At 37.7% G+C, this 138,210-nt stretch overlaps 8 protein-coding genes, 2 long non-coding RNA genes and 2 pseudogenes across 15 annotated transcripts; 7 read left to right on the forward strand and 5 right to left on the reverse strand.

Moving 5' to 3' along the window:
- Window positions 1-1,575: 1,575 nt before the first annotated feature.
- Window positions 1,576-4,775, reverse strand: LOC131789522 (uncharacterized). The gene is made up of 2 exons (XM_066172198.1): window positions 4,737-4,775; window positions 1,576-3,343 (listed from the first exon to the last, which is right to left on the reverse strand). The coding sequence occupies exon 2, from the start codon at window positions 3,338-3,340 to the stop codon at window positions 2,324-2,326; it is 1,017 nt and encodes a 338-aa protein (XP_066028295.1). The 5' UTR covers window positions 3,341-3,343; window positions 4,737-4,775; the 3' UTR covers window positions 1,576-2,323.
- A 305-nt stretch (window positions 4,776-5,080) lies between these two features.
- Window positions 5,081-8,614, forward strand: LOC136283412 (uncharacterized). Its single transcript, XM_066172242.1, has one exon. It carries the CDS (start codon window positions 5,359-5,361, stop codon window positions 7,123-7,125), a length of 1,767 nt encoding a protein of 588 aa, XP_066028339.1. The 5' UTR covers window positions 5,081-5,358; the 3' UTR covers window positions 7,126-8,614.
- Window positions 8,615-12,579: 3,965 nt separating this feature from the next.
- Window positions 12,580-16,553, forward strand: LOC136283600 (uncharacterized). Its single transcript, XM_066172677.1, has 3 exons — window positions 12,580-12,804; window positions 14,430-14,476; window positions 14,917-16,553. The coding sequence occupies exons 1-3, from the start codon at window positions 12,611-12,613 to the stop codon at window positions 14,976-14,978; spliced, it is 303 nt and encodes a 100-aa protein (XP_066028774.1). The 5' UTR covers window positions 12,580-12,610; the 3' UTR covers window positions 14,979-16,553.
- Window positions 16,554-23,994: 7,441 nt separating this feature from the next.
- LOC131775409 (uncharacterized) lies at window positions 23,995-31,452 on the forward strand. 2 transcript variants are annotated; one of them, XM_066171647.1, is made up of 8 exons: window positions 23,995-24,174; window positions 24,337-24,368; window positions 24,524-24,564; window positions 27,378-28,299; window positions 28,993-29,182; window positions 29,709-29,772; window positions 30,503-30,586; window positions 31,249-31,452. In XM_066171647.1, the coding sequence occupies exons 1-7, from the start codon at window positions 24,110-24,112 to the stop codon at window positions 30,527-30,529; spliced, it is 1,341 nt and encodes a 446-aa protein (XP_066027744.1). In that variant the 5' UTR covers window positions 23,995-24,109; the 3' UTR covers window positions 30,530-30,586; window positions 31,249-31,452. The 2 variants fall into 2 exon arrangements, with proteins under 2 accessions (XP_066027744.1, XP_066027745.1); XM_066171648.1 differs by having other exon boundaries at window positions 31,252-31,452.
- A 6,752-nt stretch (window positions 31,453-38,204) lies between these two features.
- Window positions 38,205-62,699, forward strand: LOC131775408 (eukaryotic translation initiation factor 4 gamma 3-like). Its single transcript, XM_059091510.2, has 28 exons — window positions 38,205-38,512; window positions 38,675-38,706; window positions 38,856-38,896; window positions 42,191-42,445; window positions 44,036-45,332; window positions 48,545-48,660; window positions 49,382-49,484; window positions 49,918-50,107; window positions 50,717-50,780; window positions 51,304-51,390; window positions 51,629-51,712; window positions 52,434-52,571; window positions 53,048-53,107; window positions 53,212-53,364; window positions 54,410-54,517; window positions 54,735-54,863; window positions 55,481-55,715; window positions 56,050-56,177; window positions 56,929-57,101; window positions 57,785-57,956; window positions 58,453-58,629; window positions 59,064-59,236; window positions 59,504-59,711; window positions 60,198-60,296; window positions 60,580-60,723; window positions 60,900-60,984; window positions 61,418-61,564; window positions 62,000-62,699. Exons 1-28 carry the CDS (start codon window positions 38,448-38,450, stop codon window positions 62,176-62,178), a joined length of 4,842 nt encoding a protein of 1,613 aa, XP_058947493.2. The 5' UTR covers window positions 38,205-38,447; the 3' UTR covers window positions 62,179-62,699.
- A 1,714-nt stretch (window positions 62,700-64,413) lies between these two features.
- On the forward strand, window positions 64,414-71,968 carry LOC131775406 (uncharacterized). The gene is made up of 4 exons (XR_009339460.2): window positions 64,414-64,644; window positions 66,414-66,497; window positions 67,455-67,546; window positions 71,456-71,968. It is a non-coding gene; the product is annotated as an uncharacterized lncRNA (long non-coding RNA).
- Window positions 71,969-87,939: 15,971 nt separating this feature from the next.
- On the reverse strand, window positions 87,940-96,609 carry LOC131775399 (methylenetetrahydrofolate reductase (NADPH)). 4 transcript variants are annotated; one of them, XM_066172311.1, is made up of 9 exons: window positions 96,323-96,609; window positions 93,806-94,280; window positions 93,274-93,387; window positions 92,604-92,797; window positions 91,812-92,384; window positions 91,150-91,332; window positions 90,210-90,308; window positions 89,895-90,017; window positions 87,940-89,163 (listed from the first exon to the last, which is right to left on the reverse strand). In XM_066172311.1, the coding sequence occupies exons 2-9, from the start codon at window positions 94,257-94,259 to the stop codon at window positions 88,951-88,953; spliced, it is 1,953 nt and encodes a 650-aa protein (XP_066028408.1). In that variant the 5' UTR covers window positions 94,260-94,280; window positions 96,323-96,609; the 3' UTR covers window positions 87,940-88,950. The 4 variants fall into 4 exon arrangements, with proteins under 4 accessions (XP_066028408.1, XP_058947483.2, XP_058947485.2 ...); XM_059091500.2 differs by lacking the exon at window positions 96,323-96,609 and adding an exon at window positions 95,513-95,669; XM_059091502.2 differs by lacking the exon at window positions 96,323-96,609 and adding an exon at window positions 95,562-95,649.
- Window positions 96,610-97,105: 496 nt separating this feature from the next.
- LOC131775400 (uncharacterized) lies at window positions 97,106-116,443 on the reverse strand. 2 transcript variants are annotated; one of them, XM_066171670.1, is made up of 12 exons: window positions 116,252-116,443; window positions 111,204-111,344; window positions 108,210-108,365; window positions 107,313-107,501; window positions 106,276-106,364; window positions 105,382-105,508; window positions 104,583-104,732; window positions 104,071-104,168; window positions 103,375-103,479; window positions 102,309-102,389; window positions 101,776-101,846; window positions 97,106-100,608 (listed from the first exon to the last, which is right to left on the reverse strand). In XM_066171670.1, the coding sequence occupies exons 1-12, from the start codon at window positions 116,294-116,296 to the stop codon at window positions 98,807-98,809; spliced, it is 3,054 nt and encodes a 1,017-aa protein (XP_066027767.1). In that variant the 5' UTR covers window positions 116,297-116,443; the 3' UTR covers window positions 97,106-98,806. The 2 variants fall into 2 exon arrangements, with proteins under 2 accessions (XP_066027767.1, XP_066027768.1); XM_066171671.1 differs by lacking the exon at window positions 116,252-116,443 and adding an exon at window positions 114,938-115,190 and having other exon boundaries at window positions 111,204-111,350.
- A 1,448-nt stretch (window positions 116,444-117,891) lies between these two features.
- LOC136283217 (uncharacterized) lies at window positions 117,892-120,683 on the forward strand. Its single transcript, XR_010718640.1, has 3 exons — window positions 117,892-118,030; window positions 119,281-119,491; window positions 120,343-120,683. It is a non-coding gene; the product is annotated as an uncharacterized lncRNA (long non-coding RNA).
- A 2,717-nt stretch (window positions 120,684-123,400) lies between these two features.
- Window positions 123,401-124,930, forward strand: LOC131775407 (uncharacterized). The gene is made up of 3 exons (XM_059091509.2): window positions 123,401-123,559; window positions 124,033-124,243; window positions 124,758-124,930. The coding sequence occupies exons 1-3, from the start codon at window positions 123,458-123,460 to the stop codon at window positions 124,910-124,912; spliced, it is 468 nt and encodes a 155-aa protein (XP_058947492.2). The 5' UTR covers window positions 123,401-123,457; the 3' UTR covers window positions 124,913-124,930.
- A 3,829-nt stretch (window positions 124,931-128,759) lies between these two features.
- Window positions 128,760-129,414, reverse strand: LOC131775329 (uncharacterized; annotated as a pseudogene).
- A 1,290-nt stretch (window positions 129,415-130,704) lies between these two features.
- The window catches only part of LOC131775380 (uncharacterized), a 13,165-nt pseudogene continuing 5,659 nt past the window's right edge, over window positions 130,705-138,210 (reverse strand).

Raw genomic sequence — 138,210 nt, forward strand, 5'->3', positions numbered from 1 at the left:
TTCTCGCATTTTTATCTGTGCTTTGCATTCAAACTTCCTTGTGTCTTGGACAAGAAATCTTATTTTCTTGAAAACAAAATCTTTGTTTCTGGCCTTCTGTAATAGGTAAATATAACAGTGTAAGATGAGTGACAGTGTATTTCTCAAGTTATTTTTTGGAATGTGACAAAACGGAAGTGTCATAGCATGATAAGGAGCCAACATATGATTGCTTGATAGAAAGCAAAAAATGCAGAATTGCATGTATTTTCTCCTTTGTCAGCAGCATATGTTAGTGAAAAGTTCTTATAATTGTTAACTTCTAAACCATCTTCAATTTAGCCAAGATTGAACTGTTATCACATTTGTCATAAAAGTATTCTGAGATCAATGTCATATGACCCATTCATGTATTTTACCTTTCGAATTAGCAAGCCATAGTTGACAGTAACACAAAGGTTGAGGATAAAAAGAAATTATTATATACAGTACTTCCTCTGCATCTTTTCGTTTCCTTTTCTCTCCAGCTGTTTTATCTATGCTGTGCTGGCAATTGAACCTTTCCTTCCCAAAATTAGGAAATGCACACCAGTAAAAAACAAATTTTTGCTCCTTAAATATCTCGTGCATCTTCCCCCAGTATTTTGTGACTTCTGTCTGAGGAAGGAGGTGTAAGCATTAAGTTAACCCGAATGATTCCACAATTGTGGTATCATCCAAGCCATGCCAGAGGACTTGAACTAGACAAACTAGTGAGAATGTACAATAGCGATAGCAAAGCTTTGTAATGCCAAAGAGCTATATCAATATATATATATATATATATACACCGGTGTTCCCGAAACCTGTGACAGCTTTAAAGAAAGAAAACTTTGTCGTCAACCCTGTTTCAAATTCCGCAATAAGTTTATGCGCCTCATCAACAGAATTTACGTATCTTAAATTATCTGCATGTCTACCATCAAGCAATGGTTCGCGACTTAAAATTCTCGATATACTGTTTCTGTTTGTTCCTCAAGAATCATGGGATTTACAGCTTCGGATGTTCGGCTACATCACTTGCGGATTTCCGAGAATCTTCGGTTATGTTTTGCAAGTCATTAAATATTCCATCTCAGTCCCTCTCGACCGAGGTGGTTTTGGTGGATGGAATCTAATGCTGACCATTGTAAACTACCTTCTATTATCGAAACGAATATCTCACGATCGCCTCCACACACCACTTCGTGATTCATAAAAGTAAGACATCTACATCTTAAGACTAACCTTCAAGGTTTGTAGTCTCATGTGCACATCTTGATCGTCAGCAAATCAAATCTCAAACTTCAAGTTTTCAGCCTCTTTTCGCGTTTTGTTCGCACTTTGATCATTAAAATATCCTCATCCGAAGAGCCAGCAAACTCCACGAGTATCCACAGAGTTAGGAATGGTGGTAAACTTATCATACTCTTTCATCCCTCTCTAAAAAATATCACAGAAAGTTGTCGATCGCTCAGTTAAAAATAGGTACCCAATGGGTACTTGTGTCTGCTGCAGTGAAATGGAATCTGCTGTAGGCGCCTTTTTTTTTTAATACTGTTAAACTGGCTAGAAACATCTCCCGAAAGGCAGTGCTATGGAATGCTCAAGGCATCACAAAGATGGGGAACTGAAGTGGTGAATGTCCAATGCTCCAGTTGGAGGTAAGGGATCATCAATATCAATCATCAATATCATGATTGTGATTACATCTTCATCACTGTTTAAATAACTTTTATTGTGTTATGGTACTGCAAAGAATCTAACATTAAAGTGAACGTTTCTTTTATTTTGTAGCAGAATATTTAAATCAAAGAATTGAAATACAACAGCCAATAGTTTTTCACAAAATTGAACAGTATCTGAAGTCTTTGTAACACAAGGCAACTGTAATGCAAACGCAGTAGCAGTTTTGCAAAGCAAGAAAAAGTCTCTGGTTGTAATAATTCCTAGGAAATCATTATGTTTTTCATTTAATGGTAATATGCAATCAATTTGGAACAAAACATAGGTAAAACAAAGTTAGTATATTTACATTGTTGTGTTCAAGTAACTAATAGGTGAATATACTTTTAAAAGTATTTTGAAGTGTTTGTCTTTTAATTGAAATGAAATGTATCAGAAATGTAACGCAACAGAAATATTATCCCAAAAAAAGCAGCATGTGTACTTGTAAATAATGTTTATCAGTCAGAGAAACAATCATTTCACTTAAAACCAGTGTCTACAAAATGTTTGTTGCCAACTGTAACAAAACAGGTATTATTAACGTTTGGTATTCAGTAGTAATTTCCACTGATGTGTGACAGGAAATTGTTCATTTTATTCAGATTTGCACTGACTCCACTATTTTTGTTTTGTTGTTGAATGTTATGCTGGTTATAGTTGGTAACTCTAGAAGAAAGGCAGTTATGGTTTCTTCAGTGATCGGAAGAGTGCTCTTTCCTTGTGACGCTAGCATATCATGCAGGATGTCGTTGAACAGGGTCACTGTGATCTTCGATTCTTTAATTTGTACCAGTAGTTGTACATAACATTGTTGAATGGTGGACTTCATATTCTGCTTGAGCTCACAAGTTGAACAGGTTAGTATGGGAGACGTCTCTATTACCAGCTTTTTGTTACAGTTGCAGCAGGCTTGATATGCAGTGACACTTCGCACTCCAAGTATTTCTGCTGCTGCTGTTGTATTGGTAAAGTTCTGAGGTAGCTCAGCAGGATTAATGAGAGGTTGTGAAAATGGCTCAACTTCTGTAATTGTGCACCCTGTTTTGGGGGTACTCAAATATATGCCATTTGAGTTGTACTCCTTCTTTACTTGGAGATTTTGAAAGTTATAAGTTTTTCCTTCTTCTAATCCACAGAATTGTTCCCAAAGTGTCACCTTAATGGCTCCATGTGGGTCCACAAGATAGGCAAACAACTTTTTTTTTTCACCATCCTCTGTCTTTACTTTTTTTGTTGATGACATCTGAATAAGTTTGGCTTTGATGGTGATACTTTGATTTGTGTTTGCAGCTGAAATTGATTGGATATTGTTGGCACTTGGCAAATCAATTCTTGAAAAAGGTATTTCTTTTGTAGGCTCTAACAGTACATTGTTATTCATCAGTACTGTGGTTGCATCTCCTGCTCTTTCAATTCTAAAATTTCGAAGTTTTATTGGAGATTTCTTTTTGCTCATTTGATCAAAGTGTTCCTGTTTACTTCCGGAGAAGCAGACTCCTCTTACTAAGCCATCGGTGGTTTGTATGGACATGTCAAAGTAAGATGTCTTGCTACTTTTTTTAGTTGGAGACACATTGTGTAAGAAACCATCAATCTCTTCTTTTTGTTCTTCCATTGCCTGCAAGTGAAAAAGAACCTTTTGAGTTTGTTTCATAGCAATATAATGTATTTCAAAATTTCTAATAACATAGGGAGCACTGCATCAAAAGACGACGACAACGACTACGACTACTACTACAAATTTAACTATAAGAACAAAATGCCAAAAAAAAAAACTTACCTAGGTGAATTATAATTTTTTATTTGTTTACTTATTCATTATAAATCAATCAACAACAGCAGTCTCTACAGACAGGAAGGAATAACACTAAATGAAGGTTGGGGAGTGCAGTATACTGCAAACTGTTTATTAGATGATACTAATACTGAAAATCAAAGTGAACAATTACAAGAAATAGAAAAGAGCAGTGGTTCCAATAAGCAAGATGGAAATGACAGTAATGATCAGTGGACTGACGATGAAGCAGAAACACCTGCTGGTGTTACTGACACCATGTTAACCAACACACATTATTTTGAAGACAGTCAGCCTCAACGTATTTTAAATGTTGCACCAGGAGAGGGAAACAAACCCTTAAGTATATTCAGAGATCAATATTCTGAAGAGTTAGCATATCCTGGTATATTCCTTGGTCAAAGTCGACCAGAAAATAAAGATAGACTAGCTAATGTTCATTATAGCGACATTTGTAAATCTGAACTAAGACGATCAGATAGGAGAGCTGCTATGTGTGTTGAAAATATATTCTTCAAAACAAAAAAGCGTCAAATGAAAATTCTCTTAGGAAAATCACAAGTTGCACTTAGGAAGTGCAAAGGAAATAACAAATCTTCAAATGCTGGACAGTTGAAATGTGAAGGAGCAATTGAGCGCTTGATTCATCTTGATGAAGGATTCCAATTTTTGAAAGCATTGATACCTTACAACTGTATGCAAAGATCTGTTCATAGCGATGCTTAGATAGTAATTATCATGAAGAATACTAGTTCTAGGTTTCTCTCCTCTGTATAAAATCGCCACAGCTTTCGCACATGTTTGTCTAGTGATAGATGTTTTCACGTGTGTAGTGAAATACATGTATCTTCTGCCAAATCCATTTCGTAAACAGGGCATATTATATCCCGCATTGGGCTTTGTAATCCCCAAGTGAGACTTAATAATTCCCTTAACGAGCTTTTCATTCCCCAAATGGGGCTCAATTGTTCCCCGAAGGGACTTTGCATTCCCCAAATGGGGCTCATAAAGCTTATTTTGCGTCCTGAGCACTTGCAAAATGGCCGGGCGGTGATCGTGTTGGCGCCGAGAAAGCTTCAGTCGATTTACAAATTCAAAGCATCTTTCAAAACCTTTCACTCGGCCGGAATGACACCCAGTGCGAATGCTGTGGCAAAATGAGAAAACACCTTTTAAGAAATCCATTACAAATATGAAAAGCGAAAAGATCACTCACCTTGCAAGCGATAATACACCCTGACTTGACGAACGAAATCAGGACGATACGACGCAACCCAAACGTTTTTCAAAAGCACATGGTTTGACGGATTTGACTTTGCCTTTTCTCAGATTTGATTGGTTCCGAGTCTTCCCGGAAATTGGCAGTTTGCCACGACCTCTTTCCTTTGTCCTTTCCTCGTATCCGATTGGATAGATTATTCCCCTGAGGAACGAAGTTTGCATCCGAAAGTATTACAGGCCGAAAGTATTACAGGCCGAAAGTATTACCCCTCCGTTCATACCTCATGTATCGTGTCACCAAATGGAATCCACAGTGAAACGTCAAGAGTAAATCCGAGATCTTGTCGTATATGAAGTAGCTGGTCGCGCGTTTCACAGCTTATGTAAGTGTCTGCATGCATTTTAAATGCAGCAGACACAAAAACCCGCAAAAGCGCGCTGAAATAGCGCCGAACGCGCCGAACAAATTTTCTTGGCGCCTATGCAACAAAATACTCCTCGTCGCTCCGCCACGTCTAATGACGTCAGGATTTATAGTACATGCGCATCCATGCGTTAAAGTTACCATCCTTCGCTCAGTCTGATCTCCTCGGTCGTCGTACGATTAGTAAGTGAAGATGGAATGCCGAAGACGGCTTATTGAGCATGCCGTAAAACATCTGACAACGGAAAGAGACACTTCAGTTTGTGTTCAGCGAGACCATGTTAGGAAAGTTTGGAGTCAGCTTCAAGAAACCTGGGTACAGTTCAATTATTCCTCCGATGAAGAAAGGAAAAATATTGAGAAAGAAATATCACAATGGGAGCTTTTTCATAAAAGCCAAGTGCAAACCAGGAAACCGTCAGATCTTCGTGTGTGTTACCTGGCAGGTGATAACCCCACAAACGGTTTGGAAGTTCTTGTCAATATTGGAATCCTCCCACAGAACGTCTGGATGGTTGAGAAAAACGGTGCAACGTTCGTGAAAACACGGGAATCTATCCGTAGCTCAAACTTGCGAACTGTTCGATTGTTCAAAGGTGATATTCTGGTCTTTTTGAAAGATTTTGAGGGCCAGTTTGATATCATCTACTGTGATGCCCGTGATACTCTTCCAGCAGCAAAACAAAAAACACTGAAGTTTATTGGGTACGTCTTCCTCTATGACAAGTTGACATCTCCTGGTGCCTTGATCACTAACTTCTCATTTCCACCACTGGGACAACAGCAACAGGCACCGATTCAAGAGGGAGAGGCAGGAAAAGACTTAGATGCAATGACTCCAGATGAGGTTGGATTTCCCAACGAGGCACGGGAGGCTAAACCGGCTGATTTCGAAAGATATTCCTTAAAGGAGCTCTCAGTTGGATATTTGAAGCACAGGTCCACTAATATCTTACACGACATTTGTAAGTTTCCAGAGGAGATTGCGTCAGCCTTAAATCTGAGAACAGATGAGGAAAATTATGGTGACTATATTACCTATCAGGTCATTGATTCTGCTTATTTATATATCCCTATTCAAAGAATGCTGATGGCCACAAAGCATGGAAGTTCTTTTGATTTATGGGATCAAATTTTTCAAGAGAAAGAGGAATTTCTTGGAGCTGTTTCTCTTGGGCTAAAGGCAGCCACTGCAACAGATTTGAATTCCCAGGCCACAAGCGGTGAGATGAAATATTTCTTTGAAACCATCAAAGAATCATACTTGCGACATATTGCCCTGATCTTCCAAGAGAAGTCACTAAGCAACAATCTTTGTGCAGCCTGGATTACTGAATTGTTTCCAGACTTGGGCAAGATAAAAAACCAAGGTATAGCTTCCCTGCTTATGACTCACCTCTTGTCATATTCGTCTATTTTTATCCAAAAATTTGCAAACGGAGACATGAAGAAGTATTGTCTTAAATTCCTATGTGACATTCGTACAAGCGAAGACATGACTGTTGAGATTTCTGATGAAGCAATCCTTGAGAGCATTCTCTCTATGGTTGCTGGCCTTTGGTATGGTCAAATAACTCAACCATCATTCCCAGTTGTGGATAAGCTTTTGAGACTCAGTTACACTGGAAATAAAAGTCAGATGTTTTCTGATGTTTTTATTTTTGACAAGTGTCGCTATGTTTATCAGCAATTCTCAACTGTGGACACTTCAACTTTTGCTTTCTATGAGCTGCATCAGCAAAGAGTGTTAAGAATGGTTGTGGATGGCTTGCGCAAACACTTAGGAGGAATTTGTAAATTGGATATCTTTCCATGTGTTAATGTTGCTGGTATCAAAACAATTGATAGCACTGCCTTTCCAAGTATTTCTGAGAGGCAAAGGGTGAAGGAGCTCATGCATGACGAACTGAAAAAGATGGAAATGGTAAAGGAGGAAAATTATGAAGAAGCAATGGTATAATATGACAATTGCTGTGACTTGTGGCCAGCTAATGCAAAACTTTACGCTAATAAGGCCCATTGCTTTTTGAAGTTAAATAAACCAGAAGATGCTCTATTCAGTTGCAGGGAGGCACTGAAATTGGATGCAAGAAATGTCAAAACACTCTATGGAGCAGCTATGGCTTGTAAAATGCTGAGAAAATATTCTGATGCTGTGCATTATTTGTAAAAATTACTGGCAAATGGTGGAAAAAAATGAAGCTGCCACTAAAGTACTTCCTGGTTTCGAGAAACTTGCTGCTGGATAGATGAGCCTGTCTTTATAAACATGATGGAGGTAGACACAAACTCTGTTTACCATCTCTTCAAAAATTTCTTACAGATTAGTTAGTTTTGATTGTAAAGTTACTGGCAAGAGATAAGACAGCCTAAAGGAAAAAAATTACAAATCTGATTTTCTAAGAGTAAATGTATTTCAGATTTAAGGGCTCCAGTCAATTTTTGAATCAATTTCATTTCCAGTGTGCAAAGTTTATGAGTTTATTCTGGTATTAGAAAGGACAAATTGGCCTTTCATTAATGCATTATTCCTTTTGTATATTCACTTTTGTGAGACCCGCTAGCATGATTTATAGTTTAGAATTCTTCTGAAATCTATTGTTGAGATTTGCAATGTAAAAGAATGATAAAATTATCCCCATTTTGTAATATGTCCACACCATCAGTTTTATAGTACTAGTAAGCTTTAGAGTGGATCATTTGAGAAGGTTGCTATTGTACAGCACTTCTTTCATTTACTCAAAGTGTTTTTTTTGTAAGAATATAATGCTGTAGGGTATCTAACCATATACTCAGGGTCCATGTGGCCTTTGGCTGGTGGTTGATTGTATGAAGGATTGGGGATAATGGAATTTCCCATACCTCATATCAAATTTAATTTCAAGTGGCAGGTGAATAAAAAGACAATTATTATTATTATCATTTCTTTTTTTTTTTTTTTTGGTTATCTTTGGGTCTCAGAAGTTGTTCAGCCATTGGTTAACCTGGAAGCTTGTGTACGTTGTGTACGAGATGATGAATCAGAGAATTAGAACCAATTCTTTACTGGAGGTAACAGTGTGTTTTTGGTATCATTCCTTTGGAGAAATTTAAATGTTGGTTTGTATGTAAGCTTTAAAGATGCTGGTTTTTTTGAGACACCAGGCCTTCTTCTTGGCCTCTTTTTCATTTTTCTTTTTTCAGTGACACCCCCCCCCCCAGGGTTACTTGAATCTAGGTAGGGAAAGTCTGTGGGATTGCAGCTTCTTAATGACTAGTATTTAGGATATGAAAGTTTTTGTCTTAAATTTTTTTTTACTTTATAACAATACATCTAAGATTTTTGGTCTTTTATCATTTGGTAATGATAACTCTTGATATGCAAATACAGTTCCTGGTTTTAGACCTTTCATAATTGTAGGTGCAATAAACGCATGTATTTTATCAATTTTTGCAGTGCTTGTGAGAAAACCTTGGTCTTGCTCTTGAGGGGAACTAAGTAATATTTAGTCATGGCGATGAGAGTAGGAGGGATGGTTTTAAATAAAAAAAAAATTGATAATGATAGACTAGACCAGTCATTTATGAAAGAGGTATATTTTGGCCCCAAATTTGGGTGGGTACTGATTCTCTCCAGAGAGATTGCCTTTGTCTTTCGGGTGACAGGTGTTTTAAAGTTAGGTTCTGCCTGTGGGATAGGAAAAATTGGAAATAATTCATTAAGAAAATTATGTAAAGAAATCGTTCTTTTCGTTGTTGACAAGTGGTTGTCCCATCAAAAGTACTACGAAAACACTTTTGTAACTCACGATTAGCTCTGAACACTCTAGTTTTAATAATGGGTATGTGGAACGGGGAAGGGATGGGGCTTAGATCAGGTACCTAAGTTATTCTCGTCGAGAACGGAGATGGTTTTTTAAGGGTTGTATAATGAAACCCTTTTCCACCCAGATTTAAATGAAAGGTTTTTTCGGCAGGTTTAAATACAGAAGCTGTTTTGTTTTTTAGGAAGCGCTGCGTGAAGTGGTCCTAGGTGGCATTGCGCTATGGTTTATTCTTCGTGATACACTTACGTGATTGGCCATGTGCTTGTGCTCAATAACTTGACGCGAATCTGATATAAAACTGTTCGTTGAGAAACGGTCGTAAACGCCATTTTATCTTTTCGACAACAGCCTTTAGCGAAGTTTAACGATGGCAAAATACAAGGAAGTCGATTACAAGGATACAAAGAATCACTGGCCGCTTTGGGTGATCTCATTTCTTAGAGCAATTTTGCGCCTTTTGATCGGAGGATTTATCGACAAAGTTATTTCGCCATCGGACGAACTACCTCGTAATGAAGACGTTGTCCTCGGCGATGATGAAATCAGTGTCTATGAAGAACTGATTTTCGCAGGGGGCACTCCAGCTAGTTTTCCTCCCTATCATAACCATTACAATTTTCTCAAATGTGATTGGTGCATCAGCTACTCTATATATCACTAATCAATCTGTACAGTTGTAATCGGACAGTGCATTCGGACAATTGGCTGCAATCGGAGAGCTGTAATCGGACAGCAGCCAATCATACTAAGTCCACTTGGCTAAATCCACCAATCACAGAATTTATCACAACCATAGCAACAACCATTTACCCCGAAAAAAAAAGACTGGGAAATTTCCAAATTTTTTTATTGAGACACTATCCCTATTGGAGATGTTTGTCCTAAATGTACAAATTTTTCGGAAATTTTAATTGAAATGATTAATTGGTAACGGGACTTCGTGTTGTCCAATTCTGTCCGTAATCATACGAGTGATTGTCATATCAGACTCCTGCTTCGCGTTCGTCTGATTTTGTTTATCACTCGTGTGATTGTAGACCGAATTGGACTCCACTCGGTCTTAATACCATTATCAATTCGCATTTGTTGGTGAAATTTGAAGACGTTAGCATAATAGATGCTCATTTGGTACCTCTTGGAAAAAACTATGGTCGACTTGTCGAATAGACCTTTTTACAGTTCCCAGCGCCATATTGGAAATGCAACCGCGCACACGTGAGAACGAGGCTGGGGTTGACTCGTGTTAAGTCTTTGTGAGCGCTTTTGGTGAAATTCATACTTAGGCAGCAAAATTGTTCGATTTTTAAGGAAAATAGATGGTCCTAGCCGAAATCACGATAAAGCTAATTTTTCTCCCAAAAAGAAAGGAGAGTAGTGTGCCGCTTTTGGTTGTTCAAATACATTTTATGGCCCCAATAGTTTGCCTAAGAGCTTTCACTTCTTTAAGTTTATACATGGAGACATGTATTTTTGCTAAGTATTATCGATCTATGCTTATCTTATTCTCTGTGAATTATGGATGAGGGTGACTATTATTGCAAAATTAGAACAAATTTTCAATTAGGTACCTGCTCACCTGTTGACTACATGGCTCGCCTAAAACACTCCTAGAAGAGAAACTCTTGGAAAGTAATTGCTTTTAATAAAATAACCAAGACACTGTATCTTCAGAGTTTTCACTTATTTTGGCAGACCCAGAAAACTGACACAAATTTGGTAGCAATTGTGCCGAAAGCAGTTTTCAGTAGTTGTTGTTTTTGTTTTTTATGATAGCAAAGTAATCCACCATGGATGCTACATGGAACTCTCACAAAATATTTTGTGTGCTTTATGTATCAATCAATTTGATGCTTCAAATTGGAAAAAAGAAAAAGTGAGTTTCACCAACTAAAAGAGTTCTCAATACAAAGATGAACTGACACTAAATTTTATTATTCACAAAATTGTCCTCATAATAAGAAGTTTGATAGAAGTCTTGCAAAAAATAATTTCTCATACAATTCGATGGTCTGAAAGATTCTCTTTCAAACAAATTTTATGGTAACCGTAACAGTATAAAATAAATATCTTGATTTGGATATATTTCTCAATCTTTTAAGTATCTCAAAATTATATTATCATAACATTGGTTAACACAAGGCAATAAGAACTAGTATAGCAAACCTTTGTGTCAGAAGGCCTCTGAGTGCTAAGAATGGGAATATCAATTCACTGAATGTTTATCACTGACAGGAACTTAAATGTGTGTGAAGGACTAGCATTGCTGAGATCAGTAGCTAAGAGGAAACATTTCTGCTCTCTTCCTTTAACCCTTAAATACCCAAGATCTGATTGTTAATTCTCCCTTCTAGTTGCAACACATTTACTTGTAAATAAGTCATGAGAATTTGATGTAAGATCAAGATAACTTCTGCCTGATAAGCTTCAGTATGATCATTATCTGTTTGCTGGATAGTGTTTGGATATTATAGGGAGAAGTTACATGAATCAGTCACTTTTGGGAGTTTTTAAATTGTCTAATGTTTTGGTCTGATTCTTTCAATGCTGTCTTGCCACCTAATAAATTACCACAAGTCGCAAACTCAAATGGTTTTCAATGTATCATGAGCATAAGTTGTCCTGGGCCAGATGGGTTTCAAAATATTATGAAATCTGTTAGTTACAGTTTCCCTCATGGGTTGATAGAAAGAAGGTTATAATGAAGTGGCTGTACAGGCTCTATTAAATAGTTTCCCATAAGATACAATGTACAAATGGCAAACTAAAACACATCTTGGTAAACAAAATGGGAATAACTTAAACTGAAGAATATGGTACAACAACAAGTACCACATCAAGAACAGCAGCAATAACAAATCTCCTCTACCTAGAGGGCTACAGCCTTTGCCTCGCTTTCTAAGCCATACTGAACAACTTCTGTGGTACTTCCTGTGATGCGTTCCTCTTAACACGATGTAGCGATATTCTCGTGAAACAACAAGGTAATCGTAAAGCTGAATGAAATTAATCTCAGGTAAGACATAGTTTGATGCTACTCTGGTTTGCAGATTTAATGAATGTAACCGAAGAAGTTACAATTCATAGACCCAACATTTCGACACTCCTGTCTAGTGCCTCCATCAGGGGTGATTTAACGCTGCAACAAGAGGTCCTTACGGAGATCGCTCGACCATCCAAGGGCTGAAATCATTACCATAGTTGCTTCGTATCTGAAGTCGCTCTGATTTTGTTCTAGGTCCTTGACATCTGTAAGAAGTTCTCAGTTCTCTCCACTACTTGATGGAAGGACGTGTCACATCAGCAAAGCATGAACTTTCGACACTAAGTCGGCTCTAATTCCGCCCGTCGATTTTGAATTAGATTTTTAAATCTACCTGAGATCTTTTGCTTCGAGTTTCTGGATGTCATCTAATGACGAAATTTCTATATTGTTGTATTAAAGAACCATTTTGAAGGGAGAAATCGCATTGGAAAGTGCATTAGAACGTGAAATGTCAGCGTATCAGCTGTCTGAAAGAACCGCAGGTGTCACAGTGACTGTGACACCGGGGCAACCCCAGCCTGGTTATCGTGTGTGCGCGGTTGCTAATCCAATATGGCGCCGGGAACTGTAAAAAAAGTCTATTGTGGAAGTATGATATGAAGTCCAAAAAGCCAGATCTTGGTGGCAGTAACAGCGTTTCTGCGACATGGAACGTTGGCTGGAAGGCGAACAAAGATGCTTGGATAAGACCAGGCGATTACATGACAGAGACAATACGGTGTAAGGATCGAAGACAAGAAACAAGATTACAGGAGAGATATTACTTTGGTTCAATATTAGCGAGAGTAAGGTAAGGGAAATTATGTCGTTTCATGAACAAGAACCAAATTTCTGCCATTTACTTTTCTGGAAGGTTAGTGAAATCTTTTGCGCGCGTAAGGTAACATTAGGAAAGCTGATTCAACAATGAACAAAATTTGAAATGGCTACTCATGTTCAAAAAAATTTATATTCTTAACCTTTAAGAATATTGTAAACATCCTGTCCCAAAGTTCTGGTAATTTCCTTAACGTCCCATCCCGTGGGGGGCTAACATAAGTAAGAGCAATTGTCTAGCAGATGAACAGAGTGAGATACACGAAGATTGAAGAAAATGTAAAATGGTTTCCGTGTTTATATAGCCTGATGTAAACACGCGGAAGGTTGGGAGCACACGAGATAAGCGTAGGAAACCACGACGCGAAGCTAAACTAATGAAAGAGGAACGAAAACCGTGTTTACATACGCTCATGTTAAATGGTTTTATGGCCAATCAGAGCGCGCGTACTATTTGAATTATTTTATGAAAATTACCAGCAAACGAAGCAATACTTTTCTCCATGTGAAATAATTAGCTTAATGCTCATGTAAACTCTTATACTCAGAGTGCCTTATAGGGTAGCTTAAGGGATATTTAGTCAAGGTTAAATCAGAAATCTATCTTTAGTTCAATATTTTGTTGGGCAAATATTCTACTCTCTCTTGTTTTGGGCTGTACCCTGATTTTTTGGTGTCCAGTGGAGAGGAGGCATCGTTCTTGCCATGGACAATGTATAATGAACATTTTTTTATTTCATAGAAAATGTACTTTTTGTTTTGTTTGGAAGGGGTATCCTTTGAAGCTCAAGGCATGTTTTCCAACTCTCCTTGTTTTTTCAAGAAGTCTCATGGATATAACAGACTCTTTCTCTCTCTTACACTTGGTTTAATCTCCTTCATTGAGTTCTCTTTAGACATGTTTTCCTATGATATAGTGGAAGTCAAGTTGAAGCCTTTCCATTTAAACTGTAGTTGGTTCTTTTTTTTTTTTCTTAGGCCCCAGTCACATAAGAGCTATTTTTTGTTTGTTTAAGTGAGAAATCTCTCAATAAAAAGTGTAAAACAAGTGCAACCCCCAATTTGAAAAACTGAAGAAGCCAGTATGAGTAGTGCCAACCCAAAAGATTGGCAAGAGAAAAGGGTCAGTTCTTTTGAAGCAATTCTTGTGAAATTTCTTTTCTATCTCTTTTTAAAGTGAGATGGGTTTGTGATTGACATATGAATCGATCAATGAAGTTTTGATCAAGAGATATTAGTTTCATGCAACAACTGACAAAATTTGGAAAAGTATTTGATTTTGGTCACTTTTTGCTCTAGTGTGACCTGGCCCTAAGGAAGTTTGTCCATAATTACAACTCTCAGTATGTGGCTTTTAAACAAATTTAGGAGTGAAGGGGTATGGAGTGAGAGATGGGAGACATGGTCTAAAACAAAACATACCCATATTTAAGATTTCAGTATGTTGATATTGCTGCTAATGCTTTTATGACCACCTCATTAAAACTTTAGGCAAAAACAATATTTTCTCATGGGCTTATATTGGGTATGCAAGAGAGGAAAGGAGATAAGGGTGCAAGTGGAATAATAACTTGATATTTTACTGTTCTTTACCCTCAGATGCCAGATGTACACTTATTCTACTCAAGGACAGGTGTCACGTGCAGGTATGTATTAACTGAAGAATACACTTTATAATACAGTAATAATTCATTATTTTAAGGCAACAAGCACTGACAAAATCTGACTGCTCACAGATGGTAGCTTATTCATACTGTCAAGCAAAGTGTAAATATATCCTAAATTATACCATGATGTTATATGTGTGGTAGTGGGATAAACATTTTATTTAATGCAATTAAAATTAGACATGTACATTTTGTGTTTTCTCCGGCCAATTTCTGTTAAGTATTTCAAAATAATTGTGTACTTTTTTTTTAATTTCACAACCTACTAAACTTGTTTAGTACATACAAAAAGAATCACCTGGCTTTTGTTCACTATGGGATAAAATTTTAAAAATGTTGATATTTTTTCATAAAGAGGGATCATCTACTCTGTATTATCTTTACGTTTACACACTGATTGTAATTGCATTTTCTCTCAGAGTGTGGCTGTATCAGGGTGACTTTTTGTCAAAAGAGTTTTGAGTTATTTCCAAGTACTTGAGTGACATACAGTTTTTGGCAAGAGACTTGAACAAAATGATCAACTTATAAATTTAGAGTGTGGGGAATATCCTGGATCAATAATCAACCATGTCCATATTTCAGTTTATTGGAGGTTGGCTTCTCTGTAAGATAAAAACAAAGCAGTGCTTACTTGTTGCCTCTCTGTGTGAGAGCTTCTACAACTGTCATCTTTAATTTTGCTTGAACATGTGCATAAGGGCTTATTAATTTTCACCCAACCAGCCTTTGTTTTAGGACTGTCGGATCATCATATTATTTGAATCTAAATGGGTACTGTATAAAAGCTAGTGTTGCTTGGTTTAAATTTATTTTGATACCTCATTCTCAACTGAATGTTAACAAGGTGTTGTCTTTTGTTGGATTTACTTTGTTAAAGGAACTACTACCATTTGCATTGTAGTGCAAATTATGCTAGAGAGGCTTGCTGAAGATGATCTCTTGCAAAACATATTAGCTTTTGAATGAAATGAAAGCCGTATAACTTTTTAGGCATGGTAGGTGTTGTTAATGTGTGAGCAAGATTATTTTATTGTTCTAAAATAAAGAGCAATATTATTGGGGCTTTGTTAATCAGTAAGTAAAAGGTGTTGTTTCATCATAAGGTTTTACTGACTGCAAAAAAATTTGATAATTCTTAATGATAATAAAGAATAAAAATACAATTTTTATCTAAAATCTGATCTGTGGTTTTCTTAGGCTAGCATATATTGCTTCCTATGTCATATTAGTTTGTGTTATTTAGTCTGCCAGAGCCTACTTGTGTACCAAATTACTCAGACTTTCTACTTGGCTTCATAGAATATATGTCTTACTGCTTGTTTCTTCTTTTCTGGCTAAGGAGAGTGACAACCAGAAATATATTAGCATCGCAATGCCATGTAGATATTCCATTGTAAAATCTTCCATATTCCAGCATTTCCCTGGTTTATGATTAGGAATTTTCTTAAAAATCCGGATTTTAGCTGATTATACCCACCATCAAATTGTTTGTTAATGCTCCCTGTGGTGTAGGACAGTGATTCTGCTGAACCGTAACAATACAAGGGGATTAACAGCTTTACTAGCGTGAAGTTTTTACTGGGTCTGGTAGAAGAACAGAAGAACTTTGTGCAGCCAGTCCAGAATGATGATAGAAATCATCTGAGTTGGAAATGTTTCAAAAAAGATATTTTGAGAGAAACAATGTCTTTACACTTATCAGAGATTGGGAAGAAGTCAGAAATGATAATGGGGAAACCTGGTTTTGGTGCTTGTTACTGTTTTACTTTGATATTACCTCCTGTTATAGGAAAGGTTATTATGACTGCTCTTGTGGTCCTTGGATATACCTAGATGAATTTTATTTTCTAGATAATTATTATGCTTGATTCACCCTAAATTCGCAAAGTTAAAGTTGCAAGATACATTTAGCTGCTATTGTGGATAACTGGTATTGAAAGGAGTAAAAACGACAGCATGATAGGTATTTATTGGAGACGTCGCAACCTCCTCCCCCCCAGCCCCAATCTCCTCCCCACCTCCCACCCATGTAAGAGAAGGAATAAGCACAAGATAGTTGCAGGGAGATTTCGATTTCATTCTCCGTGGGAAGGTAAAGTTGATAAAATAGCTGGAGATACTAGACATTTATCTGGCATCTCTTTGTCTTTTATCCACTAGATTTTCTTCTGTATTGTTGTTTTTTCAACTTGGAGAACGATTTGTAGGCTTTGCGTGCAGATCCGCGCCACTCTAAGTAATATTGAGACACTGCATACTACATGCAGTTAAGCTTATTTAGAATATTGTACAAGAAAAGTGCTATTTCAGCATCGCAGGCTAGCACAGACGAAGGAAATTATGGAAATTACAGGAAAAATAATCTTTACGGGCGGCTCTGCGCCCGATGCTCTTCCAGCTCCTTCGTATTTAACGGTGAAGTTTGAAGACGTGAGTTTGATGGATACCCCCTCAGTCAAGATCGGCGAATCAGTTGTCGACGTCACAAACATCTACAAGAAAGGAGAACCACTGATCTTCACCATTAAGTGCCCCAAACCGTCTCCCACACAACCAGATTACAGTGTTTCTGCCGTTTTAAATGTGGGCTGGAAACCAGACGGGAACTCGTGGATAAGGAAAGGGGATTATTTAAATGACACCATGCACCATATACCTTTGGAAGTTGGAAAAGATTCGTACAAGATGGACATCGAGGTGATTAAGTACCGATAAAAATAGTGAGCTTGGTAAGTGATTTTCAGCATATTCACCCCTGGTACATAATTGTAATGTGAGGTAAAGAACATAAATATTGATTTGATTTAAAACCAAAATGATTGCCTGTATGTTCACTTTTGGATACAACCCTGAAAGAGGAATACGTTACAGCACGGTTCACGTTGTTTTAGTGTCACCAGGGAAGTAGGTAAGACTTCCCTGAAGAGGTTCTCACACATCCAGTGTCTTATCAGCATTTTGGGCACACTGATACCATTACTAAACAACATGACAATCATTTTCTCTTCACTGAGAGGGGGTTACTAGCATCGCAGAACCCCCCTCTAACCATGCCTCAAGCTAAAACTGTATCATTGCTGCAGTTTTTCACTCAATTAAATGCAATATAAACTAGACTCAGAGACACATCGAAGGATTGAGGATATTTTAAGGTCATATAACAACTTTGTAAATCACATAATTTTTCATTGTGCCATTTACCCTCCCCCCTGAAATTCTGTTTCAGAGAATTTGGTCACATTTTTTAATTAACCCGTAGATCCACATCATTGAGATTTGGGAGTCTTATATGTGTCAGTTTGCATGCTATCCAAGCAGCAGGTGCCATCTTGAACCATTACTGATGGATGAGACCCTGCAAAAATTTGATGGTCAAATCCGTATTTATCATGTTTGTGAATACTTTCATCTTTTTTTCTTTCAGCTTGTCCTGGTTGTATTATTGGACAGGCTTCAAATTCACACTTTTACTCTGAATTTTTTTGATCTTATTAATTTATTTTGGGTTTCTATATTTGTCCTTACGAAGTACATGTGTGTGTAGAGGTGTGAAGGTTTGTCTTTGAATTTGAAAGTCTAGTATGAATAAAAAATTTACATTAACAGATGAAGATTTTTGTCACAAATCTATTTATTTTCATTAAATATATGTAGGAATTTCATTGATAAATTGATGCCTTGTCTAAAGTTCAATGGAGCTGTAGATGGTTTTCAGGATGTTTAAAAAATAAATGGTATTTTATGGATAAAAAATGTTCCATCATCTCTTTTTGGTCTTTGGAAAGCTATTGGTTTAAGGTGGACTTCTTGCTGAAGAGGGGGTGCTTGGGTCAATTTTTGCTGGGTATGTGCTGCTGGCTGCTTAGAACCTCTACTCCATTTAAGTCTATTCTTTGACCAATTATAAACCCATCTCAGTCACTATCAGTAACACAGTAAAAACTTCATAATTGTGAGCCTTCCAGAATTTTCTTACCCCAAAATATCCCAACAATGTGTGACTCCTTTCTAGAAACTCTATTGAAAATGCAACCCTGTGGTAGTCAATTCAGTGATGAAAATGGGACCTCATCCAATGGCTTATCCCCATTAGCCTATTAGAAAGTACTTCCCCTGGGACTACCAGCTGTTGCTTGCAAAGTGAGTCCATCACCCTCCCCTGGACTAGACAGTTGTGGAAATTTAGTCTAATTAGCCCTGTTTGCAGTTTATGCAATAGCTCCGTGCAGTTGGGTGCAGATGAGAAGTAAAGAGTAATGGCTGAATGTCACTACCTGAAAAACTATTCACTTACCCCTCCCCTAAACCAACATTAACCCTAATTTGTTATCAGTTGACTAAGAGTGACAATAATATGGACCTTTTGATTTAAGAGTTATTCCTAATTTCAAGAATTATTCTGAACAAAGGGATATCATAAGCAGCCAATGAGAAGTGAAAATTAATTTCCTGCATTAAGGGCCGTTTACATGAGTTTCTTCCTCATTATTGGTTATTTTGTTTCAGCTAGTGGATAACCTTTATTTCCATCGCTTTGAAAACGCAGGAAAGCCGCGTGCTCTCCGCGCGTCCTAATCGCGTTTTCAGTTCGTTACTCAGTCCATGTTCAACACATATTTTTGATGGGAATAACAAATAAATAAAAACACTCAAAGAAATTTAGCTCAAGCCTGCCTGTGGTTTATAATCTGAAGTATTTTAATTAGCAAATTACATCCAATAAATTAATGACAATTTACGGATTAATTATCGACGCAGAGACTGGTCAGACGTGTTTTTCAGAGGGGCGCCAATTTCCTTCCTGCTGTTTCCGCATGAGTTGTAGAGCCTTCAAGAGCCTCCCAGGTTTGTAGCTGGCAAACAAGAAATTTCGCAAAAGAATTAAGTTGAACTTTTAAGGACTTCTCTTTCAAACGCACATGCACAGAGCAAACTTCGACCCGAGAAGAACATTTACTTGCGCGCTTTACACCTTGTTTCATCGAATGTTGTTTTCATGAAAGGTCAGTTTTATAGTTATCTTGGGATAAAGAATAAGTTCGTTAAAGAAAACACACACACAAAAAAAAAAAAGAAAAATGGGGGAAGAGATGGTAACATCTTTTAAACAAAAGACAAAAATTGCGCGCGCGTCAAGAGTTTGGCCTCACACGTGTCATGAACCTTGCTCAGATCAATTAGAAACCTCATTCAGGAAAAAGTTTCGTGTGGATCCTCAAATTATTAAACATTTAAAAAGAGGAAATGTGAAGTGAAAAATAAGATATTAAATTACGTAATTACGTTAGATTTAAACTGGGTGCACTGAAGGAAAATGCAACCAAAATTAAGTATACGTCAACTTCACGCTGTAATGGCATCTTCTTATTAACCAATTAACCAAATAAGCTAATTACAATTAAAAATATTTAGAAAGGAAAGTTATTTTTTTTAGCTTGCGTTATCGTCTTCTAGAATCAGAGTAAATCATGATTGTGCGAGGTGAACTATTTCCTGGCTATTCATTAGCAACCAGAAGACATTGTTCAGTAGGAAAGATAGCATATAAAATTAAGAGAGACAAAGAAGAAAAAGTCGCCGAGGCTGCGCACAGGAAAAGGCGAGCTCGAGGGCGCAAAGGAAAACGAAATCATCTATACAAAGGGAGAGCGAAAAACGAGACAAACGAAATCTTCGGATCGGAGGAAATAGGAATGCAGTGAAAAGCGAGTCAACGGAAAGCAAAGAGAAAGCGTAGCGAAATGACCGAGATTTAGTAGAATCAGCCCTGAGGGACTGTTGAGAAAAACGAAACATGAAAATTGGGAAAGAGCGTAGAGAAAACGAAATCGTGAAACGAAAGTGGGAAGAAAATGGATCATGGAATCAATTTAAGGGACGGCGAAAGATTGTTTCTTGTCAGATCGCAGTTTGTAAGATAGCGTAGAGGAAGCAAAACAGGAAAAGCTGGAGAGAGCACGAAGAAAAGCGAGACATTGAAATCAGTAAACAGAGTAACAACGCGCAGGAAAACAGTGAAAACGCAGCAAAGCAAAGTTTTTACTCTGCTGATTGTGAGTGCTGAATGCGCGCGTGAAAAGGCGAACTCGCGGAATCGGTAAAAAGAACGCACAGGAGAACAAGATCATGCAAATAAAGGGAGAACGCAGAGAAAGAGTGCAGTGCAACGAAAAGAGACGAGAGGAATCAGCAGACAACGTAGAGAAAAGCGAAATCATGAAAATAATTAAGGGACAGCACAAGGAAAGACGAAATAGCGGAATCAGTGGGTGTGGAGAGAATTGCATCGGTGTAGAGGGCGGAGAATGATGATTTTGCAGAAAGCGTATAAGAATCAAAATTTCAGTAAAGAAAAATATCAATTAGGGAATTATTGCTTGATCCAATTCCAAATTCTCCAAACTAACATCACATGAATCGTAAGGTAGACAGTAAGGAGAATTACAAATGAAATCTTGGGAGTTAAAGGGTTAAGACATCGTAAATTTCTTTTTACATTACAGAGTAGTACCAAGGATTAATTAAAAGCTCCTTTCTTCCTGTTTTCTGGCGATCTTAAGAGAGCTGCTTTCTTCCCTGGTTCAGAGCACAGGTGAGGCAACTTTTATGATCCGCCATGTTTTACAAGCAACCACCTGCACAGCTTCGAGGAATGAGGAGTTTTAGGATTGACGGAAGCATCGACGTCTGACCCTTGAACACAACTCACGGATCAAGATATGGACTCAAATCTTTTTTCGGGATCCTCAAATTTAAGCTTTAGAAACGATTTCCGTGGCCACCACCGTATCTTGACAAAACGCTGTCTTTGATTCAGTGTGCCTATCGAGTTTCGGCTGATGCAATGTAAATGACTCAGGAAACATGAAACAGCCCTACTTCGCTAAAGAGAAAGATCGTTAAGGTGAGGATCGCTGATGTACAAATTGGTGGACTGAGACGCTATCAATTCACTGAAGGACGAGCCAGCTGCTCAAAAAATAGAATCAGTGACAAAATGAACTGACATGACACTACTGAACGAACGGTTTCGTCTTTAGGCCACTTCTGCTACTCCCTCTTCCCCGAGGGTGGGGCAGAAGAGCGTGGTTGCGTTGGGACTGACGCCTGTGACTGAACAGTTTCTCATTTCCTTTCTACCTCCTCTTTCCCTTTTGAAATCTGATCTTTGCTTAGTCATTCTTGTCTTTCCTTAACGCCTTAGACTCGTTCGCAGAGCCGAGATCTTTGGTCAGGACTACGGATTGCAAACATAGCTCTGGTGGCAGCTGTCCCAAGTTTTCAAAGAAATTCGACGCTCATAGTGATTTTTGACATTTTGTCCATGTTATTGACCAATCAGATGTCAGGATCGGAAAAGGGATTTCTTCTGCTTTTTTTTCACTGAGACACTGTTTAAAAGAATCGCGCCTCTCAAAATGAGACTCCCAATATCCTCAAAGTATTGCGTAATATTTTAGAGGCGTGTGGATGGATATTTTACATTAGTTCTTATGTAGTTTATCCTTCTTAGCCACAAGCAGGTGCTTATGTTCAATGAATCCTTCAGGAAATGAAGATGTCAAGAAGAGACAGTATGTGACCAGATCAAAATTATTCAACCATGACACGGTAAGCAACGCATCTTTTTCAGCAGAAGAAGTGTGATGTTAATTTGTTTGTATGTGGTCCTTTTTGTAAAAAAATTGGTATTTTATCTTTTCTTTCATTTCTTTACTAAGGAAGCACCAGTACATTCAAGATACAAGTCATGATAAGCCTTCGACACTCGTGATAGACATATTCCATGAACGTCACACAACACCGTGCAGCATCCGAAGCATACACACAAACGTCACAATGCAGTTCAAAAAGTAGCAAGCAGCATACAGATAAGGAAGACAAACGTCGCACAACAAATCACACAAAATAATTACACGTAATAGATCATATCATATAGGCAATCACACGGCAGATAACGCATTACGCATAAAGGTCACGCAAAGGCACATACACTCTCTTTCTAGTAGGGGACTTCTTCATAAACTTTTTGTCAGAGGACTCTGTCTGGTTGGGGAAAGGTCTGACCAACTGACCAACAGCGACTGTACTGTTTAACATGACACCATCAGAAAAATCACCCATGCAAATCACAAACAAACTAACTGAATTGCTTACCCAACTGCTGACTCAGACCTCCTTCCCCAACTAAATCAGATCTCGCTTTTAGGGCAAGATGAGGTGGTGGCGCCACGGAGTCTGCGTGGAGTAAAGTCACACTCACCTCTCGGGGTGTGGCGACCCCGCCCAATCCAAGTCTCCTTCCCCGCGGGATCCAATGCCGGACCTCCCTGGGAACAGCCGCTATTTTCTTCAGATCAGCAATGAATGTTATCGTGTATGTTTCATAGGCGGTAACATGTTGGTCTCGGTTTTTTTTTTATCAATACTTATGAAGCTTGTCCCCTTCTCAACACTCCTCTCCTACAACTGCCTTCTCGCATATCACGTATCAGGATCAATAAACGGGTTTTTAGCCCCTTGTTGGCACTGGTATCGCTGTTGCGACAAGGCGTTGTTACTTGCGCCGCTTACTTTCCTTTCTGCTTTGACACTGCTGTCAAAGTTTTTCTCTCTTTTGAAATCGATATTGCGATCGTTTGTTCGATAGAGCAGTATCGATATGGCTAATATATTACCGCCTCTGCTCCTTTAAAAATAATCGATATCATTGATGGTATCACTAATTATGGCTATTATAGCTATCCTATCGGTTTGCAGTTGATAGTGACTAGGTCATTGTCAAAGTCAAGATGTCTACAAGTTGTATATTTAAGAGCAGAGGTGGCAATATCCTTATGCGCTCAAGAACTTCAAAAAGCTCCAGATGAAAAGCAAGTTCCAATGGTAATATTTTAGGTGACACTTTTTGCCGCGGCGATCATTTCATAAATCAGGCATCCAATCATAACAGATTCCACCATTTGAGTCAGGGGGCGGTGGAGGGGGATTGGAGTCGGGTCCCGCTAAACGTAGGTGGCTTCCTACGGCATTGGAGAGAAAGGAGAGTTAGTGGTTGCATAACTGTCTGAGAGTTCGAGTTTGTGACTGATTTTTTAATTGATCCCCCTGAAGGTGTCAGCCAAAAAGAAATCGTGCGCTTTGTTTTTGTTCACGTAATTTTTATGCAGAAAAACTATGACTATATTATCTTGCCCGTCTAAGTCTTCTTAAAAATCTTTTTCCCTTCCTATATATCTTACGCTTCTTAACTTCACAATGACATTGACGACTTCGACTTAAAATACAAACTTTTACTGACGGAGACAATGAATAGCACATTTCATCACAAGTTCAGGTGGCTGGAAATGAAAGAACGGTCAATTGGAAGCTGGGAAGACAAACGAAAGGACATAATGTCTGAACCGGAAGTCGACGAATTTCCCCGAAAACCCTCAGGGGGAGATGGGGAGAGAGGGAGGGAGGGAGTGGGAGAGAGCAGAACGTGACATCCTCGTCATTTTCTGAGAAATACAGATAAAACATTTCATGGTGGAAGCCGACTCGAAGCTAAAGAAGACTTTCGGGTGAGGCTCGACTTGTCGCCAGCTTAAGAACGCTTACGCCACTATGCAGAAGGGGAAAGCTGCAACTTCATTGCCTACCACAGTTCTTTCTAGGGGACCATCACAGCAGTATCCTTGTCATTTTATCCGCAGGGTGAACGTGATGCTTGTGAATACTTATCGAGAGAAATCCATATTGGATTTTTGTTCCTCGTTGTGTAAGCCTTTGTTACGTCGTGTCAAATTTTCCAAACCAAATTTTTGTTGTTATCCTTCATTCCTTGATGACAGAAATACCCGTGAGCCGCCTTCGTCACAGCAAAGTAAGTCTTGATTCTTTGGAATTTCCAAGTGAAATCTGTAGATCGTCGAGAGGGATGAACAGGACAGGGTGAAATTGCTGACGTTTGCAATTGTACGAAAGAACAAGGATTTCCGTGAATTTCAACGCAATTGATATGTCTATTAATTTCTTTAGGACCTGACGATTTCAATCAAAGACAACAACAGACTTTCCCGGTAAATAATTTTTATCTTCTGTAATTCATGTCATATTTTCGTCGACGATCCCACCGATGCTGATGTTTGTTGTCTCGTAGAATTTTGTGACTTTTTTTTGTAGCTATTCTGTGTACAGGTGTTTTGTTCCGTTTCATTAAAAAGTGCTTAGTCACCTAAGATCTAAGCTTTTATAGTGGTTGGTTTGCGAACTGCCCTGTTTGGTTATTATTTTAGGAAAAGTATTTTGTAATTTACTTCCGTGAAGAGGTAGGATCATCGGAAATGTTTGTACATAATTTACGGAAGGTAATGAAAATTCCCAGTCAGGGATTTAAAAGAGGGGAATGTATTTGCAATCCTTTAGTTTTGTTCCTTCTTTTATATGCGTTGAAATATTTTATAATGGAAATGATTTGCTCTTCTGGCTTAGATAGACTGAAATATCGACGGGCTCACAGACATCCTTAATTTGGAGCAAACATTTTCATCAATTTCATCCGATCCTGTGTGACAAACACAGTTTTGTATTTCGTTTGGTGATCTCCGGTTTTCATTCACTTGTTATTTGATTAAACTAGGATTTTGTCGATCAGTAGCCTGGCTGGTTCGAGACGGGCGGGGCGAGAAACCGGTGGCAGAATAGATTAGGTAAAAGTAGAATTTCTGTTCAGGAAGAGACTGAGTAGCAAACAATTTATGGTGAAAACACAAACATTTAGCAAAAGTTTAAGTCTTTCAGACCACGTTCAGAGTTGCAGAGGATAGGAACTCAAAGAGTGACCCTAAATAATATTTCTCTTCCATATAAACATTGCTCAACAAAATGTTACCAACTTCAAGATTATGTTGAGCAATCAACATCAGGTTACCTTTTGTTTGAGCTTGGTTATTAAGCTAAATGGTTCTCGACTTTGTTCAGTCCTTTCCCAATTTCTTCATGCACAACAGAACATTTTAAAATCGAACTATTTTTAATGGAATGTACATGATGGGGATTTCAAAATGTGTTGAAGTTTCAGTTTCAGTTTCAGTTTCAGGCAAGTATAATTATTACTTTGTGTAAGATATATTGGCCAGTAAATGTTTTTCCTTTTTTCTTTAAACTTAATATTTGCTTCATATGCGGATAACAATTTTTTGAGTCATCTTTGTTTAATTGGAAAAAAAAACTCATTGATAGTGTGTAGAGTGGTATGTTGCAATCAGATCGCCACATTAGGGTTTGGATCTCACACCCATCTGATTGCTGCATTAGGATATATATCTCACACCAATCAAATTGGCGCATTACAGTATGTATCTGGCACCAATCATATCATAGCATTTGGATATTGTTTTCTTGCAAATGATGTCATGAAATTAGGAGGCTGTGCACAAAGAATGACATTAACTAGAAATTTTGGGCTCATTATTTTGATAAGTGTTATTATTGTGGCCTTTGTAAGAGCCTCGTCGCGTGAGGTTGAGATTTATTGGGATAATTTTTAAATTAACACGTGTTTTTCCACTCCTTTTCTCGCAACACACACACCAAACAACTGACATTCCATCATGTACTGTGAAAACAACATCTAAAGTCCAATCAGAACATACCAGACCATTGCTCTACATGAACATTGGACAATTTTTCATGTACTTGAATTGTATTCTACCAATCAAATCCCATTTCTCCATATTGGACCTCGCTCTGTCACATGCCATTTCCTTGTAAACAACCTGCATTTTATCACGTATTCTAACCGCATTATCCAACACCACAGAAAAAAATTCACATGAAACTTTGTGCTACTGATAGTGAATTTTCCACATGTTCTCCTGCATTTTGAATTTTTCTGCAGATAAAACTTGCTTTTAGCTACCTTGGACTCAACCCAATCGCATGTTAATTCCTTGTGAACAACATGCATTTTTTCACATCACACATACACACAGATCGAGGGCAAATTAAAGTCAAGATAGGCAACAACCAGTCAAGGAACCTTCTTCAAAATATTATCCTTTTCTCTGGCTCAGTGTATTTTCCCTTGTACTAGATTGCAATATATCTTTGGTTAGGGTATATTGGAGATACAACAGTTTCAGTTTGCTTTTTGCAGTAAAAATACTTGGAATTATGTTTTTGAGTCGACTAACTGTAGATGAATAATTTGATTTTCTTTCTGTTAGAGAAAAGGCCGTAAGCATAGTCTCTTTTGCAACCATTATTTGGTCTTGTCACACAGTGGCTCTCTCTCCAACAGGGAAGAGAGGGCATTGTGTAACAAGACCAAACAATGGCTGCAGAGACAACAGTAGTGATACATTTTATCTTTGCTTCGAGGTATTTAGATGATAGAGACAATAGACCACAAAATACCTGTGTAATGTGATATTTTTGATTTATTGAAAGTTATGAAAATATCAGGAACATAAACTGTCCCATCTCGACTTACCCAGCTAAAAAAGTAACTCTTGCATGCTACGTATGCCTATGTTTTTCTTGGTTTGGAAATGAGTGTGAATACGTAAGTCTTATGGGTATCCTTTTTAGTTTGGAAAAAATCCTAAGATGACAAGATTCTTACTGTATCAAAACACCTTATTCTCATTTTTAGATTACCAACTTCCTTGACTCAATAACTTGAAACATAGAGTTTGGCTTTTTGCTCACATAGTTCATGTATGGTGGATTGTATTGGTTTTGAATAAAGAGATGTCATTCTCTAAAAGGTTTCTTTTCCAAAATAGGGAAGGTAATAAATTTGCTATTGACAGTGTATAGTTATACAAGATATGGCTTAAATTCTGCTTGTAGAGTATTGATCTGTTCATTACTGTTTTTTCATGCACAGGTTGATAATGGGCAAATTCCTGGTCCACTGCAGATGCAGTACAGACCTCAGCAACCCATGTCAGGGGCATTTCCTCCTGTATCAGGCCCTTCCCAGGGTCCTGGCCATTTTGTTTTTACTCCTCAACAAACAGGATATCCAATGGGACAGCTGTCAGGTCCTTTGTATATTCTTAGGGCCCCTGCCACTCCCATGAATACAATACCGTGGTACAGTCCTAGTCAAAATTTTGAGCCACGCGCACGGGAGAGGAAAATAATTCAAATAAAAGATCCAAATAGTAACAAAGATGTGACACAGGAAATTCTTAATCGTCAACCATCAGGAAGTGTATCAGGAAGTGTATCAGGAAGTGCATCAGGAAGTACTGGGGGTACACCAACAAACACCCCAGATATATCAGGACAGTCCAGTCGTTCAAGTACACCTCCACTAACATCACAGCAACAAGATATGCGAGCACAGTTTGCAGCGCAGGTAGCTGCAACTTTATCTAGTGACACAGATAAAAACAAAAAACCTGGAGACATAATTATACAGAAGCCATCAGTAAATAATAAGTTGACTGTAGGTGCTCCCAAATTAAAATCTGTAGCTGATACATCAAAAGATTACTTGTCAAGGCAAACAGAAATTAGTGCAAACATGACTGCTGTAACAGAAAGAAAATTGGCTGAACAGCTGTTAGGAAAGAAGTTAGGAAAACAGGTAAAAGAGGAGTCCAAATCAAGACAACCCAAAAAACAGGACAATCAGCAAGTTCCCAAAGTTGAGCTAACCCTGGAGGGATCTGTAGGAGAAGAAATTATGCTAAAAGCTCCTCAATCAGAGAGTGCAGAAGTTGAGGAGATGGTCAATGGGCATGAGGCTAAGGCTAAAACTGCAAGTGTTACAAAGAACTCTACTGATGTTCAAGGAGCAGGTTTGTATATCTACTCTATATACTCTTACCCCATAAAAGTAGATTGCCATGGTTGCAGAGGTTAAAAGCCAAGTCTGATTCCATTGCTGGTTGTTGAATTGAGAAAAGATATTTGTTTTTGAAAACAAATTTTTAAAGGCAAAATTTTTAAAATCAGTTGTAGATCATACTATAATTTGGTCACTTGATACAGATATGAATACCACTGTGTGCAGTGTTCATAAATGGCTATGTGGAAGGACCTAGACTGTATGACAATGAATTAAAATTGACTGAATACATTGTGTGAAAATGAGACAGGTTAAATTTGGATCTGTGCTCAGTCAGTTTTAGCCCCATTTAATGAAGTTGAAGAAATTTGGGCAATCCATTAGAACATTAAGCTAGTAATTTTTTGTGAGGCACAACTTTTATATTGCTTTCTTTTGGCTGTGTGGAAAAATATAGGGCTGGCTATTTTTCTATCAATTTTAATTTTTGCTTGAACTCTGATATGCCAAAAGTGTTTGTTTGTGGTATCAACACTTCTTAATCTGTACTGAACTAAAGTTGTAGTCATTTTTCCTGATCAATTTTCTTAGTTAAGGGAGACAAATATAGATATTTGTGAATTCCATTTCATTGCAAATAAAAAAGTTGCATTGTTGGTTTGTTCTGACTTGTATGTAATGAATGTCACTTCCATTTCAACAGAGGCATCCTTTCCAGACCTTGATGAAAAGCCTAAAAAACAAGATGGGGAAAGGCTCACATATGAAAGGGATTTCTTGTTGCAGTTTCAGACCCATCCAATGTGTATGTTGAAGCCTGAAGGTCTGCCTGATTTAGAAATTGTTCTTGGCCAAGCAAGAACTCCCTCCAGATCACGATTTTCTCAGAACAGGTAAAACAGGCCAGGCAATGCATATGTCTCTCTACAAACATCCTTAATATAATGTTGACTCTGATGGTTCTTTGAAAAGATCTGCATGGTATACCGCCCCCATAGCTCTGAATTATCTGGCTTTTACTGAATGGTTTTCCTTTTGTGCTCAGTTATTTTCCTATTTTTATGTGCATTGTAACTTAAGGTTTTGGCATTTTCCATTACTCTGTGATCTTCACTGGCTGCTCTGTGCAGATGCCAACTGGTAAGATAAATAACCATTGAACTGGCTCTACCCTGCTGTCACTGATGCCAGCAGTTCCACATGTATTCAGGAAATTTCTGTAGTAAAAGCACTGCTGTTGAGGGAATGGTTTTGTCTATTCTAAAACTAAGAGCTATTCAGCATATATATATATATATATATATATATATATATATATAACTGTTTATATTAGTATATAACAGTATATACACCACTGTTTGTGATACTACTTGTGTCATTTGTTCATTTTAAGTTGTGTTTTTACTCTTTCTGTTGCAGGATGCAACCCAAAGATGGTGGTGAAAATATGTTTTTACCTGCATACCTTAGGCAAAATTCAAGAGTATGTCACTCAGTTTAGTTTTGCTTTTTCTGTTGTATTTGAACTATACAAGATGTTAGAGACGTATATATTGATTATACTCTAGCTATCACAAGAAAACAAAATACGTACATGGTAAAGTGAATCATTTGGTGTAACTGTGATTTTTATGAAGAGTAGCTCATGGTAGCAGGTAGATCTACCTGTAATGCACTTGCTACCTGCTTGAAGCCTTCACATAATACATCTTTGTAGTCCTAACATACACCTTCAAATAGGTTTTCACCAAAGCACAACTACATGACATAATTTAGCATTGACCCTAAAATGTAGGAAAGTCAAAACCTTAAAAATTTCCCAAGGTGCTGAAATCTCACTAGGAATAGAAGATTCTCCATGCAGGCCTTCAAAACATCTTGGGGCCCCCATTGTTTTTAAAACCATCATAAGAGATGTCTACTGCGCACCCATCTTTGATCAAATTGGATAAAAATTCTCAACAGCTATCTCCTTAAAAATTGTAGAATAACTCCTCAAACTAAAGTGCAGGACATAGAAATGTAGAAATAAATTAACCCAATAGCTTAATTTTTTTATTCACATTTTGCTTTACCATGAGGGTATGAGTAACCTATAGTACAAGATTTTAAATTGCTCTTACAGTATCAAAATTGTCACTGCAAATTTAAGGGCTAAAAACTTAATTTTACATCATTGTTAATGTTGATTAAATGACCTGATTTGATTACAGCAACTGAAAAGAACAAAGAAAAGATGAGTGTGACCAAGTGAAGCTGCAAAATATGACCTCAGTGAAGAACAGATAAAGACTGAGGTATGTTTTCCAAGTATGTAAATATAAATTTAGGTTTACTAATGAAGTGATGGCACAGGAGGAAGAATTCATATTGTCAGCAACACACTAATCCTCTGTCATGTGATGTATAATGATTTTGATACAATTGTAAATAGATGATGGACCGTTGGTGAAGTTATTTATCATTGTAATTTGATATCCTATAAGTATGTTGTGATAGTGACAGAAGCAAATACTCTAGTTAAATACAGTGCATAATTATGATACGAGATGATATTTTACCTTGTGGTCCTTTGAAACAATTGATAATGGTGATGTTTTGGTTTCAAGCTGAGATAATTTACATAGAGTATATTTCAGTGGAGTGTTGTTGAACCAAAGCCATAGTATTCACACTACAACAAAGAACAAAGGTGGATACAAAAAGAGCCTATTTGAACTCAAAAGTTAAAACAAGCACATTGTGTGAAGTACAGGAAAGCATGAGTCGGCAGGTGACTGTTGATGAAGCTACATTCAGTGTGGCTTAATTATGCATATAAAGATGTGCTGATGCCTCATTGCTGTGAGTAGATAAGGTTAAGGAATAATCATTAGTCTGTATGAAGGCACAGAACGTTTTTGGCAATCATGTATCTGTCTGATTGAGTGATGAAATTTGATATCTTTTTTTTACACAGAAGTGATGAAAATGTGACCTCATCCAGTGGCACACCTCCATTAGCTGATTAGTAGAAAGTACTTCCCCTGGGACTATACCAGCTGCTGCTTGCAAAATTAAAAAATGTAGAGCAATTATTGGTGGGGCTTTGTTAATCAGTAAGTAAAAGGTGTTGATAATTTTAAATGATATTGTGGAATAAAAATTCAACTTTTATCTCAAATCTGATTTGTGGTTTCCTTAGGCTAACATATTGCTTCCCATGTCAACTTGTAAACTCTGCTCTCAAGGTATAAAAGATTATCATACAAAATCAATGAATGGATGAGAAAGGATACATTTATGAGTTGGATGTCATATCTGCGTGTTTCATCTTAGTCAGCTGGAGCCTACCGTATTTTACTCGTGTATAAGTCGACCTTTTATGACCAAAAAATCACCCTCGACTTCTACACGAGTCATACACAAAGACCTGACCCAAGGAATCCAATAAATTAGCATAACAATTGCCTGAAGTCCGTTAGGAATACCGAGTTTATTAAACCAGTTCTAATTGTGTGCGAGCTTTGTCACTTTTCAGCGCATTCTTCATCAACAAAAAAGTTTGAAATAATAAATTTTAAGTGGCTCAACACAGAGCTACTGGAGCTGATTTCTATTGTGTCTGCGGACTGTAGGGCAGACATTTTTGCTTGTAGCTTCGCTGCTGTTTACGGTGCTGAACTTTCGTCTTCATCGAACGATTTCAGTAGCTCAATGACCTGGCAAATGTTGTTGTCTCGCGCGGTCTTGTTTGTCACACGCCATCGTTCGAAGCTCGTCGGTATTCTTTTGGTATACTTAATCTCCTTTCAAACTCATCATTAAGATAAAGGTTGGTTAAATGCAAGAAGATTCCATTTTCAATGTGATTTACAAAATATGGTGAAATACTTCTCCAGTAAATAAAAGTGCTCCTGTACTCAAGCCTGCCTGTGGTTTTTGATCATATCTATAGTCTTTTAATTAGAAAATTACATCTAATAAATTAATAACAATTAACGAATTAATTATCGACATAGAGACACGTCACAATTAACATGGAGTTATTTAGCGCTAACTTCGGACAGGTTAGGCGTGGTTTTCAGAGGAGCGGCAATTTCCTTCCTGCTGTTTCCGCGTGAGTTTTAGAGCCTTCAAAAACCTGCCAGGTTTGTAGCTAGCAAACCAGAAACTTCGCAAATGAAAAGAGTTTGAACTTGTGAGGACTTTTCTTTCAAACGCACACGGAGCAAACTTCGACACGAGAAATACGTTTACCTGCGCGATTCACACCTGTCATCGAATGTTATTTTCATGAAAGGTCAGTTTTATAGTTATTTGGGGGTAAAGAATTAGTTCGTAAAAGAAAACAGAAAGAGGAAAAATGGGGGAAGAGATGGTAACGTCTTTAACACAAAAGACAAATATTGCGCGCGCGTTAGGAGTTTGGCCTCACGCGTGTCACGAACCTTGCCCAGATCGTTCAGAAACCTCGTTCAGAAATAACTTTCGAGTGGATCTTCAAATTATGAAACTTTTAAAAAGAAGAAATGTGAAGTTGAAAGACATTAGTCACTTCAGATTTAAACTTAGTGCATTGAAGGAAAATGCAACCAAAACTAAGCATACGTCAACTTGAAGTTAATTTTAATGGCATCTTCTTATTAACCAATAAGCTGATTGCAATTATAAATATTTAGAGAGGAAAGTTTTTTAGCTTGCGTGATCGTCTTCTAGAGTCAGTGTAAATCATAATTGTGCGAGGTGAACTATTTCCCGGCTATCCATAAGCAACCAGAAGACATTGTTCAATAGGAAAGATAGTACTATGAAAGATGGAGAGGTAAAAAGCGTTCTTGTGAATGGTGAATACGCGCGGTAAAAGGCAAGCTTGAGAGCGCAAAGGAAAACGAAATCATGGAATCTATTTAAGCAACGGAGGAAGATTGTTTCTGGCCAGGTCGCAGTTGGTAAGATAGCGTAGAGGAAGCAAAACTGTAAAACCTTGCGAGAGCACGAAAAAAAGCGAGACATTGAAATCAGTGAACAGAGTAACCGCGCAGGAAAACAGTGAAAACTAACGCAACAATGCAAAGTTTTACTCTGCTGATTGTGAATGTTGAATGCGTGCGTGAAAAGGCGAGCTCACGGAATTGGTAAAGAGAACGCACAAGAGAACGAGATCATGCAAATAAAGGGAGAACACAGAGAAAAACGAAATTCTTGGAATTAGAGGAGATAAGAGTACGGAGAAAAGCGAGTCAGCGGGGAAAAGTTAGAGAGCAGAAAGCGCAGAGAAAGCGAATTGTGAAATGAGCAGGGGGTGCAATGCAACGAAAATAGACGAGAGGAATCAGCAGACAACGCAAAGAAAAGTGAAATCATGAAATTCAATAAGGGACGGCGCAGAGAAAGGCAAAATGGTGGAATAAGTGGATGTAGAGAAAATTGCATCAGTGCAGAGGGCGGAGAAAGATGGTTTTGCAGAAAGCGTAGAGGAAGCAAAATTTGGAGTGCTGCTGTGAGCGCGAAGAGACTCGAGTCATTCAACTGATAATCGCGTGGAAAACAGTTCAATCGTCTCGCTAGAAAGGTTTTATCTAAACTCTGCTGAGCTTGGAGCAGATCGCGGAAAAAGAGAGATAGAGATATTAATTTGGCATTCGGAAACAGCGAGACAGTGAAATCCGTGAAGAAATGACGAATTTGTAACATCATGGGAAAGCTGGTAAAAAAATGACCTATAAATATTTTTGAGTGCGAACGAACAATGCATTTGCGACATACCGCGCGCATTAATAAGCGAAATTTTTAAACAAGAGGAATTTACGGGAAGAAGTGGAATGGCCGAAAAGCAATGGAAAGTAATGGAAGGCGCAATTTATGACCAGGGAAAGACAAAATTTCAAATAGAGGCCGAGAAATCGATGCAAAGCACAGGGAAAAAAAAGGAGATCGAAAAGTCAGGCGTAAAAAAGGGACACTGTAATATTGTGAAATCAGACATAGCGCGAGAAAAGAATGAATAATAAAAATCAGCCAACGGAGAAAAGGGAAAATTGTGAAATTAGCAAATGAAACGCGAAAAAACAGAAGAAGGAACCTTTCGATTTTCCAAAAACTCTTGTGCACTCAGGATAAAAGCGGCTTGTGATGGCAAATTAATAGTTTTTTTCAGTTATAAAGCTGTTTGAAATTAAGACATTATAAATTTCTTTTTACATAACAGGGTGGTACCAAGGATTCACTGAAAGCTCCCCTACTTCCTGTTTTCTGGCGATCTCAAGAGAGCAGCTATGTGCCCTGGTTCAGAGCACAGGCGAGGCAGCTTTTATAATCCCCAATGTTTTGCAAGCAACCACCTGCACAGCTTCGAGGAATGAGGAGTGTTAGATTGACGGACGCATCGACGTCTGACCCCTGAACACAACTCACGGACCAAGATATAGTCTCAAGTCTTTTTTCGGATCTTTAGAAACGATTCCCGTGGCCACCTCCGTACCTTGCCAAAACGTTGTCTTTGATCCAGAGTACCCAACGAGCTTCGGCTGATGCGATGTAATGACTCAGGAAACATGACACAGCCCTATTTCGCTAAAGAGAAAGATGGTTAAGGCGAGGATCGCTGATGTACAAATGGGTAGACTCAGACGCTATCAAATCACTGAAGGACAAGCGAGCTACTCAAACATCAGAAACAATAACAAAATGAACTGACGTGACATTACCGCACGAACAGCTTCGTCTCCAGGCCTCTTCTGCTGCTCGCTCTTCCTCGAGGGTGGGGCACAAGAGCTTGGTTGCGTTGCGACTGACGTCTGTGACTGAACAGTTTCTCATTTCCTTTCTACCTCCTCTTTCTCTTTTGAAATCTGATCTTCGTTCCGTCATTCTTACCTGTCTTTAACGCCTTAGTCTCGTTCGCAGAGCCGAGATCTACTTTGTCAGGACCACGGATTGCAAACATAGCTCTGATGGCAGCTGTCCCAAGTTTTCAAAGAAACCTGACGCTCATAACGATCTTTGATATTTTGTCCATGTTATTGACCAATCAGATTTCAGGATCGGAAAAGGGATTTCTTCGGCTTGTTTGCACTGAGACACTGGTTAAAAGAATCGCGCCTCTTAGAACGAGACTCCCAATATCCTCAAAGTATTGCGTAATATTTTAGAGGCGAGTGGATGGACATTTTACATTAGTTCTTATGTAATTTATCCTTCTTAGCCACAAGCAGATGCTTATGTTCAATGAATCCTTTAGGAAACAAAGATTTCAAGAAAAGACAGAAAAGGACAAGATCAAGTTTATTAACTATGATCCGGTACGTGACACATCAGTCTTTTTCAGCGGAAGAAGTGTGATTTTGCTTTGTTTGTATGTGGTCTTTTTTGTAAAAATTTGGTATTTTATCTTTTCTTTGATTTCTTTTTTAGGAAGCACCAGTACATTCAAGATACAAGCCAAGAGAAGCATTTTCAACCATTACCTTCGACACTCGTGACAGACACATTCTACATACACACTTCACACAATAGATCACACAACACCATGCAGCATCCGGATCATACAGACAAACGTCACAATGCAGTTCAAAAAATAACAAGCAGCATACAAATAAGGAGGACAAACGTCACACAACAAATCACAAAAAATAATGACGCGTAATAGATTACATCATATAGGCGATCACACAGCAGATCACGCACTATGCATAAAGGTCACACAAAGGCGCATAAGCTCTCTTCATAGTTGAGGTGGGGGCCTCTTCATAAACTTTAAATCAGAGGACTCTGGTTGGGGAAAGGTCTGAACAACTGACGAACTGACCAACAGCGACTGTACTGTTTAACATAACACTATCAGACAAATCACCCATGCAAATCACAAACAAACTAACTGAATTGCTTACCCAACTGCTGACTTAGACCTCCTTCCCCAACTAAACCAGACCTCACTTTTAGGGCAGGATGAGGTGGTGGCGCCACGGAGTCTGCGTGGAGCAACGTCACGCTCACCTTTCGGGGTGTGGCGACCCCGCCCAATCCAAGTCTGCTTCCCCTCGGGATCCCATGCTGGACCCCTCCCCGGGAACAGCCGCTTTTTGCTTCAGATCAGCAATGCTTGTTATCGTGTATGTTTCATAGGCGGTGACATGTTGGTTTTTTTTTTTTATCAAAGTTTTTGAAGCTTGTCCCCTCCTCAACTCGTCTCTTACAATTGTCTTCTCGCATATCACGTATCGGGGTCAATAAACGGGTTTTTAGCCCCTTGTTGGCACTGGTATCGCTGTTGCGACAAGGCGTTGTTACTTGCGCCGCTTACTTTCCTTTCTGCTTTGACACTGCTGTCAAAGGTTTTTCTCTCTTTTGAAATCGATATTGCGATCGTTTATTCGATAGAGCAGTATCGATATGGCTAATATATTACCGCCTCTGCTCCTTTAAAAATAGTCGATATCATTTATGGTATCACTAATTATGGTTATTATAGCTATCCTATCGGTTTGCAGTTGATAGTGATTAGGTCATTGTCAAGGTCAGCCATAGGACAGCTACGCTTTCTCTCTCTATCTCATGCCTTGCACACGCTAAAACTTTTCATGAAGAAAATGTTGAATCTAATGATTGTTAAATTGAACATTTAACTTCTAATCTCTTTTCAAGATTTTCGTTTCAGGAATTAAGATCAAGTCAAGACGTCGACAAGTTGTAAATAAATTGAAGAGCAGAGGCGGCAATATCACTACGCGCTCAAGAGCTTCAACAAGGTGCAGATGAAAAGAAAGTTCCAACGGTAATATTTTGGGTGACGCTCTTAAGTCAGGCATCAAATCATAACAAAATCCATTATTTGTGTTGGGGTACGGTGGAGGGGGATTGGAGCTGAGTTCCGCTAAATGTTGGTGGCTTCCGATCCAACGGCATTTAAGAAAAAAAGAGACTTAGCGGTTCTGTAGTTGTCTGAAAGTTCGGTTTTGTGACTGATTTTGAATTGATTCTCCTGAAGGTATCAGCCAGAAATAAGTCGTGCGCTTCGTTTATGTCCGCGTAATTTTATGCAAAAAATCTTGCCTGTCTAAGTCTTCTTAAAAATCTTTTCCCTTCCTATCTTACGCTTCTTAACTTCACAATGACAATGACGACCTCGACTTAAAATACAAACTTTTACTGACGGATACAATGAATAGCACACGTCATCGCTAATTCAGGTTTGATTAGCTGGAAATTTAGAACTTGGGAAGACAAATGAGACGATGTATTGTTCGAACCGGAAGTCGTCGAATTTTCTTGGAAACACTCAGAGAGAGTGCAGAGCGTGACATCTTCCTCATTTTCTAAGAATCCAGATGAGCTATTTTGGGGTGGAAGCTGACTCGTTTGACCTTTGAGATTTGTTATTGCTGCTTTTATTTAAGCCCAGTGATTCGGGATAATTTGTGAACATTTCTTTTTCGATATTCAACATTTATTTTGAACCATATCTCGTAATGCATGATTCCCAAGTATTAAACTCAAGAAAGCATCATTCCTTCTAATTCAACTGGAACTAAAAGATTCTATAGAGACTTGTGGGAATGTTTTAGCCGCTATACAGCCGACTCGTTGCTATTTGAAGAGTGCACACGAAACTTCTCTCTCCAAATCACTGGAGTGTTGAATTAATTGATTGATTCTTCAAAAATAAAACTGTTGTTATTTTAAAATATGGCTTTGTGTGCTTGTCTCTTTTCTTGTCCGAATAGATTTCTCTTCAAGTTTATTGGGGACCAAATATTTAATTGGACACCAAAAAGATAAACTGAAGGATTACGAGGGAAAAGAAAAGAAAATCTATATTGGGGCTTACTGGCGCTAGCTAAGGAGGAGACATTTTTCGCGGGAAAATTTTGAAAATTTCTCCATGTGCAAATCACGTGTCATACTCTCTCTAACATGACGTCACCATACCGGACTTCTCTGCGGCTTTCGCCGAAGAGCAGCCATGTTGGATTGAAATAGTTTTCATCCCCTCTAATCTGTGTGCCTGAAACATCATCAAGAACCAAGAAGATAAGAAGAAGACCTAAGACTATCTAAGAATACGCTGTTGCTATTTGGTTTGTGTTTGTGAACTTTTTTCAAAGTCATAGTCCAAAGCAAAAGAAGACCTTCGTGAGAAGCTTGACTTGTCGCTAGCGTAAGAACGCTTACGCCACTATGCAGAAGGGGAAAACTGCAACTTCCCCGCCTGCCATGGTTATTCCTAGAGGACCATCACAACAGTATCCTTGTCATTTTATCCGTACGGTGAATGTGATGTTTGTGAACACTCATCGAAAGTAATCCAGATTTGATCTCTGTTCCTCGTAGTGTAAGCCTTTGTTATGTCGTGTCAAATTTTCCAAACCAAGTTTTTGTTGTTATCCTTCATTCCTTGATCACAGAAATGCCCGAGGCCCGCCTTCGTCACAGCAAAGTAGGTCTTGATTCTTTGAAATTTCCAAGTGTAATCTGTAGATCGTTGAAAGGGATAATCAGGACTGGGTGAAATTGCTGACGTTTGTACGAAAGAGGAAGGATTTCCGTTAATTTCAACGCAATTGATATTTTTATTCATTTCTTTAGGAGCTGAGGATTTCAATCAAAGACCACCACAGACTTTCCCGGTAAATAATTTTTATATTTTGTGATTCATGCCATATTTTCGTCGACGATCCCACCGATGCTGGTGTTTTGTTGTCTCGTGGAATTTTGTGACTTTCTTGTAGCACAACAGTTCTTCCCTAGCGGTCATGAATGAATTTCTGTGTACAGGTGTTTTGTTTCGTTTCTAAGGGACTGTGTACTTTGTTAAAAAGTGCTTAGTCACCTAAGATCTAAGCTTTTATAGTGGTTGGTCATAGTACTGTCCTGTTTGGTTATTATTTTAGGAAAGAATCTTTTGTATTTTACTTCCGTCAAGAGGTACGAATTTTGAATCGAAAGATCATTGGCAATATTTGTACATAATTTACAGGAGGAGGAGAAATTTTCCCAGTCGGGGATTTCAAAGAAGTGAATATATTTGTAATCCTTGAGTTTTGTTATTTCTTGTGTACTCTTTTCAATTTGTTGAAATATTTTATAATCGAAATGGTTCGCTCTTGCGGCGTTGATAGACTGAAATTTCTACGGGTCCTAGACATTCTTAATTTTCGAGCAAACATTGTTATCACTTCTATTCGATTGTGTGTGACAAACACAGTCCCTTTTTCCCGTTTTAAAACTGTTTTTGTGTGTCGTTCGGTAATCTTCGGTTTTCGTTCACGTGTTATTTGATTAAGCTAGGATTTTGTCGATCAGTAGCCTGGCTGGTTCGAGACGGGGGTGGGGCGAGAAACCGGTGGCAGAATAGATTAAATATAAGTAGAATTTCTGTTCAGGAAGGGAAGAACTTGCCGGAAACTGAAACTTCAACACATTTTGAAATCCCCATCATGGACATTCCTTTAAAAATAGTTTGATTTTAAAATGTTGCGTTATTTTAATCTGGTACTGCTTGTTGTACAGAAATTGTGAAAGGACTAAACAAAGCCGAAAATAATTTAGCATATAACCTCAAACAAAAGGTAACCTGAAGTGGATTGCTCAACATAATTTCAAAGTTGGTAGCATTTTGTTGTACAATGTTTATAAGAAGGGGAAATAATATTAAGTGTCTCTCTTTGAGTTCTATCCACCACAACTTTGAACCTGGTCTGAAAGACTTAAACTTTTGCTAAATGTTTGTGTTTTCACCACAAATTGCCTGCTTTAATTATTATTTCAGATAAAATATGTTGGCCAGTAAATGTTTTTCCTTTGTCTCTAAACTCTTATGCAGAAGGCAATTTTTTTTTGGTTTGGAAATGAGTGTGAATGCTTAAGTTTGAAAGGTTTCCTTTTTAGTTTTGAAAAAGCTTAGTGACAAGTATTATTGTACACAACACATCATTCTTATTTTTAGATAACCTACTTCCTGTACTCAATAACTTGAAACATAGAGTCTGGCTTGTTGGGTCTTCTCTTTGCTGAATTTCAATTTCAGTTGTAAATGTGACAAAACTGTCATTTGCCCATTCTTGACCTATTTTTTCGAACAAAGCAAATTGCAGCTATTGTGCTATTAATCAAAAGTGGTATTTCTTCTAAACCAGTAACTTTGGTCAGACCTGGCTGATTTCATGGCTGGCATCTTCAGTTTAAAAATATTTCTTTGCTTGTGAATTGTTGGTTCCTCCATGTTACTTTCTCTTATGGCTCCGGTCTTGCTTTTTTTTATATCAACTACGTTTGTTCTGCTTATTGCTAGAGCAATCAGTGCCTGTCCATAGTAGCCTTTTTCTTTAATGAGCTTAGACTTGTGAAACTTCTGTTTGTACAGGCAGGTGACAAAGATTGTCAGCTTCACAGCTTGTCACAAGGCAAGCCAAGACTTGCATGTACTAGGCTGGAAAACTTATTTTAACTAACTTGAAATTTTCCAAGTGGTATTTTAGACATGGGTATTTGCAAGATTTGTCAATCTTGATGGATCTAAACCTAGCACATGACATCAGCATTTTCTTGCCTTGAGGGTTAATTAAATTTTTAAGTGTAATAGATCCCAGGTTAATTTTAGAAGCCAGTTTGAATTTAGACCAAAAGAAACTCTACAATTGGGCATTCTATTTGTCTCATAGTTCGTTTGTGGAAGTTTGTATTGAATATGAATAAAGAGCCTGTCTCTACAGAGATGCCATTCTTTAAAAGGTTTCTTTCCAAAATAGGGAAGGTGATAAATGTCCCTTTTAGTTCTTGATTTTCATGATTACTTGGACTCTGATAAAGATTTCATTTTTTTTGTGTGAGCAGTGTGATAGAAACAGCAAGTTACTGAACTGCTGGGAAACAGCTATGTGTTGTAGTTCAATTTTCTTTTTGGCTAAGTTTTTGACCCTCTCATTGTCAAATTCATTATCATACTCTACCATATAATCCACAAAATTAATGTGAAGTCATTTTTTAAACAACTACTGTTTGTGACCCAAAATGGATGAAAAAATGTCTGTCTATTTTTGTTCCGGCAAGTTTAGGAAGGGCCACCTTGAACAGATCTTTAATTATGACATTGCATCCATGGAAATGATCAACAAGGAACAAAATTTATTGCAAGTCAAGTCAGAGTTCAGAGTGAAGGGAATCTCTTGTCATTTGAATTTTTCTCTGTGCACATGTTAAAAAAAAACAGATGAAAATTCAATGCTTTTTTTCCATATCAGTTGTGAAATTTTATATTGTATTACCAAGGTTAGGGCTTGAAATTAGTTTTTTTTCTCTGATAGTTACTTGGCTCCTAAATTCTTCAAAGTGGTAGCCAATTGAAAAAAAGTTGGTTGCTATTTTCAAAGACAAACAAAACCTTTTTTTTTATGCTATCAATGTTCTAGATGGACCCTCCAAAATTAAGTTAGGATAAAGATCTTTAATGTGCTACAAAGTGAACACTAGGATGGATGATATACAATGTTCAAACTCACCTAAATCCAAGATGGTGTCTAGTTATCAATTGAGATGCATGTGCTGTGTTTTGGAAACAAACTTAATGAGGAAGTTTGCTGCGGATTTATCTTTGCAAATCTTTTTAATTCACTATATCTCTAGGTAAGGTTATGATGAAACATTCTAGTCACCAATTTGGTGACTAATTTTCAGGATTTGGTTGCAAAAGTGGAAAGTTTAGTCGCATTGGCCCCTGTATTAGGTGCAATTTCACACCTTGAAGGGGTACTTCTTTGATTTTACAAAATTAAATCCTTAGAACTTGTCAATTAAGATATTTATAAACCCCAGATATATCAGGGATTCTTGAGAAGCTATGTGTTGGTCCCCTCTGCTGTTATGGGCAGGTCTTCACCACACTTTATTTAAATTAATTTGTCATTTTTTTTTCTCAAACATAGATGGGAGGGCAAATGCAGCCAAATGTTGTCATGGGACCACTACCCAACCAACTGCAAGGACCGCCGGGTCAGCAGTCTCGCATGCCAAATCAGCCATTCTTTCCCCATCAGAGGCCTATGAGAATGCCAAGACATCAGACCCCAAATAATCCCCCTCTGTACTCCTCACCCCCTTCAGGGCAATTTGTACAATTTGTTAATCCACAAGCTCCTCAAGCCTTCATACCACCAGGACAAGGTCATCCACAATATCATGTAAGTGTGAACTGCTTTGATTTTATGTTTTGGCATCCATTGGCATTGTTCAGGATGAAATTGGACTAGTACAGTGTATTTGTAATAGAGAGTGGCTTGGGCTGGTTTCTGTGTGGGGAAAACTCAAGATGATTAGCAATTTTACCATTTCCCAACCCTCCCAGATTTTGCCAATATTGGGAGATTGGCTGATGTTTGTCGTTATAGGTTGCTGACACTGTTATGTTTGTGTTCTGGTGCTAAGCAATAAAAGGATTGGTAGGAAGCTAAAATTATCATTTATGTCCCTAGCATTGAAAAGAGGTGTTTTTATATTTCTTCAATGATCCCAGATCATTGCATAGATTATGGACTTGTCACGAAAATAGTAACACTCCCAATTTTACTGATTTTTGGCTGACCATCCTAGGCAAGTGGGTGTGTCTGCTATTTTGAATTTTCACACCTTGCAAAAATCTGCAACCATTGGGAAACAGTGAAGTTCCTGACCATTTGGTTTTTTATTGACATATGGAAACCAGCCTTTAGAGTTGAGAGAATTTTTGGATGCCCGTCATAAGCCCTACCATTTCATGGTTGGGAGTGTTTCTGTGGTACTCTGTAGTTACCATGGCCTCAAAATACAGAACCAAAATTTTTCTAAATGTGTAGTTCCAGAAAATATCCATACCCTCACCATGAAGGGAATTGGAAATTCCAGAGAGGTAGGGGGGTCAAAGTCCCAGGAAATTCCAGAGGGGATGGGGGGTAAGAGGCGAAATTTTCGTCTAGAGGGTAGGAAGTCGATCGACTTTCTTTGTATGTCAATTGGCGCCACTTACCTACTTTAGTGGGATGTTCTGAAGTTTAAGTTGTTAAATTACAATGCTTCTAACAGTTCTGCAGCCAAAGAAAGTTTTCTTTTATCCTTGTAGCGCTTTGGAACATAAATAACATCAAATAAAGAAGAGAATCACTTTGTTTTTTGAACGGAGCTGCCATTACTCGTTACCAGTCTCCAAAGATTACAACCAATAGGAGTGGTTACCTAGGGATTTTCCTCGGTCATAACACGTTTCGCATTCGTAAAATTTACAAATAACTGTCTGATGCTGTTTTTTCAAAATTTAACTTAAATCTCACAGATCGATCCTACAGTCTCGTTTTTTGAGCGGTTCAAAAGACTCAAAACGTCTCACAGTCTGGAATTGTTTGCAAAAAAATTGTTTGCATTAAAATTAAAACTATGGAATGCCTGATGCCAAAAGATCCAGCCATTTTAGAATATTGATAACTGAACAATTTGCTGAAGTTTCAGACCTGTAGGGTTTTCCATTGATGTGTTGATAGCCAAAATGCTTTACATAAATGTATAGAGCTCAGTATGAGATGCAGTGTTGGTACTCATTCAGGGGGTACCAACATGGCAGCCATGAAGTAACACAAACATCTGTTGTCTTTTTTCGCAATTTAAGTGATTGGTTATCCACTGTAAACTTGCAAACATTCATTTGGCCTTCTGCTTTTGCTATTTACTGTGTATAGTTATACAAGTTATGGCTTGAATTCTGCTTGTAGAGTATTTATACACTACTGTCTTTTTATGCGCAGGTTGATTATGGGCAAATTCCTGGTCCACCTCAGATGCAGTACAGACATCAGCAACCCATGCCAGGGCCATTTCCTCCAGTATCAGGTCCTTCCCAGGGTCCTGGCCATTTTGTTTTTACTCCTCAACAAACAGGTTATCCAGTGGGACAGCCAAGTCATATGTATATTCTTAGGGCTACTCCACCTCCCATGAATACATTACCGCAGTACAGTCCTAGTCAAAATTTTGAGCCACGCGCACGGGAGAGGAAAATAATTCAAATAAAAGATCCAAATAGTAACAAAGATGTGACACAGGAAATTCTTAATCGTCAACCATCAGGAAGTGTATCAGGAAGTGCATCAGGAAGTACTGGGGGTACACCAACTAACACCCCAGATATATCAGGACAGTCCAGTAGTTCAAGTACACCTCCACTAACGTCACAGCAACAAGATATGCGAGCACAGTTTGCAGCGCAGGTAGCTGCAACTTTATCTAGTGACACAGATAAAAACAAAAAACCTGGAGACATAATTATACAGAAGCCATCAGTAAATAATAAGTTGACTGTAGATGCTTCCAAATCAAAGGATGTAGCTGATACATCAAAAGATGATTTGTCAAAGCAAACAGAAATTAGTGCAAACACAACTGCTTCCACAGAAGCAAAATTGGCTGAACAGCCAGTTGAAAAGAACTTAGGTACACAATTAAAAGAGGAGTCCAAATCAAGACAACCCAAAGAAGCTGTTCAGGGCTCTAAACTTGGAGAAGGAATTTCAGTAGACACTCCATTAGTCAGTTCAGTTGATGCAATAACATCCACAAAAGGGATAATCTCTAATGTTAGAGTAGAAATTTATACACCACAGGATTTGAGCAACAAAGAAATTCAACAGAACAATGCATCAGCCACTGAAGTTGTTAAACCTGTGGTTGAACCTGTGGAGGTTATTGTGAAAAAGCCAGAAGTGGCTTCAGAAGAAGAAGAAAAATCTTTGAATGGACCAGTTGTACACTCTAGTGAGGAAGTAGAAGAAACAGAAGAGGTGATCACTGTGGACACAAATGTTGAGATTGAAGCTCCACCGGTGGAGAATGTTTTAGAACCTGCTGTGGACAGCAAGGCTGCTGAACAGGACAATCAGCAAGCTCCCAAAGTTGAGCCAACCCTGGAGGAATCTGCAGAAGAAGAAATTATGCCCATAGCTCAGGAATCAGATGGTGGGGAAGTTGAGGAGGGGGTGAATGGGCATGAGGCTGACGCCAAAATGGCAATTGTTACAAAGAACTCTACTGATGTTCAAGGAGCAGGTTTGTAATTCCACTCTATACTCTTATCCCATAAAAGTAGATTGTGTTGGTGGCAGCATTTATAGTACAGCTCAGAGGTATTTGGCCCTAAGGGCATGTGAAAACTGTGATAAAAACTTTAAAAAATGCACAAGAAAGAAGCTCATTAGTATGTATGAAGCACTCTTTTGTATTACCCTTTGTTTAATTTTGAGTGGTGTGTTAGATTTATAGCAAAGGAGGGGTTCCAATGTTGGTGACATTACATGGTTTTTTACTAAATTGTTTGGCGTCAGTTAATTTTTGAAATGGCTTGTCTACATTGGGAAGAAAAAAGAAAAAGTTTTTGACTTGCTGGGTACCTTTTTAGAAAGCAAACAAGATCTGGAAATTTCAAGTTCATTAAAGTGATAGTTGTTAAAGTTTACAGCTAGCAGCTAGCAGCTAGCAGCAAAACTTGAATTGAGAAAGATGTTTTTTCATCTTGTCATGAGTGTGGATCAAAGAAAAAATTCTGAGTCCCCATGAGGAATGGAACCTCAGACCTTCGGATTCTGCGCTCTGATGCTCTACCACTGAGCCATGGAGACTCCAATGTCTATTAAGAAGTTCATATGACACGTGTCCTGCATACTGCTAGGATCAGCAATGTCAATAGAATATCTTTCTCTATTTTTTTACTGAGCTCAAAACTTATCATCTCTCTTAAAACTTGAATTGTCATTCATTGGTCTGTAAAGTTATGTGAAATTATTTGCATTTTCTTGGAACAGGAGACATTTTTGTAATGTTTTACCATGATGATTTTAGGTTCATAGGATAAGTGAAGAAAGTGAGATTCCATTCTGTTGATTGCAGTTAACATCAAGCTTAAAAACATTTGTTTACAAGTAGGCATAACCACTGCTACTGTTCAAACAATTTGACTCCTTCTATTTACTTGAATCTTAAGTGTGAATGTAAAAGTACGACTTAGCTAAACCATTTTTCTTTTAAACATAAAGTCAATTAAGCTAGGATTCAAATTCTCAGCCCTGCATAGTTGATTCTTTGGATCCAGTGGCTCAGAGCTACTTTATTTGGTTTCCCTGGAGAGTTTGAACTGCAGTTCGACTGATACAATGAAGAAAGTAGTTTGAACCTCTTTAACAGTAAATTGGGATCTTATCAATTACCAAACAGTGCTTAAAAGATTGGGAGATAATGAATCTAAAAAATTTGATCCTTGATATATTACTCTCCTTTTTCTCTCTATAAGTTAACACTGTATATTAGAATTTTCATCCAATTATTTCTTTGAGCTGTGGAGTTTTTATTTTTTTTTTAATTTTTTTATTTTTTTTTTTACTGACCTGACTTTTTAATCGCAAGCTTAATGCACAAAGAACTGTTCAAGGGGTTATATCTTATATTGAGAGATTATTTCAGTTTAAGGCTTGACTTGAAATTGATCCACACCTCAAGAGAACTTAATTTCTTGCATTCCATCCATTTGAAAATGCATTGTTGTATGTTTGTGGTTTTGGTCAATCAAAAAGCCTTGGTAAGAGTCCTGTTTTGAAAATTGTTCAATGGTAGGAGTGTTAGATTTGGAATTAGGATTTAAGTGTTAAATATTAATTTTGTTATGGTCCCTATGAATGTGGGATTTACTTAGTTAATTATGCAAGAATTTGATATTGACAAGGTGACCCCATGAGGTCATATTCTATTTGTGGGTGACACACAATTGAATGCCAAGTATTTGAAATTGGGCAATACACTTTGAGCAATCAGTTTTCTCACCCAGGCTGTCTGCTTTAATACTGCTGAACATGAGGATTGCTCCACTGGCTTGGCAAGTTTTGGCTTCCTTGGTGTGAATTGATGGATTTGTCAATTGAGATTCATTTTACAAGGGAGCAAAGATTTCACAATATGCATGTCATTTCCATATGAAGTCAGGCAATGATCAAATGGTATATCCGCTCATGAATGTCTACATGTTTTATCACAGAAAGTGAAACCATATGGAAGAATTTGCCTAACTAAAAGGTTTTTTGCCTTCTAAGACTTAACATTTTAACCTATCATCAAAAGAATTTAAGGGAGAGGTAAGGTAAACAGATTTAGATGCTTGTGTACATTTTAGTGATGAGTTACAGCTTTGTGCAACCCAGATATATATTGCATGTGGTAATTATTCAGAGTCTTTCACTGATAAAGTAAAAATTTAGGGTATGGAATTAGTGAAGCAAAATATTTTACAAAAGGAGTCCTTTTTTGACCTTCATTTTAGTGTTATGAAATGATAATTCTCAGAATTGAAGTCCTCTTTTTGAAAGTTATGTCACTTCCTGTCATACTGCTGTTTGATTTCAATTTTTACTGGGTCAAATTACAGATGATTAAGTTTGTCTTCACTGATTCATTTTTTTTTGTGGTCAATTAGAATCGTTATGCTTGTCTTTGTGGTTGATTTCTAAGACAATTTTGCCTTCTTTGTAAGTCTTATCACCATGCTCTTTAATAAGAGTGGAAAATCAAGAGCAAATTACATTGTAGTTTCCTTACTTCACATATCAATTGATACACGCCTGCAGAGCAGTTATTTAAGTTGTTGTAAAGATAGATAGTTTATATGTACCATACCTTAAACTACTTTGATTTTTTTTAATTTCTGTACACTAGCCATCATTCAATGCCCAGTTGGTATTATTTGTAATGTTAACTCCATGTGTTTTCAAGAGGCTATTTGACATTTTTTTTGTAAACAATTTTATGTACTGTACTAAAGTTTAATTTTGAAAAATAATTGGAATGGAAGAGATCCATCACATGTTAATCTTACTTCAAAGTTTAAATGTTCAAGACATTTTGGCTGCTTTATGCCAACAAGATTTAAGAAAATTTTGCTGAAAAGTTCACTCGATGTTGTAAAACTTTTGAAAACAAATTTTTGTAGACAAAAGTTATAGAATCAATTTAAGATCATACTTTAATTTGGTCACTTGATACAGATACTAATACCATGGTATGCAGTATTGCCATATGGCTTCTTGGAAGGACTCAGACTGTATGAAAATGAATTAAACTTGATTGAATTAATTGTGTGAAAATGAGACAGGCGAAGTCTTGTGCTCAGTCAGTTTAAGCCCCATGTAATGAAATTTGGGTAATCCATTCAGATTGCCCAGTCTAGTTGTTTTGTGCTAGCTACAAGTTTTATATTGCTTCCTTTTGTGATGTTGTAGGGAAAGACATGAAGAAGAAAAAACAGAACAAGCGTCTGAAGGACATGGAGAAACGGTTCTCAGAGAAGGGAGTGGATCTTATGGATGCTTATACAGAGAAGCCTGTTAAGGAGGAGGTAAATACAACATAATTCAGTTGAATTAGAAAATGTGAACATGTGCATTCTTGTAGGTAAATGTTTTTCTTGCAAGAATGGGTGATACTGCCTTTTCAAATGAATGCAGTAGCGAGTGAGATACTGACTTTAGTCTGACGTTGGTAACTGTATTGATACTGTGACATCCTTGAGCTAGTTGGCATGTCATGATCCATTTTACCAAATACAACAATACAGACAAGCAAGTCATATATTCCAATTATTGACAAAAACTTTGTCCTGGCAATTGAAATTTGGGAGAATCGACAACATCAGTTAATTAACAACTTGTTTCTAATTTTGCGTCCCCTCTGTTGATGACCAGAAGAATGTAAGCTCCAGAGGGAAAGGGCATGGCTACAAAAGTCATGTGCAGTATCAAAAGTATAAAATTCAATGCTTTTTGTATACACGGACATTTCAAACCAGATTTTGCTATCGATTAAGTGAGATCAAGGGTACCATTACTGAAATAACAAGAATAGTAATCCTGAGAATTTGCAAATTTCCCCATTTGTGATGGGAGTGTAAATATAACATCATAGAGATGTTTTTTGTAATGAGGATTGACAGATCTTAACTTGTGTGAGGCAGCTTATCAGTTGCTGGCTCCTCCAACATGACCACTGGTGAAGTGTTTCTTTACTTCGTGCTACCTAAGTTTTATACCAAGCTCAAGTACCTTGTGCTTTATTTGAAGGTCCCTGAAGACACTGAGGAGCCTGCAGTAGAAGAATCTAAAGAAGAGGAAGAGGCTGTTGAAGAGGTTCTGTCAGAGGATGAAACATGGGAGGACAAAGAAGGTATATGACAAAGGATGTTTAGGGTGTCCTCTGCGATTGGGGTGCCTTGTTAGTCCCTCATGGGACTGGGTACCCTGTTTCTGCCCTTCGACTTGTGAGATTCTTTCTAAAATTGCCTTCTTTTTCTCCTAATGAAGTGGTAGAAAACAGTTAGATTGTGGCTGTGTGGGAAACTGTAGGGTTGGCTTTTTTATGTCAATTTTTATTTTTGTGTGAACTCTAATATTCTCAAAGTGTTTGTTCCATATAAACACTTCTTAATCTAAACTGAACTGAAGTTGTACCCATTTTTCATCATCAATTTTCTGAGCTAGGGGAGACAGTCATAAATATTTGCGATTTCCATTTTGTTGCAAATAAAAAAGTGTCGTCACTGGTTTGTTCTAATTTGTACTCTCAAGGGTCTAAATGTATGTCACTTCCATTTCAACAGAATCATCCTTTCCAGACCTTGATGAAGAATCTGAGCGACAAGATGGGGGAAAGCTCACATACGAAAGGGATTTCTTGTTGCAGTTTCAGTCCAATCCAATGTGTATGTTGAAGCCAGAGGGTCTGCCTGATTTAGAAGTTGTTCTTGGCCAAGCAAGAACTCCCTCCAAATCAGGATTTTCTCATAACAGGTAAAACAGGCCAGGCAGTGCTGATGTCTCTCAGAAAAAATCCTTTATACAATGATGATTGTTGGTTCTTTGCCCCCATAGCTCTGAATTAACTAGCTTTACTGAATGGCTTTCCTTTCTTGCTCAGTAATCTTCCTATTCCCCTGTACATTGTAACTTAAGGGTGTGGCATTTTCCATTACTTTGTTCTCATCATTGGTTCTTCTGTACAGATGTAAACTGACAAGATAAATCCATTGATTTGGCTCTACTCTGCTGTCACTGATGCCAGCAGTTCCACATGTTTTAAGGAATTTTCTGTGGTTAAAGCACTGCTGTTGAGGGAATGATTTTGTCCATTCTAAAACTAAGAGCTATTCCTGGAAATGGCCAATACTTGATTTCACACTAACTGTGTCACCTTTGTTCCCTTTGGATTAAAGGTTAATGTACTTGACTGGGCACTGATAGGTTTAAGTGTTTGCTGTATTTGCACCCTTGAGTTATGACCCCTTAAGCCAAAGTGTAAACTTGTCAAGAATTACAATGAGGCCAGAATATACCACTGTTTGTGATGCTGCCAGTGGCATTTGTTCATTTTAAGTTGTGTTTTTACTCTTTCTGTTGCAGGATGCAACCCAAAGATGGTGGTGAAAATATGTTTCTACCTGCTTACCTTAGGCAAAATTCAAGAGTAAGTCACTCAGTGTAGTTTTGCTTTCTCTGTCATGTTTGAACTATACAAGATAGGAGACATTGATTATACTCCTGCTATCATTAAAAAAAACAACAACAACAACAAAATATGTGATAAAGTGAATTGAGTGAATTGTTTGGTGTAACAGTGATCTTTAAGAAGACTAGCACATGGTAGCAGGAAGATCTACCTGCTTGTAATGCATGTAGTTACTACTTGTAGCCTTCACATAGAACATCTTTGAAGTCCAAACATACATCCTCAAATTGGTTTTCACCAAGGAGCATCTAAGCAACATAAGACAGACCTTAAAATGTAGGAAAATCAAAATCTATCCTAAGGTGCTTAGATCTCCCTTAGAAGAGGAGTCTCTCCAGGCCTTCAAAACTTCTTGCCCCTTTTCTAAAGTACCTATTTGTACCCAATGTTTTTGAAACTATAATAAGAGATGTTTCATGTGCACCCATCAATGATCAAATGGGAGGAAAATTCCTAACAGTTATCTTCCTAAAAATTGTAGAATAACTCCTCAAACCAAAGAGCGGGACGTAGAAATGTTCCACCCAAGAAAGTGATTGATCTTGCTCCAAAAATAGCTAGCACAGAGGTAAGTGTAGGTATATTTTGATATGTTAAGATGTTGTTTAGTATGTCTTAACTGTGTAGCAAATTAAATAATCCAGTAGCTTAATGTTTTATTCACAGTTTTCTTTACAGGGGGTCATTAACCTATAGTACAAGATTTTAAATTGCACTTACAGTGTTAATTGTCACTGCAAATTTTATGGCTGATTCCTTCATTTTATGTCATTGTTTATGTTGGTAATGACCTAATTTGATTGCAGCAACTGAAAAGAACAGAGAAAAGATGGACGCGACCCAGTGAAGCTGTGAAAGATGGCCTCAGTGAAGAACAGATGAAAACTGAGGTATGTTTTTCCAGTATTTAAATATAAATTTGGGTTTTCTATTGAAGTGATGGCACAGGAAGAATTATCATCGTTAGCAACACACCTTTCCTCTGTCATGTAATGTATGATGATTTCTGATGCGATTGTAATAGATGATGGACTTGTGGTGAGGCTGTTAATCATAATATTGTAATTGGTTATCTTAGGCAAACTGTGACAATTAACTACTGTGCATAATTGTGATTAGAGATTATATTTTTCCCCATGGTCCTTTGAAAAAATTGATAATGTTGGTGTTTTGGTTTCAAGTTGAGGTAATATATATAGATTGTATTCCAATTGAATGTTATGGAACCAAAGCAATAGTAATCACAGTAGCTTATGAGAACAGAGGTGGATACAAAAATTTGAACTCAATTGTTAATACGAGTACACTGTGTGAAGCACGGGAAAGCATGAGTCAGCAGGAGACTGTTGATTTAGTTCTTGCACTGCTATGGTTGAGAAGGAAGGGTAAGTTTCTTAGACCAATCACAGGCAGAACTAATTCTTTCCCAGATTACATTTGTCACTTAATTAAAAAATTGCTCATGAAATGTACAATTTAATGGTGGTTTTTTGGTCATTTTCAATGATTAAACTAATCCATGGAGTTGAATTTTGTATTTGGCTAATTAGCAATGAGATCACTTTCTTTGTATTTAGTTGATTTTCACAGAGCTTTTATTTGTGTCCCCAGGAGATACTCCGCAAGGTGAGGAGTATTTTGAACAAGTTAACACCCCAGAAGTTCCAGACATTAACACAGCAGATTATTGACTTGGAAATTAACACACAAGAGAGGTTGGAAGGTGCTATTGACCTCATATTTGAAAAGGTAGGTTTTGTAAATATTTTATTTTCCTATCAGAGTCAATGTCATTGTTTGTAACCTTTAACCTCTCATGCTGCTAGTGCTACCCTTGTGCCACAAGAACCTTATTTATTTAACCCTTTCACTCCCAAGATCTCATTAGTAGTTTATCCTTGCTGTCTGCTGTACAATTCTTGTGATGTTAGTTCTTAGAGTTTGATGCTGGATCAACTAATGATCCCCTCTTTGAGATATTATCCTTTTGTTCTCATCACTTGTCTGCTTGATAATGTTTTGATATTTTGAGGCAAAATTCTGTCTAGGTCAATCATGGTAATGAAAGGGCAATTTATCCTCTACCAAACTCCTAGTTACTGCCTCATCTAATCGTGATCTTTCCAGTCACAGTAAAAGTTAGATATTCCTACAGCACTGGATAACCTGACAGTGTATAATTGTGATTGGGATTTATGGTAATGACACTTTATATTGTTTTGCAGGCCATTGATGAAGCTGCATTCAGTGTGGCTTATGCAAACATGTGCAGATGCCTCATTCCTGTGAGTAGAAATGATTATTGTAGGCTGCATGAGGTCACAGAATATTTGTGGCAATCATGTGTCTGTTTGATTGAGTGATAATGTGCGATTTTTTCTTAAAACAGAAAAAAGTGTTAGTAGAGAAGGATGGGACAACAAAAGAATTGACCTTCCGCAAAATTTTGCTCAACAAATGTCAGAAAGAGTTTGAAAAAGAAAAGTCTGTTGAGAAGAGAATTCATGAGAAACTGGAGGAACTCACCAGCAAGGGCCTGAGTGTAAGTTCATGAATTTGAAGTGTCTACAGTAAACTTTCTCTAATATCCATTCTCATCAGTGGCCATCTGTAATCATGCACATATTTTACATGTAGTCACACTAATGTTGTCTGCAAACCTAAACTGTACTAGTGAAGTTAATTACCAGTGGAAACATTTACTACAGCTGTGTGAACTAAACATGCTTTGGTTTTGTGTATTTCAAATGGATCATACAAAAAAATTTACGGAATATCCGCTCAAGTTATCAAGCATTAGGGATTTAGCATTGAATTATCTAGGGTGTGTTTTGTTGTTGTTTTTTTACAGCTTTATTTCTTAATGCAACACATTAACCCTTTAACTCCCATGGGTGACCAAGACAGAATTTCTCCTTACAATATCACTTCAAAATCAACCAGATGAGTGATGAGAATAAATAAAAATATCAATTGGGGATAATTAGTTAATCCAATACTAAATTCTCTGAACTAACATCATAAGAATTAAATGGCTGACAGTGAGGAGAATGACGAATTTGATCTAGGAGTTAAAGGGTTAAATACAAGACTACCATAACTAAATATACAATGACATTAAAGAAAAAGGTACAGCATACATATAATGATATAGCAGTGTACTTGCTGTATTTTTGGTCTCTGATGTAAAGCTGTTATGATTATCATGAATTATGAAGAAGAGTGGATAGAATCAGGGCTCTAAGTTTCCTTTTTCAAAGAGTCACCTTTTGGCGACCTTCAATTATAGTAAAATGGTGCTATACCAAAAACTTTTTTTCCCCCCCCCCCCCCCCCCCCCCCAAAAAAAAAAATTCTTATACCAATCAGAGGACACTTCATGTTGTGTTACTAGCATTTGTGTGTATGATAATTCAACCAAACATCAATAGATTTTTCAAATTTTCTTTTTCAAATCTATTGGTTGCCAATTGCCCAAATTTTAGTTCCTAGGTATAGTTTTTACTTGCCATGGTGGCCAAAACAATCACAACTTTGAGTGCTGATAATCTCTGACAACTGCTCTTTTTATATGTACCTCACTACAGGAGGAGGAACTTGAAATGAAGAAAAATGATCTTCGAGATGAAGAGACCCAAGTCAAACGACGCACATTGGGAAACATCCGCTTCATTGGAGAACTTTTCAAACTTAAGGTTGGTCCTGAGTGTTTCTTCTGACCTTTTTTAAGTTGAAAACTAAAGCTGGGCAGTGTTAATGCAGTGAATGGGAAAATATTGATTTTTTTGGAAAGCATTTGCCTCTGGTAAATATTTGGCCCATATTCAATACAGTGAGAAAGAAATGTTTTATTGTATTTTGTTTGCTGAAAATGACCTGTAAGTTCAATTGTCTTGTGGCTTGTTATTGCAGATGCTGACTGAGAGTATCATGCATGACTGTGTAGTGAAGCTGTTGAAGAGTAACGATGAGGAGGCCTTTGAATGCCTGTGCAAGTTGTTGGTTACCATTGGAAAAGATCTAGATCATGCAAAAGCCAAGGTACCAGAAATGTAACTGAAATCGCAGTCTTGTCCTAATGTTTCAGAGAAATTATTCTCTTGAATAAAAGCAACAAAAGCAGCATAGTTTGATGTCAGTGACGGTGGTTGTACAATTTGCATGTTCAACCTCTACATAGTGGAAAGTCTAGATATCAGTTGGATCTGTTCTAAGCAGGGTTTTAAGAACAGTAGTTAAACCAGACAGAACATTATGCTAGCATAACACAAAACAGTAGTTGTAAAAGAGGTTATGCTCATCGAGGTTGTAAGTAATCATCACTTTATAATAAATAGAATAAACTGTTTAACTGTGACTATATCATGAGACTACATCATGAGATAAACAACTAAACAGTTTATTAAAACAATAGTTTTTGCTAAGAAAATACTGAGCACTCACTTGCCAAAATTATGCTTACTCTGCAGGCTATTAGTCTTGTGGTTGCTGGTGATTGTATGTTTGTGGTAATGAGATTCCCCAGTTCAGTTTTGTTTTGGCTAGAGTAAGAAGTAGCAGGTGCCTATTTTTAAAGAGGGGTTAGACAAAACATGACTTAATTTTCATGGGTTGGTTAGTACACAGACTGATTTAATGTTTTATTCATTTGTTTCCAGCCGAGAGTGGATCAATACTTTGCTCAAATTAACAAAATAATCCAAGCAAGAATTACATCGGCACGTGTCCGATTCATGATGCAAGACATTGTTGATCTGCGTAATAACAACTGGGTCCCTCGCAGGGAAGACAACAACCCCAAAACTATTGATCAGATCCACAAGGAAGCTGCTGATGCAGCAAAAAAGACACAATTAATGATTCAAATGGCAAAACAAGACAAAAAGCTCAGAGGTGAGTTAAGTTATCTCAAATGTTTTCCTGAATTTATTCAGTTTAACATACTGTAGTCACTAATGACAAGGGGTATTAGTTAGGTTTATTTGAAATAAGATAAATTATAATGTTGTGAAACTAGAAATAAACCAGACTAGATATGGTAGCTGCTTTGTTCACTATAGTACATGGCTTAAATAGGTTCTAAGATATTGAAGGCAGTTTGGAAGCAGTCTGAAAGCATTTGCTAAAGCTTTGGTTTTTATTTTTGCTGAATATGATAATACAGCTGTGTGAGACAAAGGAATCCAGTGGATTAAGTTTATTCACTGATGTTGTGGTTAATTTTCAGGTAACATGGGTGGTCGAGACAGTCCCAGACCCTCTGGTGGTGTACCACAGGCTGATGAGACTTGGACAACTGTAAGCAGAGGTCCAAAGAATGTGAGCGTGGATCCAAAGAGATTCCAGAACATCAAGGTTATTATTACACTAAATTTAGTGGTGCTATTTGTTTCCCATTGTTCTTGTTAACATGTACAGTAAAAGGAGCCATACTTTATCAAAGATGTATTGTAGCGATCTGTGTTTGTCTTTTCATCCACGGCTATCTTTCCTCCTCTTCAAATTTTGCTTAGCTTTTTTGCGTTTTTCTTCCCTTACAAGCTGATATTTTAAGTGTTGATTCTTTTTGAAGGCAACTTTAACTATTTGAAATGGCTGAACATACTGCGCTGCAGCTCCTTCAAAATGGTTTCATCTTTGCACTGATTGAACGGTACAATTTTGTGAAAAAAGCATGTAATAATATCTTTGAATACAGAGTGGTCCAGGGATTTCATTATAGTTTTCATGTTTCTGTGGTTTTTTTTTTTATTTTTTATTTTTAAATTATTTTTTATCAAAAGCTTTCCAAAACTGAGCAAATGAGAGGTGGTGACTTTCCTTTCATTGTCAGGATGAATTTGTTCTTTGGAAAATTATTATTGGGTATTAAACTTCAACAATTTACTCTGCAAGCCAAAGAGAACAATTTAATACTTACTGAATAGAAATGTAATTTCATCCTCCTAAAAATAATATTATTGGAACTACCTGAAGCTATTTGTATTTATAAACCATTGAGACTGAAACTGTATCAAGGCTAAGTAATGAAATGAAATATGAGATATGTTATGATTGTGTAGAGTTGTAATGACTGGTTAAAATGCATTTTCACTTTTTCTTTTAGCGCCCAGTTGATTCTGAAAACATCTCACTAGGACCTGGTGGTAAGGGATTTTCATCATGGGCCAGAGGAAGCAGTGGAGGAACAGGAGCAGTAGGGGCTGGGGCTGGTCCATCAGCTGCCTCTGCTGCTCCTCCTGCTGCTTCAGTTGAAGACAATAGACCCACGGGCAACAGGTTAGAAGCTTTGGGTTGAATTTGATAGCTAATAAGCTGTGCCATTAGCCCTTTAATCCCTAAGAGAGATTAGTAACTATCTTCTCCTATCAGTATCACCCCTGAAACAAATATTGAGGTCATGAGAATAAAGGAAATGATCACCAACTAAAGATGCTCTTAATTGTTTTAAAAAAATATCTTAAGAAGTACCATAGAAAATATATAGAGAACAGTATGGACAAAATGTATACTGATGCAAGGGTGTAAAGGGTTAATCAGTGATGTGGCTAGAACCTTGTGGTAACCTTGTTACAACCATAAAACAGGCTGTGATGAGTTTCTCATTTCTCCCAAGGAGTGGATCATCATTTCTCCTTACTGCTTTTTTTTTCCCTTCTTCTTTTTTTTTTAGTTTTGTTTGAGTCAGTGGTGTTGAATGTGTACTTGCTCAGCAGAAATTGTGATGTTTGTGGTTTTGCTAGAGGTTTTACATTTTTGTGGGGTTTTGTGACATTTACACAAGAAAATGACAATTCCTAAGCACAGGTCACAGTGCTCTCCAAAACTGCTGGCACCATCATCCTTTCTTAAGGGCAGTGCTACATTTTGAAGTCCCTGTCATATGCTTTACTAACCTTTATAACCTTTATCCAAGAAAGATGATATCAATTTGAGGTATGTTTTGTTTAATTGCCTCTTAGGTATTCTGCATTGGCAGGAGAGAGAAAGTACTCTGCACCTTCAAGACAAAATTCTGGTGGCTCTGGTCGCCAAGAACCTAGGAGTCCAATGGGAGGTGGAAGGCGAGCACCTTTTGGGGCAGGAGAGCGAGAAAAGGCTCTAGAAGCTGTTCGAGCGGTAACACAACCAAAGGTATGCACCTTGTACCATCAAGCTACTATTTGTTTAAAAGTGATCAACCACTTTCACTTCTCGACAAGGCTAGATTCAACCATACACAGGCAATCATTAGTTGCAAGTTAGTTCTGGAATACATTTTAGAATCACTGTGCAAAATTTTAAGTGTGAAAGAGAGCACAATTCTTTTTTAAAAAAAGGAAGAAGAAACATAAAAACAGAAAAGGAATTGCTACTCTAAAAAGTAATTGCAATTATATGAATGGAAAGATTTTTTACCAGCTGCTACTGTACATGCAACTTACTGTGGGGTTAAAATTCCCTAAAAGGAGAGAAAACAGTGGTTGCAGAGCCAACTTCTCCTTCTTTTCGTTTGACTTCCATTCACTAAAAATATTGAGAATTTAAACATTTTCATTAGAATGCTTTTCTACTCGTAGTCACACAGTACCTGTTTATCTGGTACAGTGTTTTTCTGTTAAAGGTTTTGATTTCTGTGGTTAATTTTTAGCGCAATACCCAAGAACGTGAAGGAGGAAGGGAATCTCCAAGGCTGACACCTGAGGCACCTTCAACTCCAGAGCCCACTTCTGCTTCAGTTTCCCCTGCACCAGAACTCACCCCTGAAGCGATGAAAAAGAAGGCCAAGGCCATTATTGAAGAGTATCTGGATATAAGAGACATGAAGGTAAGTAAGCCTTCCTGGTTGTCAGTTTTCTGTAAATCTTGCTGGTAGTTTACTTCTTTTACAACTTTAGAATGCTTACTCTAGCCCTGAATTCTCACCATGCTTTTACTTCATATTCCTAACCTTTCTATCTCTAAAATTTGGACCCCCCCCCCCCCCCCAAAAAAAAAAAAAAAAATTAATTGATTAATTAAAGAAAGTGACCATGGTTGGAGAAGGAAGGTCTATGTTTCCTGTTGTTTAGTCATACCCTTGGGCTAAATGCTAGTACCTATCTCAAAGTCTCCATTTCACGTAGTGCTCCATCATCTCGAAAAAAAATAAAGGTTGCACCAAACAAGGGATCAGACTGATTTGCAGTATGTTTCTCAGGGCTAAATGCAAATTCAAAGTCTTCAACATTTTTTTTTTTCAACATTGTTTCCCTCTGTTAGGAAGCTGTTGAGTGCGTTAAAGAACTTCAGTCACCTTCAACACATCATGTCTTTGTGACGGTTGCATTCAACCACACAGTTGAGCAAAAAGAATCAAGTAGAAAGGCCATTGGTAGACTGTTCCATATCCTGCTCCGTGATGGGGTGCTCACAAATGAACAGTACCTCACTGGGTATGTCCCTCTTTTGCTTGTTTTACATCCATGTCCCACCAGTGTTACACAGGGGTCTTCTTAGAGGGTGGGATACAGATAATAAGATATGCAAGAGTAAGTGTCCACTTTTTTCATCATGAACATGAAAATGTCAGCCTCCCTACCTTGGAAGCTAGGTAAACCCCAGCATACATGTAGATTGGTTATATGGTTGTCAAATGAAGATGAGGGTTTTTTTTCCAGCAACATAAGTAATTGTTTGTCCTTGTATGGTCTGTTTTTAAGGGTTGAACCAATCATGAAAAGTACTGAAGATCTTGAAGTTGACATTCCACTGCTGTGGAAGTATCTTGCCGAGATGATGGGACAATCAGCTTTTGATGGAAATCTGAATCTTGATAAGCTTCTTTTGGATTGTGTCCTAAAATATGTGTCAAAACAGAAAGCTGCTAAACTATTTTTCCACTTGTTGGAGACTGCAGCAAATGACACGGTAAGCCCTTCTTGGCATTTTTTGGGAATCAGTGTCTCAGCACTGGTAAGATTTCTAAATTTCTGTCTCCTCCACCCCTCTTCTCAACACTTTTGCGAGCTTGTGTATAAGTAGGGTAACCAATAGTTTTGCATATTGATTAAACAAATACTAGTCATTGCACATTTCCCCTTGAGGCATGCACAGTATGTCTTTACCTAATTGACCCTCAAACCCTGTGTGATCAGCATCTAATTTGTCCTTTTCGTAATACTGCTGAATGATTCTTTTATAACGTGAGACTAAAGGAAATTAATGATCGTCAACCTATGAAGTGTTGATTGTTGAACAGATTCTCCTTTACTTGTCCGTAACAAATGACGTGTGTAGAGGAGATTATGGAGAAAATGGATATTGTTGTTAGGGTGTAAAGGGTTCTTAATATTTCTCTGGAACTTTTTTAATTCGTAGTGCACGGTGTTTATTTTTCCTTTTGTCTCGTTCTAGAGTCGGGAAGATGTGTCTGCCATCTTGAGTAGGTACAATGTCCGGTTGAATGCCTTCTTCGACACTGATAAAGAAGCTATTGAATTTGCCAAGGATAAGGTGCGAAAAATGTTCTGTTTTAGAATTAATATTTTTTAGTCTGTATGGGTTGTTATCATTCATGTTGGTTGAGGTGTGTCTATAACTGCGAAGCCTACAAGGTGTATTTCAATAGCGTACCCCCCCCCCCTCCCCCCTCTCAGAGGACAGAAATTATGTAAATAAATTTAATATCTCCATGTCAGATTTTTTACAGTGAAATAGTGAATTTTCTCTCAATATTCGCTTTTTATTTCCGCTCAATGTTGAATTTGGTGTCTCTTCATTTTTTTTTCTTCTGCAGAATATTGAATTTGCCCTCGGTCAAGTCAGTTCATCACAGAATGTTGGCTCAGCCACACAACATTCTGCAAAAATACAAGAAGAACTTAGGAATCTTATATTGAAGAGAAAGGCCAGAAACGAAGAAGTGTTTGAGTGGATTGACGTAAGTATTAGGTACTGAACTTTGGGTAACTGTTTGTGTCTGTTGTAGTTGCGTATCATGCTGATCCAACTGTTTGCTACACAAGGCTCCCCTCTCTTCCCGGCAAAATCCAGTGGGTTCAGGTGTATTTCTGTATGCAGAAACAATGTACGAAATCTATTTTCTTTGTACAATAGGAACATGTTCCTGAAACAGAAACCAAGGAAGCACCCTTCATTAGAGCTCTTGTAACAGCTGTTTGTGAGGATACAATGGAAAACGGTAACACAGTTGTAGTATTTGGATTGGATGCAGATATAAATGAGTTCAATTGCAATGATTGTTAGTATTGATGTGCTTTTGAGTGATGCTTGTGTTGAAAATATTGTAGTTGAAGCATTGTTAAAAGTAAACGTTCAGAGGTAAAAAAATTCTTTGGGTTCAAATTTTCTCGTTAAACAAGTTTTATCTACATGCATGTTTCTTGTAACTGAAAGAGGTGTACTTAAAAATTTCGTGACAGACTGTTGCAAAGATCAGTAAAGAAAGATAGATTTTATTTTCGTGGTTATTTTTTTCCACCTTGTCCATCACAGCTTAGAGTTGTATTGTCTTTGATTTGTATGGAAGTTGATAAAATATTTCATATTTTGATATGTTTGTATAACTTATTCGAGTATCTCTCTAACTCTTTTGTTAATCACCCGCCAAACAGAAGACGGAGGACAATGTAAATGCAACGTCAACCTTATGAAGGTCAGAAAAAGTCTTCTTCAAAAGTACATTGACATCAATACGCATCTTGAACTCCAGGCGCTGTTTGCAGTGCAGGCACTCTTTGTACAGCTGGATCATCCGCCAGGTACCAACTTGTTTTCCACAATTTAGAGCGGGAAAAGGGGAGGTAGAGGAGGGTGGGGTTTGATGGTAAGGAACCGAGTGTTCTTACAACTAGCTCAGCCTATCCCAGTTTAAGCAACAACATGTGAATCTTGTTGGACTGGCTGCTGTTAATCACAGGTACTCTCTATTATATCGTCAAGTTTCCTAGACATTTTGTTGGTACTGTTTTAAGTTTTCATGTCCAGAAACACATCACAACGAAAGACACTGGACCCCTCGATCTCGTTCCCGAAGGTGTCTAAAACTGGGCCTCTAGATCTTAACGCTTTAAAATAAAAGGCAACGGCCTTAAGGTTCTTGATGGAATTCTTTTAAAACAGAATAAAATTACGTTGTTAACTACGTGCTGGACAACAATTGAATTCTAAGGTGACCTCTCTCTATTGGTTTCCAGGTTTCATCAAGTCCTATTTTGACACATTATATGACGAGGAAGTCGTCTCAGAAGATTCATTCAACACCTGGGAAAGTAGTTCCGAAGAACAACTAGGTAAAGGTGTGGCCGTAGCCGCCAGTTCAGAGTTCTTCCGATGGCTTAGAAGCGCCTCTGAAGAGCCTGTGGAGGAGAGCTGATCCATTCGCCTGATACTGGATTATTTTATCGTAAGATCCACGAATCGGGTCAGCTCAATTTGAAAAGAAATGCTTGAGGATAACTTCTTCAACGCCAATGGAAACGGAAAACAAATTTAAACTGAACACTGAATCAGTGCTGAATTTCGTAAGGATATTGTTGACAGAATGCGAGGGATCGTGGAAAATTCGCGAGTACTTCGACGAGATATTTATGGAAGGTTGTGTGAGACCTTTCAATTTAAAATGGTATGCGACTAACGCGTTACCAAAGTCTTGGTATCGCATGTCACATCTGCTGTTTCCAGTGGTGAGCCGATGATCAGTTGTATCATGTGGCGCCTCGGTGGTTGAATTAATTAAGGTTTCTTGCGCGCTAGAGTCGGACAGACAGGTCTGCTGAAGATAAGAAGACTGTAAATACGGCGGAACAAGACTAATAATTATTGTGGAACGAAAACAGAAGAATCCATATTTTGTGCCTGGAGAAGAGAAAATTAATAAATTAATGTTTGAATGAATGATTAATCCTTCCGCCTGCTGATAATTGAAACAGAAAGTTCGTTTTCCTGGGGTGCCTGGCTTAGCTCACAACCGGTTGGGTAGACAGGTCCTTGTAAGCAAAAAGTTCTGTTATTGATCAGAACGGTTAGGCCAGACCAATAAAATTCTAGATTTCGTCCTGATTTCATGGTAATTTTATTGAAACCTGTAGTGAACATTTCGAAGAAAAAAAAGAGCGATCCGTTTTTGTCCAGGTTGATTTGTCATCTTCGAAAAATGTTAAGCAATAAGGTTCTTGATCTAAAAACTGTTCACACGGCTTGGAATGGGGTTAGGTGGCGTGCGCGGGGTAGGGTTGCCTGGCAATAACAACACCACTGCAAAAGTTTGATAACAGCTATCCGATACCTTTAAAAACTCCGATACATTCCTTTCCTTGATATTCAACTTGCTCGCTTGAGTTGACTTCGTCCAGCGTTTGCTTTTTTGTTCTTTGGATACCTTACATCTCGTATCTCGTCGTACTTTCAGAGTAAATCACTCGGCAGGCTTTAAGTTTAAGATTAGCATATCCCTCGTTTCTTTTTATCATGGATATCGTTTTTGTTCATTCTTCTCCTACATACTCAGTCTTTATCATTTAATTGCGTAATAACAATCTGACCCTGCTACAAGATAGTTCTCGAGAGGTTCCCGTAATAAGGGCTGTTTTCAGCTTTGACGGACTTATTTTACTCCAAAACGATTTCAGCAAATACGTCTAGTAAATGACGCAGAATTTAGTCGTCTTCATGCGTAAAGCCACAATAACGTCCACGCCCTTGCTAACTATTTCGTTGCATCTCACGAATTCACCTTCCTAATATAGCCGATAGCCAGAACTGTTCTTTTAACACTCAATTGCGGAAACGAAATGTCGGCAATCCCTCCTTGTCCAGAATCTTACAAGTCTTTAATGAAAGTCTACGTGACCAGAGACCCCTTCGATATTTCATTCTATCCAGGCCCCCATCGGTAAAGTCTACTTCGTTGTTTGGATATGATGTGGCGACTAAGGACACCGACATTAACTTTTTACATCTCCTCTCGACATATCACTTCATTTTCTAAAAGTTGAACGATTTTCTTTTCCCTCATTATTCTATGATCAACTCAGCTATTTGGCGACAACGCTACTATTCCAAAAATATGACTCGAGGGAGTAATTTTCTTAAGAAACTGTTGCTGCGTCGTTGGGGTAGTATAGCAAGGTAACTTAGTATTATCAACTGATTTGATGATATAGATTGGCCGCCGTAAAGACTTTTTTAAGCTGACGTTTCAAGCGTCAGCCCTTCTTCATACGCACTGGCTGCGATGAATTACTATTTATAACGACAACTTCCCTTTCATAAAGAAAAAAAAGTCCGATTTTCGCTTGTTTGATAGGAGTAACAGGACAACTTACGCAAGTTTTATAAGGCAATTCCTTAGATAATGAAGGAATTTTCATTTTTATTTATCCATTTTTTTTTTGTTTATTCCATCGGAGTTTTACGCAGTCATTCTACAACGATATTTACACTCTTCGAAATTTACCAAGTTCAAAATTAGCCATCATCTGGCCATCCCATTTTGTTTCATAATTGAACGACAGTGACCGAAGAGCCATTCGGTACTTTTCGGTGCGCCTTTCAAAGTCCGTAAACTCATTTAAATTACAAATAGATTTTAAAGGTTAATATTCATATTTTCTATCAGTCTTGCACGTGAGGAGAGCCAAACAAGTTCAAGAAATTTCAGCGTCTTTTGCAGCTTTTCTGCGGCCACAAAACACGTCACTTCCTCGTTATAGCCTTAGATACAGTTTGGTCCGTTCTGTCAAGTCCAGCGTGTGTTTCTTCGTTCGAAGTTGCTGAGTGGGGTGGCTCAAATTCGACGTCGAGGATTGATAGAGGTCATTTTGTCTCGAATTCTCCTTAGGTAAGTAAACCAAGTGTAAATACATATTAAATAAAAGTACAGTGTCCTGCCGTTGCCCTCAAAAATAAGTTCAAATTGTAGAGTAGGATACAAAAGGAAAAGAAGACATTAAATGATACAGAGTAAGACAACTCCCCAACTGCAGCCGCCATGACAGTTCTTACTGCGCCACGTGATTTTTGAGCAATGGTGAGAAATTTTTCCTTTGTGGTTAGTTTATTGATAGTTTTTTTATCGCTTTTTATTTCAATTCTCGTTTTTATTCTATATGCAGTCACTTATGCTCACACTATGTCAAAATTGGATTTGTTGTAAACGCTCTTGTTACTTCCCTGACACCCAACCATTGCCGCAAAACCAAACGCGTGATCGTGAAAACGTTTTGACGCAAAATCTTTTAGGAAACCAGAGGACTCAAGTCTCCATCTTAAAAAATGATGCTGTGAATGGCAAAAATTCCCGATTATGTTAAGTTAAGTATAGCACCGAATATTTCGCGCGGGTTCGAAGTCGGATCGAAGCCGTTTTAACCCCGACTGGGTTACCATCATTTGGGTGAGAAAATTAAATCCCAAAATTCCTCTCTCCAGCCAGGAATATCAATAGTTTAAATAGATATCAGTAAACTGTCAGATGAAAGATCTGTCGAAATACTTAAGAGAGCCCATCCAGGAGAAAAAGAGAGGCTCCCTGTATCTTCATGTCATCTTCACGTAACAAATACCGGTAGTAGCGATGGGAGTTATACTGTCGTGTGTAGCGAGTGGCTTTTATCTCGAATCACTTTCAGGGGATTTCGAATGTAACGTTACTTTACTGTCTAAGAATGGTACCTTAATGACCTCTTGTTTGACTTCTTTCGATCTAGACATCAATCTTTGTCATTCACAATAAACTGAAGTACATCTACCTACTAAAGAAGGGTATGCTGGTATTCGAGATAGATTCAAACTATATCTTCTGTTTTGGTTCTCTCTTCAGCAGAATGTCAAGCATAGAATGAGAACATTGCAAAATAGGAAATTCGAGGAAGGAAAGAGAATCTTTACAACGTCTAACACGGTCGTAAATCATTTTTTTATTCGGAATTTAGTAACTGCATTTGTGCGTCTGATCTGCTTCGAAGGCTTGGCCCTTTCGCTCCCACGATCACATTAGTAATTCTCTCTACTGTCTTCCATTCGATTATTTTTAAGTTGGTTTGGAGAAGTTGCTATTGGATCAAATGATATCCCCTTGTCGATATATTTTTTTTTACTCTCATCACTTGTCTGCTCGACATTGTATCAATATTGTAAGGAGAAATTCTGTCTTGGTCACTCACGGGAATTAAGGGTTAAACCAAGATTTAATGGACTTCAATCGAAAACTAAAGCAAAAGAAGAATTATCTAATATCTAAGTCTTTAGGGGCTTTTAGTTTGTGAATCATTCCTTTTATTTCTGTCGATGGCAAAACACTGGTGCCAAAGGAATACGTAATTGTTATCATGAATGACAATCCATCTGACCTATCTATTATAGCGGCGGTTTAGCCTATACCAAATATTCCGTTAATTTTGATATGTTTTAAGAGAACACTGATCTTGAAGTTGGGTAAAAAATGACATGTTTGTTGCAAGGGTTTGCCTTAAACTATTATTGTCAGGGGGTTTCTCTGATCAAGAATTATCCGTCATGTTTAGATACATTTTTAATTATCACGAGTACTTATCCGAAGAGAGGTGTAAATGTATTCTTATCATGTTTTTTTCTTTTCTCCCGGGGCAGCGTAAAGCATAGAATGAAAGCAATTACTGGAAATCGAGAGTTACATGAGAGGAAAATTAAAAGAAGGGAGTATCATCCAATAAGGTTTGTTTTGCAGTTTGTGTTGACTGTCTAACGTGTCTTTAGTTTGCAAGGCTGGTTTGCGTTTAATACCAAAAGACTTTGATTTTGCTTAAGTTTTGATGAACTGTGTGGAAGTCTGCACAGAGTTAAGGTGGCTGGAAACAGTTTTTCCGAGACCCCTACCGACTATATTCAAAACGCTCAAAATCTAACTTTGTCTCTTCGCAGTCGAACTAATTTCGTACACATGTTAACCAATGGATTGAAGTTTGAAATAATGGGCGTGACGCGGCAATCACAATTATTATGCTAACGTTATGGGGAAATCCCGTCAAACAGTGTTTGGGAACGGTCTCGGAAAATCCTCGATAGATTTCCTCACAAATTCTGGATTTTTTTTTTGAGGTAATGCCTCGCAAGAAATAGTCCACTGGAATATATATTGGAGACAAATACGAAGAACACGAAAAACCTTGCCACGTCTCATACTGATCGCTGGACAATTAGTAATTTTCCATCAAAACTCGAGACTCTTGCGGAAAGGAAATGTCTATTGTTATGAAAGTCAACTGATAGTCTTGAGATTGTTGCTCAATCAATTTCGGATGCTATGATCCAGTCCCCCATTAGTTTGACCCTTCAGCACACCCTGCTTTTCATCACTTAGTATCTTAGTTAAGAATTGACAATATACAAAAGTAGGAGAAACAAACTTTTACAAACGTTACAATATTGCTTTACTAACACCACTATTAAAACTAACAATGCCGCATTCTTAAAATATTTTTTTAATTGGGCTTCTTAGAACCATGGAAAGAGCCAAAACGTGCAAATATATCGTAATCGCGAATCGGAACCTAAATCGAGGAGAAATCATAGACGTGTTTAAAGTGACAGAAGTATTTTGTGCCATTTCTTTTCAAATAATATCTGTGTGCGTTTTATGTTTTTAATCAATATGCTTAATTGGATTTGCAGAGTCGATACAAGAGGATGAAAAAGGGTATCCCAAGAGGATTGGAGAAATGGAATGGAAACGAACAGAAAGATGAGAGAGAATTCGGCTAATTGTAAGTTGTTTCCATTTATTCATTGTTTTGCTTATAATTCAGAGCAAACCATTACAATGGGAATTTAAAAACATTGCCATAATAATCATTCTTCTGATGATTCTGTCGCTTTTTCTCGTTTTGCTTAGTCCTTGTCATAAAACCACACATTTCAAACACTTAATTGATTTCATAACAAAATGTCATAGTAAGTTGACCTGCATTTAGAAGATTTGCTACAAATTAAAGAAATTAAAAAACAATTGACAAATAAATACATTAACAAATAAGCAGTTTACAAAAAGGTATTTATATAAGAGCAATAGAAAACATAAAATTTGATCAATTTGATTTAATTTTGCAATCTTTAAGTTAAAAAATAACAATTTCAACATTGAGGAGGAATTTTCATTTTCCAGAATTTTAAAAAAAGATTGATTCATTTCTTCTTTAGTGTTTTTTTGATCAATTTGATTTAATTTTGCAATCTTTAAGTTAAAAAATAAAACAATTTCAACATTGAGGAGGAATTTTCATTTTCTAGAATATCAAAAAAGATTGATTCATTTCTTTTTTATTTAGTGTTCTTACTATAAAGTTTTATTTTCATTCCAATATCTCATTCCGAATTAAAGCCAGTTAAATTAAACCAGTTAAAAGGTCATTTCCAACTGATACATGCAATGGAAGATATGTTTAATGTTAGAACTTCGAAGAAACCATTACAGCGTGAATTGTAGTTGGACCGTTTAGGTATTCTGATGATTTCAGCGTTTTTTCTTGTCTTGTTTTTGTCAAACTCGAAGGATATCCCAGATTGTTACGAAACTACAAAAGTGGAAAATCATTACTATTGTAAGTTACGTTTTAATATTTGAGAAAAATTTCAAGGAATGTTCGCCAGCGCCGAAATAATTAAGGAAAAACATTTTTGTGCTTAAAAGTTACCTATCAATTTTCTAATAGAGAAAGAAAGGCTCAGAAAACAAATTGAGCTGATAAATCCAGTTAAAAGGTTATTTCAAATGAAAAAAAATTCATGAATGGAAAAGTTTCTGAATGTCGTAAAAGCTTCAATTAGTCAATCAATAACAACCACTGAGAATTGTTTCAACTTCGACAATTTACGTTCTAAATGAAGCCCTTTCATGAGAGAAAGCATGTGCAAAATATAAGTATTTAAAATTCTTCAATTGCTCCAAACAGATAAGGAAAAACTAACAGAAGATTTCCTAGCCTAAAAAATTTACTTCATAACTGTGACTGTCTTTTTTAATATGAATTGATCGTTGGTTATTTTTATATGGATGAAATTTCACGCCGACGCATCTTCTCTTTCAGAACGCATCTTCTCTCCATCATAAGATAAAACTTTTTAGGCAAATTAAATGCCTCAGAACAAAGAATGTGAGGGCTTTCGAGGACGGTAGAAGAACTTGTCCCTAATGTTTTCAATTAATTTTTAAAGTATCAAATCAACTTTTGAATAACAAAAACACATAATAATGAAAATATTTCTACAAATACGCACCCTTATTCTCTCTATTTCCGGCCATCCTCCGCTTAGCAAGGGCTTAAAAACTTACGTGGGAATACCTCTGTGAACATACTACAGTACCACAAAGAGGACTGGCATTTTAATCGACAAATGGGAAAATTGCAACTCTGTTTTTTTTTTCTTAAAAATCAGAAACAATTTTTTTTTGTTTAAATTTGGATACAAAGTTTTCATATCAAGGAGATCATTTGAACATTAACCAATTTCCGGGCGATGGAAGTTCACTCTAACCAACTGTTTTAAGTATTAATCATCAACGACCTTTTTATCAGGTGAAAAGTGTCGGAAGAAAATTTCAAATGAAATTAGTGAAGCAAAGTAATTTGCTCGATGTTTGATGTGTTGGAGGATTTGCTTGCGAACAAACCTTGATTAGTCTCCTTATTTTATAGAGTTAGAAAAAGAACTGTGGAAATAACAAATATATTCTTTAATTTCTCTCTTCGGCGACCCCCCCTACGGGTTGATTTCCTTCAACAACCGCCTTTCCAGGGAGGGCCTGAAACATTCCCACGTTACCTCTCCAACCCTTCCCTTTTCAATTCTGACGATTTGAAAAAAGTGTTTTTTAAATACAAATGAGTATATAAATTTTTTTCCTTTTTTTTTCCTTTATTATTTCAAAACAAGTTTGTTTAAGGAAAATTAATTATTTAATTATTTTTCAACCATGAAAAAAGGTTTTTAACTCGGAAATATCCTCTTTTAATTTTGTGTTTTTTTAAACGAAAACTAAGATTTCCAATCAGGAAAAGGTGCATATTTATCCCACCAAACTGTTGCTAAGTCGTTCCCATAATTCTCCAACATCCCTTAAAGGCATCAGCTCTGGCTAGCTCCCCATTCAGGAAGGACCTATTACTTCATTATATCATTAACCTCCTTCATCTATGCAAGCATGCTCGGCTACAACAGTTTAAATAGAAAAATGTATTGTTGGCAAATGTTTCTATACATGTCTAGAATTTGAAAACAAAGTTCTTCTCTGCATGTCGTGTGGTATTGATAAGGATACGGTTTCTAGCTTTGCAAAAAGAATTCTCGACAGAGAGATAATGATGAAGTTGTTTTCGAATTAAACCTTTTTCTAAAAAAAAGTCGATTTGATGTTCCATCTTGTACAGCAAAATAAAGTCTACATCGTTATCATTAAAGATTCCCGGTGAATAGAGATTATTCCACGGAAAGTGCGCACGAACGACTTTTATATTATATCATATTATACAAATACAAACAAATCATGATAATTAGGAAAAGGAACTACTGAAGCTGAAATATTTCTTAAATGGGAAATTCAATGAAAAAAAGGAATTCGTGTTCGATTTTGGACCATATTGAAGAGAATAGAAATCACTTGGAAATCAAGCAATTCACTTTAATAAAACCATGAAGATATTTTTGCAACAAATAAGACAGAATTGAACTCCATAATGACACATATTTTAACGTTATGAATCCTTTATCAGGTAAATTTTTAAACAAAAGGAGACCTAAAGAGTAAAATTTAAAAATGAATTTAAGACAGAAATTTGTTAGTTTTCAGGGAAAAAAATCAGTTTCCATTTATGTGTAAATCTTGCAAGAAAGGTTTCAGTGTGTTCCTCTGGTGCTTTGTTTATTAGCCAATCTGTCTATCACAGAGAGAAGATATTTTTGTTTTGAAATAAATTTGAGTTTATCTTATTGACATTACCTAATTTCTTAAGGATAAAATTTAACTAACTTTAGCAGACAAAGCGAAAAAAGTGTCCATCATCAGACAAATTTGAAACAAACGAGAAGTCTCTAAGAAAAAAGGATGAATGCCTGACTTCATTGATTTTTTTTTCCCAAAGATTTTCTTCTTTTATTGAGTTTACTTTTGCTTTTTATTTGCCATAGTGGTAATGCACATTACTTGGCTCGTTCGAGAACCATATCCTCTCTCGAACGTTAATCTTTAAAGGAACAGATATTATTTGATTTTTTAAGAGCATCGAGAATTTTTTTCTGAAAAGCAAAAAGAAAAAAAAGCACTCAAAATAAAATTCTCGAACCTCTTAAAATCAAATCAATTTCTGCTCCTTTTAAGATTAAAAGGAAAAACAAAAGCGACCGACGGGGCCTTACACCCCTTGGAGTTGCTTGAACAACTTAAATTAAACGACGGCGGGGATACGGCCGTCGATTAATTTGAATTGTGAAATGTGCACTACCGCTAGACCACAGAAGCTTTTGGTAATAGAATATGGCAAAATTACACTAGAAGTAGGTTCGCGCCCATTGTTGTAGAACAATAGGTTGTGCATTGCGATTGATTCTGGTTATAATCACCCTTCTGAAACCTGTAATTATATTGTGTTCACCATCCATTCTTGTTTTCTTTTTTGCAGGTTGCTTAAATTTAATTATTGAAGAAAGAAACGAGAGGAAATTTCCAGGGCTCTGCTTATTTAATTCAATAACAAGGATTGTCAAGTACAGTACAAAAAATTTTTACCCCTACTGTGAGCAGCGAAAATAAATGTTGAAATTTTATTCAAGTGTTACTTTACTAGTAAATGTTTTGTAGAAATCAAATCATAAGTGAGTAAGTCGATAGGGTTTTCAGGGACCGTCGTAGAGAAATCAAAATGTCTTTAAAAATGTGATTTGTTCAAAGTAATTTGCAAGTTTATTCCAAAAGTGCAAGTGAAAAATTGTTCAAAAATATGTCATTCTAGCAGTGGTAGTGTGACTGAAAATTCGTTTTAAAATCCCTCAAAGTTCAACAGTAGTAGTGAAAATAAAAAATTAGTTTTATACTCCGTCGAAGTCTAATAGTAGTAGTACTATTAAAAAAATATCGTTTTAAAATCTGTACAAATAAAAATTGTTCAAAGTCTAGCAGTATCAGTAATAATAAAAAGTTGTTGAAAAATCTGTAAAAGCACTAATAAAAAGTAGTTCACAAATCAGTCTTGCAGTAGTAGTAATATAAATAAAACGTTGTTAGAAAAATCATTCAAGGTTAATCAGTACTAAGAAACAGTTCAAATAGTAGTAATCAGAAAAAGGAAGTACAAAACATCAGTCAAAGTCTAGCATCAGTAGTACTAAGAAAATGTAGAGCAAAAATCTGTCAAGGTTTAGCAGTAGTTCGACTAATAAAAAGGAGTTCAAAACATCAGTCATAGTCTAGTAGTCGTAGTAGTGCTAAGAAGAAAGTAACTCAAAACATCAATCATAGTCTAGTAGTCGTAGTAGTGCTAAGAAAAAAGTAGCTCAAAACATCAGTCATAGTCTAGTAGTCGTAGTAGTGCTAAGAAGAAAGTAGCTCAAAACATCTGTCAAAGTCCAGCAGTCGTAGTAGTGCTAAGAAAAAAGTAGCTCAAAACATCAGTCATAGTCTAGCAGTCGCAGTAGTGCTAAGAAGAAAGTAGCTCAAAACATCAGTCATAGTCTAGTAGTCGTAGTAGTACTAAGAACATCAGGTTAAGTAAGTAGTTCTAAGTAGCTCAAAACATCAGTCAAAGTCTAGTAGTCGTAGTAGTGCTAAGAAGAAAGTAGCTCAAAACATCAGTCATAGTCTAGTAGTCGTAATAGTGCTAAGAAGAAAGTAGCTCAAAACATCAGTCAAAGTCTAGTAGTCGTAGTAGTGCTAAGAAGAAAGTAGGTCAAAACATCAGTCAAAGTCTAGTAGTCGTAGTAGTGCTAAGAAGAAAGTAGGTCAAAACATCAGTCAAAGTCTAGTAGTCGTAGTAGTGCTAAGAAGAAAGTAGCTCAAAACATCAGTCATAGTCTAGTTGTCGTAGTAGTGCTAAGAAGAAAGTAGCTCAAAACATCAGTCATAGTCTAGGAGTCGCAGTAGTGCTAAGAAGAAAGTAGCTCAAAACATCAGTCAAAGTCTAGGAGTCGTAGTAGTGCTAAGAAGAAAGTAGCTCAAAACATCAGTCAAAGTCTAGAAGTCGTAGTAGTGCTAAGAAGAAAGTAGCTCAAAACATCAGTCATAGTCTAGCAGTCGTAGTAGTGCTAAGAAGAAAGTAGCTCAAAACATCAGTCAAAGTCTAGCAGTCCTAGTAGTGCTAAGAAGAAAGTAGTTCAAAACATCAGTCAAAGTCTAGCAGTCGTAGTAGTGCTAAGAAGAAAGTAGCTCAAAACATCAGTCAAAGTCTAGCAGTCGTAGTAGTGCTAAGAAGAAAGTAGTTCAAAACATCAGTCAAAGTCTAGTAGTCGTAGTAGTGCTAAGAAGAAAGTAGTTCAAAACATCAGTCATAGTCTAGTAGTCGTAGTAGTGCTAAGAAGAAAGTAGCTCAAAACATCAGACATAGTCTAGTAGTCGTAGTAGTGCTAAGAAGAAAGTAGCTCAAAACATCAGTCAAAGTCTAGCAGTCGTAGTAGTGCTAAGAAGAAAGTAGTTCAAAACATCAGTCAAAGTCTAGCAGTCGTAGTAGTGCTAAGAAGAAAGTAGCTCAAAACATCAGTCAAAGTCTAGTAGTCGTAGTAGTGCTAAGAAGAAAGTAGTTCAAAACATCAGTCAAAGTCTAGTAGTCGTAGTAGTGCTAAGAAGAAAGTAGCCCAAAACATCAGTCATAGTCTAGCAGTCGTAGTAGTGCTAAGAAGAAAGTAGCTCAAAACATCAGTCATAGTCTAGTAGTCGTAGTAGTGCTAAGAAGAAAGTAACTCAAAACATCAGTCAAAGTCTAGTAGTCGTAGTAGTGCTAAGAAGAAAGTAGCTAGCAGTAGTCTAGCAGTCGTAGTAGTGCTAAGAAGAAAGTAGCTCAAAACATCAGTCATAGTCTAGTAGTCGTAGTAGTGCTAAGAAGAAGGTAACTCAAAACATCAGTCAAAGTCTAGTAGTCGTAGTAGTGCTAAGAAGAAAGTAGCTCAAAACATCAGTCAAAGTCTAGCAGTCGTAGTAGTGCTAAGAAGAAAGTAGTTCAAAACATCAGTCATAGTCTAGTAGCCGTAGTAGTGCTAAGAAGAAAGTAGTTCAAAACATCAGTCAAAGTCTAGTAGTCGTAGTCGTGCTAAGAAGAAAGTAGCTCAAAACATCAGTCATAGTCTAGCAGTCGTAGTAGTGCTAAGAAGAAAGTAGTTCAAAACATCAGTCATAGTCTAGTAGTCGTAGTCGTGCTAAGAAGAAAGTAGCTCAAAACATCAGTCAAAGTCTAGTAGTCGTAGTAGTGCTAAGAAGAAAGTAGCTCAAAACATCAGTCAAAGTCTAGTAGTCGTAGTAGTGCTAAGAAGAAAGTAGCTCAAAACATCAGTCATAGTCTAGCAGTCGTAGTAGTGCTAAGAAGAAAGTAGCTCAAAACATCAGTCATAGTCTAGTAGTCGTAGTAGTGCTAAGAAGAAAGTAACTCAAAACATCAGTCAAAGTCTAGTAGTCGTAGTAGTGCTAAGAAGAAAGTAGCTAGCAGTAGTCTAGCAGTCGTAGTAGTGCTAAGAAGAAAGTAGCTCAAAACATCAGTCATAGTCTAGTAGTCGTAGTAGTGCTAAGAAGAAAGTAACTCAAAACATCAGTCAAAGTCTAGTAGTCGTAGTAGTGCTAAGAAGAAAGTAGCTCAAAACATCAGTCAAAGTCTAGCAGTCGTAGTAGTGCTAAGAAGAAAGTAGTTCAAAACATCAGTCATAGTCTAGTAGCCGTAGTAGTGCTAAGAAGAAAGTAGTTCAAAACATCAGTCAAAGTCTAGTAGTCGTAGTCGTGCTAAGAAGAAAGTAGCTCAAAACATCAGTCATAGTCTAGCAGTCGTAGTAGTGCTAAGAAGAAAGTAGTTCAAAACATCAGTCATAGTCTAGTAGTCGTAGTAGTGCTAAGAAGAAAGTAGCTCAAAACATCAGTCAAAGTCTAGTAGTTGTAGTAGTGCTAAGAAGAAAGTAGCTCAAAACATCAGTCATAGTCTAGTAGTCGTAGTAGTGCTAAGAAGAAAGTAGCTCAAAACATCAGTCATAGTCTAGTAGTCGTAGTAGTGCTAAGAAGAAAGTAGTTCAAAACATCAGTCAAAGTCTAGTAGTCGTCGTAGTACTAAGAAGAAAGTAGCTCAAAACATCAGTCATAGTCTAGCAGTCGTAGTAGTGCTAAGAAGAAAGTAGCTCAAAACATCAGTCATAGTCTAGCAGTCGTAGTAGTCCTAAGAAGAAAGTAGCTCAAAACATCAGTCATAGTCTAGTAGTCGTAGTAGTGCTAAGAAGAAAGTAGCTTAAAACATCAGTCATAGTCTAATTGTAGTAAGTAGTTAAGAAATCTGTCAAAGTCCATCAGTTATATTACTACGAAAAAGTACTTTAAAAATCAGTCAGTATGGTAGTAGTAATGGTAGTTAAAAAATCAGTCAAAGTCCAGTAGTAGTAGTACTTATAAATAGAGGTTCAAAAACCAGTCAAAGTGTAGCAGTAGCAGTACTATTAAACAGTTGTTCAATAAAACTTTGAAATTCAAGCTGTAATGGTGTAAGTGAAAAGTAGGTCAAAATGTAGAAGTAAACGTGTAAATGAAAAGTAGTTCTCTAATCTGTCAAAGTGTCCTTCTATTTTTACTCAAATGAAAGGGATTTGTAGTATAGCTGCAGTTTTAGTAAGAGGACGGAATAGTCAACATCAAAAACAATACGATATAAGTCACAGTCTCGGCTCAAAAGTTTATTTTTTATTTGGAAATGTCTTGAACCTCCTTCTTGTCAGTGTTCAAACCTTAAAGAGATCGAAAACAGATATTTAATTTTGAAAGATCACCACAACAATCGCTTACAGAGTTAAACTACAAATCTTACTTGGGAAAAATCTAACACTTGAAAGTACCATTGAAAATGCCAATTAAGTGTTTTATGTTAATTCTGGTTTGCGCACTTTTCTCGGTCTCTCGTGTAACCCTTTGCATTAAACTCATACTAATTATTTCTTAATCCGAATTTTGACCTTGAGTGGCCAGAACTATTTTGGGCTGGAAAATCTTACCATAAAGTCAAAGAACATTTATTTAGAGGAGAACAAATTAAGTCACGTCAAGCTCGAAACGTTTCGCGCATACAAAGAAATTCCAATCATGCGCATATTAAACATTTCCACGAGGGTGATACGTGTACTGGGTAAAACCTATTGTTTCTCTTAACAATGGGAGCAAACCTACTTCTAGTGTAATTTTGCCATGTCCTCTTACCAAAAGCTTCTGTGGTCTAGCGGTAGTGCACATTTAACATGTCAAATTAAACGGCGGCTGTATCCCCCAGCCGTCGTTTAATTTAATTGTTAAAGCACCTCGGAGGGGCTCAGGCCCCGTTGGTCAGTATTCTTTTTCTTTTTAATCTTTAAAGAAGAAGAATTTTATTTAATTTTAAGATCTCCGAAAATTTTTTTTCGAGGATTTTTCGAGAAAATTTTTTTTCTAGGAATTTTTTCCTCAAGAAAAAAAAATCCTCGAAAAAAAATTTTCTCGAAAAATCCTCGAAAAAAAATTTTCGGAGAGCTTAAAATTAAAAAGATTCTTATTGAAAGAGTAAAAGAAAATTTATAACTTGGAATAAACAACAGCAGGGTAAAACGGCCGCCATGTCGTGCGCCGAAGTCATACAAAAAACGTAGAGGAACACAGTTACCAAAGTGATTAAAATAAGAAACCATTAAAATAACTGGAGAACGAGAGGATCTTTGCATTGTTTCTGGTATAAATAGTACTTCAGTAAAGGTACAAATGAGTTATAATTTAAGCAAAATTGGACAGGGATCAACTTCGGGAAATAAATTATTAAGAAAAACAGTTGGTTCTGCAAAATGTGCACCGTGAAAAGATTTTCCATAAAATGAAAACATATGAAGTAATCTGCAGTCTTATCAAATGTTGGTACTTGAAAACTAAAAAGTAAATGAAAAAAAAATCGAAAAAAAATTAGAAATCCATCCTCTCCTCACTAATTAAATGCAGTCACAACTTTTGCTTCGTGGTTTTCCGTTTTGTTTTTATACATCAATCAAAACGGTAGCGAGAATGAATCTCATCCTTAAGAAATTGGATAAGAAATTGAATAATAAAATACTAAATAATACTAAATAATAAAAAACGTTATTTGAAACTATGACCAAGTGGTCAGCTGTTGATGTTTTGAGATTCAACTTCAATAAAAACTAGGCAGTGCCCCCATCGGATTGAAAAGCAATCAATTAATTCGTAAGGCTGAGATGTCCTGCTCGTGAATACATGTACGCATTTTACACTTGCGCGCAGAAGCATTTTTTGGATTAAAAAAAGTACCGTTATTAAAACCTTTTTATGGAAAGTCATAAAAAAATCCATTGACTATTATACGCTGAATTTACCTCGTCAAAGAAATGCAAGGGATAAAGAATGTTTAGCACCTATTATATGGGGGTAACACTTTTCAGGACTTACGCTTTATCTTGGCTTTATCTTGGCTAACTGTAGCACGTTTTCCTTAGCAATTATGACTAATAATTCAGAACCCCCACAGAAAGAGTGTAAATTGGAAAAAAAATCAACCCACATGGAACATTTAGTGGAAAGGCTATGAAATATCAGTAAACTTCCCAATTTTTTCTGTAATTAAAAACACCAAAAAGGAATCACTTGTTCTTAAATAAATACAGGAAAACATGAGACATCAAACGAATTACTCTTCCTTGCTAAATGCACTCACAGATTTTGCTCCGAGGGTTTCGTTTACTCTAAAAACGTTCTAGTATGAAGATACATGATTTGGAAGAGAAGCTACTGAAATGAAATCTCATCCTTAAGTAGTTGAATAATGCCAAATTCATCGCAAAAACTCCATTCAGTTCTTAAGTAAATTTCACGTCAAAGCGTAATTGAGAGTATTTGTGAATTTCAATTTTTTCGGTTTTGTAATCAATTTTTTACGTGTAAAGAATTTTTCAGCAACACCTTTGAATTACAATTTTTCCCTTTTTCATGAACCTCATAAAACTTGAAAAGTTGGTTTTCCGAAAATGTCACTAGTAATAATTTCTGCTTTATAACAATGGTATTTTTTCAGAAACGCTCGTGACTCACGATTGCTCCCTTTCCTCTTAAAACGTACTATTTTCATCACAAAATTCCCTTGGTGAGTTCTAGTAGCTAAGTTGAGAAATCTCTTTCATGATACAAAAGCCTGGGTTTTTAAGGTAGTATCAAAATACATATCTACCTTTCTTGTTTCTCTTGTCAAAAAAAATCACTCCCGGCCTTTTCAAAACTTTTCAACCGACAAGTTTAATTGTAGAAGAGGAAATCGTTCCTTTTGCTTTCGCATTTTGAAGCACCAGTCGTCATCATTTTCCGTTTTGCTGATGTGTACTTCCATAGGGAATATACCGTTATCTTTCATGAAAGAACTCTTCATGAAAAAGTCTAAGATTAATTCTAAGCACATATTAAATTTAAAGAAAGCTTTGAGTTAATAAGTTAAATTTCATAGGGATGGTTCACAACCTTGCTCGTCTTAAGATGAGGTTACAAGCGTTCTGATTTTTGGTTTGTTTGTTTATCTTTCCTTTTAGTACCATGCTTGCAGAAACAAATGTAGCCAGTACTTTGGGATTTTTCTACGAGGAGAGTGGTTCCAAAAATTCCACCTTTCAGAGACACTTAACAGAAAGATTTCTGCCGCTTATAATCTCTGGGCTGATATAACTTTGTAAGAGGTTTTCGGAGGGCTTACATCCCAGGAAGATTGTAACCAGAATAGAGAAATCACTTCGAAACGAACTATAGAAGTACTGATCAAAAATACGTTTTGCCTTCACTAGCTTTTAATTAAACTTCAAAAGGTTGACATAAATCGAATTTATTTCTATAGATTTTAAAGAGAATTAAATTTGTAGTTATCGTAGGAGTTGATGATATTAAAAAGTAATAAGCTTATTTTCTACAAATATTTTCCACATTATCTGTTTGAAGTAGTACAGAGTTCCTCAAAACAGGAAAAGCTAGATGTAGGGCTTACGATTGAACGGTGCTTTTTTCGTTCGCAAGCCGACGGGCCTATAACCAGGGGGGGAGGGGGGCTTATAAGTGGGAGGGGGTTATAAGCGGCAGTTTAGAGTATTCGTATTTCTAACGAAAGTTTAGTTGCTCTTCCCTCGCGTAAAAGTAAGTTAAAAAAATAAAAGGAAATGTAATTTCTTCTATAAGAAATACTGAAAACTCATCAGCTTTCCAACAAATTCCTTTTCCTCAATTAAAAGAATTCACATTCCAAACTCCGAGGTTTTAAAACCTTGTTTTTGTATCCATAACTTAAAGTGAAACTGAAATTTAATTTCAATTTGTCCATCAGTTTCCAAAAGTTATCCATAGTTCGAAAGTAAATATTTGTTTCTAGGATATCCTCGATGTTCCTTGAAAAGTTGTATTCATTTTTGGTCAATAAAAGTTTTTTTTTCAAACAGATACCTGCCTTTATTCGAACACTCACATTGCACGATCTCGAACAATCCTTTTTGAGGTTAAAAATGTATACAATTTAACTTCAAACATATTAAGTTGTCTTCAATGTTTTTTGATTAGTCAAAAATGTCCCCGAAATTTAGCAATTTATCACGTCTATGAACTTATTTCCGATGAAAAATATGTTCACATTTGGTTCTATAACATATTTGAGTTACATGGGCGCAATTTCAAACTTGATGTAAATACTATCTCCAATTTCCATTTAGAAATATCGCTGTTTTACCAACTTTCCCTCTGTCATTTTGCAGAATATTTTTTTCAAATTCCATTGGCACTGTGGTTTATTTGTTTGAAGAGTTTCTACCGGGAGAAAATTGTAATTACCACGGTTTTGATGATTCAGTATTAAAACTTTTGGAACAATCTGTAATATTCCTGGAGCTTAGCAATTAGAGGCGAAACGGAAAATGAAAATGAAGTGTCTTTACAACGACTTAATTTTTTGTAATGGTTTAACTAATGGTAGCATTCGCAGACAAGTTTAGCCACGTTCTCCAAGCTACATTGTAATGGATTTCCTTGATTTATGTGTCCATCAATTCCAAGCTTCAATATCCACCTCAAGCAAGCCTCAGGGTATCTGAACTTTTGAAGATTGGCTCGTTTAAATTCCCTCCCCCCCGGGGCTCAAATGCCCCACCCAAGAGGCGGATTTGATACCTTTTTTTTCTTTCTAAATGAAAAAATTTGCAAGCTTGACTTAACCCATGGTTATTCGACTGGAGGCATTTCCCGCGTAAAGTGTACGGTCGAGAGCGATTTTATTTACCGGATTATATTTTGAGACCTCACGAAGCCATCTTCTGGAAAATCTCATTGTCTAATTAGACCGGCACAGAGACCAAATTCGTAGGCGCGCTTGAGACCTGCTGGGGGGACAGAACGTATTGCAGTCGTCGAGGAATCTACGGAACAATTCGTTCTTTGCAAAAGCATTCGACCTGATTTTACATTAACTTTTCGTTAGCACACACCAGTGCTTTTTTGGGTCAAGATTGGATCCCTTTTCTCTAGAAAGCTCAGCCGATCGATCGAAGACTTCGGCCTACATGATGAGATCGCGCCAAGTGATTCGAATCTAAGATTTATTGTGTTTTCTTAATTGAAATTCGAGCATAGATGAAGTATTAATTATTTGGGTGAACCTTTAACTTATAACCAACAGGTTTGCGTAACTGCATAGACACCTACCGACTGCAAGCGTTAATGTAATTCTCTACACCGACAGAAATATAGCGCCTCCGTAGAATGCATGCTGCGGATTTTCTTCGGGGTCAAAGCTCCTCACGATATTGATATAGAGCGCCAGGCTACACTGGTTTCCTCTCTGAGCATTTGGTAAATTTTCTGAATTGTCAACAGCCGAAGTAAAAGATGGAACGTATTACCTGGCATGAGAGATGTGATATCATATGTAGTTTAAAGAGATTGTTGGAAAAAGGACAAAAGTGCACGCAACAATCTCGAAAGGTAATCTGGGTATCCAGTAATTGATTAATTTTTATAAAGTGAAGTGAAGTCAATAAGCAAATTCGTCAAACCGGTAATGCTTCGTCCTTACAGTGGCGAAATGGTTTGGAATAGTTCAAACAATGACAGCGTACAATGAGTGTTTTGGTGTCGCTCTCTATGTTTAATTGTCATGATTTACTTTGAACTACCAGTAAAACAACACATTAAAGAACTTACGTCTCGCTTCGCTCTTTCACATCCCTCCGTTCATTCCACATTCCACCTTTCCAGTCTTCTTTTTCAACCCCACTTTTTATTTCCTTCTCACGACTCTGTAAAGTCGACAAATGCATTGATTAAGTAACATTCAACGAGCGTCCGCGTTAAGAATGGCCTCTAGGCAAAGGAATGTTGGAAAAGATGCAGATTGATCCTGCTTAACTTTCTTGACGCAAACTTATTTATCGGTAGATTTTATCACTCATCTCCATCAATTTTTCCTCATTTTTTTGCTCAAGGAAATAAGTTTAAAGGGTTATTTTAAGGGCTGGCTTCTCACTTTTGACGACCTTCGAGGCGCATTTTCCATGTTTTCATTGTAGCTTGTTCATGCCATCTATCAGCTACAAAATATACATTCGATTGCTAAAACATTGACACCTAAAAAAGCGCGATTCATGAACGATGAGACCCAACGGCTTTATGGGAAATGTTAGCACTGTTACATGATCAGTGTTTGATTAATCATTGTTTACTGCAAATCTTTGTTTAGGATAATTTTTTTCTCTATGGAAAGCGCGAGAGGCTTCTACCTTTTACACGGGCAACTAATTGTGCAAATCTTGTCATTATCTTGCGCCCATAAAGACGTTGGGTCTCGTTGCTTACCCTTTTTGGTTGTCAATGTTTTTCCTATCAAGCATATGAAGATATCCATGTTAATGGCTTTGGCTCTCACCTACAAGTCCGCAGTCTATGTGATCAGTCCTGTTTCTTCCATCATCAAATTACCGCAGTTCTGAAGACACGAACCAAACAATGTATATATTCAAAATAAGACGCCACATTCATTTGTAGTTTCTTTTTTATTTGTTCATAAAAATTGTTTAAGCTGTACAAATTTGTAACTAACAGCACCGAAAGTCTAACCATAAATCTCAGTGTAAAAAAAAAAAAAAAAAAATCCAAGTGGTACAGATACTTGTGAGGTAACTCAATAAGCCCAGAGCACAAAGGCACAAGGTACATGTATTGCTAAACTGTGAACGAAAGAATAAACAAAACTCTAAGACGTAATAAATTTTATTGCAGGAGTTTTCCTTTTTGACTTTAAAAAGATTTGAGGCGATGTTATAAGAAAAGTCGAAGTACGAGAATTAAACGTAACGCCGACTTCAGCAAATAACCTATGAGAATTCTGCAAATGATTCATTTGAGAGACGTGTTTGGACTAGACCTTTGAAGAAGAGAACTTTAAAACGAATTTCTCTCTCACCTCGTGTAACGTCACTGGTATTCTGCCAAAGCACACCATTAACTCCATATTTGGGCTGCTGAATCTGGGATAAGGAAGAAGTCGTCTTAAAAATACTTTTAGAAGTAGTTACGACTGCAGAAACCGGCAGAATACGTCAAGTTTCTGTTCGAAGAAGCAAAACACGGTGACTCCATGAACAGAATTTGAACCACATGTCACACTGACTCAAGGTGTGAGGCAAACATGAATGAATAATTAATTTTTGCGACAATTTTTATCTCGCCCTTCGCTCCCTGCATAAATAAATCACAAAAATTTCCGAGAGGTTCATATTTGCCCCAATGATTCTTTGGTAGAATCACATTTAAAAGGGAAGGGAGGAAGAGTAATTGTTTGAAGAGAGATTTATCTATTTTTTTTACATTTGAAAAGGTTTGCACTTGTCTAGCAGACTACTCCGGGGGAGAGGGTGGGGAAGGGTAGGGGAGGGGTAAGGGTTAAGGGGTTATCGTTCTTTCTTATTTCGGTATCCAAAATTTAGGATTTCTGCTATAGTTTTACAAGACCATTATTTTCAGTTTCCAGTGCTCCAAAGTGCGATCGTTAAGTTAACTACTTAAGTTTCATTCTAATTTCATAATTCTAAATCTGGCAAGTTGTACGCGTACAACGACATCTGTTGACATCAGTTGATATTGATGAACCCTGTTGTGAAATCAGTCATTCGTTCCAAGATGAACATCAATCGTATTCCATTACCCTAATTGATAATTTATGCAGTCCTAGTGGCTGACTGTGTAAACTATTTTACCCAACAACGGATAGTAAATGCTTCAAGCTCTAGGAAAGCGGAGGAGGGTTTACACGTGACGCATGATTAAGGCTAAAATTGATATAAACGTGACACGTGAATTTCAAAGAAAGGCGAGCGTGATTCGTGAATTTATGAACGAGCGTGAGGCGTTCTCACATTTTATCGGCTTTTTTACAAACATGCGATACTGGGAAATTTTGATGCACCAATTATTCTGAAATTGAGGGCTTTCCTTTGTTCGGAGTGATATACTTGTCTATTTTCTTTGAAGTACGTGCCAACGAATTTCAAATACCTTTAGCGAAGTTTTGTAGTTAAACTACAAAACATACCAATTCAATTTCTGATGTTCAAAGAAGGTATCTAAGTAACTTCCATGTCAACAGAAGCAGTCTCTTTGAGACCAATCCAGTTATCAGCTCCCGAGTATAACCTAGATTAAAACAAACAAACAAACAAAAAAAAAACAAAAATGTCCAATTGCGTGAGTACCATCCGTCAGAATAAAATCTACCAGAAGTTATAAATGCATCTGTAACAGTGCGTAAGATATCGAGGCAATGATCTATCAAAACAGAAAGCTAACAATGCGCATGACACTTAAGTGACGATCGATCAAAAGAGAAAGCAAACAGCGCGTGAGATACAATCATAGCACTCAGAAAAAAAAATCCTAACAGTGTGTGAGATACTAACGATCAATCAAAGTGGAAGGTAACAGTACACAAGATATTTAAATAACATTCGATCAAAAGAGAAAGCTAAAAGTGCACGAGATAGTAAATGACGATCTACAGCAAGAGAATCTTACAGTGCGCAAGATACTAACGTAACAATCCAACAGAAGATGATGTTTACAATGCGCGAGATATAGAGGATATTACATGGCCGCGCGGGGATACGAATTTTATCTTCGAGTACTGAAAGTATCTCTCACAAGTGATGAAATTTCAGAAGAACCGGCCGCGCGCCTGAGTAGAAAGCTCTCTTTTTGTCGGCTAATTATGTTAGTAACCATGGCGACACCAATATCCTCACTCGTGAAAGATAAAAATAGTCTCTTCACTGCGCGCGATGAAGTCATGTTTTTTTAGGAAAAAGGAAAAATCCTGGTATCTATATAATAAACTAACGTAACAATCCAAGGAAAGGGAATCTTTACAGTTCGCGAGATACTAACGTAACAATCTAGCAGAGAAGGATCTTTACAACGCGCAAAATACTAACATAACAATACAACAAAAGGGAATCTTTACAGTGCTCGAGATACAAACGTAACAATCCAACGGAAGAAAATCTTTACCATGCGCGATATACTATTATAAAATAATTCAAATAGTACGCGCGCTCTGATTGGCCATAAAACCATTTTACATAAGCGTATGTAAACACGGTTTTCGTTCTTCTTTCATTAGTTATTTTATAAAAGAAATGTAAAATGGTTTCCGTGTTTACATAGCCTGATGTAAACACTTGGGAGGTTGGGAGAACACTCGATAAGCTAATAAACCACTCCACTTCGCGTCGTGGTTTCCTACGCTTATCTCGTGTTCTCCCAACCTCCCAAGTGTTTACATCAGGCTATGTAAACACGGAAACCATTTTACATTTCTTCAACGTAACAATCTAACAAAAGGAAATCTTTTCAATGCGTGAGATACTAACGTAACAATCCAACAGAAGAGAATCTTTACAGTGCGCGAGTTACTAACGTAACAATCTAACAAAAAAAAAATCTTTTCAATGCGTGAGATACTAACGTAACAATCCAACAGAAGAGAATCTTTACAGTGCGCGAGATACTAACGTAACAATCCAACTACAGGGAATCTTTACAGTGCGCGAGATACTAACGTAACAATCCAACAGAAGAGAATCTTTACAATGCGCGAGATACTAACGTAACAATCCAACAGAGGAGAATCTTTACAGTGCGCGAGATACTAACGTAACAATCCAACAGAAGAGAATCTTTACAGTACGCGAGATACTAACATAGCCCAACAGAAGAGAATCTTTACAGTGCGCGAGATACTAACGTAACAATCCAACAGAAGATAATCTTTACAACGCGCGAGATACTAACGTAACAATCCAACAGAAGATAATCTTTACAACGCGCAAGATACTAACGTAACAATCCAACAGAAGATAATCTTTACAACGCGCGAGATACTAACGTAACAATCCAACAGAAGAGTCTTTTCAATGCGCAAGATACTAACGTAACAATCCAACAGAAGAGAGTCTTTCCAATGCGCAAGATACTAACGTAACAATCCAGCAGAAGAGAGTCTTTTCAATGCGCGAGATACTAACGTAACAATCCAACAGAAGAGTCTTTTCAATGCACAAGATACTAACGTAACAATCCAAGAAAGGGGAATCTTACAGTGCGCGAGATACTAACGTAACAATCCACCAGAAGAGTCTTTTCAATGCGCAAGATACTAACGTAACAATCCAAGAAAGGAGAATCTTACAGTATGCGAGATAATAACGTACAATCCAGCAAAAGGGAATCTTTATAGAGCGCGAGATACTGGCGTAACAATCCAGCAGAAGAGGATCTTTTCAACGGCAAGATACTAACGTAACAATCCAACAGAAGAGAGTCTTTTCAATGCGCAAGATACTAACGTAACAATCCAACAAAAGAGAGTCTTTTCAATGCGCAAGATACTAACGTAACAATCCAACAAAGGGGAATCTTTACAATGCGCCAGATACTAACATATCAATCCAGCAAAAGGGAATCTTTATAGAGCGCGAGATACTGACATAACAATCCAACAGTAGAGAATCGTTACAATCCGCGAGATGCTAACGTGCAATCGAACAAAAGGGAATCTTTACAGTGCTCGAGATACTAACGTAACAATCCAACAATAGGGAATCTTTACGGACCGCGAGATACTAACGTAACAATCCAACAGAAAAGAATCTTAACAACGCGCGAGATACTAATATAACAATCCAACTACAGGGAATCTTTACTGTACGCGAGATACTAACGTAATAATCCAACAGAAGAGAATCTTTTCAATGCACGAGATACTAACGTAATAATCCAACAGAAGAGAATCTTTTCAATGCGCGAGATACTAACGTAATAATCCAACAGAAGAGAATCTTTTCAATGCGCGAGATACTTACGTAATAATCCAACAGAAGAGAATCTTTTCAATGCGCGAGATACTAACGTAATTATCCAACAGAAGAGAATCTTTTCAATGCACGAGATACTAACGTAACAATCCAACAAAAGGGAATCTTTACAGAGTGCGAGATACTAACATAACAATCCAACAAAAGGGAATCTTTACAGAGTGCGAGATGCTAACGTAACAATCCAACAGAAGAGAATCTTTACAGTGCTCGAGATACTAACGTAACAATCCAACAGAAGAGAATCTTTACAACGCGCGAGATACTAACAAAACAATCCAACTAAAGGGAATCTTTACAATGCGCGAGATACTAAAGTAACAATCCAACAGAAGAGAATCTTTACAGTGCGCGAGATACTAACGTAACAATCCAACAGAAGAGAATCTTTTCAATGCGCAAGATACTAACGTAGCAATCCAACAAAAGGGATTCTTTACAGTGCTCGAGATACTAATGTAGCAATCCAACAGGAGAATTTTTACAATGCGCGAGGTACTGACGTAACAATCCAGCAGAAGAGAATCTTGGCAGTGCGCGAGATACTAACATAACCCAACAGAAGAGAATCTTTACAGTGCGCGAGATACTAACGTAACGATCCAACAGAAGAGAATCTTTACAGTGCGTGAGATACTAACGTTACAATCCGAGTAAAGGGAATCTTTACAGTGCGCGAGATCAGTTAACGTAACAATCTAACTAAAAGGAATCTTTAAGGTGCGCGAGATACTAACGTAACAATCAAACAAATGAGAACCTTTACAGTGCGTGTACGCCCCCATAGCTTGACCTGGCGAAGTGAACTACCAGTAGGTTTGAAAAAACAAAACAACACAAAACAAAACAAAATGAAACAGTAAAAAAAAAAATGGAAAAAGAACGAAAAGCAACAACAACAACTGGTTTTCCATCACGTTATTGCAACATCTTTGAATTGTAATTTATTTTCAGACGAATTGCAACCACGAGAAAATTCTCAGCAAAAACAGGAAAATTACTGACAGAATACCTAAGTGTTAAGGAAAAGTGGGAAGCAGGATAATGTCGGTCAGCGGCTGTATTCGCAGGTTGAGAGAAAAAAGAACAGGAAAAAATTATACTTTTAGCGCACCTTATTAGGCTTGCGCCTCACCTCAGCGTTTACCTTGTTCAAAGCCCGAGGTGAGGAATCTAAATCTAACGAGCTAATGATTAACATTTGTATTCTGCAACAAGTGTAACAACGAAATCTTAAACTTCGGCTGGATCGAAGGGGTGACCACTGAGACGAGAATTAATACTAAACCCTTTACACCCTAACATCAGTATACAATTTCTCCGTACTGTTTTCTATGCATTTCCTATGGTGACGACAAAGAGAATTTGTTTAACAATCAAAGCTTCTTTAGTTGGTGATCAGTTCCTTTATTCTCATGACCTCGATGTTTGTTTTAGGGGTGATACTGATAGGAGAAAATAGTTACTAATCACTCTTAGGGGTTAAAGGGTTATTAAGGATACCAACAGTTAAACAGAGCAGTTATTCAAAGTTTGATTTATTCATGACTAGTATAAAATTCCTAATATCCTTTCAATTCTCTCATACTAGCAATTTTTTTGAAATTCAATGTATGTCTACCGTGTTAAGTTTCTAACTCTGACTAAATCAATGATAACCTGGTTAAGGTTTGTAAGCAAATCAAGTTCACAGAACTTTCTAACAACAGTAGTCTGGATTCTAAACTAGATGTATTGGGGAAAGGGGTTTAATTTCAAGTTACTTTGATGGTTTCCATTAAAACATCACAACAATGTACTTCATACAGTATCTGTGTACTCTGATTGATCTGTCAGAGCATTAAATGAAATAAATATAAATAATATATGTTATCCAGTAAGTAAGGAATTCTTCTTAACCCATGAAACAAGCTGATCTCTGCTAGAATGTTGCAAATAAAATTCAGAATGTTTCAAGTCCAGCTTGAATTCATGGGTGGAGTTAAATCATTGTTGGTACATTTGAAACTGAGGTACAATGAAAGAGAGATTTTGCATCAACCCAAGAATTTCATAAAAATTGATTGTGGTGCATCATCTTTTTATAATTGATCTTGTGTGTCTGGAAAATAACTGGCCTGGATGATCTTCTCAGTTTGGTCAAGTCTATTCAAATAATCAAGCCTCTTTGTAAAGATCGTTAAAAACTACATGGCCAAACTGAAAATTCTTGCCACAAATGAGCATTTCCCATTTACTCATAATTCTCGCTTAATCAGGATTTGAGTAAAATAAGTTAGGTATTTTAGATCCCCTTGAGGGATTATGATCCTGTTTAGATTTAAAATTTTGTCCATCCTATCCCAGAGTTTTGAATGCTTTCTTGTAAAAAATTTCTCAACCTTCTCCTGAACTTTGCATATTTTTCACTATTCTCCATAAGCCTCTTAAACAATAAAGGGACTGGAGAAGTCTAAAATATCACTTTAAATGGTTGGCTCTCCCATATTCACAGCAACTCAGATTACTATAATCATGCAATAATCATATATTATCATGCTTCAGCAGCCATTCGTTGAGACGTTCCTTCTCTCAGTTCCACTGTTTTCTCAAGTGTTTCCCAAAGGCAGTTCCCTTTGATAAAGTCATTGTCAACTAAATTGACAAGGTAATAGTTGTTATAGATGTCATCAATGACTCTTCTCGATTGCGAGTCTTCTTTGTAGAGTCGACCCCACCGTTGATCCCAAAGATCAAATGCTTCATCCTAAATAGAGGAGATAAGCAAAAGGACTTTCTTAAAACTTAAAATCTATACAAACAATTATGATTTAAGTCTAAACCCTTGATAGACTAAATGGATCAACTTCATTATCTGAGAAACAGCGCACCTACCCCTCCCCTAACTCAACAACAGTGTTCTCCTTCTCAGGCAGTAACTGGTAACATTTACCACCTGTAGTACCTCTTATTACTGTTTAAAATTGATTGGAATTCTGGAAAATTTCAACAGGTAAAAGGATTGCTTTACCGGTTTGAAAATTTATTTTACCTGTCATGCTTAAAATAAGGGAGAACACTGTAATAAGTTAGGGTTATTGTTAGGTTAGGGAAGGGGTAGGTGTGCAGTTGATCAGATACTTACTTTGATACAATTAAAGACATAAGTCAGTCAAGCAATTGAAATAAAGAAAAGTTAATTTCATTATAAGTTGTTATCAAGTTCCTCTACAGGAAAGAAGAACCCTTTAAAATTTGTCCTGCTCCTTACAGGTGGCTTCCTAGCTCTATTAGTAGTAGAACCCAGCTAGTATCTAGGAGGCATGGGTTTGATCCAGTTGAAGCCAAAATCTTGTCAGGCTTCTTTTCAGCAACTGCTAAAATTGCAGGCTACTTGCAAAGATTCTTTCCTTGCTCGAGAGATCAGTTAGACTGTCATCAAAGGCTTTCAGTCTCTGACCATTTACTAGATGATAAAATTAAGATGCATGGACTTACTTTCCAAGACTCAAAACTGATAGGATCCACAACTGTTGGTTGATAAATCTCTTTTCCAGGAAACACACCCCATGTGACGGCAATGGGTGATAGCTCGTCAGAATTGGTTACATTCACTGAGCCCTGATAAAAAAAAAAAGCATTAAAAAAATGGAGTGCTTAGCCTTTCCTCTGCTCAATAACAACGAGGCATGTTTCCTACATACTCAAATAAACTTCTATCACTTCAAGTTAAAAATTATTGGGATATTCACTAAATGGGATGGATACATATAGATCTACACTACAAAGAATTAAACTGTACTCCCAGCTTACCTCTCTGTTCACAAAATGATAATTAACTTGTGGGTAGTCTTTTAAAACTTCAAGAAGGATGTCAACGTTTTCTTTGCAGGTGAAGAACTCTAGGTAGGCCTGCAATTTGAAAGTGTTGTTAATCAAATATACATCTAACTCAGATTACAACTGAATTTGAAGATAAAAATTGGCTCTACAAGCTTTATATTCAAATGCAGGCTTGTAGATTGTACTTTGAAATAATACTAGACAAATGGTAAAAAGGCTTCATTAAGAATGTTAATACACATACATGTACAAATACATAAAGAAGTGAAACTAGCAGTCTGGCTCAGCATATTTAGATCCATAATTTTCAACACTGCACTAAAAAAGGCTTTAATGATGCCACTCCTGTTACCAAGGTCACTTACACATAAAATACCCCATCAAACCAAAGAAACAAACAATAATTTAAACCAAAATCAATTGTGCCAATCAATGTTAGGTTCAATGGAAGCAAAGATAAAAAAATCCAGATAGAAATAATTTCTTATTTTTCTGATAGTAATGGTTGTTAACACCAGTTGAACTGCAAAATCTTGTTTTGTATAACAAGAAAGTAATGGATGAGGTAGGGCATGATACCATGAATTATTAATGCTAAGGTCCCAGTTATCTTCTTAAGCCAAAGACTGAGGCAGAGAACACAGACAAGAGGTTTAATAATTCATGATATCAAGCAAAAACCAAACTCAATATGTGTTTTATTATACATTCTTTAAACAATCTACAAAAGAAGACACCTCTCTCAGAGTTTGCAGAAAAGGGGTTTGAGAACACTACACAGATGAGGGGCTCAGAAACTAGGCAGACTTTGAATTATCATGTCAACTTCACGCGCTATTGTATATAGACTGTATGCTCTCAACCAATCAGATTTCTCATGGTAAGTCTAATGTCTAGTAATATTACTTACCTTCTGGTAGATATATCCACCACTTCCCCCCCAGCCTACCAGAGGGTCGCTTGATGGTTTGGCATTCACATGAGGCTGACTGTTGATTGTTAGAAATCCATGGCTGTTGAGAAATTCAAGCTTCTCTCTGATCAAAGCTGTTTCTGGAGCAATGGTGTCATCATTCCAGGGAAGTGATTTCACCTGAAAAATTGATTTGATATTCTATGCTTACCACTGAGATTTATCAGGTTGTATCATTCTATCTTAAGTCCCTTTACAGTTTTTGACTGTTTATGTTCCATAAATTTAAATAAATTATCAGTATTCTGCATTCTATTCTTTTCAAAGTCACCATTAGGAGACCTTAAATCATGAAATGGTAGTCAGGAAATAAATTGGGTCTCCATTAGAAAAGAAAAGAAAAATATGAAAAAGATACTTTGTGCATTACTACTGAAAAAAAAATATTGTTACTTCCAAACTGCAAATAAATTCAGTTTCAAAAGGTGTTTTGAAAGGTGTTTCATACATGATGACCAAAACGGTTAAAGCTTGGAATGCTGATTATAATTCATCAGTGAAATACCTTAATTAAAACCAACTGTTACTAATATTCTTCTATTATTCACACACACACACATGATCTTCCCCACAGATTTGATTTTTTTCATTTCAATTACCTGCACACCATTTTGATTGTTTTCCCCAGAGATGTAACATCTGAAAACCTCAAATACATCTTCTACGGAAGCGAGTTCTCCTCCCCACATTTTCAACAAGTCCTCTTTCTTGATTTTGCTCCGTAAATAAAACAAGTGATGATCACTCAAGTCGCCGAAGGCTGGTGATGATGAATTTCCCCATCTACCATTAGGATACTCATCCCAGTCTGATGTGCGATACATATAACTCTTTGGTCGAGAAGCCCAGAAGATTGGTCTCACATCCTCACACACCCTTTTCTTGTTTGCAGAGGGCTTCCAAGGCAATGGTCTGCTGGCAGCGGGATCCTGGCACCACAGTCCCAAAGCTGTCAAAATTTCTCGAGTAGCAACTTCTCGATTTAGGGTGTAAAAGTGTAACCCAGGAACGTCATCACTTTCTAAAAGTTCACGTGCCATTTGGATTCCAAGCTCTACCCCATATTTACGTATAGCCTCATCATCATCTTTGATAGGTTCAATGGCATCCACAATCCATTGTGGAACTTCTAACCTTGAAAGCTTGACGAGATGACGCAAGGAAGCATAACCCTGTAGAGTCACGTTGAAATCAAGAAATTGAAACAAGACAGCATTGAAAATCGCCCTACTCCCAGAAATGATTGACATGTTTAACCTCTCCCAATAAGATCCATACATTACCCAATGAAAGGTAAAGATAATACACAAACTCATCAGGTAGAAGTTGTTATCTTGATTTAATTCTTGTAACTAATTTACAAGGGTATTGTATTGGCAATTATGACTAACCTGAATGGGCATAATGCCAGGTATGATTGGTACAGTTATACCAATATCTCGGCAATCCTTAACAAATTTGAAGAATGTTTTGTTCTCAAAGAACAGTTGTGTAATGATGAAATCTGATCCAGCATCTACTTTCTCCTTCAAATGTTGAAGATCTTCCTCATATGTGGGGCAGTCTGGGTGACCATTTGGGTAGCCTAACAAGATGACAACTTTATTTTAGAGAAAAGCTTTCTTCTAAAGCTTCAGTAAACATCAATGCACATCAGACAATCAATTGGAACATGTCCAAAAATGCTAATTTAATATAGCATTTCCTTACACAAGGTTATCTATCCTTCCAAATGAAAAGCCTCACAGATGTGAGAGCTTGGCTGGTAAAACTTCATAGTAGGTTTGGAGGATATTTGAAAAAAATGCAACTGCTTCCAGAGCTATGAAAATACTCCATTCTTGTGAAGAAGATGTTACATTTCAAATTGATTAAAGTTTGTGGGAGGGATTAACATTACTTCAAAAAGATTGTCATTCTTTTTTTTGCTGTTGTTGTACTAATAGACAGGGCACATTAAACAAAGGGTCGGAGAACAAAGCCAGGATAGCAAAAGAAGATATGAAGAACCAAGTTATCAAACTATGTAAGATACAATCATGGTTTCATCTACTCACTCACCTGCCACACAAATGGTGAAAGTATCTCCAAACTCTTGGCGGATGTGTTTAACCATATCTGTGCCGTAAGCCAAACCATCATCAAGTGCTTGCCACTCCTCCCCATTGGGTGGATCTGAAAATGCGAGAGTTTTGGAAAATTGAAAATCAATTGGATAATGCTTTCCAAAATTATAATAAACACCACAACCACATGTATATACACACTTTTGTATATGAAATAACAAAAAACAGTTTACAGTTCACTAACAAATAAAAATTTCCTGAGAGAATACTTATGTACTGTAGCAACTGATAGGGCTCTATGCTGTGATAAATGCTGTTCTGTACATTGTAAGATGGGGCCAGCCAGCCCAACAAGCACTGTTCCCATGGGTAGTGGACTCATTTTAAAATGCCAACACCTCAACTCAACTCAACAATCAGAACTCTAATTGTGAGGAATACATGTATATAGTTGTGAAAGGGTCAAAAGATATGCATCAGTTGTAGAATCACTTTTTTTTTTTCATAGCATAATAACAAGCGCTTACCACCTCGAAGAGCAAGAATGTTTCTAATTCCCAATGCTTTAGCTTTCATCAAGTGCTTAGTCACTGTATCTTTCACCGTATTAGCACAAGAAATGTGCAACATAGTTTCAAGTCCACAGTAGTTTAAAGCGGCACTGGCTATTGTCATGGAACTTGTTTCCTTATCCCCACCAGGGTCTCCAGCAGGATGCCATGTCACATCACAAAATAATGGGCATCCCATAGAAATCCTGTCAAACTTGGCAATCAAGTTCACTGCTCCATTTGGAGTTCTTGGAGGAAAAAATTCCAAGCTGAAGAATTTTTCTTTAGCTACAATTTTCTGATTGATTTTTTCAATCAGTGTTAGGGGCGATGAAGGAACAGATGGTGTATTGCTTTTCGATCCCTGGTCATTATTCACACATTGAAGTAGTTCCATAGCAGGGGCTGTGTCTTGACGTCCGAATCCCATTGTTTATGAATGCAAGTATGTCTGCAAAAAAAAAAAACTATTTTAGGTTAGTGCAATACTAAGCTGAAAGGTAAGTCTCTGAGCTGGAGCAAAGTGATTATATTTAATCATATTTAAGTATTGATAATACATTTCCAAAACAATAGAATTTTGTATTATGTCTTTTGAAATTTATTTAATCTTAAATAATTTTCTGCAATATTTTAATTCCAAGGACTTAAGCACCGTAACAGTTGTACCTGTCCACTGAAAATCCTCTTGAAAAAAGGTGTCAGTAGTTTTTAAAATACAAAATAGGTATCAAGAGCAAGACTGAGTGAACAGTGATACAGACTGACGCAGCCAAAACAATCAAAACAGTAAAATATTATCATATCATAAATGTAAATTTCGAATTTTATTTTAGGATTGCATCATTCTTACTCTCAAGTAAGCAACCAAACGAAAATAGACTGTATCGTTAAATTTTCGATATTAATACAGCTTCGATGGCACTGTTAGTGAAGTGCTGGCACTTTACATATAGCTTTAGCTTTGGACCTTGAATATTCAGTTACCGCGATGAAATTTTTGCTACAAACAAATAAAATTAATAGCATTGTTTATTAGCATTGCTTAACAAATTCGTGTAAAACTCAACTCCGAGTTCGTGCAAAACAAGCTCAATGTAGGTTAATTTTGGAGAAGATCGCGTAAATGTCAGCAAAAAAAACATGTTGATTTTTCAAGTGCATCTTTAAAATTCAAGACTGGGCGAAGTCCAATCAAGTCTACTCATTTAAGTTTTTTTTCACCAGATGAGCTGCTAACCTGGCCTTGATCGATTCGCAGGATACATTGAAGGAAAGATAGCGTTTTTCTTCGCTAACTGCTTAAAAAAATTCGCATCCCGGATTTTCTCAGGTTTTCATCTGCGGGCCGGATGGCCTTACGTAACTGCATTTCGCTGAAGTATCGAGAACCACAGGTCTGCAACGGTCTTCCTACACAATCTTGACGGTAATTTTCCATTTTCAATGCTCGTTCGAATTTTTAGAATACATCCAGAGTTAACAAACATGACGCAAACTCAATTTAATTCCAATCTCAACTCAACCGACTTCCAGCTGATGCGATAAGTCGTAAGTAAGTTTAAATTTCAACTCGTTCCCTTATGCAGACCGTTCGCTTCAAGACTGGTTTGACGAGTATGACCGGGTTCAGCCTCCGGGGTTAACCAGTTTTGGCGTGGAAAATTTTAAAATGCTCCTCACCTTGGGGTACAAAAAGATTGTAGGTAGTTATCCACACAAAGCAACTTACAGACGACTCGCGAGTTAAATGCCGGCGACACTGATTCTTCTCCAAATAGTTCTCCAACCCTTTATCCTATGTGATTTCCCGTCCGCCATATTAGGTGAAATCTTTCGAAATTCGCTTGCCTGGTTCACGTGCATTTGACCAATCAGTGTTGGCGTTATTTTCAAATGCAGTAAAGTGAAAACCCAAGGTTTTAACCATCTACCAATCACATGCTTTGTATTGTTTCAAATGATAAGAGAGTTTCACAACTTTAGATGCTTAGCCGTAGCAGCAATGTACGCTAGCTGGAAAATTACAGTGTCATTTCATAACATTCTATTGGGAAACAGTGGTTTTCGCGCCAACAAAGATTTTTGGAATCACTACCCGACTAAAGAGATATCGCCTGTGTTAAAAGCGTAGAGCTAAATTGTACATCAATGTGTGCTTAATTCTTTGTCACGAAACAAACAATCAGGCCTTAAATAATCCCTAGAAGAATTGCATGACGGAGGAATAAATAAAATATATTTTTTCTGATTTTAATTGACTAACTCCTGTACAAATATCGCGTTTTAATCTACATCGCAAAGAATGTTTGCGAGGCGTTCTGTGACTACACCGTCACCTCGGGCAACAGAAGAGACTTCATGCTAATTTACAGTGCAACATTCAACATTAAAATTATTTAACTGTTCAAAGTGTTTTAAAACATAAAAGCAGTTCGAGTGCTATACGGCGTAGTCCATTTTTTATTCAAATCAAGGAATATAACGACTGACCGGGAATTCGACACGTGCGTAGCTAAACATCTGTTCCTTCGGTACGGCATTAGCAGTGGATATTAAATGCCGTTTGCTTAGCCCTCTAAAAGCTGTCAAACTTCTTTTCATCGGGTTTTCTGTTTTACTTCCAAAAGCGCCTCTCTCGGGCACTTTTGTTTCGGTATCTAGCGACGCGGGACTAGCCTTTCACGGTAGGGTACGAGTGAATTTTCAGTAGTTTTACTCTTCACCAGTAATGATCTCCTCCCCATGACAAGCACTGATGATCAAGCCGGGTTATGCTAGGAAGGATGTAATTCATGTGCATTTTGGCTAGATTTGTGATAATCGGCAGATTCCCTGCATGTGAAATGGGCCACTCTGGTATGGGTCGACTTCCACAGTTTCAGGTTCATACCAACTCAAGAAAAAGAGGAAATAATTAAATGTCGCAATGGATGTCGGAATCGGTGTAACTTAATATGGGAAATTTCTTCCTACACAACCATAAATATCTGCTTACTTTAGGCATCGTCCATATCCCGTAATTTTTTTCGCAAAGCGCTCAGCAAAAAAGGGTATAAGCGAACAACTCGGTAATCGTAACCGAGGAAAACCTCATCTCCGATTTGCTGATTTGTTGGGGGAGAAGGGGTGGTACGCGTGAAAAAACATCTGCATGTATAAAGCTAGTACTGATTATATGTGCTTAGTATGGGGAACATGATTACTCAGGTACAAAAACAGGGGAAGCAAGCGCTTATTTATCATTTTTGCCGGGGAAGGGTCGGTTATTCGAGGGAAGGTGCCAATTCGGATTCACTTTAATTGTCTGGTGCGCTGGAAGGTAACAGGAGGAGAATTATTTGCACAACATTTAATAACTACATTTGGTATATATAGAGTGATCAGCTGAAAATTATTTTTTACTGTGACTCGACAGCCCATAAATAAAATATAGAACTAAATAAGCCACTTAATTTGAGGTAAAAATTGATAATCTATAGCTTCAAAACACAAATAAACTATCCTATGTATAATCGTAATCATTTCAAGGCTTGTATTTCTAGTTATAACATTTGATTTCAATGTCTATATTTCTTGCTATAACATTTGATAAATCAAGTTTTATTTTATTAACCCTCTTTCCTTAAAATATCACTTCTGAATAACACATTGAGGTCACGGGTATAAATGAAATGATTACCAACTAGAGAAGCTCTCAAATTCTCCTTGTCAGCACCTGGGAAATGTATAGAGAACACTATGGAGAATATACATACTGATGTTAGAGTGTAAAGGATTAAGAGAGGACGAGGTCGAGAGCTTTTGGGGATTACGAACAGAAAAAAAAACTTTTAAAAAAAGGCATCTCAAAGAGTTCTCCAATTTAATGTCATTATAAACAGGTTGGAATAATTCGTTTCTTTTGCAACAAATTCCATGTGAGAACGATAACCTTCACAATTAAAATATTTTGTACGAAAGCAAGACACTCGCACGCGAGAAAGTAGACAAGCGGGACTTCTCGCTCCCGCGTGACGATCTGAATCACTTGCACGCTGTTGAATCAAGTTGAATCCACTTTAGTTAGACTCTCAATAGCCTGGACACGAGGTAATTTTTCTTTGTCCTCAATGGTTTTGTACACACTTTACTCTTCTAAAACACAAGGCTTTTTTGCACTCGCGCAAGTGTCTCAGGAAGTCTTGCCCTTCTAAAAATTTTTGCTTAAAAAGTTTCAAAGATTTCAACCAGTATTTCAGCCGTGGTGGTGACTCTTACTCTTGATATAATTACGTTTTATTTTTCTGAGAAAATATCTAGAAATCCAACTCGATTCAGGTTTAGATCCCAGTAATTCTATTCTAAGATTGAATGTTGCCCAATACTGATTCAAAGCGCGGAAAGTCAAAATAAACGTTTTTACCCATTTACTCCCAAGATGTAATAAGTAAGTCTCCCCACTAACTGCAACACATTTCATGGTAAATAATACTAACAAATTTGGTTTTGGAACAAGATAACACCCCCAGCTGGTAAGCTTATCTGTTCTCATAATCTGTTGTTAAGACAACATATTATCGTAATTTTCCGTTGAGTGTCGAAAGTAATCCGGGATTGCTTTGGTTTCGCTTTAATTCGGACTGTGATTGATCAATAAAACTCGTACCATGCTCTGAACCAATCACAAGCCGAACGAAAACAAATCGTGACTTGGTCGTCCGCGTTTTCCCGCGCTTTTGGTAGTTTGCCTGTTTTTAGTTTGAGTCCTCAGTGGCCAATGATGACGCAAACCTTTGCTATGAATGGGTGTTGTGGTATCTTTGGTTTGGGTTTTTGAACAGTCATTTGAAAACTGCTGTAGAATCGAAAGGACAAATTACACCTTAATCGCTTGTGGGAGCTAAAGAGTTAACAGGTATACATTTGATTTGAATATCAACGGCGACAACCGACTAAGCTCAGGTGGCAAAAATTCTCCCTACCAAAGTAGAGGGTTTATACTTCTTTGTCCTCAAAATTTTGAAAAATGTATTCAGCTGCTCGATTTAAATCCCAAGAACAGTGTGTCAAAGTTCTTTCACAAAACACCTCAGATTTGCCGGTGATTTTTGACAGTTTTTGTATTTTGACAATTCGAACAACCTGTTCCACATCACCTTGATACTGTAACAGAGCTGCATAGCACCAGTCTCGAGCCAACTCTTCCCCACAGATTCGGCGAATCTCACGGATCCCTCCATCTATCTCCTCCCCGTATGTCCCTTCCTCGGAAGTTTGAACTTGATCATCAGGTTGGGTAAACGGATCAACAAGTTCATTTGGGTTGGCAGGTCCAACAGGATTGAATGGTTCGTGTGGCTCAACAAATTGGGCGGCCGAATTTGGAAGTTGGTTCACTGCATTCACGTGTTCAACGCCGAGGGGCCAATCATTCATACCCGACGCATCCTCCCAGCTAGTTAGGACGGAAAATTGGTTACTCAAGGATCCACCAAAGAGTTTATCGCGGGAGGGTGGGGGCTGGTTTAAGACTTCCGGTGGAATTTCTGGTGGCATTGGTAAATTGAGTGGTTTGTCGTAAATTGGTTGAGTATCTTCAAACTCATCCTCTCCATTGGGTGAAAGATCTCTCTGGCTACCTGGTGATGGATTTAACGTTTTGGCGTTCTCATAGACGCGGTCTTGTATTGGATAGCCATTATGGGCTGCACCAAGAGCAGTTTGGGACCTGCTCGACAATTCTTGACCGTGTGAATTTGGTAATGTTAAAGAATCCCCAATGGAAACAGGAGTTTTGACTATGATGTAGTGTTTGTTCTTCAATGGTTGCTCAGACTTTAAGTCTGCTTCCGACGGCTGGTCTTGCATTTCTAACTGGAACTCGTGCTCGTCATCATCTCTCTCATCTGGCCTTCCTTCCAGGCTCAGCTCAGCAATTTCGTCGAGACCCACTTCATTGCTACGATCTTCAGTCGTTTTTGGCGCGCGTTTTGCGCAATGATATGGAATAGGAATTGGCGGAGGTACTTTTTTATAAACGGACTTCTGGGTCCCATTCGGCCTGGCTGGGGTAAAAATACTCTCTAAATTCGAACTTCTGGGCAAATTGTCTTTAATATCGAAGAAATTTTCATCACCATCGGAAGCTGGTCGAGGTTTCTTTGTTCTCGGGGTTGGGATAGGTCTCCTTCTCGGTGATGTTCCAAAAGGGCTCGAAGATAATATTCCTTCAGGTGGGCAGCTTCTACCGGTTCCCAAGGAATTCATTGTCTGAAGGTTTAGACGAAGAGGAATTTGGAGCGTGTGTGTACCAGCATTTTGACTCGAGCTTGATGAATGCTCGAGTGAGGGTTCGTCTGTCGAACCACTTCTGTCCTTATATGTTGTACATGGAACAGCGTATTCCTGTTCGGTTTCCAATCCATGAGCTTCTGACTCCGACTGTGTCTTCGGTAACGCTCCACGAGGAAATGTAACCTGGGGAGAGGCTAAAGGTTCAGGAATGCTTGCGTCCTCCTTTAGCGCGGCATAGTCACCGGCATCACTGCCTCGAGGAACACGATTCTGATGGTCCATACTCATGTAGTCTTCCTCCAAACTCAAAACTCTTTCCTCCGGATATCTATCCTCAGGAACAAATTCTGGGGCACACTTCCTGTCAACCATGGGAATGTACACAGGGCGTTGCGCAGCAGTAGTAGCCTGTGGTATATTCCCGTGGTCTATGCCTGAGTGACTTGTGTAACGATCTGGACTAAGCGGATTTGTGGGGTCGTGTGCTATATCATCACCAAAGTCTAGGGAAAAAAAACAAAGATGAAAATGAGGCGTCACAACGAAATCCTCGAAATTGCCTTTCTAACAAACGTTGGGACACACATCTAGAGGAACCCTTTGAAGAAAACAACAAAAAATAATTTTGACTCTAGTATCTTCAATTTTAATTAACCATAACAAGAAGAGAGTTTGGTGGTGCGATTTCCGTCTTTCCTCCCTCTAAAGAATAAACATAGGAAAACGAAAAAAAACAATGAAAAGAAAGGCATAAGGCAAACAGTGCTTTCCTGATGTTTTGGTCCTAAAGGCAGACTAATCAAACCCTGACCGCTCATTGGTTCACTAACGGAAGATGTGAACACGAGCCATCAAGGACAGTACTCAAAAGCCATTTTCAATTGTCAGTTAAAAATAAGACTGGGATGGCATTGGTTATATTTTCTGTGCTGTGAAGTTGATAGAGAGGACATGGGGTCACACTCTCAACCAATCAGGTGCAAAATTAAAACCAGGTGAGTTGGTCATGCGCACTTTTCTTGCGATTTCAGCGTTCTGTTTACACCGAATTCTCATTGGTTCCTTCTGATGTGTAACTTTATTGTGATTGGCCGTTGTGATTACTTTGGTTCTAGTTTTGTATGGCTCGCAAGGGTTCACAGGTGACGTGCGATTGAGGCCAAAATTAACATGTGACGCGTTAATTTTACAGAAAGGCGAACGTGATTCGTGAATTGAACCAGTCTCAGGTGTGATTTGCCTTTTGAAATATACGGGACTCGTGATTTTTCTCTTTCACTTCGGGGAAACCTCGAGATTTCCCTGGAGTATTATACACAAAAGGAGAGATTTTATGTTTTCCCTTTTAACTTCGTGACCACTGTTTTTTAACTTAAATTCGTACGCGAAACGGATAAAGACACCCCTTGGCTATCCTCTCATATAACACTCTATCGACAATCGTACTAGTAAGATGTGGATTTGATAAGAAACGAGAAAATGGTGAAAAGTAAGTTGATTGACCCCAGTATGAATAAACCTTCTATAGCCGCAGGTCACTAAAGGTCAAAACGCACAATAGATTACAAAAAAAAATTGATTGAAATGTTAGTTTTTCCTTAACTCTACAAATTCTAAAGGAAGTACATTGACTCAGTTTGTGACCTACTGTGCACAATTTTTAGACTTACCTATCAAATTTTTAACGCCTCTGTCCTCTACAACCTCAGTGATCGTTTTCCCAGGAGTGGCGGCGGCACCTCTGTAGTAAAAAAAAGCAAAAAAAAAAAAACAACAAAAAAGAAAAAAGGAAACAAAAAATGTATCTTTAAAATGGGTAATTTCGAGTGCGATCGCCGAAAGAAATTTGGCGCAAGAGGGGGTGGAACTGTGTTCATGTGTTAGTAAAAGGTATTTAGCACAGTTGTTAGTTCCTGAAGAAATTCTTGTGGTTGTTTGGTAGGAAAAGTAAAACTCTACATTCTCTATGATAGTTTATTTACCCTGATCCACCTTTCGTTGCTAGTGAATTTAGTAACTCGAACTCAAACCACGTCTCGGGGAGGGAGTTTTATAGGGATACATCGCAGAGATCACGTGGCTTCTCTCAGAGTGCCCAAAAGTCTAGAGTCATGTTTGAATTGTTCTCTTAGCACATACGAATGTCTGTGATAATCGAGCTAAGTTAGTTTAATAACAAAAAAGAATCAATGTTTGAACTTACTTTTGCGAATGGCTCAACCCCTTTTGGGAGCTTTTTCTTGAAATGTTAAATGGTCGCCCGATGTTACTCGTTGGATTGTTACTGTTTAGGAAAAAATTATACTTGACTTGTTAGCATGGGAAACTCTTTGACTATTCGCTGACAGAACTAGTAGGTTTGCCTTGGCAAACCTTTTAAAAAGGAACAGACAAAAAAGACTCAACATTTGATTGCTTTTCCTCAAACTCATTAATTATTCATAAGGTGATCATCCAACCAAGACACGCCAATTCCGTCACGTGCATGTGGTTTCATCAGGGTTTCCAAACACAGTCGAAAACAGTAAAAACACTCGGCTTGCGGCCTCGTGCTCTATCAGTTTTCTCGTGTTTGGAAACCGTGATGAAACCCTCGCACTCGTTTTTGAAACAGTACTTCATTTTCCCGTGTTGAGAGCAGTCGCACCTGAAGTTTAATCCACGTTTTTCTCCTAATTGAGACGAATGCACATTAAACCGCAACGTGCACAAGATTAAGTCTCCGCTTGGTTCAGTTTGTACTTTTTTTGTTGTGATTGTTGATGTGTTTCAATTTCAAAACCGTAGTTTCTTCCGAACACTAGCTTAAGTGAGCTACTCAAGAAGGCTATATGTATATATTTTCAACGACACTGGTTAATCCGCGAATGGAAAAGCATCTCTCGAACAGAGTTCATACACAGCTGAGCTCGCAACAAGTTTGAGACAGCTATAAAGATAACCGGTGATTCAGTACACTACTTTGAGTCAGTTCAGTCTGATTACTAATCTGGTTTCACTACTGAATAAAACCGTCTATTCAAGACTTTTTAGCTCTTTACACACTAAAATCAGTATGCATATTCTCCATACTGTTCTCTATACATTTCCCAACGTGCTGACAAGAAGAATTTGTGTTTCAATCAAGAGCTTCTTTAGTTGCTGATCATATCCTTTATTCTTGTGACCTAAATGTGTGATTTACGAGTGATAATGTAAGGAGAAATTAGATGTTAGTCAATCTATGGGGTCAAAGGGTTAATAAAAGCCAACCACAGGCACTGCCATACCTTGCATGTTTTTGCAGGGCTTTTTTGTTGAAGTCCAAGTTCCTCTCATGCACCAGCCCTGTTTTACCGCATTCACTTTGAACATACCACATACCTCTCTTTCCTCTGTAAATACAATCAGAGAGTACAATAAAAAGAGTCTGCAACTTAAAAAAACCAATCCCAGTTTAAAAAGTACACATGCAATTGGGCTCTACACGGTGGTCGTGCGCTGCGGGTTCTAACTTTTGCGTCTGTTTATGATATTCTGATGCATGACCAATCAATTGAAATAGAGTGAGAGCCACTGGGAGGTACATTCATGGGTTTTGCTGGGTAAGATAGGTGCATTTTTAAGATCTCTGGATATGAAAACCTTTTCACTGATCTCTAAAACATAGGCTTCATTCATTTTTATAGGTTTTCAATAAAGCCTAACGGGGGTGGTAGGTGTCTCTGACTCGTCCCTAGTCATTTCTTACTTAAATACGCCGCTGCGGGGTCGAGAAAGACTAGTACTACTTTCCTCCCTTCCCATCTTCCCAGCGCGCACCTCTCGCGCGCTTTCACTGTCAAAATCAGAGAGAAGACTACACACAAGTCAGGGGCCTTCCCTTGTGGGGAGGTGACCGTTAGTGTTGGATCGAATGTTTGTTTCCTCACATGTGTCACCTACCAGTACTCAAAAAATTATCTCAAATCTTTTTCCTTTTTTACCTTCTGATGATAGTCACTTTCACTTTATTCTTGTAACTGAGATGGCCCTCCTCCTTGGTGTGGTGCGCGATTTTTGTTATTGCCTCCTTAGGCTGGAACTAAAATTTTGGGAGAAAGAGTTGAGTTTGAAAAGAAATGGCAGCATTCCGAAAGTTGTTGCTCATACTTTTGTCTTGTTATATGCTCTAAGAAAAGAAAATATCAGAGTTTCTTGCCAAAACGGAAAGGTGGAACTCGATTTTCTCTAAGCCGTTGTCGATAACCCTTAATAAGTATGTATTATAACATAGTCTACAGGCGAAATAACTGTGTCCTTTCACCAAGATAACAAAACTTCTTTGGGATATCACGCAGAACCTTAAAGGGTTGCGTGACATCCCATAGAGCAGCTGCAAAGGAGATTAGACTTAAGTTCTGCCGGCTAAATACAAGGTATACCATTAACATGGGTCTACTTTCACGTCAAGTCTGCAAGGCTGATCTTTTTAAGTGGGTAAAAATATTCAGCTCACTTTCGATATGATGTTGTAAATTTCTTCAAAACTCGGTCTTTCTTTAGCATCACGCTTCCAACAGCTTAACATGACGTCATAAAAACCATCTGGACATGCATCGGGTTTTAGAAGTTGTTTGTCTGGCTCATTTACAAGCATCATCTTGATCTTAAAGAAATCCAACACGAACAAGAGCATTCAATGGTGAATAGGCCTTTTTAATGACAATTTAATTTAGCTCTTTTAGAGATAAGTTCATAACACAAAAAGGCTTGCACGTACATTAAAACATGTAAGAGATGACAATCACAAAATTTATGTTTCATTGGACCTCGTAATTCATCTTCACCCGTGAGGGTGACTAGCATCTAATTTCTCACCAAGGTATCACTGATGAACTAAACATTAGGGTCATGAGAATTACGGAACTAATCACAAATTTGAAAAGCTCTTGAGTTTCAACAAAAAAATAATTTTCCTTGTCAGTGCCACAAGAACTGTATAAAGAACAATTAATGGAGGATATATACATAACAATATTGAGGTGTTAGGGATAAACTAAAAAGTCATTTTAAACAACAACAACAACAACTACTTCCATTAGGTAAGAGTGTAAAATAGTCAATTTGGTTGTTTTTCTTATACAAAATTTGGAGAGTATATTTGTGTGGAAAGAAAAACAAAAGAAAGAAAAAATTTCAGCAGTGGAAACTTTCTCAGGTTTTAGATAAAGAGTAAGCCTGCAGTCATTTGCTAACACTTAGTTTAATACAGACACACTGTAAAGTAAACATCTTGCTTTAAGTCTTGGTCATACCTGTAGAAGTGACATTTCAGCCCAAGGGGTTTGACCAAAGGAAAACATTTCCCACAGAGTGATCCCATAACTCCACACATCACTTGGAAGTATAAACTGATTCTCCTTTATGGACTCTGGTGGTAACCTGAAAAAAAAAAAAATTAAAAAACATAAGGGAAAATAAAACGTCAATATTCAGTGTCAATATTCAACACTGACGTATTCCAGTTTAGAAACTTACCAAGGTCAAAAAATAATCAACAATATTGCAAGATCCATCAGAATTATGATCATAGTCTGTGTTAGAGTCCTTTTCCTTTTTGAGCAGAAGAAGGGTGAAAGGCATAGGACGAGGGGAGGGGAGGGGTGGTGAGGGGCCTGCTCCTCTCCTCTGGCTCCTCCCTTTCTTTTGCTAGTTATAGCATCAAAATCTCACTATCTTGCTTTCACTCTGCTGAATGCTAAAGTTTCTCCCACGTGGATAAAAGGAAAGGGAAAGGCCTGCTATCAGTTTGTACCAAACGCACACTGAGGGAATAATTTCATGTTTTGAACTGACTAGATGGTCATTGAAAACAGCTTAAAAATAAGCCCCCACCCACCCGTCATCTCCAATAATCCTATCTAAAAATTATCTGAAATTAAATCAACAAATTAAGTAATATTTAAAAAAAATATGAGCTTTGACTTAATTAGCCCATTATCTGCCTCATGGAAGCAATTTTGACTACAAGCCGCAGCAGCCGTAGCTGCTTGCTGTTAGGTGATCTTTTACCCTTTCTACTTCCAAGAATAAGCTGTCTTCCTTCTTGAACAAACAGAAAAAAAGAGCCTAAAGCTTGTGGATAATTTTAACATAAATAACAAGATACGTTTTGAACAATTTCAGCCAAAGAACAGAAATCTTCTTACCAAGCAACTGCCATTTTTCTGTCAACTGTGATCTGTGCAGAAGCTCCTCCTTCTAGTGAGCGAGCTAATCCAAAGTCACTTATCTTCACCTGTAAAACAAAATTTGTGAGGCCTCATTATTCACAATGTTATTCCACACCTGACTACATTTAAAAGAAACAATAAATTACTTGGGAACCTGACAGAAAATGCCAGGATGGGTATATGTCTACATGTCCATGTAAAGGTAACAGTACATATCAGGCATTCTGATAGGTTGTGCTATGAAAAAAAAAAAAAAAAAAAAAAAAGGAATTTTCCCAATTCAGATTATGCATTATGAAAGAAAAATAGTGTGACAAATAACATGCTAATTTAACAACTTCTTTACAAGAGGAAACAAACTTTGTCTGGGTGGACTTCAAAGGGGGTCACTATCACTAGGAACCCACACTAGATAGCCAGTGTGAGTTTAAAGAACGCTTGAGATCTCTCATCTTATAAGAAAAAATAAAGACACTTGATCCCATTTCTTTGACCACCTTTGTCTTTTTGCCCCAATTACACAACTTTGGTGACCAATTTTCGGAGGAGTTGACCAAAAGCATGACCTAGGGTTATCAATTTCACTTTAGACAACAACATCAACATCAACTTCACAAGACCTAATACATACTACTTGGAGACTTTTGTTTTGTGGGAAGAAAGGAAGTTTCTTAAGTAAAGTTATAGTCCATTAAAATTTTTCTTGGGTCCAAAAATCATGCTCTGGCCTCACTGTGCATTTCCTATTTACTATCACATCTGGATACTTCATTGACTGCAGGTCCCCAGCCAGAAAACTAGGCATAACGCATTAATAAGTTATCCTAATAGCTTAAGTTTCCCATTAAATGTACACAAACTCTGAAAGCATAATTAAGCACAAGAAACATATGTATCAAAGTGTATCTGTGTCTGGGTTTTTTGGACCAAATTATGTCTCTGATGTTTGCTCTTTCTAATACCTTCCCAGACATGTGGAAATATGTTCCCATAAAAAAAAAAACTGTACTTACCAAAGCTGGTTCAAAAACAAGAATATTTCTTGCAGACAAATCACGGTGGACTAAACTCTGGTTGGCCAGGTAGCTCATTCCGTTTGCTACTTGCATGGCAAATTTACAAAATGAGGACACCTGGCATATCTCTATTTCGTTCTTCTTGAGGTTTTCTTCCAGAGAACCATAAGCAGCAAATTCTGTTATCTGTACAAAAACATTACCATAATTACTTGATGGAGCACTTTGGCAGATATAATTATATATATAAATATATATATATATATTTTTTTTTTTTCGTTGGTCACAGTTCAGTCTCTAACTTGGGAGTGGGAGTTATCCTTAAATCATATTTCTAAAAGAAATCATAACAAGGAATTGCTCACAATAGAACAGAAACTAGCAAAAATTGTCATTCACTGTCTAATTCTGGTGGGAAAGTGTGCAGCTTGCTTTCGTTCCCAGAACTTAATTGTTCTGTTTCAGATTCAAGTCCAATATTTATTACAAAGAAGGAAAAAAAGTATTATTTATCCAACTTTTTGTTGAGGAATTGTATTTCAGAGCTTGTTTTAGATAGAGTTGTATGTATTTTGTGCATTAAATAAATAATTTTTTGTAGATTAATCTCAAAAATGGGAAACTTTTTCTTTCTTTTTTTTTGGGGGGAGGAGGAGGGGGGAAGGGGGGCATTAGTGCTTAATATACCAACAGTTTAACTCTCTGATGGTTCATCTAATTTCAGTAATGGCACTCAGTCTGGAGGAAGAAAAATTTGAAATGAAACTTGATATTAACCAATTAAATTCAAAATTTTGCAATGGCTTTGATTACCATAAGACAGAAGTTGATGATATTCAACTTGATAACACCAACTGGCACAAGAGAAATGACTCAGTGAAAACAGAATATTACCAGCTTTAGTTGATCCGAATCTCTTGAGGGAAGAGTAACGCCAAACAATTTAACAATGTTATCATGAGAGAGTCGTTGCATTGTATTTACTTCCATTAGAACCTCTCTCAGCTGCTCTTGGCCAGTATCCTTGATGGATTTGATTGCCACAAGTATCTGGTAATAAAATCCAAATAGTAATCATGATTATCATGAGCTCCAGGTAATTGACTGAGTGAGATGGCCAGATAGGAAATTGTTGGGCTCAAGGTCGAGGGATCTTAGGTATAAGCACAGTGAGGTTCATACTTAATGACTAGCCAGACCTAACCTGGGCAGAGCTAAACTCTGCATATAAATCTACAAAGAACCTACTATTCCTCCAATTGCTTTGACAAAGGGCTAATGTGTGAAATGTCAGCTTTTAAACTCTTAACAGTAACCAGTTTACAATCAACTCAGTTGATAATACTAAATTACCCTGTTTTGTCATGTAACCAACCTAACTCATTCAACAGGCATTATATCATATGACCACTCTTTCTCTCCCCCTCTCTTCTTCCAACTTGCATGTCACAGGGCCAGACAATTTTTTTTTTTCGGACCCTGCAAGCACCATCATATATGGCTGCGTACAAGGATTCTTTATATAGTCTTTTATAATACTATACTAGGTCATGTGACAAGATAATTTAGTATTATCAACTAAGTTAATGTAAATTGGCCACTGTAAAGAGTTAACCCTTTAACTCCCATGAACTCATTAGCAATTCTCCTTACTGTCTGCCATACAGTTCTTTGTGATGCTAGTTTGGAGAATATGGTATTTAATCAACAAATAATCCCCTAATTGATCTTTATCTTTATTCTTGTCACTTGTCTGCTTGATATTGTATTGATATTGTGAGGAGAAATTCTGTCTTGGTCACTCACAGGAGTTACTGCAATTTCCAGCTGTTTACCTGCATGGCTGATTACCCACACCGGCAGATTATTGCATTCGGCAAAAAAAAGAGTCAACAGATTACCTGCACTGGTGGATAACCCACATGTTATGTTATTCAACTTTTTGGTGGTGAAAACATGACATTAAGGTGATACATTTCAGTCTTTTTAAAGTTGTCTGATCTAACTTTTGAAAACTTGAAAGCTTCTTTGTCAAGTTTAAGGGTCAAAGAAATTCAGATGCATGCACAATTCGGTGTCAATATTAGCATGTACTTTATTGATAAAATTATACAGTAAAAACACTAGCGGCCCATGCCCAAATCTCAATGTTTCATACTTGACAGAATGTGAATTTGTGGCCACATTTTTTGTGAGCGATTGTTCAGCGCCATGTTGATTTGTTAAAAGAAAGCTAAGTGAGTGTTAAAACTTGAATTGTAAAGTACTGTTGGCGATTTCTGACAAAAAATAGATATCTCCGGTTCTATTGGCCTAACAAGTCTCTTAAAACTGGAAAATTTTCTTTAGCTCAAGCTAGTGTTAAATGGAAATTTGTTACTGATGCACTGGATATCTTTGGATTATTTTTATCACCATCAAGGTCTTGTTTACACATGTGCTGATAACAATTTGTTTTTCACGCAACTAATTATGCATCATGTTTTCGTGCCACTTTGTGGCACTCTTCAATAAAATTCATTTGAGAGGTGAGGTGCATATGGGTGAGAATTTTTTTTCAATTCAACTACCAGTAGATTTTAAAATTGTCACATACCTGCAGTGGCACATGTTAAATGCAAAATCAACAGATTACCTGTGGGCAAATGGCTGGAAATTACGGTAAAAGGTTAAAAGGTCATGTTTCAAGTGTAGTGCTTTGTCAGAGCAATTGACTGCCACAAGTATCCAACAATTGCTCTAGCAAAGGACCACCACTTGAAACATCAGCTTTTAACTCTTTGCAGTAGCCAATTTATGTTATCAAGCAAACTCAGTTGATAATACAACACTGTAAATTACCCTGTTATACTCTCCCACCAACACAACACCACAGTTTCATTAGAAACTTACCCCCCTTATTTAAATGATAAGATAGACTTGTCTGCATCTGATATACATGAATTAATATGTGAAACAGGAAAGGCAAGTCATGTAAATAGAGTTAAAGCTTGACACTCAGGTAGTTCTCCTATACACATAAAAAACAAATTGATTGTACTAAACCATGATTTCTAGTTTTATCACTTTTCTGATTTCTTGTTTTGGCTTTCCTCCTTTGAAAGAGTTCCGAAATTCTGTATAAAGTTCAGTAACCAACTGATTAGCATGCCGAATGCTAAGTTGAGAAGCAAGGGTTAAAGACCTGGCTGATATTGAGTAATATTGTGTATTTTGATACTTCACTCCCATGTTGCCCATCTCCATCCATGAAGAGAGCTTGACCCTCAAAGGGCTTCTGGCTGACCAGTGATACGAGCTACTTGAAATGAGTGCTGAATTTTACTAGATTCTTGTCACTAGTTGGGTTGCAGATGGCAGTGGATCTCAGGGAGAGGTGCACATCCTCCCTGCCCCTAAGATGACTGGCTGCTTTCTAATGTAAGCTCAAGGTCATAAAAAATCTGCTATGTTGTTAGCTATTGTATGTATTTTCTGCAGTTCTTAGCATGTTATTGCCTAGTCGTAAGCTGTTTGCTTCATACTTGCTCCTTTTTAAGATTTGTTTATGTCAACCATCAATTACGTCACGCCTAAGAAATGCACCCCCTCCTAAGAAAAATCCTGGATCTGTTCACTCCTAGAGGAGTTCTTAAAAGTGAAAAAAAAGGAATAATAATGATAATAATAATAATAAATAATAATAATAAAAAAGATTTGTCTTTTGCATCTATCATCAGTAAGCCTTTGCTTAGTGTGCTAGATCTAACTCTCTTAGCCAGAGCCAACACTATACTACCAATACTTTTAGGGGCTCTTGATATTAGTTGGCAAATTTCCGTACTTGTTTTTGAAAGAACTGAGATGCTATGCAACCCCTGTTTTTCAATAGTATAGTTACAACTGTACCTTATCTTTTGCATTTGGCGGTTTCCACTCTCCCAGTTCCACAACACCATATTGCCCTTCGCCAATTTCTTCTAAAGCCTTTAGGTCTTCTGGTGGAATAATGTGGTGGCCAGGGCTGACAGGTGGGTTTGAGTCACTCCTCTTGTCCTGTTAACATTTGACAAACAACAGCATCAGTTTCACTAGACCTTACATAATACTTGTAGAGTTTGTTTGGTGGGACAAAAGGAATATTTGTGGGTCAAGTTATAAGCCACTGAATTTTTCTTCTCCTGGTCTCACTTGCATTTTCTATCTACTAACACATCTGGATACTTCATTTTGCAGATCCCCAGCCAGGAAAATAGGCATAACAAATAAACAAGTTATCCCAGCATGTATTCATAACTGACTGATTAGATTTTGATAGACTGCCTCACCATTGACTAACACTGGCTACCCTCAGGCAAGGACAATTTTGAATACAATAACAATAACAAAAGTCTTTACAATTTAATTTTGTATCTAATATAATTATATACTGGTAAGTGGCAATTATTGCCACTTACCAGTATATAATTATATTAGATACAAAATTAAATTGTAAAGACTTTTGTTATTGTTTTTTGTTCTCAAAAAAAGAGAAAGAGGAACAATTTCTTTCTCCAACAGGTACACTAGCACAGCTTACAGTTATGGGGCAATATCGCTTGATTGCCAATTTTTCTTTCATAAGTGAGTTTTTCTAATAAGGGAAGCACTCTCTTGTTGTTTCTGCAAAAAACCTTTCATTTTCACCATTGACCAAAGAAAATCTCAAACCTTTCAGTAAACCAAATGTACTTTTTAGTGGAAGATTTACCAAACTGTCATCCAGCAGATCCTTGGATAAATTCTTTTTTCTGGGAGACCCTCACAGTATGTTAAAAAGCACATGAGGATTATGCCTCCTTTTTTTGAGATCAAGTCTCTAACAGGATCTTATGACAGAGAGTTATCACAGTGACTGTAGCCATCACAATTCAATTATTGTTATTGCTTGTAAGAATGGTGTGATATCTAGGTGATCTATGTCAAGACCTTTCAGATTTTCAGGCTGTTAAGAGTGATCTAATGTCAATTCTTTCCAATCCTGTACTATATGATGTGCTGTGTTGACTTAATTTTAAAATCTTCGAGGATCTTTCTGTTTCTTATAAAGATCTTCAAAGATCTTTTATTTTCTTGCCAAGATCTCCAGGGGTCTTTTATTTTCTTTCCAAGATCTTTAAGGATCTTCAAACTTTTTGAGAAGACCTCTGACGATTGATGACAAGATCATCACTTTGCAAAAAAAATCGTTAATGCATTATTTGAACAGGACCACTATAAACTATATAAAAATTAATAGCAAGGTTATGAAATGCACCATTTAGCAGAATTTAGTTCATTTCATTTTGATCTAGACGTAAACTAAATGAGGTGCAAGAAGTCAAAGTGGAAGATTTACTTTGAACAAATTAATTGGGTATCAAATCTGACAACACAAATGAACCTTGATCAAAATTTAAATCCTCAAGGGGTTTCTCATCAAAACTAGGTGGAGATTATTTGATATTCTAATTGGTTCCTCTGCAATCTTGCTGTCAAGTTTGATTATCAAAATTAAGTGAAAAGGGTTACATTGGAAGCCATTGCAGGGGACCAGTTGGATATAATGGAATTCCCTAATGTCCTTTTTTTTACTTTGGTATCTCAGGAGTCTTAAGTCCAAAATTTGAAATTAGCCTTTAGCGTTTTCGCAGCCAAGCAATTTGTTCAAAGAAGACACAGTTGCATAAGAACAAGGTCTATATACATGTAGGTTTCTTTTTGGCTTCCAAAGTTTTGCCCACAGTTCATGCCTTTGGGTGACCACATGTCAAGTTATGTCAACACTCTGAAAACTGGAAATGTCACAACCAATGCATGTCAGAAACATGGAGACATTCAGCAGAGTCTCAGGGGACTCTCAGGAAAATAATTTTTTTGCCTGTGACAGACCTTAGTTCAATTCACTAGCTGGTAATTTTGATTTTAATTTTTTATGTTTAAAAGTGGCTCAAGCAGCTGCAGCATAATTTGTTTACTGGTCACTTGTCTGAGGAGCAGCGAAGATTACTCTAACCATGAGCCCTGATCCATTTGGATGAAATTTCTATAATCTCTTTCTCTTTCAGTCATGCTTCTTTTGGACTATTGCCTATCTTTCCGGTTCTCTATTCACTGGGAACCCGACAGACAGCATGCAAGTGAAATCAGGAGATGTGTACAGGATTGGAATTCAAGAACCAGGATATTTTGCAAGTCATTTATGGTGACAAGTTGTAATTGTCTTTTCAAACTTGGGCATGCTACATAATTTATTTCGAGAGTAATGTAAGTAAATAAATCATGCTCATTTTAATACTATTATTTTAAAAAACTTTTTCTGGGAAACTTAGTTAAAATAGCAGTGCTGGTTTGATATGACATGAAAAAAAAGATTCCAAAAAAGTAACCCTTGAAGGTCTGCTGTATCCCTAAGTCCGTGAGAGTTCTTGCCTAATGCAGTTAAGTATAACTATAACATAGCATGTGCACATGGCATGACTATTTTCTGAGGAGCTACCATGCTAAAAATCCTTAAGTACTGCATGCCCATGCATCTATCACATGAGATGTGCAATTTCACTTCAGCTGAAAGTTCTCATTGAGTCTAGCCCTGAGGTTTAGAAACTTTCAAGATTTTTTCCTGCTCTATCCCGATTGTGAAAGACCTTTTGGAGCTCAAAATGAAAATGAAACACTCAAGAAGCTAGAGTTCCTCTCGGCTGCGCCTCTAGCAACTCTTATGCTTCTTTCATGCTCTCCAAACTTCTCATGTGTATCCATAACTGGATATATGTATGCTAAGCATGGATCAGTTCTTTACTGGTATGTAGTAACTTAAATCTACAGCCACGTGAAGTTTGAATTCTTTTTGCAATAATCTGATTGCAACAGACATATTCATTCGAAAGCTTGGCATAGTTCATCAATGTTTCCTTAGTTTCTACTCATTACTACAACAAGTATCAAGAAAAAAAATTGTTTGTTAAAAAAATTTGTACGGGAAAAGATCAGTCAAACCACAACGTGTTGTGTCGTGGTTAAAGTTCGAAAATCACTTTAGATTTCACGTCGATGACACAGTCATTAAAATTCATTATGAAATGTGGACATTCAATTCTCAATTTATGAAAGTGAAAATGTTCTTCACTAAAAATTAAATTCCTGTATTATTCATGGCTAGTGAATTGCGGTTCTCGCAAACAACGTGTGGATTAAAATCCTTTTGTTCTGCAGCGAACACAGATTTGACAGGATTTCACAACAGCGTGAACACGATTTCAAATGAAACTTAACACAACATAACATAGGTCCGTCTTCCATCGGCCTATGCGCGTTAAATATCAACTTAGGAGGTCAAATGTTATAAACTTGCTCGTGAGGTGCATGAACATGTCTTCTAGGGGGCTTAGTTGGGCAAGAAAGAGCAACCTATATTTATAAAAATGCGCCATATTTCTTTCTGTTCGACCACGCATGACAAGGATATGTTTTGAGGATCAATATCAGTCTTCGGTATAACGAAAGGCAAACAGTGATCTTAGAGATATTAGATGGACTAATAGTGATCTAAATTAAACTTATAATGAGAGATGGGTAAAAATAACGAAACGAACGCGTCTCAGCATTGTAAGAACAACTCTCACCTTTTTCTTCTTCGAATAAAACATGGTGAACTTAGTATGTACTTCGGTTTGAAAGGTCACCAATCCATCTGTAAGTTTTTTCTTCGCATCTTATGGCGTTTTAAAACTCATAGAAACGTGAAAAGTTTCCATAATTAACTTTTTCTTGAGAAACTTATCTGTCTCTGACACCTTGATTCATCACGATGATTGTAGTGTCCAGTTTCCCGTCTTAATCGCAATTGTTGTACTTCCGGGAGGTCCGGCTTTCATTTCAATATTTCGAAAGAAATAACATAACCTCTCTCCAGCGGTAATCATTGCAAGGACATCGGAAGGAAGTCATACTTCCAAAAATTTGCCTTATACGTTATCATTATTTTTAGATTAGAAACCGAAACGGGTGTAATTACGCATAAAAAAAATTACGCATTAAAAAAATTCTCACGTCCGAATAGACCCGGCTTTTCAAAACATGTTATTTATTCAGTTTCGATTAGCATAATTTGCACTGGTTGTACTCACCAACCATAACAAAGCTCTGCACAGATTTGAAAGCATATTCATTGGCAGAGAGTTTTCTTCGCAGGAAATCGAAGATATCCGCGAAATTGACGGTGTGTCAGAATCAAGTCGAAACCCTCTGAGCCCGGCCTCTTTTTTCCTTTTTTTGAATTAGCAGTACAGTGATTGAACTATCTAACTCTATTGAATATCAATACAAATCATGCAAAGTAGTTTGCTGAAAAATTGTCAATCTTTGACAGGTTTTCCCTACTCCAGCTCGTTCTTCAAAGAATTTATCCTCCGGAGCGGAAGATCGCCGACTGGAAAGGACAATTCGTGGAAAAAATAGTCGGTGGAAACCCAGTTTCCTCCTTAGTTTCTGACACAGTTATTCTTGTCTTCTCGGTGCTTGAGGCTTGAAGAAGTTATTGAAGCATTTTCAGCATTACAAGAGAACAAAATGAGCACTCACAGTCTTTTTAAGCCTTAACATTTTTTGAAAAAAACGAAATTCTTGCTGGTGTATCATAAGTGGTCCGCTCTCTTCAAAGCTAGGTCTCTTTCCTGGAATTTTCGGCACTTCGGCTTTCCGGCGGTTTCCGGGAATAAAACGGAAGTATTCGACAACTTGAAAACGTCGTTTCTTCTTTAAATTCATTTTGAGTTTTAAATTTTACAAATTTACATTCACTGAAAAATTGATAGATCTTCAGCTCTAAACACATCGAACGTCAGGACACGTTTACAAAACAAAATTACAATGAACGAAATCCATATATCTTTTACAGTTTAAGTCAACAAATATGAAACAGAAATTTGTTTACACACCTTGATCCTCACGAGGAAACTAACGACTCGATTGTTTCCGATCATCGTCAGCTAGCTAGATGTTGGTCATACTGTGGCCGCGTAGTTGTTTTTACTGGTTCAATGTTGTTGTGTTCCTAGAAGTCTTAGCTCAAATTCACTTCAGTTTTTTAAAGTTTTTCCGTTGGTTCTGAATCGCTTCCTCAATAGTTTCATCTAACTTGCTTTAAGCAAAACCAAGGAGCTTAAGTACTTTTCAATCATGTGTGACATATTTAGAGCTGAGGTCTGATTCTATTTGTTGCACGATGTGACTTCTAGGGCAGCATATGAACATGTTGGCATCTTCCGCCAGGGTTGTTTTTTTATCAAATGAAATCACGTACGCTTGGTTACCCTGTGGAACACGATAGTCAGGAACACGTAGTCTTAAAAAACCTCAGCAAACCTAATTCCCTGAAGTTTAGCTTATTAGTTTGTTGTCTAATTAACAGGAAGGTTAACAAGGAGTAGTTTAGTTAAAAAATTGTATGTGTCCCCTCTTCGATTAGGACTTCCTTGCCGTAACTGCAACCTCTTTTGATCGAAATAAACGCAGTTTGTGTGTTTGCTTTTCTAGTTAAGCGTGAATTCAGACGCGATAATATGACTGAATCTTTTATCTATGAACTATGAGCAACGAGGAAATTTTCCTCCATAAATAGAACAAAAACAAAAAGTTGAACTAAATTTGACCAGTTGTTCTTTAGGTGTTTGGTAAATATTTTGAACAGTTTTCGGACCAATGTTTTGTTAGTGTACAAGTTAACTCTTTCCTCGAGTTAAACTAAATTTAGCATAATTTTCTCAAATGTCTTGTTTTTCGGTGTATTTTCAGCTGCGCAAACAAAGTTTTTCGAGTCGAGCAAGGTCTGCAAAATCCTTAAAAATATTGCGTACGTGGGAAAATGTATAGTGTACGCAAATAGTCCAGAGGTGAAAGCACGCATAGGACGTGTAGTTCGCGGTGGAAAAAAAACAAATGGAACTGCGAGACTTGCATTAAGTACTGCTCAAACTTGCATATTAAAAAGCATATGATAAAATGATCCATACTATTATTACTGAATAGATATGGAAAACCCAAAATATGACTGTCACGTGACGGAACTCGTCTTTCAGCGAGCAAAATTATGGGTCTGATTGTTTGATTAAATTTTAGTCGTTGTTTAAAACTAAAAACGTTTATTTATTTGCGTGAACAGCGTGAAGGGGACCGAAAGCTGACAGCGGAAGGAAATTTATGTAATTAAATCAATCTTCTTCTAGAGAATCCCTGAGGCTCACTGATTGTGCATAACCGTGGTTTGGGTTTGGGCTCTTGTAAATAACCGGACCATATTGTCTAACTGCTGATGGAGTCCTTATCGATGACATTTTCACATAAACTGGGAAAATGCAAGCCGCTGAAAGCTATATTTTCTGCAATCGGGCTCAGATGAGGTAATATTTTAAAAACAAATCGAAAAAAAAAAAGAAAGGAATTGACCTTGGTCAAATTAAATACACGTCAACGAGTAGCTCATTAAATAATAAATGAAAATCATGTCAACTTATCATGTCAACTTATACCTGATAAAAAGGCAAATTGATGAATGTTTTATAAAGAGCTGGTCAATAAAGAATTATTCAACGACAATAGCCAGCGTAATAAAAGTCATAACGGTCTTATTATTGAAAAGAATCAGACAGGCGACCTATTCCTCTCAAATCGACTCAAAACCAGTTTTGTGGAGAAATAGTGGAAATACTCAAAACAAGGTACTGTTGAATATTTTAATGATAACTCGCTGTTTCTAATTCGTTCCAAAGTGGACTGAAAACTTTTGACGCTGAGCTTACAACATTACTGATCCATTTCGTAAGTGAGTGTGGCTTCCTTACATTATTCTTGCCGTCATTGTTAATGTTCCTTTTAATCTCTATCCATGAAAGGAGTTTCTACAAGTAAGAGAAAAAATTGTTTATAATTGTAGTTAAGAATGGTAAAAAAAAGCAGAGAAATGGCGGTCTTAGCTGTTTTATTCAGTTGTGAAAAGCTATGATGAGTTATACAATCTACCCTCAACCGAACAACAAAACAACTAAATTTTTATTTCAATGGTCTACATTGGTTTATACACGAATATTTTGCCATTTTCTTCTCTTTTAATTGTATTCAGTAGTTGTGTCTGGTATATAGGAAATGTTTTATTCAAGTGGCACTCCACTGTCTAGAAAAAAAGACTGTTTTTCAAATGACCTCAAATTTGCATAACTTTTGTATCTATCGTCAAGAAAGTGTCATGATGCTGGGGTTCAATTTTATCCGATTCAATTTTTAATTTCCCTCGGTTTAAAAGGAAGAGAGTCTCAATGGGGTGATAGATTTTACGGCAAACGTTGTCACCAGCAATTTTCTTTATCAGTTATTTTTTTACGACTTGCGGTTGCAATTTGCCAATTTTTACGCCTAACTTTTTTTGGCCATTTCACAGCTATCAGTTTACCCCATTGAGACCCTCTACGAAGACCAAGGAGGGGAGGAGAGATCCAGGAAGTTAACCTGAATCAAGATCAGTATCTGGGCAACTACCCACCTACCCCTCCCCTAACCCAACATTAACCCTAACTTGTTATCAATAGACAGTTGTTGGGTTAGGGGAGGGGTAGGTGGGCAGTTGCCCAGATACTGATATTGATCCGTTAACCCTTTACACCCTAAAATCAATATCCCTGTTCTCCGTACCCGTCTCCATACATTTCCTTTGGTACTGACAAGGAGAATTCGTTTAATAATCACAGATTCTTAGGTTTGCGATCATTTTCTTTATTCTCATGATCTTAATGAATAATTCAGCTGTATTGTTGTAGGGAGAAATTAGATGCTGGTCACCCTAGGGGGTTTAAAGGGTTAAACCTGAAGGTGACAACTTTCACCTGAAGAAAATGATCCAACGTACATCATGAATGTGTGCTTTGATGCTCGCTCCCCTTTTATAAACTGTTTCTTTTTTTTGGTTTCATTTTAGATGACAACTCTTCTGTCAAATAGAATAACCATCATATTGTGCATGAGTATCTTGACTGCGGGCTCAGATTCGAAACAGTCTATACCTTGCGTCGAAAACTGCAAAGTCAACGAGATTCCTCGAAGACCCATTTCATTTCAAGTTTGCGGAGATCAAATTGTGTCAGCCTTTAAACAGATCTGCGGAATACACGCAAGAGAAATGAGAGATGGTAAGATATTGCAATAAACGGCTGAGCTATAAACGTATAATGAAACAATACATTAACCTGAGTGTGACTACCTACTTCTGACCAAATTCAGTGCAACTTAGAAACAAAAAAAAAATATAACTAACCATGAAACATTCTGCTTGTAAACCTAAAACCTAAAACCTAAACCTTATTTAAAATTGATCTTATACAAAAATGTTGGTACGTAAACTATAGACGCCTCCATTTTTAAACATCTCAGTGATCTGGCACCAAACCCAAAACCACAACGCGTGCTTCATAAACAGTGGCTGTTTTCGCTATTGCAAGTGTCAAGAACGCCCATTTGTTTAGTACAGGCAAGTCGTCGGGAGATGAGTCTTTGTTACGTCGTCAATAATAAGTGGCAAGGTTACTGAGCACGATTCAAAAATGGCGGCGTACATCAGGCATGCGCAAGGGAAAATTGCGAGGGGATCAATTTTTGGCCGCCCATGGAGCCAATTTCTCGCGCAAAATTCCAAGGCAAAAAATAAGAAACAGGCGCTGTATCCCAAAATGAGCGAAGTATAATTCAGTAAAACGTTCATAGAAATCTGTAACGAACACAAAGCTTATTCTAGTACGGGTTTTCTGTTGATTTTTAATTATATTTTGAACTTTACCAAAAGATTTTTACGCTTTTAAAACACCATGACTTGCTTGCTTGTATGTTTGTTTGTCATTCGAGACCATTTTTAAACTGTCAGGTTGTTTTTCTGAGTCTGGCAATGTGGCTAATATTTAGTATTTAAAACTTTCAAGGGTGTGTATAAAAGTGATATGGGTTCTTTTTCTTTAAATCAGTTTGGCCAATCATTTTTATTTCGCAGCACATGACTTAGTGTGGGAAAAAAGAAGAGCTTCGGAGTTCCTATCGTCAAGTGGGAGATTCCGTAAGTCCTACACTGTCGTGGAGGAGTGCTGTATAGAAGGCTGTGTCATCGAAGAACTGCGCGAATATTGCTAATTTCGTACTAAACTAACACTAAGTGTCTTTCAATGCTAGTCACGCACTCCTTGGACAAAAAAGGTGTCTATAAAAGGGTTGCGATCTACCAAATTCTTTCTGAAAGCTGGGCAATCAAATGGTCACTGAAGTGAATCACTCATCTTGAATTTCTTGTGAATCAAATCATCTTATAACAATAAAAGATTTTTGCCTTAGGGTGAAGACGTATAGCTGGTAGGCAAAATTGTTTGCGAGAATTAGGTCGGTGATGACGTTCAGAGTAAACATTACTTGACGCACTTTCCCCGTCACGCATTCCACGAGCCTTAAAAGTACACAAAGGAGTTCATTACTAAACTTAATTTGCTCAAAAATAGAAACGTTTCCCCTCAGTAGAAGGCGTGAGTGTCGAACCGCATCATTTTTGCCATAATTTCTAGTTACCGCCGCGCAATTAAGATCTTGCTTTCAGCGCGCAGAGCAGGAAATACTTCAAATATCACGCATCGGCTGTCCACAACAAATCGGACAATATTAAGTCTGAGGTTACCTCGGTTCTATTTCGATGTTGCTTTTATTCATGGAGAAGCACAATCATATATTAAAGAATACTGAATGGCGCGCCGGTTTGAAGCAATTTACGAACAGACAATGTTGCCCAGTGTCGCCGAGAGTAAATTACCTTTCCTTGTTCTCTGTTACGTTGTTCAAGATGTTGGGAACAGCTTTTCGTTGTTATGTTGATAAAAAAGTAATCATTGATTGTGAAAAGAATAACATGCTGATTTATATTTGCGTATCAATATCAAGGTTGACTAGTAACACTTCTTAAAAACAACAGATTGCGTGGAATTTTCGGCAAGTAACGCTGGTCTCGCAATGTCAATTTATCTCTTGAGGAGTCTGGAAGTCTCGATAAGTTTCTTTCAAGACTGAGTGATGTGGTATAACGGGAATTTTCTTGCCAACTCTTGAATCTTTGACCCCAAGGCGACTCAGGAAACGTCATGTCACTGGATCATTGACGTTCAAAACCTCCCGATATCTGATTAGGAATTCTTCCCACCAGTTGCCATCCCTTTCCTTATAAATAGATAAGGAGAATTTAGCATCGTATCAAAACAAAACCCTCAGCCGATAACGTTTTGCTGGATCATGATTATATTGAGAAATATTTCGACTGCGTGATTCACATTTAGAGGATTAAAATAATTTTTGGAGTACCATCTATATTGTAAAGTAGAAAAATTATTTGAGAGTGTAACTGTATTTTTCTTGATGCATTTGGCTTGCGTACATGGCTGTTCTGTGAGAGTTTCGTGTGGCAGAGCTTAAAGAGGAGTGGCAAGGAGTACATAGCCGCCTGAAGAGTCGCTTCCTCGGCTTCGTCGTTCTCAGTTCTTTCGAACGCCTAAGGAAACCGCCACTACGCACACTTGTTTTGTTTTGCGCAATTCGTGACTCAGCCTAAATGAATGTACCAGTATATAAAAGAGGGCATGAAATCGGTATCTAAACTCCAATATATTTTCTCAGGCCCACAGCAAGCGATGAATATTGATATAAGCGACAAAACGATCTCGAATTGCGCGCGTAGGAGACTTTTGTCGTAAAACGGTTTGGGAACTAAAAGGAAAAAGATGCCTAAGGGAAAATTAACGAGATAATTGTTTTTCGATTATGATGATATTGATTGAATTAGAAGTTTGAGCGACATCGTTAACTGAATTTACTTCTTTTATAATCGTTTTTTTTTTGTATTATTTTTTTTCGCGCATCAAGATGGGATTTCTTGTATGCGCTCGCTTCATAACTTTTATTTCAAAAAATCATAAACAAGTTGTGAGGTTTCCTTTGTAAGTGCAGTGTTTGATTATTAACTCGATGCTCAAGATTAAGCAGGTTTAAGTCTCGTGCTATTTCAGACTTCGTCAGAGCGAACTAACTAGACAGAAAGTTAGTTGTGATATCACAATGATGCTTTAAACATCAAGGAAAACCTTAAGAGAAACATACGAAAAGCGAAAATTGGCAAGGGTGAGTTAAATGAGGGACAATTAAAACAGCCTGGATTAAATTCCAACAGGAGAACTTGCAATTAGCGCACTATTCCCAGTGAGAGGAAAATCTCGAGTTAATTGCACTTGATAATCTGAAGATCTGCTTATCACCTTGGGGAGGTAAGTCAGATCATGTGCCAAAATGGCTTCTCGTTCGGGAAGGTATCGTGTTATCTGTAGCATGTTTGAGCGGTACCTCTCCTTCTTGATGGTCTGCTGGTTCGCTGGTACTCACTTACCATTACTCCTAGGTGGAGAACGGTGGGTGTTTGAGCAAAGTGACTTGCCCAAGAAATGGGAGGCGAACACATTACCGAGGGCCGGATGTAAGATAAAAAATATTTGACTGCTTTGAGTTTCAATCATGCTTTCCGAAATTCAAGGAATTTGAAGTTTTCTAATCTTGCAAAGCAACATCAACTCGCCATCAGTTAGAATCAACAAGAGCCAAAATCGTTAGATAAATGTTTTGGTCGTTTTTTCATGCAAACATCTCACAAATCTTGAAAATACTTGAAAGGCTCATTATGTCTGACGTAGGATTTGTTTCGCCAAACAGAATAACGCAAAAACATTAAGTGCTAAAAATAAATTGCAGTAATATCACATATTGATATTATATCGATACCTATACCGCTCTTGGATTAAGATTTTGCAAAGCATTACGAGGAAGGTATTTACGTGCATGTAATATTTGACGAAAAAAGATTCCGCGGTCTCAATTAATAACGGAATCATTTTTTTTACAGAAATAACTTTTTCACGCTATAGAACACAAAAGATCGAAATAGTTTCTCTTTGTGCAGCGCATGTGATTATCTTAGAATGATTGACTGATTGAGAGATCCTTGTTTTTACTGATGTATGTCAGTAGTGTTGTATCCGGTAAATGTATTGACCACGTGTGGAGAGAACATATGTTGATCATGCACTACCATGAGGATAAAAGCGAGTAATCGATATTACAGACTATTTCACATCATAGTAAGAACTGGTGCTTACACTTGTGGACACGAACCAAGCGAGATGAACTACAAGGTGAGAAATTTGAAAGGTTTTATTGCTCTTTAATCAGTCAAATGTCTACTCACTTAAGGCAAGGACCTAATTTACCAGGGACGATATCGTTTTCAACGAGAAAAGTTTTTCGAGAGTTGTTCATCTTTGTAAAACTATGAAGTGAGAGCCTTTCCATTCGTTTTAATTGCTTAACAAGGTTTGAATGATTTTCGTCGGTCCAATTAGTCATTTTGCCGACATCGAAGTTAGGAACTTTTCCCTGTAGCCATGATTTTCTCTTTCCTCGCGGAGTCTCGCTTTAGTTATGATCTTTCTTATTTCTCCTCACCTAAGAGGGGCCTGGGTAAGCTTGTCGGAGTCTACCTTTTGTTTCACTCGGAGTCCGCAAGCTCCTTAGCCAGCGGATTGGCGCCAAACAGGGGCTTTTTTTATTAAGAGGTGAAGCTATTAATATATACTGAGCATTTTGTCTTCTTTTTCCACAATTGTAGATAAACTGGATAAGCTTCGTGTTGATAATATGGATGCTAACCACGTCGTTACAAATCGAGGCGTATTTCGTTCCTTGTAACCCGCTTTCACCACCCAGTAGCTGCAAAATTAACGAGGTTCCCAGAAGGCAGATCTCCTTTCATATTTGCGGCGATCAACTCAAAACAGCCTATGAAGTGGCATGCAGATGGATGCGAAGGAAAAGAAGTGGTACGGTATTTTATTTCATAAGTCTACAGCTACTTTAAAGATTGGTGTCACAAACAGCGAATGGTTCACATGAAGTGAGGTGCATCCAGGACTGAAAGAAGTAACGAAAGATACTGAAAAAATATATTAATGGATCATTCATCATCTATCTCTGGGTAGTTATTTATCGCACACTGGTGGTTTTCATGCCGGAACGAACAGTCATCTCTAATTTTTGACAGAGTTTAATGGGTGGGGGGGGGGGTGGGGAGGGACAAAATGCGTTGTTCGTTGTCAACCATCCTTGTTCCTATTCGTTCTCGCCCCCCACGTCGATTCTTGAAGTCCCAAGAAACTCACCAAAATAAAACTCTCACGCCTACGAACTCTATTGATAGCAAGCAATCTCGTAACCAGCATAAGCGATCATTTTAAAACTTCCCTACCTGTAAATGCCCCGAAACAATTTCATTAATTCCATATCAAAATACAAAACTTTTATTTTTCATCAAGTGCTACTTTGTTTTTCTTTCAGTAAAACCAAGAGACAGCAAAGTAATCCTGGACAAGCAAAGAGCTGATGGATTTCTCACTTCACATCACGTGACTAAAAGGAGCTTCAACGTTGTGGAGGAGTGCTGTCAAGAGGGCTGTGTATGGGAAGAAATTTTAGAATATTGCAAACCATAATTTTAAAATGGAAAATCGGCCAGAAGAAAATACCTCAAAAAGTATGTTTAGTTCTCGGTTGAACACGACTGCGATAAACGATTGCGATGAACAACCGCTCTCTTCAACTTACAGGAAATGTAGACCATATGGTACTTTGCCACAACCAAATTAATATTAATTGTTACATAGACACAGATATTGGTCCTATTTCATATCAATCCGTTTAAATTATAGCTTTCGGGGGCAAAGGAAAAAAACGTTATAATGAGTCGGGTCGCAAGAATTTTGCTGATCCTCATCGAGAATGTTATGGCAAGTTTGTTTTATACAACTACTTGGATAGATGTTGAGCTGAGAACACATTGTAAAATTAAGGGATATCAAGATAGCAATTATCATTGGACTGGAAGTGACGATCTACTGATCGGTGATCCATTTACTCCCGCGATATGACCTGCAATTTTCTCATTTACTTGCGATAATTTTCTCCGGCAGGGGGGGGGGGGGAGAGAGAGAGAGGGGGAGGGAGGGAGGGAGAAGGGAGGAACCGGAGGCTTTTGGTTGTGTCGCAATAATAATACACAATAATAAACCCCTAATGCTCTGTAGTATTCTGTGGCTAATGATCTCCCTCATTTACAGTCAAAAGTCCCCTCTTTATACTCTGTTAGAAACAACTGATCCATTCCTTCCCCTGAAAACCATGTGATCCCCCAAATTCCTCTTCCTACCGAGAACCAACCCGAGGCATATATAGACTGACAAAGAGTTGGGCAAGACGCACGAGACTAGGTGATATTATACCACTAAAAAGAACAAGAAAACGCCATCAGAGCCCAAGAAATCGCGATACTTCGAGTCTTTGTTCAAGATTATCGTCTATATATGTGTCAGTTGGCTTGTACCGATTTCCAACGACCATGTCGTTGGAAAACCCAGTCGTTTACTCCATTATTTGCTGCCATAGCAGCTCCCCCAGATCGTAGAGAATGCAAACCAAACTTGGACGGTTCAACTCCGAGGCTTTGCAGGTCCTTGCGAAAAGGCCTTCTAAAAGTAGAGTAACTAATTGGCTTATCGGGGGCAACAAGCTTACAAGAGCCCTTCCCTTTAGAAATGAGCTTGAAAATAACGTCTTTCGAATCAGGTGGTACCTTAAACATAGCTAAATACCTCTTAAGCAACTCAACGGGGAATGCAAAACCAGACAATTGTGAGATAACGACTTCGTCGCCTTTACGGAGCTGGTCATTCTTGCTTTTCAAAACCTTAATAACCATGAAGCCTTTTTTAAAGGAAATATCACTTCTTCTAATTCTAGGCACATCGTCAAACCTAAAGAAACCGGCAAAAGATAAAACATACATGGTAACATTACGCAACTCTACAGGATTGTCTAGGTCTGATTTGTTAATAATGTCGTGGATTGAAGTGGCCGAAATAGGTTCTTTACGCCTAAGGACGCTTGTACCAAGAACTCTTTTGGACGCCGTCCTCAGAGCTTCAACAATTGGATCATCAGTTGGGGAGGGGATTCCTGCCAGGTCATGGGCCCATTTTAAGTCATAGAAAGCAGAATCGACCGCGCCAGGAGAGTGGGTTTTCTCTATAAGATGTTGTAAATACAAAGCCACATGAAAAAGGGCTAGCGAGAAAGGCTTTCCCGTTTAACTTATAATTATCGTTTGCAAACTGCTTCCATCTGCGGAGAGCACAGTTGTTTACTACAACGGTTCCATTTGCTTTGGAAGACAGTCGTCTTCAGTCGATCTTTCAGTCCCTCAAGCAAGTCGACAAGGGGTCCGTCCCGGGATTCCCAAAATCCAGAATGAAAATTTCGAAACGAGAGTATAATAAGGTAAAGTGAGGAGTACAATCCTACAAAAAATAATTAAATAAATAGATAAACAAAAATAGAATAACTGGGAATAATCAAACTCCAACAGAGAATACACAGACAACTGGAATTTGTAAAATGGACCACGAATGGGTTCCTTTAATTTCAAACAATTCTGAATAAATTCTTGACACAAACTCGTGTCATAACACGATATTGACGAGCAATACTATGACTTAAGTCACTTCAGGCCTGATTAAGGGTCAAACAATCCAGAACCTAAGTACAAATAACTTAGAGGAATTACGCTGGGATTGACTGAAACAAAATCGCATTTGCACCCAGAAGAAAAAACTTCCGCGGTAAATACAAACGCCTGTGGGGCTAATTACAACGATCACAGTCTTTACTGAACTTCTTACAGGAGCCTGCGTAAGCGCAGGGAGATCTGGGGCGGGGAAAATCGATTCGAAGGGCTATAACATCAAAGTTCTGAAGCCGAAAAGCGAGTTTCGGGCTTTCCCGACCTGGGAACTTCGGTGAAAACACTCAGTCAATTACGAAACTGTTCCAGTGTACACCGTCTCTACAAAATACAGTCCAGAAGCAAGAGGACTTCCACAAGGGAAGGATAACCGTTCCCTCTCGCCTTACACAGTTCCATTTCCTTTACCACTCTAATTAATAGGCACACTGGAGGACAAATTCAATTATTATCGTGCCTCCAATCTTGGGAGAATGCATCTACTGCAGCACAGCCAGTCTGAAAAAATCTGGTGTTAAATCTTGGTACCTTAGCATTATAGGAACAAGCAAATCTGTCAACGGTGTCAACCGTTTTGAAGAATAGATTCGACGTTCTGGTTATCGGAACCAAATAACCTCAACACCAGAAAATGACTCGCGAAAGCTTCCAAGGCGAGGCAAACAGCTTTGAGTTCTTCATGTGGAACTTTGGGCACGCTCTACAGGAGACCAGTTCTGATGAAATACTAAATTCGAGTTCTTTACGAAAGCACCAGAAGCCGAATTGGAAGCATCTGAAAAGGTGACCTTGACTGGGACTGGACCGACCTACAAACCTTGCTATTGAGGAATACCATGTTGTTCTTCCAGAAACTGATTTCTGAAAGAGAGTCGTCTGAGAGAAAACTTCGCTTTCCCAAGAGCGCGCCGAATTCACGACCGAGAAAAGAAATCTAGTCATAATACGGGCAACATAACCCACACAGGGAGAGAGGGAAGTTATTTGACCCGTTACGGTAGCGACTCTTTTCACGTGCACTTTCTGGGGAGGTTGACAAGACACCAGCTCAACAAGGCCAGCGTTTAACTTTTCAATGCGTTCGTCGGTTGCTTTTATAGTCCCATCTGTAGTGTCGAGAACCACACCCAACCAGGTGATAACCTGGACAGGCTCCCAAAGGGACTTTACCTCATTAGGAACAAATCCAGACTTGAGTAAATCTGAATGGACGACTAAACTGTTAACTTAAGCAGATCTTCGCATTTAAACTTCTGCTTGTATATAAACTGGTTGACATGTCGAAGATCCAAAATGAGCCTTTGCCTTCCCGAAATACGGGTAGAAACTGAACGCGGGTTGATGATATGGGGCTTACAAGCAAGTTCTTCAATTAGGTCCAAACGAAGTAAATTGTTGACAGTTTGCGAAACAAAATCACTATTCTCACGAGCAGAAGTATTGTTTCTCTTAGCAAAAGGTGTTGGAAGTTGGAAGAAGGGAATTTTGTAACCCTGCATAATAACATTCAGGACGAATTGCGAAACTTCCAAAGTACGGCAAAAATCCACAAATTCTCCAAGTCTTCCACGTACAGATGGATAAGACAAATCAACTGCAAGAGAGTCTGAATCTTTTAAGGAATCTAACAGGAAAGAATCAGCACAAGCGGCAACGCTAGGATCCGAGTCAATGGCACTGCCTAATTCTGATTGCGAAGGCAAACTACTAGCTTCAATATTAACTGAGGAAAGAACTACACCTGAGTTATGGCGGTCGTCTAGTCAGTTTATTGATGTATTTTGCTGGGCCATTGTGGGACAGGATGCGCGCCAGTGGCCAGATTTACCACACGCAAAACATGTCCCGGGTTTGGGTCGAGGCGAAAAACCAGGCACAAGTGCGGGAATAAGCCGCGGTTGACTTGAAACGGTAGACTCTGCCGGCGCCGAAGATTTCTTCTTCTTTTAATGCGTTGACAAAAGTACGAGCGCGCGATTTAGCCTTGAATATCCGCTTCTCATCATCCGAGTCATCTGCCAAACTGTGCTTTTTATATTCATCGACCGTAGCCCATCCGTAATCTGACTTGTCTGTCAGTAGAATGTGTTTCTGCCGCTCAGAAATTAGTGTCTCACCTTCTTCTAAGCTGGTTTTGACCTTCTCGAGCTGTGAATTTTCGGCGGCGGACTTGGCGCTGTCAAGCGTCTCGCTCAGTTTCTGGTTAAACTTGAATTGATCCTCGTTTGCTTTTTTCTTAAATTTATGCGACTCGTTGAATTTGAGGCGCTTGATCTCCTTCATCTGGCTTTCCGCCGAGTCTTCGTTCGACCGTTTGATCTGAGAAACGGTCTGCTCTAAGAGGCCGTTGAAAGAAGCGAGAAAGTTGTCATTGGTAGCCTTGATTAGTGCTTCCATGTCTTCTTTCTCGATCGACATGGCGACAGCGAGAAGGAAAGACCAGAAAAAGATCACTAAATTTGTCATCAGCCAGAGGTGGACGGTTTTGTTCGGAGGCCTAGGTGGACATCACGTGCAATACTCCCCTTTATATAGCCAGAGCATCATTACCCATGATGCTCGGGCCTTAGGCCCAGGCCTTGTCGTATCTCGTGCCAACAAAATATTTATTTCTGCCTTATTCGCAGACTCAGTCGTCAAAAATAATAATTTTTTTATGTCACCTGTGTCCGATAGAAAGAGAAAATCCAGATATTTTAAATCATTTTAGCGCGTGGACAAATCCCTATAAACATGAGAACGGTTAGGGATGGCGACGTATTTCTCCTTACAATATCACCCCGCATCAAACATTAAGGTGACGAGAATAAAGGAAATGATCACCAACTAAAAAAACTCTTGAATAGTAAACAAATTCTTCATGTTAGCAGCTCAGAAAGGAAACGTAGAAAGAACGTTATGGAGAATATGCATACTGATGTTAGGATGTGAAGGGTTAACACCGTAAGTGACAAACTTGAAAAGGACTTTGCTCCCCTCGATAGTGATGCATAAAATGGCTCAACCCCAGACCCAGAAAACCCACCCTGTCAGAGCTTATTCCAGTCTCTTTATCATGAAGTGATATTTCTCCACCGGGATGGGGTGCTATTGCATCGCACTTTACCTCCCAGCTCTTGGTGAGGTGATCCTGCCAGTTCAAGGTAAAGTCCTTATGGGGAGAGGTACTGCGGGAGGGAAGTGCTTACTTAAGAAAATAACAAAACGACCCCTAATCCAGATTTACCGAGCCGGAGTCCAGCGCATTCCGGCTTAGCGCTTGATCATTGCGTGTCCATAGCCATAGTAGTTATCTGTAGCAGTTTCACCAAATAAGGTCCCAAATGGCAGTGCAAAGCAATTCTTTCACTTGGATCGAGTTAAACAATTTTGTCACATTAGGTTACTTCTAATTGTTGAAACCTCGGTGAACACTTCATTAAAGGTTTCAACAGAATTTTTGGTGACTAAGGCGAAAATACGCTTGTAAAACGCTTGCCTGAAGTTTTAACTTTTGAAAATCAAGATCTAGCTATAACACCATTGGTCGTAGGGTTCTTGACCGCAACGCACCATTGCGAAAAGCGTCCATGAGTACAACTGCGTCCGATTTAATCTATGCGTGCTCCAAAAGTTGCAGCATTACCAAGAATATTGAGGCATCAAATCAGTAAGACCCACCACCATGTTAGCTTTAATCCTGATCTCAAAAACGTACACTGACGCTAGTTTACAATTTACTTTCCCTTTATTTTTCTTGTTCGCTTCGAAGGTCTAAAAACAAGGCGCAATCTTCTTAAGGCATCAGTTACGTCTGCGGTCGTGCGTGGGGCCCTTGTACTAAGTTAAGTGTAATAACAATAGTGAACTTTTATTTTACGGTTTGAACCCAACTCAACATTGATCGGTCCGTGAATGTTGGCTTGCGGATCTTTATCCTCGCTGTCCCAGGCAAAGTACTCTGGTTTATGTGTCATTCCATCCATTTTCTGACAGATTTGGGTGTTAGCCTTTATCAGCACAAACGGTGAGCCAATTGGGAGGTGAATGGCTTCTGTGGCATCTCCATCCGTACGGCAGCAATATTCGATGCGAGTGTTATGGTCGTAATAACCTTTCGGAAGCGTGCCACCTCTTTTGTTATTGTTATTGTTATCTTCATCATCCCAACGAACGTATGCCTCCTCGAAATCTGTGCAACAAATATTTAGCGCAGCATCACGCTTAAATTGAATAATTTATCTGAGGGAAGATGTGAGGTACGCGAACTATAATTTATCATTTCACAATTACGTCAGTTGAACACAACAGGGCAACGGAGTGCGAAAAGTATGCGACGGTATTATATTGCAGAATAGGGAAAAACACGGGCGGAAAGTGGAGCAAAAAAATGGCCGCGCTGGATGCTTCAACCTTTGATGTCTTTCAGGTTTTTCGGCTTGCACTTTTAAGCAACGACTGGACTTTTAAGCGTAACAGATATTTTTGTTGGTAATAAAAAACACTTATAGAAATGGTATCATTTTCATTGTTTCCGTCTTACGCGTTCAATACGTTGTTGAGGCAAAGCCGTAAGAAGCATTCTTAAAACTGGAGGCCTAGAAAATGAAATAAAAGCGGAATAAAAAACCCTTATTCGATGGTTTAACATATAAAATAAACGGAAATTTTGCTTATCACCGGTCTTTCTTTGCCCCAGTATCGCCGAGAGTAAATTACCTTTCCTTGGTCTATGTTACGTTGTTCAAGATGTTGGGAACAGCTTTTCGTTGTTATGTTGATAAAAAAGTAATCATTGATTGTGAAAAGAATAACACGCTGATTTACATTTGCGTATCAATATCAAGGTTGACTAGTAACACTTCTTAAAAACAACAGATTGCGTGGAATTTTCGGCAAGTAACGCTGGTCTCGCAATGTCAATTTATCTCTTGAAGAGTCTCAAAATCTCGATAAGTTTTCTTTCAAGACTGAGTGATATGGTTTAAAGGGAATTTTCTTGCTGACTCCTGAATCTTCAACCGCAGGTCGACTCAGGAAATGTCATATCACTGGATTATTGACGTTCAAAACCTCCCGATATCTGATTAGGAATTCCCCCCACTAGTTGCCCTCCCTTTCCTTGTAAATAGCATCGTATCAAAATAACACCCTCAGCCGATAACGTTTTGCTGGATTATAACTATACTGACAAATATTTCGACTGTGTAATTCACATTTAGAGGATTAAAATAATTTTTGGAGTACCATCTATATTGTAAAGCAAGAAATTATTTGAGAGTGTAATAATATTTTTCTTGATGCATTTGGCTTGCGTACACGGCTGTTCTGTGAGAGTTTCTTCATGTGGCGGAGCTCAAAGAGGAGTGGCAAGGAATGCATGGCATTCTCAGTTCTTTCGAACGCCTAAGGAAACCGCTAGCTACGCACACTTGTTTTGTTTTGCGCAATTCGTGACTCAGCTTAAATGAATGCACCAGTATATAAAAGAGGGCATAAAATCGGTATCTAAACTCCAATATATTTTCTCAGGCCCACGGAAAGCGATGAATATTAATAAAAGCGACAAAAAGATCGCGAATTGCGCGCGCAGGAGACGTTTGTCGTAAAACGGTTTGGGAACTAAAAGAAAAAAGATGCCTGAGGGAAAATTAACGATATAATTGTTTTACAATTAGTTATATCGATTGAATTAGAAGTTTGAGCAACATCGTTAACTGAATTTACTTTTTTAATAATCGTTTTTTCTTGTAATATTTTTTTTCACGCATCAAGATGGAATTTCTTGTATGCGCTCGCTTCATAACTTTTTTATTTATTTCAAAAAATCAAAAACAAGTTGTGAGGTTTCCTTTGTAAGTGCAATGTTTGATCATTAACTCGATGCTCTAGTTTAAGCAGGTTTAAATCTCGTGCTATTTCAGACTTCGTCAGAGCGAACTAACTAGACAGAAAGTTAGTTGTGATATCGCAATGATGTTTTAAACATCAAGGAAAACCTTAAGAGAAACACATGAAAAGCGAAAATTGGCAAGGGTAAGTTAAATGAGAGACGATTAGAACAGCCTGGATTAAATTCCAACAGGAAAACTTGCAATTAGCGCACTATTCCCAGTGAGAAGAAGATCTCTAGTTAATCACACTTGAAAATCTGAGGATCTGCTTATCACTTAGGGTCATGTGCCAAAATGGCTTCTCGATCGGGAATTTGAAGTTTTCTAATCTTGCAAAGCAACATCAACTCGCCATCAGTTAGAATCGACAAGCGCCAAAACCGTTAGATACATGTTTTGGTCGTATTTTCATGCACACATCTCACAAAGCTTGAAAATACTTGGAAGGCTCATCATGCCTGACATAGGATTTGTTTTGCCATACAGAACAACGCAAAAACATTAAGAGCTAAAAATAAATCGCAGTAATATCACATATTGATATTACATCGATACCTATACTGCTCTTGGATTAAGATTTTGCAAAACATTACGAGGAAGGTGTTTACGGGCGTATAATATGTGACGAAAAAGGATTCCGCGGCCTCAATTAATAACGGAATCATTTTTAACAGAAATAACTTTTTTACGCTATAGAACACAAAAGATCGAAACAGTTTCTCTTTGTGCAGCGCATGTGATTATCTAAGAATGATTGACTGATTGGAAGAATTTTGTTTTTGCTGATGCCTGTCTGTTGTTGTCCCGCAAAATGTATTGACCATGTGTGGAGAGAATATTTGTTGATCATATACCTCCATGAGGATAAAAGTGAGTAATCTATAAAACTATTTCACATCATAGTAAGAACTGGTGCTTACACTTGTGGACACGAACCAAGCGAGATGAGCTACAAGGTGAGAAATTTAAAAGGTTTTATTGCTCTTTAATCAGTCAAATGTCTACTCACTTAAGGCAAGGACCTAATTTACCAGGGACGACATCGTTTTCAATGAGAAAAGTTTTTCTAGAGTTGTTCATCTTTGTAAAACTACGAAGTGAGAGCCTTTCCGCTCGTTTAATTGCTTAACAAGGTTTGAATGATTTTCCTCTGTCCAATTAGTCATTTTGCCGACATCGAAGTTAGCAACTTTTCCCTTTAGTTATTATTTCTCTTTCCTCGCGGAGCTTCGATTAAGCTATGATCTTTCTCCTCTTTCTATTTCTCCTCACTTGAGAGGGGCCTGGGTAAGCTTGTCGGAGTCTAACTTTTGTTTTACCCGGAGTCCGCAAGCTTCTTAGCCAGCTCCTAAGACTATAAGAGGTGAAGCTATTAATGGACACTGAGCATTTTGTCTTCTTTTTCCACAATTGCAGATAAACTGGATAAGCTTCGTATTTATAATATGGATGCTAACCACGTCGTTACAAATCGAGGCGTCTTTCTTTCCTTGTACCCCGCTTTCACCACCTGATCGCTGCCGTAAAATTGACGAGATTTCCGGAAAGCAGGTCTCCTTTCATATTTGCGGCGTTCAACTCACAACAGCTTTAGTTAGGTTCTGCAGATTGCGAAGGAAAAGAAATGGTACGGTATTTTGTTTCATAAGTCTACAGCTACTTTAAAGACTGGTGTCATAAACTGCGAATGGTTCACATGAAGTGAAGTAACGAAAGATACTGAAAAAATGTGTTTATGGATCATTCATCATTTACCACTGGGTAGTTATTTATCGCACACTGGTGGTTTTCATGGGTAACGAACAGTCTCACCAAAAAAACTCACCAAAATAAGACTCTCACGCCTACGAACTCCAGGAATTTTCTTGGAGAGCAGGGCAAAGGAGAATGCTCAGTGACGACGGACCGGGTCGTTGGTGGGAAAATTATTCACATAACAAAAACAAAGCGTGTACCCAGTCCATCTTGCTTGTTGATAGCAAGCGATCCCGTAACCAGCATAAGCGATCACTTTAAAACTTCCTTATCTATAAATGCCCAGAAACAATTTCATTAATTCGATATCAAAATATATAACTATTATTTTCCATCAAGTCCTACTTTGTTTTCCTTCAGTAAAACCAAGAGACAGCAAAGTAATCCTGGACAAGCAAAGAGCTGACGGATTTCTCACTTCACAGCAGGTGACTAAAAGGAACTTCGACCTTGTAGAAGAGTGCTGTCGAGAGGGCTGTGTGTTGGAAGAACTTTTGGAATATTGCAAATATTTTTGAAATGGAAAATCGGCTAGAAGAAAATACCCCAAAAAGTATGTTTAGTTCTCGGTTGAACGCGGTTGCGATGAACAACCGCTCTCTACAACTTAAGGGAAATGTAGACCATATGGTACTTTGCCGCAACCAAATTAATATTAATTTTTAATTTTTGGTCCCATTTAATCTCAGTTTATTTAAATTATAGCTTTCGGGGGCAAAGGAAAAAAACGTTATAATGAGTCGGGTCGCGATTATTCTGCTGATCCTCATCGAGAATGTTATGACAAGTTCGTTTTATACAACTACTTGGATAGATGTTGAGCTGAGAACGCATTGTAAAGTTAGGGGATATCAAGATAGCAATTATCATAGAACCGGAAGTGAGGCTTATGGTTGTGTCACAATAATAATATACAATAATAAACTCCTAATGCTCTGTAGTATTATGTAGCTAATTCCTCTGACCTCCCCCTGGTGATTGATAATCACTGTTCCGTTAGTTAGGAGAAGGGGGTGTTTGGAAATAAATTAGCCATCATTAGCTTACTGTGTAACCTTTGTTGTTTACCTTGATTGTTAAGAATAAAAAAATTGTAATTATTTAGCCGTTCAATGATTAACTAGTTGTCTAGGTGATTTTCGCGAATTTACCGCTTAGTTGTATCGCGGGCGCATTTTCCCCACGTGCGAGACGAAGGAAGACATGCTGATTTGTGAGACTTCGCTGTTCGTTGTAACGTGAAATTAAAAGGTGAAATTTATTGCTCTGTGTAACGACCCCTTTGGATACTGACCGTTCTGCTGATTGAGAACATTGATAGTGTTACAGAAATAGTTTCTTGCCTTCATTTTTTTATGTCACCTGTGTCCGATACAAAGAGAAAATCCCGATATTTTAAATCACTTTGGCGCATGGACATAAACATAAAAACGGTTAGGGATGGCGACGTATTTCTCCTTACAATATCACCCCCGCATCAAACATTAAGGTCACGAGAATAAAGGAAATGATCACCAACTAAAAAAACTCTTGAATATTAAACAAATTCTCCATGTCAGCAGCTCAGAAAGGAAATGTAGAGAGAACAGTATGGAGAATATGCATACTGATGTTAGGATGTGAAGGTTAACACCGTAAGTGACAAACTTGAAAAGGACTTTGCTCCCCTCGATAGTGATGCATAAAATGGCTCAGCGCCAGACCCAGAAAACCCACCCTGTCAGAGCTTATTCCAGTCTCTTTATCTCGAAGTGATGCTTCTCCACCTAGATGGGGTGCTATTGCATCGCATTCTATCTCCCACTGCTTGGTCGGGTGATCCTGCCAGTTCAAGGTAAAGTCCTTATGGGGAGAGGTACTGCGGGAGGGAAGTGCTCAAATAATAAAATGACAAAACGATCCCTAACCCAGATTTACCGAGCCGGAGTCCAGCGCATTCCGGCTTAGCGCTTGATCATTGCGTGTCCATAGTCATAGATTGCTGTAGCTATCTGTAGCAGTTTTACCATATAAAGTCCCAAATGGCAGTGCAAAGTAATTCCTTCACTGGGATGGAGTTAAACAATTTTGTCACATTAAGTTACTTCAAACTGTTGACACCTTGGTGAACACTTCATTAAAGGTTTCAACATAATTTTATGTGAGTAAGGCGAAAATACGCCTGTAAAACGTAGTTTGCAGGCCAGCCTGAAGTTCAAAACTTTTAAAAATCAAGATCTAACTATAACACCATTGGTCGTAGGGTTCTTGGCCATTGAGAAAGGCGAACTTGAATACAACTGCGTCCGATTTAAGCTGTGCGTGCTCCAAAAGTTGCAGCATCACCATGAATATTGAGGCATCAAATCAGTAAGACCCACCACCATGTTAACTTTAATTTCTGATCTCACAAACGTACACTGACGCTAGTTAACAATTTACTTTCCCTTTATTTTTCTTGTTCGCTTCTAATGTCTAAAAGCAAGGCGAAATCTTCTTGAGGCATCAGATAGGTCTGCGGTTGTGCGTGGGGCCCTTGTACTGGGTTAAGTGTAATAACAGTAGTGAACTTTTATATTACGGTTTGCACCAACTCAGCATTGATCGGTCCGTGAATGTTGGCTTGCGGATCTTTATCCTCGGTGTCCCAGGCAAAGTACTCTGATCTATGTGTCATTCCATCCACTTCCTGACAGAGGTGGGTGTTAGCCTTTATCAGCACAAACGGTGAGCCAGTTGGGAGGCGAATGGCTTCTGTGGCATCTCCATCCGTACGGCAGCAATATTCGATGCGAGTGTTACCGTTATAATACCCTTTCGGAAGCGTGCCACCTCTTTGTTATTGTTATTGTCATCTTCATCATCCCAACGAACGTATGCCTCCTCGAAATCTGTGCAACAAATAGTTAGCGCAGCATTACGCTTGAATTGAATTATTTATTTGAGGGAAGATGCGAGGTACGACAACTATAATTTATCATTTCACAATTACTTCAGTTGAACACAACAAGGCAACGGAGTGCGAAAAGTATGCGACGATATTACGTTGCAGAAAAGGGGAAAAACACGGGCGGAAAGCGGAGCAAAAAAATGGCCGCACTGAACGCTTCAACCTCTGACTTCTACAGGTTTTTCGGCATGTCTTTTTCAGCAACGACTGAAATTTTAAGCGACGAATGACCTTTTAAGCGTAACAGATATTTTTGTTGGTAATAGAAACACTTATAAAAAATGGTATCATTTTCATTGTTTCCGTCTTACGCGATCAATACGTTGCTAAGGTAAAGCCGTAAGAAGCATTCGTAAAACTGGATGCCAAGAAAGTGAAATAAAAGCGGAATAAAACCCTTACTCGATGGTTCAATCTATAAAATAAACGGAAATAATCCGTAAATATCCTCGCTTATTATTTGTTAAACCGTCGAATAAGGTGCAGGAAAAATACTTCAAAGAGCGAAAAATACTGGTTGAGGTCAATGTTTTTTTCTTTCTTAGGGGTAGGTCATGTGATCGATTGGTTTAAGATCTAAAACTCAAGGAATGGAAATACATGTAACGGCCGGAGATGGTTGTGTTTTTGGAAAGACTCGTACCGGAGGATATGAGG

The sequence above is a fragment of the Pocillopora verrucosa genome, chromosome 9 (assembly GCF_036669915.1).
Source record: "Pocillopora verrucosa isolate sample1 chromosome 9, ASM3666991v2, whole genome shotgun sequence".
Lineage (NCBI taxonomy): Eukaryota > Metazoa > Cnidaria > Anthozoa > Scleractinia > Pocilloporidae > Pocillopora > Pocillopora verrucosa.

What these genes read in the sequence shown, in the direction of transcription:
- LOC136283412 (XM_066172242.1), top strand. Translation starts at nt 5,359, where the DNA reads ATGGAATGCCGAAGACGGCTTATTGAGCATGCCGTAAAACATCTGACA.
- LOC131775407 (XM_059091509.2), top strand. Translation starts at nt 123,458, where the DNA reads ATGAGGATAAAAGCGAGTAATCGATATTACAGACTATTTCACATCATA. An exon ending in CAAGCGAGATGAACTACAAG is followed by an intron (nt 123,560 to 124,032) that starts GTGAGAAATTTG and finishes CCACAATTGTAG; the next exon opens with ATAAACTGGATAAGCTTCGT. An exon ending in GATGCGAAGGAAAAGAAGTG is followed by an intron (nt 124,244 to 124,757) that starts GTACGGTATTTT and finishes TTTTTCTTTCAG; the next exon opens with TAAAACCAAGAGACAGCAAA.
- LOC131789522 (XM_066172198.1), bottom strand. Translation starts at nt 3,340, where the DNA reads ATGGAAGAACAAAAAGAAGAGATTGATGGTTTCTTACACAATGTGTCT.
- LOC136283600 (XM_066172677.1), top strand. Translation starts at nt 12,611, where the DNA reads ATGAAGTCCAAAAAGCCAGATCTTGGTGGCAGTAACAGCGTTTCTGCG. An exon ending in TCAATATTAGCGAGAGTAAG is followed by an intron (nt 12,805 to 14,429) that starts GTAAGGGAAATT and finishes CTTTACCCTCAG; the next exon opens with ATGCCAGATGTACACTTATT. An exon ending in AGGACAGGTGTCACGTGCAG is followed by an intron (nt 14,477 to 14,916) that starts GTATGTATTAAC and finishes ATTTTCTCTCAG; the next exon opens with AGTGTGGCTGTATCAGGGTG.
- LOC131775409 (XM_066171647.1), top strand. Translation starts at nt 24,110, where the DNA reads ATGCAGAAGGGGAAAGCTGCAACTTCATTGCCTACCACAGTTCTTTCT. An exon ending in TACTGATGTTCAAGGAGCAG is followed by an intron (nt 28,300 to 28,992) that starts GTTTGTATATCT and finishes CCATTTCAACAG; the next exon opens with AGGCATCCTTTCCAGACCTT. An exon ending in TCACGATTTTCTCAGAACAG is followed by an intron (nt 29,183 to 29,708) that starts GTAAAACAGGCC and finishes TTTCTGTTGCAG; the next exon opens with GATGCAACCCAAAGATGGTG.
- LOC131775399 (XM_066172311.1), bottom strand. Translation starts at nt 94,259, where the DNA reads ATGGGATTCGGACGTCAAGACACAGCCCCTGCTATGGAACTACTTCAA. An exon ending in TTTCACCATTTGTGTGGCAG is followed by an intron (nt 92,798 to 93,273) that starts GTGAGTGAGTAG and finishes TCATCTTGTTAG; the next exon opens with GCTACCCAAATGGTCACCCA. An exon ending in CTGGCATTATGCCCATTCAG is followed by an intron (nt 92,385 to 92,603) that starts GTTAGTCATAAT and finishes GTGACTCTACAG; the next exon opens with GGTTATGCTTCCTTGCGTCA.
- LOC131775400 (XM_066171670.1), bottom strand. Translation starts at nt 116,296, where the DNA reads ATGATCGGAAACAATCGAGTCGTTAGTTTCCTCGTGAGGATCAAG. An exon ending in GCCCTGCAAAAACATGCAAG is followed by an intron (nt 102,390 to 103,374) that starts GTATGGCAGTGC and finishes TTTCCTAAACAG; the next exon opens with TAACAATCCAACGAGTAACA. An exon ending in GGGTTGAGCCATTCGCAAAA is followed by an intron (nt 101,847 to 102,308) that starts GTAAGTTCAAAC and finishes TTTTTACTACAG; the next exon opens with AGGTGCCGCCGCCACTCCTG.
- LOC131775408 (XM_059091510.2), top strand. Translation starts at nt 38,448, where the DNA reads ATGCAGAAGGGGAAAACTGCAACTTCCCCGCCTGCCATGGTTATTCCT. An exon ending in AGAAGCCTGTTAAGGAGGAG is followed by an intron (nt 48,661 to 49,381) that starts GTAAATACAACA and finishes CTTTATTTGAAG; the next exon opens with GTCCCTGAAGACACTGAGGA. An exon ending in AATGAACAGTACCTCACTGG is followed by an intron (nt 59,237 to 59,503) that starts GTATGTCCCTCT and finishes TCTGTTTTTAAG; the next exon opens with GGTTGAACCAATCATGAAAA.